Source organism: Etheostoma spectabile, chromosome 11 (genome assembly GCF_008692095.1).
Source record: "Etheostoma spectabile isolate EspeVRDwgs_2016 chromosome 11, UIUC_Espe_1.0, whole genome shotgun sequence".
NCBI lineage: Eukaryota > Metazoa > Chordata > Actinopteri > Perciformes > Percidae > Etheostoma > Etheostoma spectabile.
Window position 1 is genome coordinate 12,964,993 of NC_045743.1, and position 144,179 is coordinate 13,109,171.

The 144,179-nt window shown below is 39.7% G+C and overlaps 5 protein-coding genes across 7 annotated transcripts in view; 3 read left to right on the forward strand and 2 right to left on the reverse strand.

Annotated features, from left to right (window-relative positions):
- The window catches only part of pou1f1 (POU class 1 homeobox 1), an 11,220-nt gene extending 10,544 nt beyond the window's left edge, over nt 1–676 (reverse strand). The window contains exon 1 of the mRNA XM_032529765.1: nt 1–676. This exon is cut by the window's left edge and continues 147 nt beyond it. The gene's annotated coding sequence lies outside the window, so the exon portion shown is untranslated.
- A 36,725-nt stretch (nt 677–37,401) lies between these two features.
- htr1fa (5-hydroxytryptamine (serotonin) receptor 1Fa) lies at nt 37,402–57,441 on the forward strand. 3 transcript variants are annotated; one of them, XM_032530075.1, is made up of 4 exons: nt 37,402–37,527; nt 53,190–53,312; nt 54,421–54,522; nt 54,918–57,441. In XM_032530075.1, exon 4 carries the CDS (start codon nt 54,919–54,921, stop codon nt 56,137–56,139), a length of 1,221 nt encoding a protein of 406 aa, XP_032385966.1. In that variant the 5' UTR covers nt 37,402–37,527; nt 53,190–53,312; nt 54,421–54,522; nt 54,918; the 3' UTR covers nt 56,140–57,441. The 3 variants fall into 3 exon arrangements, with proteins under 3 accessions (XP_032385966.1, XP_032385968.1, XP_032385967.1); XM_032530077.1 differs by lacking the exon at nt 53,190–53,312; XM_032530076.1 differs by lacking the exon at nt 37,402–37,527 and having other exon boundaries at nt 53,076–53,312.
- A 2,582-nt stretch (nt 57,442–60,023) lies between these two features.
- On the forward strand, nt 60,024–73,316 carry LOC116698152 (uncharacterized). Its single transcript, XM_032529937.1, has 12 exons — nt 60,024–60,219; nt 60,933–61,078; nt 62,188–62,269; nt 62,590–62,725; nt 64,934–65,136; nt 65,591–65,727; nt 65,942–66,083; nt 66,400–66,684; nt 66,788–67,972; nt 68,302–69,092; nt 70,490–71,553; nt 71,659–73,316. Exons 1-12 carry the CDS (start codon nt 60,040–60,042, stop codon nt 71,661–71,663), a joined length of 4,356 nt encoding a protein of 1,451 aa, XP_032385828.1. The 5' UTR covers nt 60,024–60,039; the 3' UTR covers nt 71,664–73,316.
- A 678-nt stretch (nt 73,317–73,994) lies between these two features.
- Nucleotides 73,995–85,865, reverse strand: zgc:152951 (uncharacterized). The gene is made up of 11 exons (XM_032530337.1): nt 85,629–85,865; nt 85,483–85,547; nt 83,932–84,174; nt 83,677–83,794; nt 82,379–82,531; nt 82,057–82,242; nt 80,845–80,918; nt 80,537–80,734; nt 79,470–79,648; nt 79,134–79,419; nt 73,995–76,670 (listed from the first exon to the last, which is right to left on the reverse strand). The coding sequence occupies exons 3-11, from the start codon at nt 84,169–84,171 to the stop codon at nt 76,542–76,544; spliced, it is 1,563 nt and encodes a 520-aa protein (XP_032386228.1). The 5' UTR covers nt 84,172–84,174; nt 85,483–85,547; nt 85,629–85,865; the 3' UTR covers nt 73,995–76,541.
- A 418-nt stretch (nt 85,866–86,283) lies between these two features.
- Nucleotides 86,284–88,486, forward strand: c11h3orf38 (chromosome 11 C3orf38 homolog). The gene is made up of 4 exons (XM_032530110.1): nt 86,284–86,508; nt 87,168–87,343; nt 87,550–87,743; nt 88,014–88,486. Exons 1-4 carry the CDS (start codon nt 86,373–86,375, stop codon nt 88,375–88,377), a joined length of 870 nt encoding a protein of 289 aa, XP_032386001.1. The 5' UTR covers nt 86,284–86,372; the 3' UTR covers nt 88,378–88,486.
- The last annotated feature ends 55,693 nt before the right edge of the window (nt 88,487–144,179 follow it).

The window sequence follows — 144,179 nt, forward strand, 5'->3', positions numbered from 1 at the left end:
CTCTCTCGGATGTTCTCAATGGTACACAGAAGTTTGACGTGACCCCTTAACTGGTTTCCTTTCTTTGCTTCGCCCTCTCTTGCTTTAATTGGTCTGGCCTCCCATCGTTGCTTTCCTTGTCCTGTGTCTTTTTTTCTCGTCTTCTTGAAATCTCTTCCCTTCCCTTCCTTTCTTGTGTCTTGTTATGTCTTGTCTCAGCTTGTCTTGCCTTTTGTCTTTGTCTCGTCTTCTTTGGCCTTCTCTTGTTCTGCCTTGTCTCTTTTTCTAGCCGTGTCTTGTCTTGGTTCACTTCTTGCACCGTCTTCCTCGCTTTTTCTTTTCTTCCCAATTCAGCCAAGCGCAGTTCTTCCTTCAGTCACTTGGGAATTTGCAGGTAGAAAACTGTGAACGGTTGCCTTTTTCTCTCTGAGAGACATAGATGTCAGCACTTCAGCCACAACTCAAAGATGAATAGCGATGAGCTTCCGGTTTCTGTCAGTAATATGTCTGCTCAAAGGTGTTTCTCAACTATCGAGCTTTCTCTCACGAAGGCCTCTGCAATGCATTTCCCTGTCTCTTTTTCTCTACTACAGATACAGGTAAGCCAATGTCTGTCATGCCCTCAGCATTTTGCTGCACCTGTCTACTGCAGGTATTTATATCCCACCCACCTACAACTAACCACCCCTCTCTTGAGGCCCCCTGTTTCCTATCAAGCTAATCACCCCCCCACCCACCAATCCCATGTCAGTGCTGTTATTACTTGTGTTTGTCGTTCTCATCCCGTTTCCAAATCCAGGATTAGGATACAGAGCGGCTGAGAAACCAGATCCCCTCCTCTCATCTCCCCCTCTTGCTATCTCTATGTCCCTCTCCCTGATTGCAGGGTTGTGTTGTAGTTGCAATGGGAAAGTAAAATTAACCTTTAGAGTGCTCAGTAAAATAACAAAGACTTAGTTTAGTTTTATTTGACAATACAGTAGTGATTATGGTGCGGCATGGAGCATTGTTCGGATGGTCTGAAATCAATTGCTTTGTCTCGTGTGTGTGTACCCTCAAGTACGCTAAACGCAACTTAAAAAAAAAAAAACTTGTTATACCACAGACATTTAATTGCCTCACAGGGGCCTTTAGGCGTAAACCTGGAGCATTATCTCAGCGGGAGCGGAAGAAAAGGTTAGCATTGTTTCCATATGATCTCCATAATGTGTTGGATACAGAACGCTCCAAGTAAAGACAACAAGTCTCATCTGGGGGGATAAAGGTTAATCTGAAGAGTGTGGCCACCATGTGCACTCTGTTGTGTCTGTTTGTGTTTGTGTTGGTCCTGGGCTCTGCTCCACTATTGTTGATGTAGGTAGGCAGCAGGTGGAAAATAGCTTGTGGGTGGCCAGCACGATTCAACTTGCTTAAGCAGGCAGTGTAAATTTGGACTGGATGGCCTCAGTCCTTTTGACAACATCTCTCCTCAAAACAGATTTTAAACAGAACATTTTCCAGTTTGGTTGCTGAGTTGATTCATTCACTCAATTGTAAACACAAAAAACAAGCTTTTGACACATTTCCATATTGAAATAATCATAAAAGACAAGTCTGTTAATTGTGGCTCACATGTGTTGTAGGCATCAAAATCCAAATCTAAATCCAAATGCTGATGACATGGCGTCAATTCTTCTCATCTTCCTTCAATCTGCAACCTAGAGAAATGTGAGTCTTCAAATCAGTTGTTTGATTAAAGACATCACAACGAGACCGAGCACTGATAAAGAAAGTCTTTGTGACAAATTGCAAAGCAAATCATAATGGACAATGGACAAATCTCATTTCACCTGACCTGGTTTGAAATGAACAGACACCGAAGCCCTAACATTAACAACACAACTGAATGTAATGGTGTGTGACAATGAAAACAAAATCTCACCACCAGCACCAGTATCATCCTTAAAATACTTCTTTCTATTCTTTTATTTCAGCCAACAACTCCCACTCAGGGTAAAGACCATCTTCCCAGCTGGCGAATGCAGGCTTATTTTTTGCACAAAGAGAATGAACCACCGCTGTTATCAATCTGTAATATCAATCTGTATGCTGGTGTAACTCTCCCAAAATTTAGCAGCAGACAAGTAGACCCTTCTTCAGCAATTTACATCATTAAAAGTACAGACTAATATTTACTCAGAATTGTTAAGTTGTGCAGATCAGCCTTTGTTTACACAACAGGAAATGTAGCAACAACATGGATACAGGACAGTAGACTAGATCTTACTTTAAAATATCCCCTCTGGTTTAAAATTTTGACTAATTAGTGTGTTTTTTGATACACACGTTGGATAATGTGTATTATCTCACCATGAATTGTTTCCACCAATACTTTATTTTGCTGCAGACAAGCACAACATGTTTTATTGTTATTACTAGAAATATTGTCTCCAGTTGTATTGGAGATTTCTGTTGTCCCATGATGTTCCAAACTAATTTAGAGGTGAGTCCGCTAAAATTCAGGAAGAAACACACAAACCCTTTCACATATTGGAACTACAGTAATGAAATTAGTTTCAAAGATCTTGGATCAGACTCGTTTAGACTGAATGTGCTTTCAGACAACTAAAAACTAGATAATCAAAGGTTGGGGGAGTGGAAAAGGCAAACCTTTCCCATGGATAGATAAGTAAACACAAACACACCACACACACACACACACACACACACACACACACACACCACACACACACACACACACACACACACACAGCCTACATTATGCACATACATAGCCTAAACTTAATTAGTGAAGAGACCATGAGTCAAAGGGGTTCTCTTAAAGCACCTGTCCTAGATCCCCCTCCTCATCCTCCCTCCCTTTTGGACAACACTTGATGAATTACAAAGACACACACACACACACACACACACACACACACACATTTAGATACAAGGTTCTAATGTTGACAAATGGACTACTACTCTGATGTCTTATACAGACGAAAAAACATACTGTAACACGCAAAAAAACAGAAGTACCCAAGCGCAGATATATTCCCTTCCCTACCACACACACACACACACACACACACACACACACACACACACACACACACACACACACACACACACACACACACACACACCACACACACACACACACACACACACACTAACACAATCCAAAGATCACTGATCCATCCACCGATGCAGTGGGAACAGACTGCAGTGACACATTCTCACAGGTATCACATCCGTACATACAGTGTACCAGGTGGACAGTGTGTGTTTGTGTGTATGTGTGAAACGAGATGGCACGTCTTAAGGGTTTAATCTGATGTGTAATGTAATTTGCCAACATGTGTGTGTGTGTGTGTGTGTGCGCGTGCGTGCGTGTGTGTGTTTGTGTGTGTGTGTGTGTGTGTGTGTGCGTGTGTGTGTTTGTGTGTGTGTGTGTGTGTGTGTGTATGTGTGTCTGTGTGTGTGTTTCTAGGCATCATTGTATCCAATTTAACAAGTGTTGGGAATAATGTGGCAAAAGTAGAAAATGATCAAATGCAGGTCATCTCAAACCAAGTAGGTAATCATTAGTAGCCTAATTTCTGTTATGACTGACACACCTATAGTGAATATTAAAATGTTAAGCAGCTGTGTAAAGCACAACGTGTTTAGTAGACCTCAAAGATCTCTCGCAGTCAACAAACTGACTGCAACAACAATACACACTGAATTTTGTTGATTGACCCTGCACCATTTCAGCAAACACTTCAAATAACCAACCTTTACTAAAACAAATGACCAGCACACGAGTTTGTTCCACAAACCTTGACAAACACTGAAACTGATCTTTGCTAGATGCTCCGTTTTTACCGCACAAAAAAGAAAACACGAGAGAGGGGAAGTGGGCGCGAAACTGAGAGCTGAAAATGGTGTTTGTGTGTCTTGTTTTTGAATTCCTGCCCCCATTCATTATGCAGAGATGAACTCTGAGTGAGGTCTGTTGGATGCTTGAATATATCGTGGCAGAGGTCAGCACTCCTGATGAATATATGCACCACTCCGACCACCATCTGCCTGGAGCTGCGCCTGATTCACCAACCACAGGACAAACACCGCCCGGCCGCATCAGGCAGGGCTAATTTCATCAACATATTCAACAAACTTTGTTCGAACAGCAAAGGTTAACCCTCCAGTGGAGGAAACAAGAGCGGATTCTGAATCTGCTCTCCTTGTCTCTCACAGATGACTATCCCTCTTCATTAAGTAAATGTCACATCAATGTTTTGCTGATTGAAAGACATCATCCCACATTAATTTACAGCTCTCACTTTAGTATAAACAGACCACTTCACCTTGTTGGGAAGTGTTTGTGGTAATCTTCTGAGCTCCTGTTTCTCAGGAAATGCTTATGATTTCTTTTCTGTATTTTCTCATGAAAGAGCAAATACACTGATACAAAGTCAACTAACATCCAGTAACACAAAAAAATTGTATTATGCTCTCAATAGCTCCTTTCAACAAGTTCTCATTTCCTTCTGCAGTAAAAAAAAAAAAAAAGATGTAAAGGGCTTTTAGTCACACAATGTCATCTTTAACTTTAACACTTAGTTTTTTTTCTAACAAGGCTAATGACTAAATTAGCTGGCTAATGGCTAAATTGATAAATAACCTTTAATCCCCAATGTGTGCACCAAGTCGTATCTCTTCACCACTCACAAGGTCCCATACAGGATTATACAGGTTAATAAACTATCCAATTTACCATCACAGGTTTTCAAATGTCCGTGCAAACACCAACATACAAGGGTGAAATCAAACACATGTAACAACAAATAACATCTCCAATTATATTATAGTCAAGGTTGAGGAATGGCTGCAGTGAAAAAAAGAAAAAGAAATAAAATGACAGCAGAAACCTACTGTGAAATTCCAGCTGGGAACTCAGTTTTCTCCATTTCTCTTGAACCCAACAGCCAAATGTCAGCCACTGAGCCTCAGCCGTCAGCATACACTGTCCCTTTGTTCCTTCTGGAAAACACACAGACATTGTTGGACTTGCTTAATACATTTATTGCACAGCATGTTGCATGTTTAAAGAGACTTTTATTTTAAAATCCATATACAATTGTGGCACCCGACAAGTTTCGGCTTCTGTCTTTACATAGTCAACAGTGCTGCTGCTGGCACACTGTGCTTTGTGTCTCTGTTCTTGTCGCTTTTCTCCTCTGCGCCTCGCAGTGCTCACAATCTGAAAGACAAATCAACTGCATAACAAGATGCTGAAACGCACTGACAAGAAAAAGAGACAATTGACCAGATAGAATAAAAAAGGAAAAGGGTAAAAGAAATGACACTGAAATTGGTGGCTGTATGGGTCTACTGTAACACCGCTTTATTTAGGACATATTTGAAGGTAGCACTTGTTGGTGTCTCAACTCTGAAGTGGCAGTTGAATCCTTACAAAATCTGTCTTCCCAGACTTGTGTTGAACAATTGCATTGCTTTTCACTGTAAGAAATAACTGTCTGAATACGTTAAGTTCATCATCATTTGAAGAACTAGCTTGTCCCTGATGCACAGTGTCGTCGCGTTAAAAAGGTTGTCATGTAAAACGTTTTAATAAAGTATAGAGTGGAACAAAGAACTTGCTTGGGAAAACCTTTAAAACCAGTGACAAAGTAAAAGAATGAGACGTGTACAGTACATGATGTGCATGATTATATATGTGATGTAATCAGCTTCATTGAAGCGTTCTCTCCGGACTGGCAAAGAAAAAGAGAAAAAAAATAGAATAAAGTCATACAGGATGGATGTAGATGGTAGCTAGGCAACAGGCTTCAAGGCAGGGCAGTTTATTCATGTGCCCTGTAAGTGTACAAGCTATATTTCCATCTATCCCCTCATTTGCTGAATTAGGTCTGTGCCTAATGCCCCCCCATCTGAATTTTTGCAAAAAAAGAATTGTTTTTTTGTGACTGTGATAACTACTCTAAAACTGCAAAAATGCCCTATCAAATCTTGCTGAAAATATTATAGCTACAAGCTTTATTTTGCCTCTAACTGCATGAAGTGATTTTCAATAGAAAGTCAGTCCATCTTTAAACAAGAGTATATTATTTTAAAACAAGATTAGTGCTATTCTTGTTTCCAGATGACATAACGTTCTACAGGCTGGATCTACCTGTATGGAGCCTTGCCCAATCAGGTGTGTGAAGTAATCCCGATACACTATTGGTGCTGTGGCTTAATGGCCATGGGTGGGTTCACCTCTTTGGTCCAGAATGAAATATCTTGTAGCCTATTAGATACATTGACATGCCATTTTGTACAATGGTTTAATCAATAATCCCCAGAAGATAAAATCTTAATAACTAGGGGGACCCAAGTTTTCACTCAATCATTGAAATATCTACAGTATGGATTTAAACAAAATCATGGTCCCCAGATGATGAATCCCAATACATTTAGTGAGCTTTTAACTTTTTATCTAGCGCAATCATTCATATTTCAATTCAACCAATTTGGGGTGCCCGGATAGCTCAGTTGGTAGAGCGGGTGCCCACATGCAGAGATTTAATCCTTGATGCAGCAGGCCCAGGTTCAACTCTGACCTGCAGCCATTTGCTGCATGTCCTTCCCCCTCTCCCTTTCATCTCTTTAGCTGTTCTGTCAGAAATAAAGGCAACAAATACAAATTGTTCTTTAAAACAAAACAATTACCCAATTTGGTTGGTTACCCAAATACCTGAAAAAATGTCCCATCAAGTGTTTGTTGTGCTTTTAATACAAATTAACAGCAGGTTAAGCATGATAAACCCAGTTTAGTTGTACTTAAACTGTTGAGTGATCACTGGTTATTCTTTCATGTTTTGTTGAAAACCACATTCATTCACATTAGTTTTGTGTTTGTAATAATCAGCTTCAGGATGCAGTGCACAGATCATATTTAGGCAGAGATAACTAAGGGATGGGAGGGGCGGGGACATTAGAACTGTTCAGCGCTGAAGCGATGCAAAGGCTCATGGAAAATGTAACGTGTGTTTTGAGTGGTTTGTGACTTACTTGAAGTGCGTTTTTATAATGTTCTGTTAATACGTTGGGTGTGCATTTTATGTTATCTGGGATTTGGTTTTGTATGATTGATTTAACGTTCATGTTTGGCTACATTTATTGTTGCACCTTGACCAAGACCTGGATGGGGACTGATAGGGTCTAGGCAGTGAAATAACATTAAACACAGCTTAATAAAATGTTCCGCACAGTACTATACATTGGAATAATTCAGTGTGTAATTGTTTTCTCTGCTATTTATACTATTTTATACTATTTAACTCTTCAACACGTCATCCCTGGGTGCTAGATGAGACTCTGAGACATCACAATATTGCAATAAGGGCAACCGGCACGATTGGTTCATTTACATTTTAGCATTTTAGCATACTTAAACAGTTGCACATTTTGTTTTTCCCATCTTGTATATATTTAAATATTTGTTCTTATATTCTTATATTTTATTCTTATATTTTGTTATTATTATTATTATTATTATTTCATGTATATTGTATGTATGTATATTTTGTGTGCTGCTGTAACACTGTAATTTCCCATTTTTTGGGATCAATAAATATCTATCTGTCTATTGGAAAAATGTGTTGAATTCAGTGTTCTTTAAGTCATGCTGCAAAAAGAGAAACAGAGTTTATATGCACATGTTTCTTTGATAGAGATAGGTAGCTTAATGTTATTTGTAATGTTTCTTCACATATAACTTAACATCTTATTTTAGACATCATGTCCCCAGAAAAAAATAATATATGTTTATTGATGATTTTTAGTAATGACTACTGAAGTAAACTTGATTTGTCTGTTGCATCAACCTACCGCTCTGTGTTAATACAACTTGAGCTGTTAAGTTTCACCTTGTGTAAAAACTTAAGACAACAAGTTTCCACGCAAATTTCTAGTAAAGTCACCAAATTCGGGATAACAGCACATGATATAGGCTTTTAGTTTTGTTTATCATCTTTGATGACACATTTGATCAATACAATTGGATGTTTATCATCAAAGGAGGGATTTAGGTCTAATGATTATTTTGAGGTTATGTTTTTTGTAAATGGCGAGAAAACCATTGAAAGCACTATTCCAATCAATGGAAGGTTGTAAAAGAAAGTCATGCTAACACAGTCAACACTTTGAAATGAGATATTTTTCCCATACCGCCATACAAGCCAAAAGAATTACACTTGAGATATGTTTTTCTCTTGAACTCTAGAGCTTAAAATAAATGTCAAAGCATAATGAAGGCCCCTTGTATCCCGCTAAACACAACCCTAAATAGATGCAATTGATAACCAAGACAAGGCAAGTGACATTTAAATTTATTAAGTCACACAGCTTTGCATGGGCATCCCAATATAATCCAGTCCATACGCAAAACAAGTCAGACTATATTAAAAATCTAACTATAAGACTATTTCACTGAGCTTTGCACTGCATTCCGTTAAATGCAATTTGATCATTAGCCTTAAATTCACAAAATCCCGAGTAATGCAATACATATCTCTGCTGACATTTGTTTTGCCACTTGAACTTCTTAACGTGCTTAAATTAAGACAACATTGAAAGTATCCTTGCCCTTCCAGGGTACTGCACATGTTTGTTTCTTTATGTATTGACTGCTGTCTGTGGGCCATTTCTTTCTGAGTACTACGCTACTCATTAGAGTAGATTAGCTTTCTGTGGAAAATGATTTTTTTCAGCTCTGGTAATTTACATTGTGAACTTCATAATGCTCAAGACTGAAAGGTTCAATCTGGTCTCATGTTGGTTAAATCAACACGGTAAATTTCATGCCTCATCTGACCACAAGGAGGCTATGGAACAACAAGCAAAGAGAGAATCATACACCAGAAAAAAAAGACAGAAAAAAGAATGGTGAGATGGAGAGCAGTCTTTTATAAAGTACAAGTATTTTACCAAAAAAAGACTTTGGCAGAAGTTAAAATCACCTTTTAGAACAGGTATTACTTAAGTAAAAGTATCTGATGTTAACTGTACTTAAGTATCAACAGTATCTTTCTGATGTTAAATGTACTTCATTATTAGAAGTAAAAGTAAAAGTAAAATAAAACCTTGATTATGAACTTTATTATGGCTTCCTCATAGTAAAGCGTAATATTTACGGTTTCCACACCTTTTAGAACATCAAATTCAAAGCCTGACATCAGCAAAGACAAAAACAGAAACATTGCAACATTGAAAATTGCAAGGAAGAATCTTTCACTCCAACGTTCAAACACATTTCTTACAAGTAACAAGTAATAAAGATGCTTAGGACGAAACATAGTGAAGTAAAAGTAAACATTTTATTTAAATAATGTAGGGAAGTAAAAGCAAGATATCCACAAATATAAATAATGAAGTAAAGTAAACACGCGTGAAAATTCTACTACAGCAAAGTATTTGTCCTACATTACATGTCATTTAGCTGACGCTTTTATCCAAAGCGACTTACAATTGCAATATATCTCAGCAATCGCACGCCTCTGGGGCAACTAGGGGTTAAGTGCCTTGCTCAGGGACACATTGGTTGATGTGTCTGATATGTCCCAGTGGGAAGCGAACCAAGGTCACCCACACCAAAGGTATGCGTCATGTCCACTGTGCCATCACCACCCATATACCAACAATACTGACCTTTTGACCCTTCCCAAACCCAGATCTCATGCCTGTGTCCTTTAACCTTAGCTTCATGTTTTGTGTTAGCCACAGCTGCAAATTCAGCACCATTCTCACTGCTATCGCTCCTGTCGACAGGCTCGTCTGCTTACAGTAAATTACCCCCAGAAGTTATACTTGTCATTAGAGGGGAAAATCATTACACGGGATCAGGGTATTTGTTGTAGGCAGCCTCAAGCTAAATGTATCTGACATGATGACAGGCTCCTGAGAGTCTGACTGATAAGCTGGTTAACTTCATGTTGGGTTATTTATTTATCTGGATCCACTCAGGCTTGTAACCTACTGACAGCTGTTCACATACAATAAAAAACAATGTAAACAAGAATCTCACTCGAATGGACGGAGTCTCTCTTCTGTCTGTCTGTCTGTCTGTATGTCTGTGTTTAGATTTTTTTTCCTTCTGCACTCGGCAGATGTGCAGTGTCGAGTGCGAGCTCTTGAGATCAATGGGAGATCTTTATCATCAGTGCGTTTTGTACGTATTGTGTAGTGTATTGAGAGAGGGCATGCTTGCAGCTCTTTATCTGTGGCCTTCTGCAGTACATGTAAAAACAGATGAAAAAAGACAGACCGGAGATGTTACATTGCAAATGTAAATTATTTCAAGCATCAGCAATTTAACTTTTGGAACAAACTCTTTTTTTCCTAGAAATAGCCTGGTCCCAAATTGCTAGCTGTTAGCAAATGACGCAAGATCTCTGGCACTGGGGACGGCACCGCACTAGTTATAGATCAAGTGTAGACGAAGGCTCAACAAGCTCTCAGGCAGGTTTATCCCTCACTGGCAGACAGCATTTTATACTAAAGTATGTGATGTATTGTAAACAAATGGTTATCTCTTCCATTTCATCTGTTGGTGAAGATGAAGATATTGTCAGCCAGATATTTCTCTCAGGAGTAGGTGTACTGCAGAGCAAAAAAATGGAACTTCCATATCAACCCATATCCAAAACAGATCCATATCAATTTTACAAGGTTATAATGTATCAATGTGTTTTTTTTACCTTGTTCTGCTGCAACCAAGTGACCATGTGCTAGTTATTATTACAACATTTCAGCTTTTGTGCCTTTTTATGTTTAACTGTTTATGGTTTAATTTGCATTAATAATTTGAGAAAGTTTTTTTGGGAACTTTAGACCTACAGAATCCTAGTGATTCTCTAATTCAACAGTCAATCCCAGCCAAGCAATGAACCAAGCAAATTTCTTTGTTCTTCAAAAGTGTCAATAAAAGAACAAGCTCATGATTTAGAAGAAACATTTTCTCAGCCAGGCTCACTCTGGCCACATGGCATCCTTTTAGAACCAGCGGGCCAATAGGCCATGTGTGCCCCTGGCTGTCTTTGATGGTGCAATGGGTGCCGATTAAACATGAAAGGATGACACTGACAGGCACTGAGTCTGCCACTGGGATATTGATAAGCACCAGACAAGGCAGTGTGGTTGGACCTCTCTGGGTTTAATATGCAGACTAGGGCTTGTCTGTAGTGACAGGAAGACAGAAAGCATCACATTTCAGTGGGCCTGTGGCCTTTCTCTGTTAAACGGAAAGAGCTGGTATGATAAAAGCAACATGGCATGTAGATTAAAAGCAGCGATCATTACACAAATATCAGTAGAAAATGGGCAGCACAATACAATTTGAAAACAATGAATCATCTCTCCCTTTTGTCAGTCTCTTTCTGTGTAATAAGGACCAGAGCTCAAGCGCTCAGAGATCAAACAGCTGTGGTGATGAAAAGAGCAGGTCTCAGAGGGCTGATAGAGAAAGGAAGGGACAAGACACACGGATCAGAGAGAAGGACCAAATGAAGCCTAATTTGTCCTGATGATCTACATGTAATGTAACTAAAAGCTTCGAAGGGTAGCAGCACAAAGTTAAGATGATTGGTCAGATTATGTAATCGTACATGGATCATCTTAACGCACCACAAAAGAGCCTGTTCAATTGAGTGCATCTTATTCCTGATCATTTTATCTTTGAAGACGTTTTCATATCAATCACAACCTCCCAGTTCTGCTGCTTTTTATGGCTGTTGCCATTTTGAAGGCCACCTCTGCAAAACTATTCATAAGGAACTGAACTAACTCGTTGGCATGCACTCAAGCCAACAGTTTAATGTTTATGAGCGCCCTTCAGAACTAATATAATGAACATGTGGCTGTGTGGATGGAAATTTCATTGAACCCATGATTAATATGCTTCCGTTACCTTTTTATCTTTATGCCAGCCTTTACCTTCAAGTAACAAACCTACCTACTTCTTTCCAGGTCTTATGAGGCTTTACACCAAAACTATTGAAGTGGATGGTTGGATGGAAATTATTTAGAATACGTTTAGGTTGAAAATGGTCATAAGCCATATCTGCAACTGACAATCTCAGGTTTTACACTAAGAATATAAATCTTAATTTATTGGGTAACATTGAGGCAACAACTGCAATGTTAACGCAGCAGCAGTTATAGATTGGTTCAGGCATGCTCTGTGGTTGTGATGTTTCCAGCACTATTTGATTCTGTATCGAATGTTTGTGCTGAAGAACCAACACATACAGGGAATCTAAAGTAAATCTAATAAAACTATTTATCAATGGTGCAATCACATACTCCAAAGGATAATACCACATTGGCTGTCATGAACGCAGTTTGTCCTTACTGCATCTCTACAGGACATTTACCCATCTACTTAGAGTTTTCTTAGAAAAACTGCAGCATGGGGATAAACAATACACTGTTTGGCTCAGTGGAAAAATACAAATGGTTGTTGAAAGTTTATGTCACAACAACCAACAGCAAACACAAGGGAGCTCTTTCTACATACACATTTGGGAAAACACACAAAATACACAATTGCCAAGGAAATACGTGGACAGACACAGAAAAAGAAACAATTTAAAAGGCTGCCTATGTTATTGTTGTACAAATTCACATTCACACTGTAGGCATTTTTCATTTATAGTCATTATTTTTCAGACCAAAAACAAATAGAGGTTTGTATTTTAGCCTATTTTCAAGATTGTCATTTTGCTGCTGTAGCTGTCATGTAATGTAATTCAGCAGTCACTGCACTTTTCAATCAAGCACTTTTCAATCATTTCCCTTCCTGGAATCAATGTTTTCTATATTACAGGACTGAATATTTTTACATCAACAACGGATTAAATGACTGTGTAATATGAAATATGTTGCTGACAGTGGACCCAATGTAAAACGTTGCCAACTCTGCAGTTCTACTCAAATCTCCTGAGGTTTTTGGCATTTTTTTATTATTTTTACGGCCTGCAAGTTAGGTTGGGGTTTTGAGTCACTCCCACTGCTCTCATCTGCGTTTCCAGATGCGGCAGACACTATCAACACCAAATAGCAGACAAAGTCAGCCGCTCTAGCTGATGAACATAATGGAGCTTTTAGCAGGATAAGAGCCAGGTATTTCCCTGGAGTAGAGCAAACACATTGCTAAATGTAAAGTAATTAATGGACCAAGTGGCCTGAAATGTGAACCCAAAAGAATGCTAATGTTAATGTCTGCTGGATGGAATAGACACGTGCTTACAGCTGGTTGTGTTGCCCAAAGTAGCCAGAAAACAACAACTAATGCAAGTTTCAATTGACTAAGGTTAGGTTGTGGTCATTTATAGTAAACATGTGACATGCTTTATGTCCTGTGCTGTAGTCAAACTACCAATACTAATACCAATAGCCATCTACTTCAAAAGGTCACTTTTTAGGAAAACATTATCATAGGTCACTTCCTTTTAGGTCTTTGAACAAAGACCTGCAGTAGGTTGTCTTGCAATTATTAAGGCTTGTCTTTAAGTAGCAGTCACCTACATGTATTTCAGGGCGGTGGCTTACTGTATGAGCATGTGTGTGTATTTCAGGCATGTGTCATTAAGAGTGTAAATTGTAATTTCCCCATAGGGGATCAATAAAGAGTATAAATTAAATTAAATTAAATTAAATTATAGCATGTAGGTTATAAAAAATCGGATCAGCTGATTGGCTTTGATTTACAGCTTCTGTTTTGCTGTCACACCTCTGTGCAGGCACTTCCCCAATGTCTTATTTGATTTGGCAAATTGACTAATAAAATGCTTTACCGGGGTGAAAAAGCATTTGCCATATGCCAAAATGTAACTCAGTTACCATGGCAACAACAGATAGCACAGCAGCAGATCAATTGTCAATTAAAATATCTCATGGAGAGAGGCTTGTGGATCTAAAGGAAAGTTCTACACGTCTTTATATGCTAAACACCTGCTGGACACCTGGATGTACAACAAGGGGAAACTAGCACAGTGCAGTACAATGCAGCCAAGACCCAAACCAGAACCCTGAGGCTGGTTTAACATGTTTCACAATGGTCTGAGATGCACGTTCTGCTAGCTCACTTACATTATCATTTATTTTAAAAATACCTTTATTTTAAAAAGAGGCAAAGCGCAGCACAGGAATGTTGTGGAATTGTTTGTGTCCATTGTTGCACCTTGAAAGGTCAGCGTCAGTTAGGTCAAAGTTGAAAAAGTTCTTCATTATTCAGTATGACGTCATATTCATGTTGGGGCTAAAATGAACACACAAAAAACAAGCTGTATTCGCAATGAAAGGAAAGAACAGAAGGAGATGTCCATGTGCACATTCAAAAGTAATTTCTGTGAGTCAGCTCACAACAGTCACTTTCGTGACAATTTGTTTGTCATTTTTTGGGCTCCAGCTGGAAACACCTGTCATTGAGTACATTGCAAAATACATTTGAATTGAAGATGAGACCATAGACATGGTTATTCAGAGGTGTTCATTGGATTGTGGGATAGTTCCTAGCTTATCTGTGGCCCCAACAAAGAACTGAAACACTTGAGAGCACTTGATTTACCAAATGAGAATAAGCTCATGGCCAGGAGCGCTGGAGACTTTGAAGTGCAAACGAGGAGTGGGAGAGGAAGAGGGAGAGGAAGAAGGATTTTTAAAGTCAGACAAAATTGGAAGAGAAAATGAACAAGGAGAGCTGATGTCACATTGAGAGGAAGTTAGACATCAAAAGGTAGGAATAGGAGCAAATAATGAGAGTGATGAACCGCTGGAAGTGGCAGAAGGAATGCAATAAGCAGATGGTAGAAAATACATTCTATTATCTTCTACCATTTTCATGGCAAAAAGAGAAAATCACCAGAACTTTATTCATGTTTTCACAGAAAACAATTAAAAGAAGGCAATATCACATTTAATTATCCTCTCCAATAAGGTACAGATTAATGTTGCCTTTATTGGCTGAGTTACCCCTCTAGAGAAAAAAACGAAATAAATGTTGTCTTTTCTTTGTTTTTGTTGTTGTGGCAGTCTATCATTAGTCAAGTTGAGTTGGTGCCGGCACGACTTTCTAGTAGCCTGTAGTTCATGCGTCACGACAAAACTTTTATTTTTTAACTAATTATAGCTGCTCCGCAGTGATGGTCGGGGTTGAGCATTCTAAGATGGAAAAAAAAATGGAGAAGAGGAGAAAAATGGCAAATACATGAGCATTCTGTCAGCAGAAGTGCCAACCATTACTGCTTATCATGTTGACTATCCCCAAGGAACAGGCCTACTGTTTAGGTGAAGGTTGATGAGTGGTGTGTGGGGAATTGAAACTCTGAACCTCTCACTCTGAACACCAGTGTCAGCCTTGTTGAACTAGAGCTGCCACAAGAAACTTGTCTCTAATCCCCACAGCAAGAAGCCAGAGTACACAGTGGCATGTTAACCTAGGACACAAACTACTGAGCTGATCATTTTAGACAGGTGTGATGCTCAGAAACATCAAGAACTTGCAGGGAAGGTGTCCAAAGCACAATGGCTGACAAGGTGTGATATTAACTTGCAACTGTTTGGGTTTGAACTCCAAACCTTCTGGTTGTAAGATGAGTGCTTAGCTCAGCTAAGTTCACCATTTCAGATTCTATGGACAAGTCATTCAAAAATGTATTCAACGTGAGAAACATTCTGAGGATGTGTGTGTTTTGTCCAGTAAAGTCTGTAATTTATTTTAAGTCAGTCAAGGTCAGTAGAATTCCAATGCAAAGGCAGGTTTACTGTCAAATCTGAATGAATCACTAGTAAATTCTCAGAATTTGTTCTTTGTCTAGACAACATATAGATGTCTGCAATTGATTTGACTTTCCTAAAGTGGAACAGGACTGCTAATCCGAATAGATACACATATTGGATCATCTTGCAACACAGTACGTATTTGTGGAGCCGCAAAAACATGGCCAGAGGTATGTATATCCCTTTAGACCAGGTTCAAACTTCTCTTTGACATTTTAGCTGAGTTATTTTGAGTCACTTCCTGTTTGGCGAGTTGATAAAATCTTTTTACTGTTTGTCCAAAAAGAAGACAGACAATGTTGATGAGTTCCGGTGCAGAGTTTTCCCAACAAGAGAATTCTTTATGAAACAGAAAAACAAATGGTGGGATTTGAAATCACAACCTCAAAATTTCAATTATGATAACAGAGTCAGTTGACATCTGGGAAACTGGTTTCAGGTTATTTAATGGAATGATAAAAGTATTACCCTGTAGTAAAATGTTTTGGTTGGCTATCACTTATGTCTGGGAAAATAATGGGGTATTATGAAGGATTTTTGTCACACTTAAGATATTTTTTAAGGATTATCTGCAACAGAATAAAAAGGCATGCTGTGTTTCTGCGCAAGTTAATGAAGGTGATGTTTCTGGTTTCTCGGACCGAGAGATGGTGTAGTGGGGACTGGAACTGACTGACACCCTGGAGATGCAGGTTCAAACCCTGCCTGAGGTAAGACACATAGGAGTGTTTGTGATAGATGTAGTTTCATTTGTGGTTTGCAAAATTTCAACTTGAGCATTTCCAACATTGATTTCGACTTGCGCATTTCCAACATTGATTTCGACTTGCGCATTTCCAACATTGATTTTGAATTCATCATTTCCAATATCAATTTCGTCTTGCGCATTTCCAACATCGATTTCGACCTGAGCATTTCCAACATCGATTTTGACCTGTGCATTTCCAACATCGATTTCAACTTGCAAGCATTAAAGTAATTAAAATGCTAAACACCTTAACATATACAGAATAACATCACATGTAACTAGACTTTGAGTCATGTGACCTTTAACGCAGAAAGAGAGATGATTAATATTAAAGAGACTGTCCCTTTCCTGAGAAACTTTCCCAGAGGTTGTTTGTGCAATTATAACAGACATTTACTTTATAGACAAACTGGCAGCGCAAAATACAGTAAACTGTATAAGTTACGTCATTCTGATTCTAATCCTTCTATTTAAGATGAGGCCGTACCGCAAGGCTCCCGACCAGAGATTGAAGGAGATCATGCTGAGCATCCCGCAACAAATCAGACAGCTACATAATGAAAGCTACACCTCTAGAACATTAGAGAGTTACAACAAAAGAGCCATGTCAGTACAAGTGTGATAAGGAGAAAGATAGATGCTGTGCACAGTAGTATTCTTAATTCAAATGTAGATTATAGAACTTATTCAGAATTCATTTGAATACTGCTCCATCTTCTACACTATGATGGTGTGTGCTAAGTGTGATAAGGAGAAAGAGACATCAGCAATTACAAGGCTCCTATTATTTAAACACACAACAAAATGAGAAAGAAATTGTTTTAAGACCTTATTCTCTCAATTATATTTGCTAGAAGGTGAGCCAAATGACTGTGCCCAGAGCAGTGCAGTGCAGAGTAATAGCATGCTAAAGGACACAGACAGAATAAAGAATTGAGGAGAAAGAGACAACATCATTTTCATTGATATGGGGGGTTAGAGCAATAGCCCCTCCAAATGTCTGTGACCGTCCCTTAAACTTTGAATCTTTGTTGGGATGTTTTTCCTTTATCAAAGTTAATTTGAACATTTTGGTCACCTAAAATGTCTTGTTCCGTGGTTTATGAAGCTTGGCCAACTGAACTATCTGGCTAGTGCTAAAGTAAGCTGATAAGTGTCTGCTCGTTTTTTATTTGAGGGGCCACCAGACCTCTGCTTTCTCATCTTAAACATCATACTACACTATCATGGTGGCCATTTCAGTAGATTTACTCACTAACATTGTTGTGAAAACACACTAAGCATGGAAACTGAATGCACACTTCCTACATTACTGCATTACTTCAAATACTAAGTTACTCCTCTAGTGAACTAGTATTCACATGAACTAAAACAGTAAAACATTACGACCATTCAACAAAGCACACTGGGTAATAACAAATTCTATACATGAACTGGTTGCTATGGACTCGTCACCAGGCTTCCTCAGCCATTGTATATTTTAGCATATAGATAAAGCTGCTGAAGCTGAACATTATCCAAAACTCCATTTCACAGACGTGCGTCAATTTGGGAGCTTGCATGCTACAACTTTTTCCTTGTCAAATGTAGTGAAAAGGCTGTTGTTTGCACAATTTAAAATGACCGCAGATGTATCTTTTCCTCCGAGGGTGCTAAAGGGCGCATGCCCTTTAAAAAAAAAAAAGTAGGCTGGTCAAAGAATTTTTGCATTTCAGAACCTCAGGAAATGGACAGTGATCGACACAAACACACGCCTATTAACTCGATAGTAAAGCCATAAAGTAGGCAATCTATCAACTTAGGACAGTGCCACTTCTCACAAATACAGATGGGATTGGAGATGAGAAATGAAAAAAGAAAACACGTAACTGCGATCAGCGCTCACACGCTCACATGCTAACACGCTCCCCTTGGCACTAACCTCAATGGGTAATTTTAAATGAATGTTACCTACTGGCAGTTTGGCACACGTGGATGCTCAGTATTTTCCACGGGTGTTTGAGCTTGAGGCAACGTGAAACCTTTGAGCTAGTCATTTTCATTATATTCCATCTTCATGTCAGTGACAATACTTTGGCAACAGGTGGCAAATTAGCTATAGGTTTGCATTCTCAAAGAAAGCAACTCCAAACTTGTTGCGGTCATGTTGCATTTTTTGTTGGGTCGGTTACCCAGTGATGGGAGCCGAGACCTTGAGCTACATGGAAAAGTATGCACCAAACAAGCCACTTTGAAATTTTGCCGTTTTCACGAAGAGCAACACAAACTAGACAAAAAAAAACATTGGGTGACCCTCCCCTCAACAAAGAATTAAAAATTCATGTTCCTTCCCTGTTTTCCTCTGGTGGTCCATTCCATAAATACCGAACGGCCCCTAACTTAAGGGAACATTTGCTGATTTTCTGTTTACTGCCGTACATGCCGATGAATGGCACCAGCACCCAGAGGTCCACGTTAACCCACCAGTAAAACTCTGCCAGGTGACTCGCTTCAGCCAGTTAAAAATTGTTCCCAGCTACATCCTGTTGTCCAAAAATCGTCACGTCTGGCCGTCAATTGCCAAACTAAAGGCTTCAAAGTTGTAGTCCACAAACCAATGGAAGACATCACTGATGCTACTTCTATTATTTTTTACTTTCCACCACCAGATGTAACCCATGTGATATAATTCTATTGGGGCTATCACGTGCCCTGTAGCAACCGCTAGTATGGGGATGAAAACTACTGTATAGGTGTTGCAAGGTACAATCCTAAAATGTGTTAAGAAGAAAGGAAATGACAAAACCAGCTGTCAAGTTCAGCAACACTTGCACATTCTCCTTCGGATCTGATAGATGTGGTTTGTCTGCTGTCATGCTGTGACTGAGTGTCAATCATTCACCTTGTCATCATCTTTAAAGTAAAAAGAGGATGCAGACACGGATCAAGATGAATTAAGTCTTTCTTTATTTGGTACTTCTATAAAATGCCTTGAGCTATCTTGTGCAAAAAAAAATCTAATACTGCCTTTTAACAGTTTTTTTTTAGACTTTTTGTTCAGTTTGATTCACACTGACACTGAACATACACTGTCCTGCAATGTGTTCCTGCTGAGATCTGCTGAGCACTTGAGAGCAAATCACAAATTGTAATCTCTTTGGTGTATTACCTCTTTCTCTGAATTTAGTCACAGTTAATGGAAAAAAAAACTCAAGTCTCATTTTATATTTATTTCGAATCTCTGTTTATTTTATTTGGTCTAACATTATTGGTACCCCTCAGACAAAGGTTTGGCATGTCAATAAAAGTATTTAACTGAGTTTTTTATTAAATACTTTCAAATTAAATATAATATGTTCGACTACTGTGTACTTACCATGAAATAGTATTATAATTACAATCAGCATCTAGTAGATAGCGAATGGTAGAAACGTGAAATGGAAGTCAGTCATAAGAAGTAGAGTCATTCAGTATCTCCTGAGAATTAATCACACAAAACCCGTCCCCACTCCGAAGGCCATTTGGTCTATGGGCCTTTGTCGTTGTTATAAATAATATTTATGCATTTAAATATATATAACACACACTTGGTAGGGTCGTTTAAGGCGTGAGATGGGATTGAGAATGTGTTGTCACACAAGTAAATTTGCTTTCATTTATTTCATTTGTGTTTTCAGTCTTTCAATGGGTTATTCATTGCAGTAACTTTTGAAATTGTTTTCACTTCCTTTTTAGCCGTGCTGGCAGCATGACTCTCGGTATGGCATGTCAGTCAATCCACCGTTTTGGTCCAGAGTCCAACCCAAATATCTTGACAGCTCTTGGATGGATTGACCTGACTAACTTTTTTGACATTCACTGTCATAAAAGGATGAATCCTTATAACTTTGGTGATCCTCTGACTTTTCATCCAGTGCTATCAGCAGGTCAAAAAAATCACTTGGTCAAATACTTTACTTTATACTGGTTTAAAACAAATACCTGCCAAACTCACGACATTACCATCAGACAAAGCAGTTGTCTTTAGTGCCAATTAGCAAACACTAACATGCTTAACTAAGGTTGTGTTGTTGTTGCATGTTAGCATGCTATGTGTTAGCATATTTGCATTAATCTCAAAGCAATGCTGTGCCAAGTGCAGCCTCGTGGAGCCACTGGCATGACTGAAGACTGTCTTGTTGGTACATATATCTGCACTTTTCACAAGGCAACAGCCATTTGAATTAAATCAAAGGATTTTTGATACTGATTGATTTGAACTCAGCAGTTTTAAATGTTAAACTTGATGCTGCTTTTTGTACATTGTTTACTTTAGATTAAATGTACCTGATTCTGTTATTAATTGCTGCAACTTCTCACATTTTCCACGGTGGTTAAGACATTTTCATAGTCTCTTATTGCTGTATATGATCAACAAATTTATTTTTAGATTCTGGCTTAACAGATGTGTTAAATGCATTTATTTCCTCATAAAACATTCCCAGAGCAATTTTTATTTGAAGAGCCTATTTTGAAATGTGTATTTACATTACTATTACCACCGGCAACTGTCAATCAGCAGAACAGTGTGAAATGGCAGCAGGAATGTGCATGTGTGTCTTTGTGCATGCACATGATGCAAACTTTGTACCTTAAATCTCACAGTTACTCAAGCAAAACTGGTACAACAAAAGAACAACAAACTCTTGGCCTGGTGTTTTGATCTCTTGCTGGTGTCACAAAACTGAAAATGATCACAGTTGGTGTTACAAAAAGTCAGCTGGTGTTGAGCTCCAGCAGTGCAGAAACAGTATACAGGAACTTGCCTCTATTCCCGGCCCAGCTTGATGATGAACACAAACGTTCACACAACAACAACACACATCGACAAGGATGTCTGTTGCTATTACTGAAACAGAACATGAGAATGAAGAAAATAAACACCCTTTTCCACTATGGTGGACACATTTCAAGTGCATCAGCGCTTCCTCCTTTTGGCATCTGTCAACGCACGATCAATTGCTTCCACTATCTGTGTGAGTCCATCTGTAGGATTTCTGGATCACTAGAACATCTCATTCAACTTTGGGACAGAAAAGCCACAGACAATCCTGATCATCCCACAGAGAAACCCACATCTTTTCCATAATGTCTGACCTTGTCTTACCACTTCATTCAGGCTGTTTCTTCATTACTTAGCCACATTGTGATTTTTGACTTCATCTTAAAATGTTCATGTGCATATCTAAAGTATTTGGTTGTGTATCTTTAGAAACGTCATCTTTGAACAGAAGTGAAATGCCTCACTTGCTAAAACAGAAAGCTCAACACACAGGGAAAAGAGGAGCTGCAGCAATATGCAGTACAACAGAATGATGGTGTTTTTTGAGAAATAAACCATGTAAATCTATTCAGGTACAACCTGTATGTACAATTATGAACCAACAAATGACCATAATATGAGCAATGTAATTTAATCTTGTGTTACCATCTGTCTGATGATTACTTTATCAGGTGGGTGCCTTCCTTCACTGCTGTTGCAGGAAAATAGGCCAAGAGTAAGTTCTGTTGATAGCTTTTGTATACATTTTGATATTAAGATATTGCCAGTAGTGTGTTGTTGTGGTTGTAGAAAGCCAATAGCGATACAAAGAAATGTGAGTCACGTGGCCAGGTTAGCTCAGTTGGTTGAGCAGGCGCACACATATAGAGGTTCACGCCTCAACGCAGTGGCTGCCGGTTTGACTCCGACCTGTCGCTCTTTGCTTCATGTCTTTCCCCCACTCTCTCTCCCCTTTCATGTCTTCATCTGTCCTGTGGAACTAAAGGCCTAAAATGCACAAAAATAATCTTATTAATATAGATTTTTAGGTCATATTGGTGTCATTATGTAGCTTTAACACAATCAGTATTTGTTTTATGTCTGGAATTTGAATTACTTAAACAAAAATATTGTCTGGTATATTTATTAAAACATGATATTATAACATACGGTCTGGAGGGTCTGGAGTCTTGCAGCAGGTCCAAGGTTTTCTCTCTCTCATATGCCAACCCTATATTCACATTTCTAAAAACAAGTCAATTTATACTCGCTTACAACCAATTCTACAGCTGATATTATGGTGACTGGCGTATGCTCATTACAAAATGAATTAACCAGGTTTGAAATGTATCTGCACAATCCACCATACTTTCAAATCACATGACAACTCTTTGATTGCTGTGGGAATGATCATTTTTAGGCCTAAACATAAGTTCATGAGGCGGAAAATACTGAGAAACTATTCAATTGTTAATACATAGTCTTGAAGCCAGTGTCTTCTGGGAGATTCTGATGTGTATGTGACACTGAAGTGGGACTATCCCATTTTTCTACACATAATTAATATGAAATAGTGTGTAATATAACTTCTGTTTCATAATGCATAACTTACATTTGATTGGCATGAAGTATATTTGCATATTCTGGATTTCCCGTGTCTTTTTTTTTTTTAAAGCCAGAGCTAGCAACTGTTTTCGCTGGCTGCTTCACAAGTGTTTAATCTCGACCCTGAATCCAAACTCCCTGAGTAAACTGGTGGTGCATGAGGTTACAAATCCATGACAACAAGCTTTCAAAGGGTTTACACAAGCAGAACAGCCTCAGTCCCAACTGTTCATTCTTTGCATCTTTAGTCCTGTTAGTCCACATGTCTCATCTGCTCCATTTTACAGTATCACAGTTCATTACAAATAGTAATCATTCATAGATACTTGGATCAAAGTACCACATCAGGTCAGAGTGGTGCTGACTTTCTCTGACAGCAAGCTGCTACTCTGTGCCTGATTACATTTCTGTACAGTAGATTCACCAACTCATCCAATGTGAGAAAACAAAATAAAGGGTTTTCTCAAAGGACTGTGATGTTGAATATCAGTGCAACATAGACTGTACAAGACCCTCTAAGACCTCCACCAAACACACTCTGCTATTGCACTAAAACAGATGTCTTATGGCACAGCTCATTTACTGTAGTTCATTAAATAGGTAATATGAAATTCTTCACGTTTTGCGTCAAGGGCTTTTCTGCCTAAGAGCTTTAGAACCTTGTTTCTTACCAAATTGCTTTGGCGATAAGTGTTAACAGCTACAATTTCATACTTCTTTTTTGCTTATGTGAATTGAGTTCTTGACTTCAGCTTCTCAAGTGCAAAATGGATAAAAGGGTGGATGTGCTGTAGCCATTTAAAGCTTCTCAGGTCTCTAGAACATTTATTTGAAAGGTTAAAAGCAAATGTCTCAAAAACTTGTATATGTTGCATTTAAATGCAACGCCATGTGGCGATTTTTCCATGGTTTCCATGGTTACTTTTGGAAAGTTACTTTTGCAGAGAGACACACACAAAAGAATAGACAAAGCTAATTCCCCTAACTCCCTGGGGATTTATTCCTCAAGGAATGTATTGCCTTGTTTATCTCATCCCTTGCAATGTCTGCTGTAAGTATATCATGTTGCAAGGTGACAATATGACATGACCACTCTATTTTACTACTGCAAGCCTGTGACCACATACATGAACACTCTAGCTATCGGAAACTAGTTATCTGACCACCATTATACTGTCTGTGTGCGCGAGGGTCCACCAGGGTCCGTGTGACGTAAATGTCGCCGTCAGAGACATACTGTAGTTTTGATTGCTGACTGTGTCTGTCTGCATTTTGGTGCTCAGCAAGTAGTGGAGAGTGGGGTTTTGAAGCTTTTTCACTGCAGCTGGAAAAGACAACATCACAATATGAGAACAGTAAAGTTCCATGCTGGAGGGCCAAACAACAAGCAAAAACTCATGAAGCTCCACAAAGCAAAGGCGGGCTGCAGATTGGGATAATAATTCTCCATAGGTTCATCACTGTAACTGCTCCAAATTACACAAAATTAAGAAAATCATCCTTTGAGCCCAAAATGCTAAATCTATCAAAACACCCATAAACATTTTGAGTTTTAAGTGACTGAGCCTGACACTTGAAAATGTTAAACTGTGAGGCAACTGCTGGGATTTGATTTAGTTTGCCTGGAATGTTCTGCACTGTGGCTTTCTAATGAGCTCAGCATAGTGTTGGAGCTGACAACCACAGCTATTATCCATGCTCACTGCTGCAACACACATGTTTGGCCAATTACAGAAAGTGTTTTCTGTGTAGAAATGAACACCATTCTGTATTTGTTTTTTTGTCTCCAACTGACTCTCTTGAAAAACAGACAAATAACACACACACGTACACCTTTACCTGCCCTATTATGGTGCGATGATGATGTGTAAAGACACGTATTCTAATTTTAAAATGCCACAGTATGTTTAGTGTTTTCATGTGCAAGGGTCGGATGCCATTTGTAAAAAGCTCAATTACTCTTCCAGTGATGGAAATTTGTATGTAAACCTTTTTTCCCTCTCAGCATCACCCTGACACCATGAAATACCACCCTGCATCTGAACCTCTAACTTGACATTTAGCGCAACCACAGACTCAAGAGTGTATATGTGTATTTGTTAATGATAAGATCTGATAAAATAAAAGAGCTTGGATCTGACAACTCCCCCTCAGCACGCACACACAAACTACTTACAACTACTACTACTGCAACTGGGAAACATTTCACCTGGGGAGGTGCCCAACATGACCATGGATGCATTTTTTGATGAAAAGGAGCAATGATGCTCAGTTGAATTTCCCTGGATAAATTAAAGAAAAGAAAGTTACTCCTTTGGGATTTGAAGCTTTCTTCCCTGTAATTGCTAGTTGTTTCATTCCCTTTCTGGGTAATAGGCACTGTGGAAATGAATACAGGTCCTATTTGGATGAGACTGGAGCACGAAGTCACTCAGGCAGAGATAATCCTGCATCGGCGTAAATGAAGAAATTGACACTTACTCTCAGTATTGGACACACAACGATAATAAGAGCTCAATACATCCCCAGACATCTTACAGTGTTGCAATGATCACCATTTTCATTTCCTGTCCCTTCTGGGTTCCCTCCAACAATGAACAGGTATTAAAGGCAGGTAGCAAGTATGAAACAGCATTCACATGTGTGTGCATGCTGTTTTTTTTCACATTGTGTTCACTTCCTCAGAAGCCTTTGTTTGGTCTCTCATGAAAAGGCTGTCATGTCTGTTTCTTGTGAGGAGGTAACTGGTAACATGTGGTTCTCCCGTACAGGGCACACAGTGAGGGATTGAAGAGTCTTCTCCCAATAAAGCAGGATAGATAACATTCTACATAAGAACACATTAAAACTAGACTGGATCAATGGAAGTACATTTCTAGTATAACTGCCTGAAATATTCTCTTTTTAACATCTTGCATGTACAGAAACTTAAATGACTAATTTATCATCAATGGATGGTTGGACAAAGTAGGACATTTTATTCACATCTTCAGGTATTCTTTAACATCCTCTGCTGTTTTAACATTAAGGTTCTGACTCACTTGGCAAGACAGGTACTTCATTTCCACGTGCTTCCTCAAAACTCTGGTGGATAACAGTGGGTAACAGCAGCTATCTGCTACAATATATAATGCTGACACTAACCTAGACCTTAGACCCTCACTGAAGACAAGGTAAAACTCCCCAAAAGCCTCCATTTGAAGGCAAAAGGAGAGAAACCTAGGTAGGACATACTCAAAGTGAAATCCCCCTCAAGGGCGATCTGTTGATGGGTTCCGAGAGTGGGCTGGTGGCTGATTTTCTCTGTTGTTAGATAGTGGAGGTCAACACTGGATGAGAGATTCAGTTGGCTGCCTGCAGAGTAGGAAGTGACTTGGTGTACAGGGAAGGTCTGGTAGGTCAGAGTGGCTGTCAACACCTATGAGGTATTAGATGGCTAGAAGGTATGTTGACTTTATTTATTATATTTATATATTTATATTATTATACTTTATTAATCCCACAAGGAGAAACTACACTTTACACTCACAGGCCTGAATTACACACACATGCTCAGGACCTATACATGCACTACTGGAGAGATGTCAGAGTGAGGGGGCTGCCCATGGAAAGGCACCCCGAGCAGTTGGGGGTTCAGTGCCTTGCTTAAGAGCACCTTGGCAGTGCCCAGGAGGTGAACTGGCACCTTTCCAGCTACCAGTCCACCACCATACTTTGGTCCGTACGGGGACTTGAAGCAGCGACCCTCCGGTTCCCCGTCTAACTCCCTACGGACTGAGTTACTGCCACCACCAAAACAACACTAAACATCATTGTAATCAGTTTCACCATCACCTGGTAGGAGATCATTCCATTTTCAATTGAACCTTTTTCTGTCTTCCTTAACTTTGTTGTCTTTGCGTGCCCTCTTCCTGGATCCTCCAGGCAGAGGGTTAACCATGACATCTGCATCGGACTGGTTGACCCCATGTCAACCTCAGCAACAACTTCCGACTGGTTCTGTGTGATGTATATTAACACACAAAGTCCTGTCTCAAGCATCTGGAGCTTCTTTCTTCCTCATCATCATCCTCAAAGAAACAATTGACAGCAGCAAGAGGATTGGCTCACAGAGGTTATGTCATGTCGATAAATAAATAGAAGATAGTCTTTCTGATTGAACTTGCGCTATGCTTCATTTCATTACATCTGTGTAAATTCCTTAGCTTAGTGTAAAGGGAACGCCTGCATGCTTCTACAATCTAATAACATTGATTTTTTTTTTATTGTAGAGCATTGCTTGGAAACAGTGAGTGGCTGATCATAACAAAATACAATTCATTATTAAAGCATTGGCTACTTGCCAGCTGGTTGCAACAAGGTTTTCAAATTTGTGCATTCAGAACTTGATTTATTTTCTTCCTTGGCCTTACGCTATACTTGCAAGTAACACATTTGTTCTTCAAAAACCCAATTACTTCACAAACCTAGCTGCAATCCCTCAATAATTATGCATGTGATAAAAGCCTAGTGCAGCTGCTACTCCTGATTGGCCGATCAGGGGAACTGGAGCAGTGCTTCTGGATGTCTACTTAACAGCTGAATGGCTGGCTCACCATAAGGAAGGGTTGCTCCAGGGTCTTGGCTAGCGTGAGGCATCCAAATTTAACTTAAAATAATAGTGAGCTATTACTAAAAAACTGTAAATAAAGATGACACTGACATTGTACTTGAGCAAGCAAAGAGTCCTGTGAAGAAATCCTATGTGTGGTCAATGATGTGTCATTACCATGCTTAATGGAATTGTGAAGGGTTCTGCCAGAAGTGCAAAGAACCATTTTAGTAAAGAGTGTACATCAGAGAGGAAAGCAACTTCAAACAAAGCAAACACATCATGTGCCAGCCCCAGTCGGCTCCTCAACAGGCCTTATCTGTGCCTCCATTATTTGATATTATATGATCTAATTGAAAGTGGACAGCGGAAATGATTTTGGTGCAATTTTGCCATGATCCAGCCTCTGTTTACAGATCAGTGCAGACAGGTGAATGTACAAGATGCGCCGAGGCCTCTTTAGAGTATCAAAACCAGGCTGGGTTAATGCCATTTGATCCCATCTGTAAACAGAGCACTGAGTGTTACAAGACAGCTGTGATGAAGAGGAAACCATTTAGATTTTCTTCAAGCATTCATTTGTTTAATCAAACCTGAAGTGAAATTGTTTGGAAACACACAATTTACCTTGCCGTATAAATCCAGAGGTCGTAGGGTTATCCAATTGCGTGCAGTGAGATTTTCAATTGCACGCTTGGTGCCGCCCCTTAAGTTAGGCCATTTTCAGTACTCAGTGCCAGACCCTTAGTCTTTTAGATTTGGGTCTGGATTTCCAGGCCATAGCAACCTTAGGACAATGACAAAATTTCCCCCATTACCAGGGCTAGCTTAGCCGTCTAACGGCTATTAGATCATACATAGACGGAGTTGAGAGTGGTATCAATTTTCTCATCTAACTCTCAGCAAGAGAGCAAATAAGTATATTTCCCAAGATGTCTATCTATCCTCCTACTAGCACCTCCTGACAGAGCATTCAGTTCAACAGACGCTTTATCATCATTTCTGTTATGCATTAAAGCTGAGTATCCCCACTGTACTGCCCTTTCCAATCACACACCTTTGTGAGCAGGTTCCTTCTTTATGTTATCCACAAAGAAACATGATTTAGGGAAAAATGTATGTTGAAAATGTTTTCCCATAGTGAGTTTTTCTCACATTGACAAATCAGTAACAACGTAAGGCCAAATTTGGTAGTAAAACGTAAGTTTATTTTTTATTTTCTCCTCTTTTTAACACTGTATGACATACTTAAGGATGGCAGTAGCTCAGTCGGTGGGTTGGGTCCTCATACGGTCCAAAGCACGGAGTGTGGATTGGGAGCTGGAGAGATGCCATTTCACCTTCTGGACACTGCCAGGTGCTCTTGAGCAAGGTACCGTACCCCCCCTACCACTCAGGGCGCTGGTCCAGCACTGGCAGCCCACTCATTCTGACATCGTGAGCACGTGTGTGTGTGCACTTCAGGCCTGTGTGTAGTGATTACTACCAAAACAGAGTGTAAATTATAATTTCACCACTGGGGAGAAATAAACAGTATAACTTAAATTAATAAATTAAATTAGGTCAAACGCAACTTACATTATAGCTTAATAAAGCATGTGTCTCTCTCTCTCTGTCTCTCTCTCTCTCTGTCTCCTCCATCACATATACGTAAATCAACCCCAAATGAAATAGACCTACCTTTGATGTTTGTTTAATTACTTTCTATCATATGTTATACCTAGTCATTTTCTGAATTGCATGAATGAACAGACGTTGGGGCAGAAAGAGACGTTTCTGGCAGGAAATAAAAGAAACTGATGTCATGTTTGAAAATCTGTCAGTTTGAGCTGTCACACAGAGCTGCTGCCAGTTAGGGAAAGCTATTGACTGTTTTTGGTCAGAAGATACAGACTGAAATTGCTGCAGCAATCTGCAAATTCACTTCATACATTTGTATGACATATCTGCTACAGAGAGAGACTTTGCCCAAAAGCCAATTGAAGTTTGGCTAAGACCTCAAGGAAATGGAGCGGTGGTAATAAAAACCACTCAAGCCAGATTTAGAAACACAGAATGCCAGGTGGTATTATATGGTTTTAAGTCATAAAAAGATTATTATTTCTCCTGCAGATAAATCCAGCCACCTCTCTCAGGGACTATCGTCTCCAATCAATGCTGTGTGTTTCCATGCCCATAACAAAATTGTCATTGATGGAAGATGCTCTTGTTCCTTCATTCAGTGAGTATGTGAGTGTGTGTTGGCATTGACGGCAGTTTCTTAGATTAGACTTGTATGATCTGTATCTGTCTCTGTTTTTTAGCACCCTCGTTAGAGTGACAGCTATTCAAAGAGTGACTCATCTCCTCACAAATGAACTGGACACGTATTTGTGGTTGTGTACAAGTGGGCTTTTGTATGCATGTATTTGCATGTGAGCGGTCTTTTTAATGTGTGGCAGCAACCTCTATTATCCTTTTCGTGAACTGAAATTTGGCACTTTCACTGCCTTTCTGTTGTTTGACTGGACTGGGGGAGCACTGAGCGAAAGCCAGAGCCACTGCAATCTGCGGTAATGTGTCGACTGGCATGGACTTTTATAGGGTCTGACTGAAGTGCTTTTAGACACCTGACACCCATGTCAATTTTTAAATCCTGCCAGGATTTTTGTGCTGACACAATATATTTTGACTATTTGCATGTTAAAAACTCTCAAACACAAGGATGTATGAGCAATGTTACAAAAAGGCCTCGTACACAGCTTTTGGACCATCAAAGAACACTTGAATATGCCAGGGAAAGGAAGAGTTTTTTTGTGATTGTTGCGGGCAAAAATCCTTAATTATGCGGCACGTTTTCTTAAAACATGCGATTGAATATTTATGCAATTTTATGCAATGAAATTGAGGGAACTTGCAAAAATTGCGTGAACTTGCAAAAACTGCAGTTTGATGAAAAACAGACTGTTTGTCTTGTCGTGTAATTACTTCATGACGTTCCCACAGCAACAGGGGAAAACGGCTGCTCTTTTGTGAAGTAAACGCAACCTTTTTCAACTTTCTGCTATGATATATGTGACTTTTTTGCAACGAAAATGTGGGGATTATGAAATCATGCAAGCCCCGCATTATTTTGCGTGGAAATTGGCAATTTCTGTGGTGAAAGGCGTATTTGAAAAACTGCGGCTCCCGCATGAATATGCAGACTTTGCCTGATTATGCATTGAATTGTGCGATCGCATAATCATGTTTTTCTGGAGGGACTGCTACTAGATGATTTGCCATGAAATTTGGAACAGACATATATGTTCCCGTCATGGATGAATTGAACTTTAGCGATCCCTTCACCTATCATCTAGCCTCATCATCAGGTTCAAGTTTCATTTTCCCAATACGGTTGACAAAATACCTGCTACAACTAATTGCGTTATCATCAGCCTCAACTGTACTTGTGCATGCCAACAGCATAAAATGGTAAACATGGAAAACATTAATCTGCTTAAAATTAGCGTGTTAGCATGCTCAAAGCACCACTGTGCCCAAGTACAGTCTCACAGTGACTGTAGACTACTAGTCTTGTTGCAATGTTTAAACGAAGGCAGAAGCACATCCATGCCCCCCCACGTCTATGACAATACTTACACTCAGCAATCTGTAAGTACAAGTCTGAGCAAAAGAGAGAAACATTTGGGGATGCTTTCACCCAAACTCTCTTTATCGAGCTACAAGACTGTGGAAATGTGGCATGTGTCAATGCCTGCACAATATAATGCGCTCAAAATGCAATTGCCCTGCACTAAAGCTAATAATATTCGATTTTTGTTGAGGCTGAGGCAGAGTGGTGTGATTCAGCTTGTTGGTAATTGTTGAAGCTGAGGTTTGTGGTGTTGTGTAAGGAGATCTTGAGAATGAAAGCTGTTCAAACAAATAGTTCATATCAGAGCAGCAAAGCAAACAGCAAGAGTTGCAATACAACATCACCTCTGAATTAAATTTAAAGATGTTCACCAGTGATCAGTGATTAAAAACAAGTGCTTTTTATGTTTGCAAAATCATGATTAATTTGTGTGTGAATCTGCCTCTACATCTTCCTCACCGCCTGAGCCAGAAATGTGGGGATCATTTCAGAATACATGTTTTGTGTTTTTCTGTGTGTCTCTGTGTACACCCTTGTGTGTGTGTGTGTGTGTGTGTGTGTGTGTGTGTGTGTGTGTGGTGTGTGTGTGTGTGTGTGTGTGTCTGTGTGTGTCTATGTGTGTATGTGTGTGTGTGTGTGTGTGTGTGTGTGTGTGTGTGTGTGTGTGTGCCTATTCCAATATCCCCAAAAAGTATCTTAATCCTATCCATCCATCCATCCATCCATCCATCTTGATCCACTTATCCGGTATCGGGTCGCGGGGGCAGCAGCTCCAGCAGGGAACCCCAAACTTCCTTTTCCCGAGCCACATCAACCAGCTCCGACTGGGGGATCCCGAGGCGTTCCCAGGCTACGTTGGAGATATGATCTCTCCACCTAGTCCTGGGTCTTCCCCAAGGACTCCTGCCAAATCCTATCCAAAGTTATTTAATTACCACGTTGTACAGGGCTTTTTCTCTTTTATGTATGTCAAGGACATGCTGCTCTCTGCCACACCAATATTTAAGTCATTTCAGCTACTTACATAACTTATCAATACTGTTAGAATTGTGTGGATTTTAGCTAAAATGAATGCAGCTTTATCGTTAGATGGCCAATTTGTTAAAACAACAGCAGCAATAACTTTACGTGCCTGTAGAGGCCACACATCTGTTTTTCTACACCTCTAAACAGCTGTTGCTGCTGCTTTCATTTTTGCCCAATATATTTTGGGTAAATCTCAAATAAACTGTCGACAAAATGTCTGTTGACCTGCAGTTAAAAGGTTCACAATGAGTGGACTATTTCCAAAGGACTTTCGACCAAGACAGTTATGTGTCCTGTTCAAATAGAAGTGAACAGCAAGTCATTTTAACTTTATCTAGGACACTCTGTCATGTCTTCTCTGTCATGTGCGTAATTACATCATGCACAAACTCTCAGAAGTAAAGTATGTAACAAATGTACAGATTTTAATCCAACCACAATCTTTTATTGAACATAATAATTTGTTTTGTTGCCTAAATCTCACCAAACCGCAACCGTTTCATTACTTTAACAACGTCTTCAAAACTGGGACTGTTGTGTTTAGGTATGAACTTGGAATTTGCTGTCACGATAAAGGCATGCTAACTTATTAAATGCATCTATGGGTTGTATTAAAGGGTAGGAACAAATTACCCATGTGGTTGTATGGTTTGGAATACTTGTGGCTAAATTATGTTAACTTTAATATATGTAGTACATCAATGATTGCCAGGGAACAACATGATGCTGGTGCAAGTTGTTCTGTTTTGAAAGCCCCAACAAGAAAAGATCATTGTGTCGCAGCCTTCAGAATGCATCATGTGATGTCGTTGCCTTGGCCAACTCTACCAATACCTGCTTTACCACAAACCACAAGGCTGGAAATCAATGGGTAGTGATTATGTCATGATGGCATTGAAGAAGCCGTGCCACCCTTCCGTCTCTTACTGACTAATAGCTGATGATGGAGAGCACAGTTCTCTCTTGTTGTGCAAGTGTGGCCCAAGGTTGCCTTGCACATGCAGTCTACCTTCACTACTGTTCCCACACTCTGGATAGAACGTTTGGTTAAAATTATTTGCGTTGCTCTTGATTTGCTATTCTGTAGGGGGTGAATTAGCAGATTTGTTTGGGAAAAAATGGATTGAAGTTCAGGAAAAATTATATTTGAATGCTGTTTTACCAAGTGATCCTTCATCTCTAAAAACACCAATTTATTGCTCTTGTGGAGTGAAGTCACTGGGGGCTCACAGAAGTAATTCAAGAGTGTGTCTACAAAAGAAAGAATTGAAACAATGCTACATTTAGATCATCATTTTCTTTTAAATTTACGTGTGGTTCAGATCTGAGACACGAGGCACACGCTCGCAGAAACACTCAAAAAATTCAAATGAGCCTTAGAGCTGTGTTGGGACACAGAGGCTGGCATCACTGCAGGGGTGTCATCACAACTTAGGCATATTTTCCTGATCTGATACTATGCATTCACCCGTCTCCAACTTTGCATCAAAAACCTACAAAGCTAGAGGAATGAAAAAGATATCAACACCGACATAAATCATGAAAGTGATGCCAAACACCTACAGAGCGTCCTCCCTTAATTCTCTTAAGCTTTTGTTAGAAGTTGCTTAAAATCTACACATGTGAGGAGTCTGACATTGTGACTAAGTGATTACAATTCACAGTTGAAGAAGTTTAAATGTTCACCCTGATGCCTTGTGTGTGCAGTTGTATGTTCTCTGTGCAAGTTTGTTCTCCTGTTGTCCAAAGATATGCAAGTCGTAGTTGTGAAACATGGGCATAAATCGTGTTTGCATTCATTTCAGGAATATTTCTCAAGATGTAGAAAAGAGAATTTGTGTACTATATAAAAATCATTAGATGCTTGTGTTTTAAGATTGTGGGTTTCCAACCTCCACTGTGTGATGAAGGCAAAGTGCTGATCTCTCCATTGGAAAGGTGAGTAGATACTCTCTTACTTACATGTTGTACAGAAAGGCTTTTTGCTATTTCTTGTAAAAGTGGGTAATTTCTGATTCCACCTTAGTTACCTAAAATGTTCTCAATGATTTCTATTGTGCTACAGCTTGAAACAACAATTCTTCTGTTTTTTTGTCTTCTTGTTTCAAATCTTCGCAACAAGACAAACACATTGTATGGCAACAAAAACAGCACTGAATAAAACATGAGATTCTCAGTGAGAAGGCCAAACTGATGTAACCCCTTGTTATTCTGAGCTGTCTATTCTATCCTAGCTAAATGAACAGCAGGCAACACACCAGTTCCATAGTCTTTCAGAATACAGAGTTTGTGTGGTAAATCTGCCGACCTTGTTGCATAACTTGCATGACAGCATAGAGGAGTGAGTAAAAAATATACTGTATTAGGAGACATGCTAATCCTGTATTTTTTTTTTTTTTGCTGTTGCAAGCTTGAAATAATTGGAAGCCTTGGCTTTTATCCGCTGCTTTCTACCTTATTACAATGTATATTTTGATTAAGGAAACACATGGAATGGTCTTTTGTTTTAGATGTAATGTTGTTCATAAGCAAGACAGAATTAAACTGGCTGTTTTTGAGGAGTTCAAGACGGTGACGAGCACGCGTGCATGACTAAACTGTGACCATAGTTCAGTAATTCGGCTGTTTCATCTTCAGAAGTGAGAAGATAAGAAAAAAATGGTGCATAATGGATTAGCAACAAACAAGGGTGACTGTCAATCCTCTATTAACGGATCCTAATTATGTCTCTTTGTATTACAGAATGAACATTGGTGTGAGTGGGAAGGGTCAGTATTTCAAAACAATGAAGCAATAAAGATGGGTAGATAATTAGAAGCAGTTTGAAGTTATTAGGCAAATACTTTTGGTTCTCTGCCGTGAAGGATGGAACTATAGTTTTTTGAGGTGACTGGAAAATTTGAAAGAATTTGGGTGCCTGGGTAGCTCACCTGCTAGAACGCTCGCCAATTTACAGAGGCTTAGTCCTCGACGTAGTGACCACGGGTTCAGTTCCAACCTGCACTGCTTCCACCTCTCTCTCTCCCCTTCCTTGTCTAAGCTGTCCTGTCAAGCATAAAGGCTTAAAATGCAGCACACAAAAAAATAATATAAATAACCTCAAGCAGCTAAAATCATTCTCCAGCACTGCCTGTACAAAATATCTTTACAATTTATCAGCTCCTGAAACATTTAATTATTGTTTACTTTTGACACCTGCACATCCAAGACCTCAGAGGAGAGGCTGCAGACACACACTGTGTACATTTTACATCACATTTTATTACATTTGTTCATTTTAGTAGTTATTAAGTCATTTTACAAAACAGCTTGACAACCCCCAGCAATCACCCAGTAGGGATAGACGTGCAGGTATACATTCTTGCGGGAAAGTTATTGCGAGAAAAAACAGCACATGAATATTTTATACTGTGGGCTACAGTCTTTCTCTGCTCCTTTTTGAATATCTGCGTTTGTTAGATAATTTTCCTGGAAAGAGAAAAAAAAGTTCAATGTAAATTCATGCAATTATTATACTGAAAATTTCTGTTGTGGACCAACCATGTTCCAATACTGTGTAAAGGTTTGTACCATTTTAGATACAGTTGTTGTTTCATCATTTGGCAGTAGACATTTTGTTTCCAGTGACTAATATAAGCTTGAGCTTTACTGAAGTGCTGTTGTAGGCAGCAACCATCACACTGTTTCATCACCGTGGCCAAGACAAAGGACTGCAATGCTAAAAGTGCCGGGCTTAGCAACCTATTTCTTTATTTTTCAGCCTTAAGTTGTTCCTTTTCTTAGATTCAACAGAGCAAATATCTCTTAGGGTGAGAAAATCCAACATTTTCCGTCATGGTTCACATATTTGAAAGATTCAGATTTCACCAAGGATAAACACCGGTTCACCATCCCTTTATATGAATTGGTTATTGTCTGCTGGGTTCTTTTGGCCTCTCTCTTGTCAATCCGCAGTGCACATCAGCCCACACAGCACACCCAACTGTCCACATTTTTATCTCCACAGCACGCAAAAAAACAATCTACATCCTAACAGTCAATCAAGGGAATTTGAACATCACTCAGGGATTTCTTACGGGAAACATAGTGTCTACACATTTGCATAACACCCAGCTCAATAAACAGCAGAGAGCTGCAGCGTTCAGAGGGAGATGAGTTGAGAGATGGATGGAAAATGTAACACAACACCTCCAACTCAAAGACAGGAACCAGTTCATTTTATAAGTCCCTAATTATGACCATCATCCGTACCCCTAATACGACCAAAATTACATCAACTGGCTCCTTTTGCAATAAAGGATTTTCTTGTGCCTTCATTGTTCCACCACTTTAATTAACCTTTCTGTTGCCTCTAGATAAAACCTGCAATGATTTCACACTTTCTCTGTGAAATAAGAGAATGTGTTACTGTGATACTGTGAACTAACTTGCTAATGTGAGCAAGGTGGACATTTCACACATTGTGTAATGCTATTAAATTCACACATCCTCCTCTGTAGGGCATTTTTATGTACGCCTTTCATGTTTGACACAAAAATAGGTCCAAAATTAACTTGAATCACGCCTGACCTGCTAAACATGTAAATCAAAGGAGGACATTCAGGGGATTGATCACGTCAGACTGAGTGGAACACTTGGTAAAGTGGTGCCCCTCTTCTTGGTTACATGAAAAAGTGGCTTAATGTATCCTCAGGAATTCTTCTGAATCCTCTAATGCTTAAATATAACTGATGTTGACTTATCCTTTTCATATTAAATAATCGAAAGATTGATTACATTAGGGATCAATAACTTATAAGATCTCTTAGAAAAACTAGGAAATCGCTTGTTGGGGATAGTAACAGGAGGGGTATAATACGATTAGTTTTAAATAGTTTTCAAAGTCAAAAACTACATTCATATTTGTGTGTGGGATTTTAAAACTGCACTAAATATCCTCTTTTTGACGTATCTTTTTAGACAAATTCCACGTATGGAATCCCAAATTACTTTCATGAATAACATATTGTGAGATTAAAATACGGTCACAATGAACCACAGACACACATGCGACCTTTATGAAGTAGCCTATCACAGAAAATAACATTGACTTGCTAGAGAAAGCGCTTGTCTCCAATTTGCCTTGGTTGCTGGAGGTCTGTTATTACTCTTATCTAGTCTTTACACCTCCTCCTCACTGACGCACCTCTCTCTGAGCTCTAGCTATCGCCAATAAGCGCGCTCCCGTCTGCGCGCCCGCGCACCTTTCCTTCGACACAGTAATCGAGTGTCTGCGTGAACGTCGCTGAGCTGTGAATGGACATTAGGGAATGTAATGTTCCTCTGCCACTCTCTGGTTTCTTCTATCGTTTATTCTCTGCAAGGGAAGCCGGGTAAGTTATTATTTTGCAGGTTGCACATTTATTGACAGTAAGGCTGTCATGCAGTTTCTGAATTCATGAACCGAAATTGGAAAGTACTTTATAGACGGGCGCTGTATGTGTACGTGCACATTAGGTTTAATTGATATGACATAGCCTACATTTCCAGTTGGCATCTTAATTGGCTTTTAAACATTGTACTTATCAACGTTAAACCTAAGCAGAGCACCAACACTGCCTCCACCTTTGTGCTGACTATAACTATTTTACTGCTTGTAATGAGATAAAGTCTATGATTGATGATCCATAGACATATAGTAACCCATAATGCATCTATGCATCTGTATCTTTCTAGATTTTTTTTCCCAATGTGGCCAATCCCCTTACTGTTTTTTCTCGATTACTGTATGATAATCAGATGGTGATTTAATTATGTACGAGAGAAAACAATAGCCTATAGCTGCTGGTAGTACAGAGTGATTTGTATTGACTGACTGTTACCAGGATATTAATAACATTAATAATAATAATAATAATAATAATAACTTGAATTTATATAGCGCTTTTTATGAACTCAAAGCCGCTTGCCAAAACCAAATCATCAAGAGGGAGTCATGATGAGGAGATTCCTCTTCATCTGGATGGTTAATCTCAAAGCAAAGGCTCTACAGTGGCTGCATGTGTTTGTGAATGTTCAGTAGTCTATGTCCACATACTGTATCTATTAAAAATTAACTTTACATCTGGTGTACACTTTATTAAAAGTGAGCAACGTGCCCTCATAAGACCCATTGGAATTTACCTGGGAATCTGTTCTGCTGCAATGAAATAGTTATTTAAACCAACAACCGGTCAACTTCCGGGAATTTTCTGGACCAAACCTACAACATGATATGTAGTGTGTTTAAGAAGGATAGTGTGTGCAGTAGAAATAGAATGCAAAGGGAGAGTATTGAATTTAATGGGAGTGTGTGTGTGTGTGTGGTGTGTGTGTGTGTGTGTGTGTGTGTGTGTGTGTGTGTGTGTGTGTGTGTGCGTGTGTGCGTTGCAGCATATGTGTAGGATACAGTCAGACTGAGTTGGTGTGATGAAGAAACAGTGAGGGAATCACAGGGGTGAGTGACTCGCAGGCTTTTTCCTGTTCATTCCCAGGAAAGTTAACGGAAAGGAGGCAAAGTCTGGTCTTTTGCATGGCAGTTGGACACTTTACAAGCCCATCCGCCATCCTAGCTCTTTGTACCTAACTAAATAAAGGAAACACCGCTTCTTGCGTTATCACTGCACACTGACAGTGAATGTAAATATGGACATATTCTGGGTAGGCCCATGCATGCTCACAGCAAAAAATCTATGCACATGTCAATACAGTAAAGCTAGGAATTGCACTGCAGTGGAAGACATGTTATTGAGGACTCTTTCATTTAATGACTTGAAATATTGAAGAAGGTCTCCACAGTGAGTTCTTTTTGGCCGAGGAATCGCATTTACTCATGGTCCTTAATTCAATGGGGGAGTTATCTCTGAAAGTAAAATAATGGACACCAGTGATGGGTAGCAGTGTGAAACCAAGGACACAGTGTGACTTCTGATGATATGAGGGCATGAGCAAGTATTTACTGTAATACATCCTGTAGCACCCTGTTTTTTTGTAGGGAGCTAACAATCCTTATTTTTCTCTACTGATACTGATGATGAGACTTGTCTAGTGATCGATACCAAAGAAAAGAAATGGCAGCAATCATGAAACACTAGGAGGGTAAGAGACAGTTTAGCAAAAGCAAATTGCGGTTGGAAAAATGAAACATGTCAAACATTTACAAATGCTCTCCACTCCACTAATTCTCTACTTATTTGACTAACAGCCATCCAGGTGAAAAAGATGAAATCATCCTTGCAATTTTATGTAAACCTGCATATAACATCAACATTTCCATGACCCCAAAAGTGAGAGGTAGCTGAAAAATGTGACTTTGAGAAATCCTGAGAGGTGATTATAGTACAACATGCTATTTACCAATGTTAAAGTAACAAGAAAAAAGAGAGAGAAAAAACAATGCTGCTGCTGAATCTCCTGCTAACTGGGTGTTGTGGCATTGTGCTATGAATATTTCACAAACTTTGACTAGTGAATTATAACCTGTGACAGCCGACTGGCAAACAAAATACTGTAGCGGGGCCAATTTGAAGGTCGAGAGGACATGGTTGCTTATTTTTACAATGATGTTGAGCAAGTGTTTCCCCTCTATTTATTTTGTTTATAGCCTGCTGGATCTAAGTGCTGAACTAAAAGTTCATTGATCTGAAATAACATTAAGAGGTTTATAATATATGGCTGAAAAACCTACACAGCTCCATATTTTTAATTAGGCCCACTGTTTCTGTTTTATAATGCTGGTTTTGCTCATATGTGCACTATTGATTACATCACAGAATGCAACCAAGTTTAAATAACAGAGCCTTATCTTCTCTGACTGGATAGGAATGTTTAATACATTTCTGTTTGACCTTTCTTTTGACCTAGCTGTCTTTAGCGTTAATTATAATTTCATTAGGACAAAGGAAGTTTGTGCGACTGACATGCTTTTATGGTCCAACCACGTAAATTGATGAGATGGATACATTTTTTGTTAAAGCCTTGGCTGGTGTAAGCTCTTAGTGCCTTTCTATTTCCCAGTGGCTCTAACAAAGCTCTGACAGATAGGCTATCTGATGTAAAGCTTTTCACTGGCAGTGGCGAGGGCCTCAATCAAAATCTGGCTGGATACATCGCATCATCATCATGTCAGACAATGAAAATAGGCCTTTTTGAACTCTGTCTTTCCATTATGTGTCTCTGTGAACAGCTAATTATGAACGTTACCAGATGCTTCTCAGCTACCTTTAAAGGCCCATAACATTCAAGAATCAATGTTTAATTAATGTTCACCAATCCATGACGGATGAGAAATCAAATTCTTCTGCCAACATTAGCTTCCAGAATTATGCAAATGCTTGACAGCGCTCGTTGTTTTTTTCAGGGATCTTTGAAGAGGGGTGTTTAAAACAAAGACAGCATAGACCAAACATACTGGTACTACCTTAGGGATTTTTGTTTGTGTGTCTGACAATATGAGAGACAGATGGAGAGAGCGCCTATTTGCCTGCTGTTCTCTTTTTAGCAGAAAGGAATTGGCATTATGCAGTAGGCCTAACTGACTTTGTTACTTTGACAAACCTGTAGGGGCTGAAGTTGACCTTAAGAGACCATCCATCAACTAGCTACATCTAAAAGAGTGGCCCCAGTCGTGTCTTTTCCTGTGGCTTCTTATGGGAATTTGATTCCTAATGGAACAAGAGTAAAAGCCCAAAGCCCCACTAGCAGTGCCTAGAGGCTACAATGTCCATTACATTTCACAAAACGAGAGTGTTGGATGAAGCAACATTTTCTACTTAAATTGTTCCTTGTCTTACAGCCTTACCAGTTTTGGGGCTAAGATGCAAAGCTTGAGAGTGCAATGGCGGAAGTACAATTTAGTTTTTTACATCCATCCAACCGTCTTACTATCTGTCGTCCATTAATTACCTGCTCATCCTGTTGAGGGCAACTGAATCTTGATACCCTCACTAGCATCACAGCAAGCCTGTTAGTTTTTTTAATCGCTCCTTGTCAACTCATAAGGTCAAACCTTTCCAGTCAACAAATGAAACATGTGGTACCACTGAACACCACAAAGATGTGCATAGTGGACAGAGGAGCTGCCGTGGAGATGGAGGAACACTACCACTCCTCTACAGCTTGTTCAAGTCACAGTGAGTCAGGGCTATGCTGATAAAGCAGTCACAAGTGTTGTTAAACTTTTTAAAACTACACACAGATGTTTGTTACAATACTATATAAGATGGCATGCCAAAAGCGGTTGCGGTGTGCTTTCACCTCCTCTGAGTCACTGGTGACCGACTGACAAGCTGGAGGTTGTAGGGATAATTTTGGGAGGAAAAAGGGAGGTTGGAAAAGATTTTGTTGTGTATTGTGTGTGGTGTGATATTTTTTGCAGATATTGTTTATTAAAATAACACCGACTTTATGTTTACAGAAGTGTAAACCTAAAGAGGTGACAATCTGGAAACCTTTGAGGTAATTTTCCTCTTTTTTTGGTTTGGTGTTGATCACAGAAACTAAACTACACATGGTGTAGTATATAGTATATCTGCCAGGGCTGCAGTATTTGAGCCCGCTCTTGGACTCAAGACACTTTTCTACTGTATTGGACTCGTTAGTATGTGGACCCGGACTTGTCTTAAACTCAGCTATTGGACTGGCCAAATATTGTGGTTGGTCTTCACCAAGTCCAGCATATAACTTCTTCCTTCAAAGCAAAACCATTGATGTAGCATACTAGTTCAGAAAACAGGTATTAGTTTAATTCAAATCCATCTGGAACAGGTATTGACATTGGTCGCCTGGTGTACACCTGCACCGCCTGCGTCACACACACAATCATCAGGCAGATTTTTATTTTGGCCACAGACACAATGTCAGCGAGCACTTTGCACTCTGGAGGCTTTAAGGCAAGTATTAGGTCTAGGTCTAGGTCTGTTTGCAATACATATGTGTAAACACATGTATCATGTATACATACATATACGCCCTGTACACATGGTGTGTTGAATATCTGTTTTAGTTATCACCGTTTTGAATGTCATCGATGTTCAGAAAAACATTTTGTTAACAAAAATCTGTCTTTATTGGTGATAAATTAAACATAACAGGCAAAAACATTACATAAAATTATGTTACAAAAACCATTGTCAACTATTAGAACCATAACTAACATGTCACACACATAAAAAAATTAACTCCAGCTGTTCTGATATTCCAGACCAGTCTGAAGCCTGTTGGCCAGTAACCCCCCCCCCCCCTCACATATCATCAGTGTCCCGTATCAAAACCAACAACAACATACAAGTGCATGAACAATGAACAGGAATTAATTACAAATGATTTCAATAATACAGTACCAATGCAATAATGAATGGGTACAACATGAACACAGGATTTAAAAAACTTCTGCTCGTTTTCAGCCCCAAAGTGGACCAGCTGATGTGTCCTCCTGTGTCCTATCTAAATAAATAACAAAATGTTCCCAGTAAATAGGATGAATAGGTTTGGACTTATTTTTACAACTGTAATTAAATTTGTGTTGTTCTGAGAGAGGAGAAATAGAGAAACAAAACGCCAGTCACCTGGTATGAGGCATAGCTGAGGCACAAACTATAGAACTAGAAACCATAAAACTAATGGGGGAAAAAAGCATCCACATACTCAAGTCTGTGCAAAAATCGTATTTACAGTAATTAAGCAAACATTCGGTCAAAAAAGGTCTCCGACTTGAGTGTGCAGATGCTTTTTTTCCCCCATTTATCATTACAGAGAGAAAGCACTGAAAAAAGGTACTATGCGGTACTGGTACCAAATTCCATGTATGGTTACTGGTACCAGTATCAGTTCTAATGTGAACAATACTTAACCCTCCTTGCCTTCTAATGATTTGGTCAGGTTCAGGCACAAAACAACTTGGTTAGGTTTAGGGAAACATGGTTTGGGTTATAATTACTACTTTGTTAAGGTTAGGGGAACTCATGCTGCCATCCATGGAGGACACATTTGCTTATAAAGAGATGAAGAGATACATTTAACCTTTTCTTTAAAGATAAACAAACTGGAATAAGAACTTCCAAGAAGAAAGACAGCATCAGTCATTTCAGCAGGTGCCCCAAAACCACATACTGTATGTTTACCTGTGACAAAGTGACAAAAGTGTCAAAGCCCTCTAGCGGCCATAGTAATTCTGACTGGAGCAAAGGAGGTGAATAAGTTCAAGTTCTTTATTCTTATCATGTGTGCCATGTTGAGGTAAGCAATTAATTGGCAATGGAAATCTTAGGCAGCAGACACCTTCCAACAATGCTAATTAAATACAATATATAAAAAAAAGACAGACCAGACCAACATCACCATCCTTAAAGCTGTTGCTTGGATGGCAAAAAGGAAGACATCTATATATCAGAACGGAATTAGCAGTAGGGCAATGTACATCATTCACCCTATATTATGCTTTTATTTAATATAGCTATGAAACGGGATTCACACAAAGGACTCATCTCAGAGAATCTGCCATTATCAGAAACTTGACATCTGTGAAACATGGTGGTTGAAACTCCACCTCTTTTTTTTCATTATTGAACAAAAAACTGTCTGTACTCATTCCCCCCTCACAGAGCATGATGTTTCAAAGACACAGAAAGGTAGATTTGTCCTTTCTGTGACTTTGATTACTTTTCTGTTGGTGCCGAGTTGTGAGCAAGCAGTGCCATTCTCACAACCACAAAACATTGAACTTGTATTTGCTGAATTTGTGGGATAAGTCAAAGATCAAAGCTAATATGTTAGATTACTGCTTGGTGAATTTGGCATCCGGCAGCACTCAAGGGCACATTGTAGCAAGTCAAGCTTTAAAAGATAGATACTCTAAGCAAAGCACACAAAGGCGGGCTATGAGAAATTTCCAATTTTTCCTCCCATTTCACAGTAGTCTTAGATGGGGACAGGCACATAATTTATGTGTCAATTCTCCAGGTCTTCATTGACCATTGAGAGTAAAACCTTTGAATAAATTCTGAATGCTTAATAAATGAGCTTGATCTCATGTTGCCAAAGCGATGCACCCAGTTTTAGTGCCTCAACGGATTCCCGCTAGGGCTGCACAATATAGTGTTTTTATATCATCATCGCAATATTAAGTGCCGCAATACACATATCACAAAAGGCTGAGACCGATCACAAAAGACATTCCAAGATTTTTTATCAGTAAAAATCTGCATTTTAATAAGTAACTGTCATTCTTTTTAAGTAGTGACTTTTATATTTAATCCAATGCATAAAAGAATGTTGGAAGTAATCTCCTATCTCCTATCATCTATCTATAAATTGCAGGAACGTCTGTGTATGTCTGTCTGTCTGCGTTTTTATGCGCATATCTCTCAAACCTTTAGTCTAATTGATTTCAAATAGGTGTTTTACTAGGGGCACAAGTAAGTGCATTGCCAAATTTTACGTTGTTTGGATTAGAAATGCAATATCGTTAAATACATATCGGTAAAAGAAGCACACGTTGGCTTTTGCCGCTCTATCCGCTGGCCACTCTCCCTCTCACCCTTTGGACCAAGGCCAGGCAAGGCAGCTTTATTTGTATAGCACATTTCAGCAACAGGGCAATTCAAAGGGTTTTACATACAAATAGTTTAAAAAAAGTAAAAACAGATAAAACACAAGAACAAAAGTTAATGCAGTATAAGAAATTAAATATTAAAGAAATGGCCATTTAAAGAAAGGCAACATCAAAAAGAAAGGTCTTAAGCCTTGATGTAAACGAACTAAGAGCTGCAGCGGATCTGCAGTTTTCTGGGAGCCGTTCCTGTTTAGTTCCGACTCTAGAGACAGAAAGCAGACCTGGCACAGATGACCTTAGAGGTCAGGGTGGTTTGTAGTGTGTAGAAGATCAGAAATTAATTTTGGCCCTAAACCGTTTAGTGATTTATAAACTAGCAAAATTAGTTTGAAATCAATTCTTTGAGGCACAGGAAGCCAGTGTAGGTCTCAGTGAGAACTCGAGCAGCAGCATTCTGAATCAGCTGCAGCTGTCTGATTGATTTTTTAGTGAGACCTGTATAGACAGCATTATAGTAGTTAAGTCTACTGAAGATAAAAGCATGTACAAGTTTTTCCAAATTCTGTTGACACATGAGTCCTTTAACCCTTGATATATTCTCAAGGTGATAATAGGCTGACTTTGTAATTGTCTTAATGTGGCTGTTAAAATTCAGAGTCCATGACAACACCAAGATTTCTGGCTTTGTCTGTTGTTTTTAACATTGTTGTTTCAAGCTGAGCACAGACTTTTAATCTTTCCTCTTTTGCCCCAAAAACAACCACCTCAGTTTTTCAGTTCTGGCACATCCAGTTGTCAATTTGTTCAAGGCACTTAGTCAGTTTTTGTGACTGTAGTCCCCTGGTGATAAAGTTATGTAAATGTGTGTGTAATCTGCGTAACTATGGTAATTTATTTGGTTGTTTTCCATAATCTGAACCAGTGGAAGCTTGTAGATGTTAAACAGAAGAGGCCCCAGAACAGAGCCTTGGAGAACTCCAAACTTCATATTTTTATGCTCAGATGCATAATTACCAATTGACAAGAAATCCCTATTCTGTGAGTAGGATTCAAACCAATGTAGTACTGAGCCAGAAAGGCCAACCCAGTTTTCCAATCGGTCTAGTAATATGTCATGGTCGACCGTGTCAAATGCAGCACTGAGATCAAGTAATACTAAGACTAAGATTTTGCCACTATCTGTGTTAAGGTGGATGTCATTAAAGACTTTGACAAGAGCTGTCTTAGTGCTGTGGTGTGGTCTAAAGTGACTGTAAGGTATCAAAACTGTTGTTTTGAGACAAGAAATGGTTGAGTTGTTGAAAAAACGCTTTTTCAATGATTTTACTTAAAAACGGAAGGTTTGATATCGGGCTATAGTTGCTCATTAGTGACGTGTTTAGATTGTTCTTTTTTAAAAGTGGCTGGATCACTGCCAAGTTTTAATTAGATAATTTAATTTCTGAGGGTTTGGCTGGTTAAGGTTGGGTTTACAAGAATAATCATTGCCACAATGGAGTCTGTAATTGATTTAACTTATGACATAGTGTTGTAGTAGTATAGTGTAGTATTGTAATCTAGCGTAATGAATGAGCCACCATGATGACCACATCTTATCAACTTTGTTAGGAACGTTTTTAATGTATATTATCTGCTGGTGAGCAGAGTAAAGGCTGATGGGCCGTCTGAAAAATTAGTTTTGAAAGCCCTTAATCCCAACACTTGATAACGTAATTCAATTGGAAGTTTGTAATATATTCAAGCCCAGCAGCTGTGTTAGTCATTCTCACACATATTTAAATTATAAAGCTTCATGCTGCTGCACTCAAAGCCTTTTCTGTCACCTTGCAGGTTTTAATCACTGATCTGTTTCCAACAGTGGAGAGCCTGCAGTTCGATTCAGCAACATATCAGAAGTAAATTCAGTGTTGTAAATTAATTTTTTTAGGTTTTCTAATTTCTTTCTATAAACATGTCACTAATACAAATAAAGCCATCATCCCTTCCCATCATATTCTCTCACACACAAAGATCCACCTTGAACAATCATATGCAGAGAGTGAGCCAAGACAACTACTTATTTTATCACCCAGTTTCTATCCTGCATTTCCAACATCACTCTATTTGAAATGTTGTCCAAAATGAGAGTGTACCCATATAACATTGATCTGCACCAATCAACTGCAAGGAGACTTACTGAATAGATTGGTCCATTTCTGTGATGCAGGATAGTGAACAATGCTGTTGATGCATTCAGGGACAACCTGACTTCTGAGACATCAGAGTTTGCTGTTGCAACAGCAAACTTTTTGATTCAAGAAACATCAATTCACATTAATCTTCTCATAGTGTTGATGTTAGTCGTATGAGGACTTTCCACATGAATTACCGGTATGCATTTTTACATTGACTTCCCATTAGTTTAGCCATTTGCTTCATTGCCTCAGCCCAGTTCATAATAAGTTATTAGCTCCTGCTGGTTTAGGGAACTATACGTGTGTGTGTGTGTGTGTGTGTGTGTGTGTGTGTGTGTGTACGTGTGTCAATGCCCGAATGGTTGGTATTATTTTTACATCAGGCATACATATGTGGCAATTCTGAATTTGAGTAAACATGTAGCCACAGTCTATTTATCTGACTGAGAGAACGGCTGCTGTACAAACTCATGTTTGATGTTTGCAAAGAGTCATTGTTTATGTTTGAGAAATAATATCAGGTTAATACTAACACATTGACTTATGCACTACCTTAAAGCTACATTAATGAATAGTATTGTGATATTAACTTGAGCGTAATGAGAAGGCATGCAGTCACTCACTTTTGCAGCTGTGTGGAGCTTTTTAATCCCACTAATAGAGTCTCAGCCTCTGTTATCAAACCCCAGAGCAAATCTCTCTCTATATATTATAAATTAACAAATGAAGACACTAAACATACAAATACATTATTTGGACATGCACAGATTATGCGCAGATGCAAGAAACATCTAATCTTTCTAGTAATATTTAATTTATCTCCAAATTATATCCAATTTGGCAATTTAACACTATTCTATGAAAGTATTAACTCATGCCCACCTGATTAAATATATCTGATTTATAACGTGTTCATCCTAATTTGCATTGTGTGTTAAGAGCAAACCTATTCATATTACTGACAGTTGTTTTGGAGATTATTTTAATTTTGTTATAGACATTTTTTTATTTTTAAAGTGTATTTTTTAGACAATAGTGACAGCTTTCCCGTTGACAGTTAATGTATTACAAAAACTACCAGCTAGGGCAGGTGCACAAGGACTATGGGGACATATCTAGCTTCTTTCTGTGTAATGATCACTAAGCAAGCAGTCTGAAATGAAATATTTAATGAAATCAAAGCATTTTTTACAGACAATAATGTCTTTGCAAGTCCATGTAAGATTGAGTTGAAAAATGCTGCTTTATAATAGCCCCAACAGGTTTTCATTCACCTCCATTATACCTGGATGCCAGCAGACTTATCTACAAGAAGGTAATGAGACACATAGCTGTTCCCTGCAGTTACCTGGAGACTTGGATGCGGTCACAGAGAAATGATTGGTTGGACTGGGCAGTTGAGTTGTTAGGATGTTTTAGTGATGAAGAGAGGACTCTCTTTTTTCATGCAACTGAGTGTGTCCAGTGCCTCCCCAAAATGTAATTTTCATTCATCTTTCAACGATTTGCCATGTGGAAGAGCGGATAATTAACTGACTAGTATTAAGTATGTGTGAATGTTTTGTTGTACCTTGATTTGAAGACCCTTATGTATTGCTGTTTGTGACAAATCAATCAACGTAAACTGTAAGTCAGCCTGATAATGACGTAGGGTTTTGAGCCAACGCTTTCCATTTTAAGAGTGCAGATCAAACATACCACCAGTCATGATGGCTTCAAAGGGACTCAATCAGCTTAAAGGTAATGTCTGCTTCATGGAGTCTAAAAGAAACTGTTAACAGAAACCAGTGGCAATTACCCACTGATTTTAAACTAAAAGTACTCTGCTTTTGGCTTGTATTGCTATAGTCACACTAAAGGTGTATTGTTAATGTGAATCCAAAACCACTGCCAACCAGATAAAGCCCACTAGATAAACTTTGAGCGGAAGCTTTTTATAATTATGGGGAATGTCTAATCAGAGTGATTTTTCACATTATCTAATTGCAGTACCACATGCTGTATGTGTGCTTGCCAGTGAAATCACCATAATGTATGAGCTGATAGCTGCTTATTGAGGCACTCTCATCATCTGTTGAAGACAGTTAACGATAAATTCTACCATGTTTTGCATCTAAATGCAAGAGCTTTTAACCCTAACCCCAAACCATCTGTCAAGCTTGCTTCTGATTCTGACCTGATTCTGACCTGTCTTTCAGTCAAGTCAAGTTTATATATATAGTACTTTTAAAAACAACCGAAGTCAAATAAAGTGTTAGTCAAAGTGAAAGGCACAACAATAGCGAGTGAAATAACATTGACAAAAAAATGTATATAAAAAAGTGACATAAGCTCAAATAAGAAGTGTATCTACTTATGGAAGAATTCATCCTCCAATGTAAATCTGCTTTTTACGTTCTCCTTCCATACTCACGCATGATGTGACAGCAGTAGAGCACTGAGGCAAGATTTTTTCACACAAGTTAGATCATCATACATCACCAACCCTCCAGAAGTATTACCAGTCTTTCACGGTGTAGATATTTGTAATGGTTGTCCTGTATGTTGCTTCATTGAAATGAGTCAGTTTAAGCTAATGCATGGATGTACTGTATATAAATCAGCCTTAGCCAAAAGTAAAAAATAAGGAAATTCAAATATATATCGCATTCACATCCCAGGTTGAGTGTAGTGGCACACATTAAGCAACTTCACGACAAATAGTTGTACAGACCAACAGATGCTAACAAGAACCAATAGATCATTTTCAGCACTGTAGAATACTGAAAGATGATTAAACATCTCAGTCAGGGGCGACCACTAGCTTACCTAGTGGAGTGTGTACCCCATGTAGGCCTTGGCAGCGGCCCGGGTTTGGCTCCAACCCATGGGCCTTTGCTGCGTGTCATCCCCCCTCTCTCTCCCCTTTCCTGTCTTCAGCTCTATCCTGTCAATTGAAGACCACGAAGGCCTGAAAAAAAAAAAAAAAAAATGGTTCAGTCAACAGGAACATTTCTAAATGTCCTCCACTGAAAAATGGGTTTTAATAATGGTTAGGTTTGGATCTTTCACTGTACAGAATGATTTATGTGCAGACTTTCACAATAGAAGGTTGTTTTCACTTTTACCTGCTGATGGGGGAAAGTTTGGGTAACTTTTACTAGAATGACATGACACAGTCCTGACACATTAAACCTAACCCTAACCCTATCCATAACTTGTCATGACAAAACTGAAGGACACTTACTATAGAAGCGTCATGACATGTACACTACGTTTATTCAATTAAATTTTATTTATAGTACCAATTCGCAACAACAGTTATCTACACTTTACAGATAGAGTAGGTTTAGACCACGCTATAATTTACAAGGACCCAACAGTTCTAGCTTATGACTTGTTTATAATGTTTATGACACGTTCATGAGAGTGTCATGTCACTCTTATGTAGATACCTTCAAGTTAAGTGTAACCAAAGTTTCCCCTTATTATGAGTCTAACACGTGTACGCACAGCACAAACATAGGCAAGATTTTATGATGTCACAACTGGTTTGGCCAATCAGTCATGGTCAAATATCTAATATAACTACAAGCATCCAGTGCATATACACTGAATCTTTACATTTAAATACCAAATATTTACACACAGCACACCACAAAGTGGGAGAAATTAGGTAAAAATGACAATGTGATGTGATGCACTGAGGTGTCTTAAAACCATCCACTCATCAAAATCATTCAACACTAGAAAAAAGAATGTTAGCTATCAAAACATCCAAATGTGTGCAGTGTGTATCATGAAGTGATCCAGTCAAGCTTTAAACGAGGATACAGGTCAATGAGTAAGAACAGTGCATGCTGCAAAGTGGACATGACAGCAGTTTAGCCCACTAAAGCCCGCTTGTAACGCAGGACAGTAAGTACACACATTAGCAATTAGCCCACATAGTCTTTTAGTCACTTGTCATCATAATCCCAAATACTAGTCACTAATACTTTTTTGTTTTAGTTTTTTATTATTACTTGATGTGGAGCTGGATTTTCTTGCCAGTGGTCTCATCTGTAAACATGTGAAAAAAAATGAATAGCAGTTGAATAGGAAAAAAAGACTATTAACATATTAGGGGATGGTTTAAGTACTCAGTCCTCTACCGAGCCTTTTACTTATTCAAATCCTCCCATGCCATTAACATTCCAAAAACATGGCTACATGTTTTTATGTAGGGTGTTTTTCTGTACTAGAATGGTATAATTCATATTTCACTTATGTAACACATTTCTTTCCACTTTAGTTTCAGGAGAAAACAAAAACAGTATTTCATGTTCTTAGAGGAAGCCCTTTGCGTTATTACTTCCTGCCAACTTTGTCATTTACCACCACAACTAGATTAAATACACAGTAGATGAATAAAGATAAAGAGACTGGCAAATGAATGAGAGTTGCTGTGTCGTCAGGGGCTGCAGTAAGTCATCTATTTTGCTCTTTCCAGAGGCAGTCAGTCAGCTTTTTCACAACGCCCCTCCTTAATAACTACACTGTCTTGGCAGCTTGATGTCCTGCTTAGGCCAAACTGTTTGGTTTTCAGAAATTGTCCTCCATGTCATGGCTGCAGCTTCCCTTTTCTTGTAAGAGAGAGAGAGAGAAATTGAATGTCAGGGGGTTGACATTCTTTTCGGTGTTGCTTATGTGTTTGAACCATAAGCAAAAGTTGAGAATGGAATAAACTAATCTTTATATCTTCATGTCTGGATGTGGAGGAAATAATTGACACGTTTCTGCTTTGTCAGCCTCCTCATTGTCTGCACTTCCGGAATCTGTTACTCTTAGATTGCAGAAGCATCATCATACAGTATTTCTGTAGCTTGAAATTACTGTCTCATAATAACCAACTCAAATTGTTGTTATTTGAGTGCTGAATAAATCTGCTAATATGATATATAATCTACTGAACACTATCAGGGTTCACTGGTTCTCATCTCTTATAACCCTCATTGGTAGATAATTATTGATGAAAAAATAATGATCTGTAGCAACACCATACAAAACCAACTTGAAAGTTACAATATAATTTAATAACAATGTGACCATCAGTCAGTGAATGAAGCTGTTTTCCCTGTTTTGCTGAAATTCATGCAAGGGCACTGGTTTTTGTTCTGAATAAAGCAGAGAGCCGACTCACTCTGGCTCACTGGAGTGTATCTTAAGATGGCCTTGAACAGAAAGCCTGTGTTTTAGAACTTTTAAGACAAAAGCAGATGATTTTCTTTCGTTGCATCTTATGACAGGATGACACTGCAATACATACTGTCAATCTCCTCAAATAGCCTACATACAGGCATGCTCATACACACGCCCTACTGAGCCCATACTGTCTATTTAAATATATGTTTGTGCACAAACACCTAAAAAAGAACAATTTTCTGAATATGTCAGTGCAGTGACATGGAGCACAACAGAAGTGCAGCCATAATTATCGTCTATTTATCTGAGTAATGTTTTTTTCCAAATTCATTCGAGGGTACTGGAAAGGGGAATGCTTGTATAATTGCATCACACTCAGAGGAAGATCATTCTGTGGACTTAAATTACAGGTATGAAGAAGCAGATATTGGTCCATAGCAATTTGTTCTAGAATAGCTATGAAACCATTTACATTTTGATAGTATTTCACCGTGTAGCATAATGAACAGTGCCCAACTATACTAAGCAAAGAGCTTAAATTAAAGTTTTTGGTGAGACTTCACTTTAGGAAGCCATTTTCTTGCACCAACCCTGAAAATCAATTTGAAAACCTTTGCCAACTCCATGCTCTGGCACCGTTAACAATGAGCTAGAAGAGCATGCCTGGAAAAAATATAAAGTAAACATAATTTGTAAAGAAATATAATGTAAAAAACAATGCTGTGGTTCTTCAATTATCTAAAAGGTTGTGTCAGTATGCTTTATAAACACTTTGTTTCATACAAAAAAACCATCTCACTAAGCAAACAGCACCTAGGTGACTCAGTCTGGCTAAGGAACAGCCAGTGCCCACACCTTGAATATAGAAGGGAAATGATACTCATATGCCTTCTGCACTGCTATTACACAATTGTACTGTTTAATGTGCTCAATATTGTGATGATGATGAGAATGATATACCATACACGGGGTTTGCTATGGTCCAACAGTAAATACACATTTTTGCCTTTATATAGAAGCCTTTTTGTCAAAGTTTTGAAAGTTTTCCTGGTGCATTATATTAGCTGACACTGCCACCTGTTAAGGTTAAGTGAACTGAAATCTCTGATCTCATTCTGTTGTCATGTAGCCTTGGCACCCCGCTCACCCACCCATCTCCCCCCTGGACCTACTCTGGGAATCAAACACTCTCAGGAGAGACCCGACAGTCAGAGTTTGGCTGCTTCTGCTCCATCGCCACATTAAATAAAAAGTACTGTACTTCTTGTTGTTTCTATAGCAACTGTTCCCACTCATGTCTTCAGGATACTGTGCAAAGCGGAGAGTAAGAGAGAGCTGCACCGACAATAATACTAACAATCGTAGTGGCTGGTGTTAAAGGTCCCATGGCATGAAAATTTCACTTTATGAGTTTTTTTTAACATTAATATGAGTTCCCAAGCCTGCATATGGTTCCCCAGTGGCTAGAAATGTCGACAGGTGTAAACCGAGCCCTGGGTATCCTGCTCTGCCTTGAAGAAAATGAAAGTTCAGATGGGCCGATCTGGACCTCCCCTTTGAGAGAATTTGGCCACCCCTGAGATACATCATGGCTTTCAAACGAGCAAAGTGGCAGTTGGTCAAGGCCACACCCCCAGCCTCCACCTTGCACCTTCCTCCTCAAAAGCTACAGACTCAGAAATGGCACATACTAAGGAAAGCTCATTGTGGGACTGGCTCTAGTGGCTGTAATTCTGCACCAAGGCTGCATTTTGGGAAAAAGACTTCAGATACAGTATTAGGTGACCACTAAGGTCTATGTGAAAGAATCCAAAGAGCACCATGTCATGGGACCTTTAAAGAGTAATATTTTTGGGTTAAAACAGCTGACAGAATATTTCTGTCTAATGTTGTATGGCTTCAAATGTAGGCCCAAGTATGTTAATGAAAATAATTCCCAAAAAGTTATCCTCCAAAGTTTTGTATTCTTATTAAGTTTGAAAAGCCTTTGAAACAGCATTACGATTGTGATATTATGATCTCAGAAAACTCATATTAATATGCAAGCCAATGAGCTATGCAAGTCACATTGGTGAATACCCAATTGATCATCTTAAAATTTAAATTCAAAAAGACATGCAAACATTAGGTTTTGATAAACCATTCACAATTCGTTCATCTGCTGTGTAGGTGTACTCGTCCTTGGCTTGTTTTTTTTTACTGTATTGCTTCTAAGTCTTTTTTCTCTCTTCAATCTTACCTCCCTATTATCCTCTATCTTTCTCTCTGTCTCTATCTCTTTCTAACGCTTTCTCTCTCTCTTTCTCTCTTTCTCTCTTTCTCTCTCTCTCTCTCTCTTCCCCCCCCCCCCCCCCCCCCAGGTGTTATGAGTGACAGAGGTTATGTGATGGCCCAACTAGCAGCCAGGACAGATCCTGCTGCACACTGAACAAACTGGATGCAACACATTAGAGCCTAGACAGGTAGGACTGGATTGCTAGATTTTGACTTTTTAAGAGTTTTTGGAAAACTTTTGTGGGCAAGTTCAAATAAAGATTTTCAACCATTTAATGTTGTAAGGCCTTGGGCACAGTCTTTAAAGTGCAGAATTTTTAAAAGCACATTCTGAGTGAAAACTTTATTTTTATCAACTTTGGCATGTTTTATGTATGAAGTGCAGAAAGAAGAAGAGGAGGAAGAATAGTACAATTCTTGCAATCATTTTATAGCGCTAAAATGCTGAGTGACTGATTGAATTGCATGCCATATTATAACCAGATTAAATAAAAACAATATACAAGGCAGCCCAAAAATTGCAGCCCTTAGCTCCCTGCTCCCTTATGTCTAATGTACAACTCCCTTTCCATTGTGTTTGCAGAATGGATTTTCCCAGTTACGCTGAAGGGGTGTTTTCCACAAACAGCAGTGGTAATGAATCACTGGAGACTACCAAACTACCTCCTAGTAAGATCCTGCTTTCGCTGACCCTGTCTGTACTGGCTATCCTGACTACATTCTTCAACTGCCTGGTGATCACAGCTATTGCAGTCACACGCAAGTTGCACCACCCAGCCAACTACCTCATCTGCTCATTAGCAGTAACCGACCTGCTGGTGGCTGTGCTGGTCATGCCCTTCAGTATTATGTACATCCAGAAAGAGACCTGGCACATGGGCCAGGTGGTGTGTACCATCTGGTTGAGTGTGGATATTACCTGTTGCACATGCTCCATCTTGCACCTTGCTGCAATCGCCATCGACCGTTACAGAGCCATTACTGATGCAGTGGAGTACTCCCGCAAACGCACGGGAGCCAGGGCTGGGGCGATGGTGGCAGTGGTGTGGCTGTTGTCCATCCTCATCTCACTACCTCCTCTAATCTGGCGGCACTACAGCGGGGATACAGAGCAGGAAGACCAGTGCATCATGATGCACCATCACATTACCTTTACCTTGTACTCCACCCTTGGAGCGTTCTACATTCCCCTGCTGCTCATCCTCATCCTCTACTACAAAATCTATCGGGCCGCTCAGACCTTGTATATGCGCAGAGAGGCCAGCCGGGCTAGCCGTCACTCAGGCATGACTAATGGGAGCATGATCCCATCATCCTACCCTGCTGGAGATGGTGACGGCAATGGAGGACCTCGAAGTCCAGAGCCCATAAGTCCACCAGAAAAGTCTTTCTCTGAACCCTCAACTGAGGAGCCTCCCCGTGAACGGGTGCGTGTATCAGTAAAAGCTTTCCATTGCAAGTCGCGCCGGCATGAGTCACAAAGTGAGTCTCGTAGTGATTCACGTAGTGAGTCACGTCGGAGCCAGTTTTACCAAGGACCACGGATCTCAGGCTCTCGGGAGCGCAAAGCGGCATCAACATTGGGGTTGATAATAGGGGCCTTTGTCATCTGTTGGTTGCCATTTTTTGTCAAGGAGGTGATCGTTAACACCTGCAGTTCTTGTAGTACTTCGATGGAGATGGCTGACTTTTTGACATGGTTGGGCTACCTTAACTCGCTAATCAACCCCCTCATCTACACCATCTTTAATGAAGACTTTAAAAAAGCTTTCCAAAGACTTGTTAGGTGCAGTCATTACCTCTGATGGGTACAATTGTGCATGATCATACCCATAAACCACCACACATGCACATGTAACTGGCAGGGACAGACTAAAGGCTGGAGGTAAAAGAGTACTGACTGCATACTGACTAAATGTGCCTGAGAGACAGTAAGGATTGACTTCCATCTCCACCCAACATCCCAACAGCCTAAATGGCACCAGCTCAGAAATGAGCTTTGAAGCAAAGTTCCATGTTGAAATCCAAGTCCTGCTATTAATAGAACGGCCTGAGATTTCCTTGATGTTAATTGGTGTGTTTGAAAAGACATGAACATGTTGGTTTTTAGAAAATAGGCCATCGCTGACCTTTGAGGTTTGGGTTCTGAGCATTAGAGATCAGCCCCATTAAAGAAGCTTGAAATAGCTGACCATTACATCCATTCCATCTAATGACCTCCCTTGTATCCACTCCAAGCTGCTGGCTAATGTGTAAAATACCACACCATACCAAGTGATGATTTCCTGTGGCCATCATATTATAGAGGGGAATATTTATCTGACTGACTGCTAAAGTGATTGTTAACAAAATTGTTGAATGTGACATGTCTTCGGCAAAACACTCCAACAGATATGAATTATAATAGTAGATTGTTAAAGCTTTTTGTCTGGTAATGGCAACATACTGACTAAATTCATTTGAGAATCCAAAAACAGGAAGTTATTGCCTGCCATTCATAAATTTCACAACACTGAACTCAACATACCATGATATAAATGTTTAGGATAAACAGCTAAGAATGCCTTCAATGTAAATTAAATGTTTTATGTTCTAGGACCAAATCATACTATTAATAAAACATTCACAATTTTAAAATAAGATTTACTTGGGGACCAATACACAAATTGTGCTTGTTTCAACTTTACAACAGACTCTGCCACTTTGAATGATGTTTTGCACAACATTTTATGTTTCACTAACATATTTAGTATTGCCAAGAGTATTTATTTATACATCTATCCTGGAGCCATTAAACACCCTATCCCATCTCGCTCCCATGTAATAGCCAGCATTAGGTCAATGAATGTGAGAACCATCAGTGCAGAAATCCTCATTACATTAATCCCACTCAAGTACTTGGAATAGAACTACTATTTCTTTACTGCCTCCAAGAGGGACCACGATATGTTGATGGAAATATTGTGGATGAGTCATGTGTGAGGGTGTACTGTATGCCAGAGAGATAATACACAGTTTGTTATACACACACATACAGTGACAGTATGACCAGTTATTGTAAACGGTTTCTTTCTTTGTCTCTCTCTGTCTTAATAATAAATAATAAACAGCCCACATGTGAATGATCTTCCCCGTTCTTCTGAGTAAATGATCATTTCCTGAGTGAAGATTTGGTACAGTATTTATACGGAGAGAATGATGGCAGCAATGAACATTGATAGTATTGCAACCCCATATTTCAATCTGCTGAATGTGAAAAGACCAGTTATTTTCCATATTCTGATGTGATAGCGCCTCCTTGTGGATAGCAGAAAGACTGCAGACTTTCCAGTTGGCTGAAATGAACCGCTGCGCTCTCTCTCGCTCTCTCTCTCTCTCTCTCTCTCTCTCTCTCTCTCTCTCTCTCTCTCTCTCTCTCTCTTTTGCTCTCCCTTTGTCTCTCTCTCTCTGGGTCTGGAAGTATGGTATTGCTCATATGGCCTCATACACCAAACAAATATAGTAATTAAATAAATTGTACAGGTCCTCCCTGTCACACAGACTGTTTCATGGAAAATAAATGTAGGCTTTTTATTATACAAGAAATATTCAAAAAGAGTACATTGAAACGGAATGCCTTAATTCACTGTTACCTATGTGTGATAGTGAATCTTTAACATTAACCCTCCTATCATAGCCACTAACCTTCAATAACACAGACATACTTTATTTCCCCTCTGTCTTGTCAAACGTATTGTTACGGGGATCCTGGTCAAACGTAATTTTCTGTTTTAAAAATGAGGAAAGAAAAATATCTCTTTTATTTATTTATATTACTTTTTATATTTACTTTTTCTCACCAGTTTGAAGTTTCCAGTTCCACACACCATTTTTGTGGAGCTGATGCAGGCAGGAAAGTGGTTCCTTACACATATGGTGGGGCCAGTCGCTTCTGTTTTACCTGATTTGCTAAGGTAGGCTGTAAAAGTGGAAGTCCACACTATGTCTCCTATGTCTCTATGTCTCTAGGAACTAGCAGGAAAACATGGACTTGCCACTCTTCTCTTCTCCAGAAAACACCACTGGCAGAGTCCTATGTCCCAACAGTGTTTTTTGACCCGGCACCACCTATCCAAACTGAAGTCTGTAATTTGTTTCAAAAGTTTGATGGTCCCATGACATGGCACTCTTTTGATGCTTTTATAACGGCCTTAGTGGTCCACTAATGCTGTATCTGAAGTTTCTTTCCCAAAATAAAGTCTTGGTGCAGAATTACAGCCACTAGAGCCAGTCCAACAATGAGCTTTCCTTAGTATGTGCCATTTTTGAGTCTGTAGCTATTGAGGAGGAGAAGGGGGGGGGGGCAAGATGAAGGTTGGGGTTGTGGCTTTGACCAACTGCCACTTTGTTTGAAAGCCATGATGTCTCTCTCTTTCTCTCATGGTAGGGCCAAATTCTCTGGGCGGGCATAGCAGAGAAAAGGGAGGTATACTCGCTCCTTATGACCTCATAATACTGCAATACTGCAGATTGTCCTATCTGAGCTTTCATTTTCTCAAAGACAGAGCAGGATACCCAGGGCTCGGTTTACACCTATCACCATTTCTAGCCACTGGGGGATCATAGGCAGGCTGGGGAACTCATATTAATGTTAAAAAAAACTCATAAAGTGAAATTGTCATGCCATGGGACCTTTAAAAAATAAAACGTATAGGTAGAGGGTATATGTGCATGCACACACAAGCTTGTGGAGTGCTTTCACCAACAACTGAGCCCACATCTTTTGTGAAACGGACTGCCTATTCTCCATAGCACACATACAACAGCAGCAGCAGCATAGCTGTATGTAATGCAGGCATCAGGCATATATGAGGCAAAGTCTTTTCTCTTTTCCCAACACGGCGAGGAGAACAGGATACCTTTCCCTGAATCATCAGCAGGCCCTAAAAAAGTGGTTGACGTTCAGGTAAGAATGTTTTGTCCCAAGAATGTTTTGTCCCAATTCCCTTCTTACTGACGGTAAACAACAGGAATGCTTATGCTCTTTGCTGAAGTTGATGTTACCAGTATAATTTTAATTGACAGCAATTTAAGAGACATTATTTGGCTATAAAATGACTCCTTGAGGAAGGCTTTGAAAAGTTAAGGAAAGATGCCTCTTTCACAGAAGAATATGTAAAAGTGAGCTTTCATTTCTTCTTTATTGCCAGGTTTGTTGCTATGCACACCTTCTATTGAATATGTAATATGTAATAGTTGTACCAATTAGAGCCTGTAAAACTAAAAACCGATTGTAAATTCTTCTGAAAACACTTTTCTTAATACTAGTCTGATCATTGTGAAATTACTTTCACAGACAGAAATTATGAACATGAAGATGTTTAAAGTTTTTTCTCAAGATTATTTATCCGGCTCAAATCAATGTCATAATGTGATAATTTGACTTTAACTCCTGTTTACAGGGGCCATTAAGCTACATACATTTTCTCAGTGTGATGCTGTCAATAGGGCCATTTCATGAGTTAAATAATATTATGTAAATCAGTATTTAATAAGAGTCATTTAAAATGGTTGGAGATGATGGTTTGTTGTGTATTGTCAATAACAATACACTTTATTAGTACGTTCCACTGAGCTATGGAGATAGGTCTGGCAATGCGAGATGAGTTTATAGACTAATTACAGGGTTGCCAGGTTGGAAGTGTTTTGTTGTGGGGGATAGGAGGATGTTATCTTACAAACCTGGCAACTTCGACTATGCGCTGGATACAGCAGACAGTATGGCGGACAGCGAAAGTGATTTGGAAACAGACGGGCTTGAATTAGCTCTGGACACACTGTGTAGTAGACATTGCAGCGATGAGGCGTCTCTGAAGAGCAAAGGATATTGCTCTGAGTTCTGTGAGGTATGTTAGACTCCATTTTGTGAGATGGTCTCTCTATTGTCGGCGTCTGTTTATTGCTAATGCTACTAGCTTCGCTAGCTAACGTTAGCCTCCAGACTAGCTCTATGTGTAGCTAAGCTAGCTACTGTTGCATAGCCCGTCAGAAAAACAACAGAAATAGTTGACAAAATGTAGATATCGACTGTGTTGCTTGCTATGATATGTAGTACCCGTTTGTCTCGAGATATCTGCTTGACATTTGATAATGCTCAACGTTAGCTTTATACGTTAGCTAGCTAGTCAGTTAACATTACGCTAAGCTTATTAAACTCAACTAAACGGTAACGTAATGTTGTATGAGCTCAACATACATTTGGGTGTTCTAGCAAGAAATAGCAATCATGTTAGTAACAGTAAAGTTAATAACGTAATTACTAACGTTAGCTAATGCTTTCTTTAAGAAACACGACTGTGAAATCATTGTATGTGCACTGTATGTACACCTACTTCACTGAACTTACAAGTAGCTTCAATAGTAGGCATGCTCAGGCAACCAGCCATGTCCTAATGTGTATAGTTTATTTATTTTAAATAAAATGTTTTAACTATTCATTTAAAAAAGGGTGGTGATCAATTGTAACCCATTAAGTTAAATTGTACGACTTTGAAAGAAACTTTAATATTGAAATTACTAAATATTTTATAATTCTACATTTTGTGTTCTTCCTGCACAGTTGGTTGAGGAGTACACGGGGCAATGGCAAGTTCCTCTTCCTCAGCTAAAGGTGCTGCGTACTGCACTCTGCAGTTTCACTAAAGCCACTGCTGCCTTCCCTGATGGCTGTCAGCACATCCACTATGTTCTCAGCAGTATGGCCTTGTAAGTAATTTGTTACAATGCAAATTGAATATTCAGTTTCATTACCAGGCAAACTTTACGTTTGCAATTTTTATTTTAGTAACTATTACCAGAAAGCAGGATGTGTCAACTTCAGAGCAACTATATGAATTTAATAAAAATGATTATTCATTGTACGGTGTGGGGGCCACTGGGTCAGACGGAGCGTCTCAATCTCACTTAAAATCGGCCGCCCCTGGAGCGTGTAAGGTATTTAGCTTTTTCATTGAACAATGTTTGTTGATTTTTCAAGGGGCTAATTAGACTCAAAGGGGTTCTACTCAAAATACTGAAGAAAAAAAAACCCACATACATAGCAAATATGTGTTTTCTGCTATGGTAATGTTCTAAAAGCCAAGTACAGCCCCTTTAGAGTATGAGTTTTACAGAGGAATTTTTAGCCTACACTTTGTAAATCCATACCAATAATCTAAAACTAAACCACATACCATAGTGGACGTGGCAGCCTTGCTTGCTTGTTGTCAAAGCTGTAGTGCATAGTTTCTGTCGGCCCTATGAGGAATTCTAAGTAATGACAACAACGTTGTCGGCACTTCTACATGATACAAGTCTTACATGATCGTGCACGCGCTACCGTCCCTCCTCGATGCAGCTAAGGAGGACAGGAGGATTAAAAAAACACGATGGACTCGTCAGAAGAAGTAATTATCTTCTCTCGAGTTTTGCGCGGGACGGTCAACGGACGCCACAATCTTCTGAACAAAGTCATACTGAGAAACACAGACAGAGTTGTTTGTTGCTGATAGTGTTAATTAGCTTTGTAGCAACACATTTGGCAATGGGTTAAACCTAACGGACATTTATTAATATCAAAAAGTTACACACTAAAGCCTTAAGGAAAATTCTGGAGCATACTAATAGTAGACCAATAGGGCTACAGCTTAAAGCTTTTTGCTAGGATCAGCTGCTAATAGTGACACAGCAATGTGCTCATTATTTACTCTTTGACAGTAGCACTTGCATGGAAAATAACTGCTAAGGGTTTGATAAGATGAATTATGGATTAAGAAGTTGTCTCACTTACTGTGAGATGTTTTTCGCAAACTAATGTTCCTTTCATTGTCTTGCAGGAGCTTCTTTGAACTGATGCTGTTTTTCAGCAAAGAAGAATTTGTGGAAGAGCCTTTAAAAGACATCCTTGATTCCTTTCAGGTGACATCAACTTACAAACGCATTCTTTAGTTTACTTATTCACACAACACACTTTCATAAGACCCACTGTCATACCTGCCATTAAGTAGTTGTGAGTGTTTAGTAGAAGTTACCTGTACACAACCGACAGGTCTTTCCAGAATTTCTTTTGTTTAAAATAACGAGTGTTTGGTACTCCCACTCCGGCTGTCCTTTTCTTTTCTTATGCAGTAACCAACCAAGAAATCCTAAAAGTCATTGTTGTGATTGGCGATTTCACAAAAATAAGATGTGTTCTTTAAGAAAATTTGAATAAACCATGTTTTGGCCACTCTTTGAAGGAGTGCCACTCTCAGCTCCTGAGGCACAGGAACATCTACCTTCAGCATGTGAAGCTGATCATCAAAGCGGGAGGCCCATGGGAGAATCCAGTGCTGCAAGGAATCTTGAAGGAGGCAGACTTGACGCCAAAAGAGGGTAGGCTCATTGCCATATTTAACAGCTGATATGGCATACACACAGAAAACACTGCGCTATTAACCTGTGACCAGACTTGCTACTGATAAGACCCACTGGGGTTGTGTCTTCAATAAACATAATGGAGAGATGCAGTAGAAGAGAAGAGGTGAACACTCAGCTTTGTGGAGCAGCAATGCTGATTGATCAGGTGTGTGACAGGTTGTGTCATAGACTCACCTTTCTGTCTATCCTTAATTAACTGAGTGTTTTTTAAACGAGAGAGAGAGAGACGCATCAATCAACTGTTTTTCCAGAAAGGGTTTGTCATCAAGACACAATGCGATTTGGCTGGAAGATTGGGAATTGGCTCATTAAGATCAAATTGTAGCCACCACTATGCATTTTCTTGTCTTTGTTTTGGTAGCTGTGGTGTTTGGTGTAGCTTCATTGTCTGCTTTTCATTCACCTGGCTAATTTCTCCATGCTTTTCTAGCAGTGCAACAGAATTATGCATTATTTAAATAAAATGAAAAACCCTGTTACAACTCTGGGCCCCCCAGTTTGGAAACCACTGCCCTTATCTATATCACACTGTCAATCCACACACAAATGGAATTGCTGTTGTTTTCTATTGATTTGTTTGGCAGAACTTTGCTTGCAGGCTGTCATGGCTGATGGGAGGTCATTTACAGTACACTCACCGGCCACTTTATTAGGTACCCCATGCTAGTAACGGGTTGGACCCCCTTTTGCCTTCAGAACTGCCTCAATTCTTCGTGGCATAGATTCAACAAGGTGCTGGAAGCATTCCTCAGGGAGTTTGGTCCATATTGACATGATGGCATCACACAGTTGCCGCAGATTTGTCGGCTGCACATCCATGATGCGAATCTCCCGTTCCACCACATCCCAAAGATGCTCTATTGGATTGAGATCTGGTGACTGTGGAGGCCATTTGAGTACAGCGAACTCATTGTCATGTTCAAGAAACCAGTCTGTGATGATTCCAGCTTTATGACATGGCGCATTATCCTGCTGAAGTAGCCATCAGAAGTTGGGTACATTATGGTCATAAAGGGATGGACATGGTCAGCAACAATACTCAGGTAGGCTGTGGCGTTGCAACGATGCTCAATTGGTACCAAGGGGCCCAAAGAGTGCCAAGAAAATATTCCCCACACCATGACACCACCACCACCAGCCTGAACCGTTGATACAAGGCAGGATGGATCCATGCTTTCATGTTGTAGACGCCAAATTCTGACCCTACCATCCGACTGTCGCAGCAGAAATCGAGACTCATCAGACCAGGCAACGTTTTTCCAATCTTCTGTTGTCCAATTTCGATGAGCTTGTGCAAATTGTAGTCTCAGTTTCCTGTTCTTAGCTGAAAGGAGTGGCACCCGATGTGGTCTTCTGCTGCTGTAGCCCATCTGCCTCAAAGTTCGACGTACTGTGCGTTCAGAGATGCTCTTCTGCCCACCTTGGTTGTAACGGGTGGTTATTTGAGTCACTGTTGCCCTTCTATCAGCTCGAACCAGTCTGGCCATTCTCCTCTGACCTCTGGCATAAACAAGGCATTTCCGCCCACAGAACTGGATGTTTTTTCTTTTTCGGACCATTCTCTGTAAACCCTAGAGATGGTTGTGCGTGAAAATCCCAGTAGATTAGCAGTTTCTGAAATACTCAGACCAGCCCTTCTGGCACCAACAATCATGCCACGTTCAAAGTCACTCAAATCACCTTTCTTCCCCATACTGATGCTCGGTTTGAACTGCAGGAGATTCTCTTGACCATGTCTACATGCCTAAATGCACTGAGTTGCTGCCATGTGATTGGCTGCTTAGAAATTAAGTGTTAACGAGCAGTTGGACAGGTGTACCTAATAAAGTGGCCGGTGAGTGTATATGATAAATAGTAATTTTATCAAAGGTCCAGTTTCTCCTAAAAATGTATTGAGCTCATCAGCAGTTGGCAAAATGTTTTTAGCAAAACTATTAGCTGATTGTAAACTGTATATTAAGCTGTTTTAAATAATGCTTAAAAAATAATGTGACTAAGTTTTTACAGTACATCAAACCCTTTGCCATCAATAACACTCAAGGGCCAGTGTAGGATTCTAATGACACCAAAATCAGACACTGTTCCTCTATTTGACATTACCCAAGCCAACATGTAAATACCCCATATCATATACATTAACTCACGTAATTCTCTCCCATGCAGTTGAGGACTACTTAAGCTCAGAGTTGCCAGTATTCTTTGAGCTGCGGATTCGCTATCTGCGTGCCTGTGAACGAATGCAAGAGGCCATGGCCCTGGCTAAAAGCTGCCTGGAAATTCGCGAGACTGCAAAGCATCTGTACTTCCATCAGGCCTACCTGACCTGCCTCTACAAGGCCTCACTGCATGAACACCTCCACAAGGAGGTAAGAGACGAAGAGTGGCAAAGGATTTGAATTTGAGGCATTGTGGGGCTGTATAAGGGAAAATGTTTGCCCCTCTCAGATGGCAGAGATGTGGTTGGTGGAAAAGATTATTCTTAAAAACAAGAAACAAAAATAGTTACACCAGTCAAATGGGGAAGAGAAGAAATTGCATTGCATGTTCTCTCTAAATAATTGGACTATGATATCAATTGTCTAATATGTAAATTAGCCAGTGATAATCTAATAAATGATTCAAACTGAAATCATGGTTATGATGGTACACAAAAATACAGAAATTTGTCAATACTGTGTGATTGAGGTCAATGGACACTAAAGTTAAGCAGCAGCCAGTTGAACATGTTTCTTGTATTCCTTTTATCCCTGATTGTAATGCATTTTGATTTATTTTGTATTTTGGTGTATTTTTTATGCATGTATATGCTTCCTTCCGCAGATGGCAGAGATAGATGGCCGTGATGCAGTGGAGATCATCTGCAACACAGAGAGCGTTGAAAAAGATGAACTTCCATTGTCGCTCTGTAAAGCTTTCCTTACCCAGCAGCTGCACAATGGAGACATGTACTACATCTGGTAAGATTGACCTTCAGACATGTACATTTAGGTTCTTTAAATTGTGTCTGCTCAATATGTGTACAATAAATCTTGGGGAGCTGTTGTCAGGATGCACAAATTTATGTTTTTTGGTTCAGTCCTACCTCTGATTACTGACTTAGGAATTAGAACAGTTGATGCTTAATTAACACATAACTGATGTCTTTGGCTTGGCATCCACTGCCTCCTACAGGGATTTGGTGTTCATCTGGAGCAGGTTGCATCTTAGGGCCCATCCCTCCAGACATGGCTTCCTGGACGAGTGCTTGCAGCTGGCTTCTTCGGCTACTAACGTCAAAGCCATCTTCCCCTTCATCAAGCTGGTCACCACAGAGGTGCGAATGACATCTCAGCATCATATTTTTTTCTCAGGACAAACGATGAGAACATATTTTGCACTTAGTTTGAAGCTTTCATCTGGAACATGTATGAACAAACTGTCAAACCCCTAGATCTGACAAGGATCTTACACACTCCTCATACCTGAGGAAGATTGAAAAGTTGAAAACACTCTTTACACTGTTGGAAGCACACAGCTTCAGTTTTGTCTTGAATCAAATTGAACATGTGTATTTTTTCTTATCTTGGTCCTAAGCATTTTATTCTCCTATCTACCGTTTGACCTTGTTGTAATTATTTGTATTTGGACAGCTGGGGGTTGATGGAGTCCAGGTCTGTGTGGAGCTTTGTGCCAGGGCCTTGCAGATGAGTGACATGCAGGTAGACAGTGTAACCCGGTCCCTTATTTACAAGACCATCGCCTTCCTGCAACCTCATGACCTGGAGATCTGTCGGGCGTGTGCCCTGCTGGTCTTCTGCCAGGAACGCAGCCTGGAAGCTTACCGAACTGTTTGCCTGCTTTACATGCATCCTGACCAGGAACCGCATCCCCACAACACCCCTGTCCGGACCAGTGTTCGCTTTCATATTCTGCAGGTGGGAGGGGATGAAGAGTCTCATATATGATCTCATATGATGACATATTGGATATATTAGCATTATGATTTGTCGCTAAGACTTTTACATCTTTGTTTTCCAGATGCTCAAGGAGCGCCTGTGTTTTGACCCTGAATTTTGGAACCTCCTAACCCTCAGGACCCATTGCTTGGAGTTGATTAGTGACAAGGCCATGAAGGCTGCTGTTCTCAGTGAGATGGAGGAAGAGGAGAAGGAATACAGTGAAGAGCTGTTAATAAATAGGTGTATAAATGACTCATGCACTCAAGGTTTCAATTCCTGCCAGTGCACTGAAGCTGCTTTTGTGAACCAAGACCTCCTAGATGAGCAGACTGTGGATGGAAAGACAGAAAAGTGTGTTATCCCATCAAAAAATGCTCTTCCTAAGAGGAGAAAATGGGGGAAAAGCCTGCGAAGGAGAAACCAATCTATGTCTGACGATGAGGCCGACTTTGGTGATGATCCAGAGATCAAATACAATCTCAATTCCACCTCTTTAGGCAATAAGCCTGTGTATTCGCTAAGACACAATCACACTAACATGGAGAATTCATCTTCTGTAAAAGCCCCCTTAACCCGCAAGAGAGAATACTTGTCTAGATATGTGAAGAGCCAAATTTTGAAAAGGAAGGGTCAGAAGAAAAGATGGTTGCAGGGTGTTCCTAGGCTGGAGCAGGTGCAGACTGTTACAGAGAAGAAGGTGAAAGTTAAAGAGAAGAAGGTGAAAGTTAAAGGGAAAAAACGAGGACGGAAGCCTTTACAGAAACTGGAACTCTCCTACCCTGATAATGAAATGTCCCTTACAGAGGAGGAGTCCGGTTCTGAGGAGATAATTGACACAGAAGACAAGGAGCTAGATATGCCTCACCTGGAGAATGAACTTGAACAAATGAGCAAACCAAAAGAGAATCATTGTGAGCAAATGGATGATCTTGAGAAGGAAAATGGACTTGAGAAACATCCTGACTTGGTCTGTGGTAGCAGACCCAATGAACAAACCCAAATGGAATCTCAAACACAGGTCTGTGAAGGTCTTCCCTGTGAGCCTCAAGGTGCTGTTCCTGCTGTTGAAGCTGATCCTGAACTTGATGGTCCGCCCTTGGACTTAATGGATTGCCCAATAATGTTACACAGCTACTCTCTTAAGTCCAAAAAGCCTGATGGTGAGAGAGTGTATCCTTCAGAATCCTCAGCACCAAATGAGGTTAATGGTGACACAGGACAGGAGCCCAAACCCACAGTACAAACAGAAGCGTCAAACACTGAGGTCAGTTGTTTGTCTGTAATTTCATATTTGTATACTATAATTTCCAGACTGTATTAGAAATGAATGTGTCTGTATCTTGTCTTAATTGTTAGATGATGCATTTGCAGGATTTTGCCTTGAATAAAGTACTACAGTGAAACGTGTGTGTTAACACACATTCTTGTGAAAACGCTTATTCAGGGAGAATATTTTGCATTGACTGCATATAAGTAAGAGAAATATGATATGAGCGCGTTGAAGTATCTTTTTTGAATTTGATTTGATATTCTACTGACTTTTTCTGTTGAACTTGTAGCACTTCTTTACTAGTTTGTTTTCTTTTCCTCCAGGTAAAAGCCAAAAGAACGTGGAAGGATAGAGTACTTCGTACTCAAAAGTATGCCCACTTGACGTACCACTGCAACTTCTGCCGCAAAGACTATAAAGGCCTTAATGTTATGAGGCATGCTCTCTCACACCTTAAAAGTAGAAAACTAAAATGTATACTCTGTGAAAAACGCTTTAAACACCTCCCTTTTGCCAAAAAGCACGTCCTGGACCACATTGATGAAATGTGCCGGCAGAAACCCCCCGGTATGGAGCCTTGCACTGAGGGCACTCCAGCTGCTAATGGAATTGTAGATAATGTGAAAAAACTGAGTCAGCCTCAGGATGAAATTCAGATTCCCGTTTCGGATGAGAAAACTCCTGAACAGAAACCCGGAGGCAAAACCAAAGTGTCAAGTCTCAAGAGGGAAGATCGAATCATCAGGAACCTCCGCACCCTCATCAAGAAGACATCTGTGCTTCACAAAAAGTGCAAGAACCCTGATGCTAATATATTCAAGCGGGTAGACTTCAAGGATGAGCAGGTAGTCATTAAAGATGGCTTGGTGATTGTAAAAGATACATCTGTGATGGTGAAGGACGGAGAGGGAGAAGGGGAGGGGAAGCCAGCAGGAGGAAATGGGTACGCTGTGGACATCACGTATCACCTGTGCCCCTCAGAATCCTGTGATAGAGTATTCTTGAGGAACAGCACCACACTAAGAAAGCATGCCATCAAATGCCACATTAACGAAGAGAAGGTGCTGGAGAAGACTTTTGTGTGGGCCAAACACAAGTGCAGCATATGCTTAAGGTAAGACGTACAATATGTTGGGCGTCACAGGCTTCCTTATGTGGAGAGTTTAACATGATCATCTTTACACGTTTATCTGCTCTATATTGCATTTTGTTTTGGTCTATGCACGGGTATAATTAAATGTGGGAAGTTGGATGGCTTGTACATCACAACATCCATTTAATCAGTGTCTGGCATAGCTGGCAATAAATAGTTTCTCAGTTCTGCACATATTACTCCAGTTTTAGCTTCACTTCATTGGTTACCAGTGATATTTAGAATGCACTTCAAGATTTTGGTCTTAACTTTTAGAGCCCTACAAGGACAGGCACCCCCATACATCTCTGACCTGATACAGCTGCGTACATCCTCACGAAGTCTGAGATCAACAGGCCAGAGACTATTAGTTGCCCCCCTTACACATTTTAAAACTAGGGGGGACCGTTCATTTCAGGTTGTTGCACCTAGGTTATGGAACGCTTTGCCTCCTTCCATGCGCTGCTTAGATTGTGTGGAAAATTTTAAAACTCAGTTGAAAACTCTGCTTTTTAAAGAGGCTTTTAACTAGATTGTAGGGTGGTTAGGCTGGTCTTATGTGTACGTGTTGTTATTCTATTGTTTTTGTGATGTATTGTATTTATTAGAGTTGTTAAATGTTTTCTGTTGTTGTGAAGCACTTTGTGATCTTCATCTGAGAAAAGTGCTATACAAATAAATTTTACTTACTTACTTACTTACTTACTAGTGCCCATCTAAATTAGAAATGGTGGAAACCGACTTAAGTTATGAATCAATTTGACTCGCATTGCCAGACCTTCCTCCACAGCGCTGCGGCGGAAGGTCTGGCTTCTCTACACAGCATTCCAGGATAGGAGAAAAACATGCTCCGGTTTATTGCCATTTCTTTTAACCAATCACAATAGTCATGGGAGGCGCTAAGAGTCGGACAGAGCAACGGGGCCTCTGCAAAATAGCCTCGGGAAGCAACTTGTTTTGGTGGAACGTGCTTGTTTAAAAGTTGTTTTGGTCGTGCAACAGAAAACTCAGATTGGACCGATGAGGCACATCTGGCGGAACCTCCGGCGGCTCCAGACAATCCCGTAAATGAAACCTTGTTGACTCAATCAACACACTTTTCTGATGGGGCAGATAATGTAAATTGTGGAGGATGATGACAAGTTTTGAAGTTTTGCTGCTTGTTTGGATTCCTGAGTTTTAAAGACAAACCAGTGGTTGATGTTTGTAAACTGGCCAAGTTCACATGATGCAAATTTGGGATCACAGCCATTATTTTCTTCTCCTTAGCCAAATGTACAATAATTATTTTCAAATTTCACAATTTTTGCACATTCAGTAGACGTTACTGCTAATTTTTGAGATGAGCTTATTGTGCTGACTGTGCTTTCCTCTAACAGGCAGATACAGGTCCTCCAGCATTATAAGGATCACATGAAGCGCCACAGTACTGCTCTCCAGCACTTCTGCTACCACCTGGAGTGTACCCAGCGCTTTTTGACACTGCAGGAATTAAAGGACCATGTCAGAACTCATCAGCCCTTCAGACCTCAATGTTCAGTCACAGACTGTGAGAAGCTATTCTCGACCCTTCAAGGTCTCTATGACCATGAATGGAGACACTACATCCCAGCGCCTCAAAGAGAGGAGGTAGAGATGGGCCTCAGCAGACAGAAGAAGCAAAATCCCGAAGCTCCATGGAAGCAGAGAGTGAAGGTTGAGGATATATGGCTGCAGAATAAAACTGACCAGAGGGAGAGTCCGGCCTGTAGTAATGAGGATTACGTAATTGAAAAAACTGAAGATCCGCTCTGTGAAATCTCAGGCAGTAATCCGAACCTGTCTATACCTGCAAACTGTGTGAAAACTGAGAACATCGTCACTCATGAGCCCATGGATGAGAGCATAGCCACCATTAATGGACATGAGGCTGAGACAAGAAACCAAGTGTCAGAGGAGAAGAGCTCCACTTCCCGAACAGGAAATGCTGCAGCAACTCCCAGTAAGAGCTGTCGAAAAAGAAAGCCCATTGAGTGGGATCCCTTGAATGTCCGAGACCCTGAGGATTTGTCCACTATATCTGAGGGAGTACAGCAGAAACTCGGAGAGCCACACATCACTGAGCACAAAACTTTCAAACCCGAAGACCCATCCTATGCGACTTTCATCAAAGCCCCCTTTATCCGGCCGCCACCCTCCACCTACCTGGACGAATCTCGGCTCTCAATGCGCAAAAGGAGGCCCACCGATGAGCCTTCTCCAAGGAAAAACACTTACTGGAGCAATAAGAAAAATGTGGAGCCTGTCCCAGTAAAGCAGCAGGTGGGAGATGTGGCCTCTGCACAGAAGATCAGGCAGCGCTGTGACAAATGTCTTTCCTCCTTCAGCAGCTCAGAAGAGTTCCAGAAACACCAAGCCCTTAACACCTGCTCGGCACTCTTTGGCTTTGATTCCGATGACGAAAGTAAGTATGCTTGGTGCACTGATTACAAAGTGTAACAAGCGATTAGTTATTTCTAACCAACTTGAACCTCTGGATAATCAATTTTTTGTTTTTTTTGTTTTTTAGGTTAGTAGTGGTGGAAGAGGAGCTGTAACTGGGGTGACAACTGTACTCATGGAAACAAGCCAGCTGGCTCAGGGCAAGCATTCAAGATAAAGGAAAACTGGAACCCTTTCCTAATACTCCGATACAGTACTTATTTAATTCCTGAATACCAGTTTGTAAACAAAAATGTGCCAAAACGGTTAATTGGAGGTTTATTTCATTGACAGAACCTTTTTTAAGCAATACCTTTTAATAGCCAAAACTAGTTTTGTCACATTGTCTCCAAACATAACTTTGTGTTATTTTGTCTAGTAGGTAAAACAAGTCTGTAATAAATACACTCACTGGCCACTTCATTAGGTACACTTTGCCTACATCAGGTACTTCAGAACTGCCTTCATTCTTCATGGCATATACAGTATTCAACAAGATGCTGGAAACATTCCGTCAGAGATTTTGACACGAGAGCATCACACATGATGTTAATCTCCTTTTCTACCACATTGCAAAGATGCTGTATTGGATTGAAATCTGGTGACTGTGTTAAAACGATGCTGAATTGGACTAAGGAGCCCAACGTGTGCCAAGAAAATATCTCCACACCGCCACCAGCTGGAACCGTGGATATGAAGCAGGATGGATCCATGCTTTCATGTTGTTTTGACCATGTCTACATGCCTAAATATCCTTGAGTTGCTGCCACGTGATTGGCTGATTAGATATGTGCATTAACCAACAGTTAAACAGGTGTACCTAACAAATGGCCAGTGAGTGTATATTCTCTTAATCTATGGTAAGTCTTCAGACATTGGTCATTAAAACAAATCTAAATGTAATGCTGAAAAATGTCTGACAAACCAAATATGGCCCGAGACGACCTCCCTAGAATAAAAAAACACAATACTCTGTTATGTACCGCCTTAAAATAACTTGTAATCCCAGTATTTCTATTTTAGTGTTAATGACAAAGTATTGCTGGACTCATCGTACCGTGGTAAAGTTACAGTAACACGTATATATAACTGGAAGATGTATTTATTTGCTTTTGGTTGTCTTTCAGTTTGGCCTGTTGATACTATCATGTTTATGTGGGCCACAAACTGAAGCCTGCAACAGTCGGCTAAATGAACTGATTTTTAATCACTTGTTAAAAATGTACATTTAATTTGGACTTAATCAGGCTTTCTTTTGTTTGCCAAAAGCCAAAGCCTTTTTTGATCAAGTGGTTCTATTTGAGCCTCTGATTAAGGTTATAGACGCGGTACCCCAACTAACTTCATTCATGGACAACAATCATTTATTTTACCTTCTAATAATCTGTTTTGGAAAGAAATGGGTTGGTATTAAGAATCGTTCCTTGAATAGTGTTTTTTCTCATCTTGCTGTACACTTGGTGTCCCATCATGCTCAGCGGGACTTCTGAAACATCTGGCGTTACCACCTGTGGTGTTCAAAATTGCGGCATTAATGACTGCCACATGATTTGAAAATCCTGTCCTTTAAGTGTAGATTTACACGCAGTATATCATGGGCAGTGTTTGCAACCGTATGAAATCATGTTAACTGGTGGAAAGATGAGTTCAATGATGTTTAGCATGTTAGTTTAATTATTGTAGTCTTCCAAATGAATCATGCACAACTCTGCGCTCTGGTCTTTGTAGAGAGAATGTATCAAAGATTATAAAAAGTCTCACAAGAAATGACTAATAGTGGATATGTGGTGGTTGCGGCTACTTTATCTTATCTACACTGTTAAGTTTTCCAACCGAAGTGGAGGTGTTTTTGTTTTTTGTGAAGCACGATTGGCTTTGCCTGAATAACAGGAATCACTCATTAAAGTTGTGACCAAAATCTGCCTTCTTACTGTCACACTGTTATTCTGTACAGTATAGAAATGGTTCACAATTGTATTAGTGCCAAGACTAAACCAGTGGTAAACATGAAAGACAGTAATACAGTACCTTTTCTATTTTTACTCCGTTTAACTCCATGACCTTGTTTGTCAAGTAGAAAATTTCACATGGGTCGTTTGTTATGTATATACTTATGAAATGGTTTGATCTGAACTTTTTAATGTCATGTTTTTATGGGCCTGTGCACTTAAACTTGCTTATTTATTTGTAAAAATGTTTATAGATTCAATTTGTAAAGGTATTGATAGTTCCCCATCTATTTTCTTAAAGAAAGTGATTAGATTTGTTTGAATAAACAAATTGAAACTATGCTGTTGTCATGGATGATACTTGTTTTATAATAGTTGTTGCACATTATTCACGTAAATCTAGAACCAAATCTAGTGATATCTGCTTTAAATCACATGTTGCATGCAATGCTATTAAAAAGTAAAAGAGACTGTAGACAAACTCATACATTTTATTTTTTAGTTCAACATTGCATATTTACCATTCATAAACATATTGCTTTCTTGTTAACCCCAGGAAAGAGGAAAATAAAGAGAATTGCTTGTTTAAAAAACTTTTTGCATCACGTTTTCCTGATACATGAGGTAATTCTGAAAAAGTACCGGGCTCAATAGTATATGTAAATATAACCTTTTTCTCTGTTTATTTTAGCCCACAAAATGTCTTCCCCTTTTCTTTCTCAGTCACTCAATAATGGAGTTGCGTAGGGAAGCCAAGGGGGCACTGGTCACTGAATAAATGTATTGAGCGATAAAATACAGTCTAATGAGACGGGGTGCTGTTTTAAACCTATTGCACATACTGTATTCCAACATTAGGGCTCCTATGGCTGAGTTTACAGGTTTACAAAGCAGTGAGAGAGGAAGTCTTGCTAGAGGCCAGCATTCCAGATCGGACAGTTTTCCAGTATCGCATGCAGCAAATGCATTCCAGTTTTAACATGCTAATTCAACCATATGCTTTGGTGCTGCTTATCGCTTAAGGACAAAGAATCCTGACAGTTCTAGTAACGTGCATGACACAATGTCTTGGCAAAAGGAATATGGACTGTGCAGACCGAGTTGAAGTTGTTATACACAACATGCATCGATGACATCAAACAACTCAATATTGTTTTCACTCGCATACATTTTTCCTTTGACCTGAGATAAGAAAATCCTTGAATTATGGAAACAGAGAAAGGCCCTTAAATAGTTTTACTAAGCCACACATAATCCTTATAAACATAAAGAGTAATTATATGCACTTAATGTGTGTCCATCACACTGGAAGATTTATTTTTAAATAAAGGCTTACAAACGTTTAAGGCCAGGTAAAGTGAAAACTACTAAAATGATATTTCAATGTTGAAATAACACACCAAACACCTGCAAACTCTAATCGAGACCTAAACTGCTACATTTAATTGTTTTCATGACTGCTGAGTTGGGTAATGAAGTTTCTGGAGACTCCCTGGAAATCCATAGCTGGATGAATAAGCCCAGCCTAGTGCTCTCCTACTGACCAACAGTCGACATTTTCTTTGTGGAAAAAAGTACAAATTTGTCTCAACAGCATTCAAAGTTGGTGATAAACATGCAAAGTGTCAGAGTGCATCCCAAAGGGTGGAAGTTTTGATATATATTTCTATAATTCAAAATATTACTCTTTTACCAAATGACATGTGCCAAAAATACAGCAGTAGCACTTTTCTGATTTAAAATGGAAGACCTGGATCATGAAGATGGCTGAACAACCATGTAGCTCGACATGAAGGAAAGAAGAAACAAAACACCACTGGGGGTTAGAAATGAAACCGGATCAAGACATGCAAAAGTCTGACCGCTGCATCTGTCTGTGCGCTCTCAACAAGAGACACTTTTTCTTATTCAGGGACTGGATCCTACAAATATGGGGAATCCAGAGGATACAGCCCCCTCAGTCACCTAACTAGGTTATATTTGTCCAATGAAAAAGAGCTTGACACCCGGGTCATAGATGTTTAGGAAAGGAAATAAATTACACATTTCTTTAAAAAAAAAAATACTTTAAAGGCTAACAGCTCGTGTTTTACAGCCACGAGCAAAGTAGTGTTTATACTTTAGTATTTAATGTCCAAAGCATAGGATGATATACTTATGTTCCATTACCGCCAATAACTCTCGTTCTCTGTAGAAAACAAGGTCTGCTTGTCTACATCTGCAGCTTACATGATGGACCAGCTTAATGAGTCGGTTTGGTAAGGGTTTGGCTATGGCTTGTCAAGGCAGTGTGTCTGTATCATCTCCATGTGCTCTGAGTAAATGCTCCACGTAAATAGCCCGACAACGAGTGTCGTATTGAGCCGAGAAGATAAGTGATAATCTAAGACTCCTGAGTTGTTGACAAGTGTAAATACAAGGACTGGAGAGTATGGAAGCCATATTGACAAGTATTACTATTATCATACAGTATGCTTTTGGTTAGTTTTCTCCGCGTTCATTTACTAAAGATAATTTGGGGGATGTCTGTCCATTTTTAGGCTTTGACATTTTTACAAAGGACATTAATAACGAAAGTAAATCACACGCTTAATGAGCATCTCATCCTATTAATTATGCTGCTGCAGCACAGTTTCCATGTGCAGCTTGATTTCTGTAATAAGCTCTCTGTTGTTACTTCAAACCAATATAATGTGAATGTACAACTCAAATACAGTTACGACTTCCAAACTGAAGTTATCTGAGCGGAGCTTACAGTAAGAACTTCAAGCTGGGATTGGTCTACAAGAAAAGGATGACTTGATGGAACAGTCAGTGCAAATGCACCACTATCTCCACTTGGATTTACGATTTGTTTTTGCATTCAAAAACATTTGCATGATTGAGGACCAGTGGTATTGCATTTGGCAAGCACGTAATCACCAACCTCCTGGTCTTTAAGTGGATGCAGCTTAGTAGAAAGCTGACAGCTGCAAAGAGACATAGCATATAGCTGGACGTGAATGTGTCGGTGTGTGCATGCTCAGTGGGTGCTGTTGGTGCTCCAGTCGTAAGGGAGGAAGCTGACTTTGGTCTTCCCAGCAGAAAGGACACCCTGCAGGCTGGTCTTCTTTGGGGAGTCTCCCATGTGCTCCACCACCCACTTCAGCAGCTACAGAGACAAGGAGGCAGAAACATAAAACAATCGGTGAGGTTCACGGTCGGGGTAGTCTATATCCTCGACGTTCCGGGACTTCCGGGATTGCTCTGGTGCCACAGGAAATTCCGCCGGATGCGTGTAACAATGTCTGTGTTCTTCCGCTTTCTTTGTGTTGGAATTTTAAACTCTGTGGATTCACGAGGGCTATGGTTAACTGCTCCTCAGATCTCCACATTAAAACAGCTGGACTGTCTGTCCAATCGGAGTTTTCTGTTGCACGACTAAAACAACCTTTGAACGTACACGTTCCACCAAAATAAGTTCCTTCCCAAGGCTATTCTGCAGCGACACCGTGCGGAGCTTAGTCAGGGTTGCTACTGGTATAAACAAGTTAAATTTAAGACTTTAAGACTTTTTAATACCAATTCTAAATGAAATTTTAGACATACCTTACGATGGAAATATAAAGTGGAAATATAAAGTGGAAATATACAGTAATCTTTCCAAGTAAACACAAAATTAACAGTTTGGTAAAATGACAATAATCGGTTGAGTTTAAGAACATTGACTTAATGTGTGTAATGCGAAAGCATAACACAAAAATGTAATTGCTGTCCTAAATTATATTATTACAATATTTTCAGAATATTTGGGTCCCCTGAACAAATGGTTATAACATCAAGTGAAATAACATCAGAATTTTAAAAAAAAACTGTTCCTTTTGAACAAAAAATAAATAAATGCCAATTCCAGCTGCTTTTCAAATGCAAAGACTTTTAAATGATTTTGTGTGTGTGTGTGTGTGTGTGTGTGTGTGTGTGTGTGTGTGTGTGTGTGTGTGGTGTGTGTGGTGTGGTGTGTGTGTGTGTAACAGACACAGAGAGAGAGAGAGACTGAGATGAATGGGTTGCAGTTTGTGGAGGACTCATCATGGACAGAGAGTAGACAGCAGTGTGTAAGAGTGTTTTGCGGTGTGGGTATGTGTGGTGTGTGTGGTGTGTGTGTGTGTGTGTGTGTGGTGTGGTGGTTTTCATGTCTCCATGTGACCAATTTTTGTTCAAGTTCTGATGTCTACTCCTGAGCTTTTGTGAATATACTTGGAAAACAATGCATATTCTATAATAAACAAAACAGTGACTTGGCACTTGAGAAAGCCTTCCCAAAAGAGTGTATCACCAATTTATAACGATACACGCACATGCAAGTCTAGTTGTTTGCTTTGGTTTTCTGGTTCAGTGTCTCAAACATAATTACAAACGCACCGTATTTTTGGACTTTTGTGATGAGCTATTTTTTGATATATGGCGCCAACCAAAATTTTGCCATGTATCTTGTCTTGTCCAGAGGTAAATGACTGTACAAGTTTGAAAATCTTCCGACACATAACGCAGTTTTCTTCATGGGCATTTTCAGGCACCGACCATAACCAAGAATACTCGTTGTTTTCAAGCCATTTGTCACTGAACTTGCATTCCCCAGGTTTCTAGACGGCTATTAACAATTGCTGCATTACTTGTATGCTGCGAAATAACAAATCTCACTGACTACGGCCACGCCAACACCCGCCCACGAAGCAGCTTGATTAGTTGGAGTTAGGCATTTGACCTGGAGTGGTTAAGGTTAGGATAGCCAATTGGTCAGGGGATAGGATGTGTACAAATGGGGTTTTGTTACCGCGACAACGCAGCGCAAAGCCTACTGGAAAAAAAGAATTCGACAACAGACTGCCTACATTTTCGCCGTGACATGACACAAACATATTTAAGACCTATCCAATCTGAATTTAAGACAATTTAATACATTTTAAGGCCTTATTTTTAGGAAACGTGATTTAAGACTTTTTAAGGACCCGCGGCCACCCTGTTAGTGCCGCCCATGATGATTGTGATTGGTTGCCAATAAACCAGAGCACGTTTTTCTTCCAACCCGGAATTCTGTGTGGACTGACCATTATTGGGCTTTTAATATCGCCATCTCTTTCCGCCAGTGTATAGCTAATTTAACCATGGATTCTTATATTAAGTTAATTGACGACAAGTAAAGCACCTCAAAATTGTACTATGATTTCTACTCCACTACATTTTGGAGGAAAATATTGTACACTTTTGTTATTTGGCTGATTTTGATTAGGAAAAAAAAAAAAAATTATATATTATTATAGGTTAAGTAATACAATTAACCCCACCTTTAGCAGCTGCAACATTAAAGTCATGTAGACATTAATGCATCACTAATCATAATATAGTATTGTAATATATATGATTCTGAAATGGGCCATTCTGCATAGTAGGTACTTGTACTTTTGGTACCAGTATATTTATAAGTATAAATGGGTTTAAATGCAAGATACTTACTTGTAACAGAGAATTTTTACACTGTTGTATTGCTATTTTTACTTAAGTAAAAGATCTGAATACGTCTTCTACCACTGCTGTTGTCTGTGAATGATACCACAGGGTTGGCAGTTATAAATACCTTTTCATCGGTTCCTCCAAAGTCAGCTTTGTCCCCCGATATCGACTGAGGCATTCTCTTTTCCCGAAACCCCCAAAAGGGCGTGCTTTCCCGGGGGCTAGCGCGTCGGAGGGGCTGTAATGTCGTAGGTTGTGTAGACGAATTAAGCCCTAAAATTTTTCCAGATAGTAGATGACCCGTATTTTTTAAAAGTGTTTCCTGGGAGGTATTTTTTAAATTGGGGCAGCCCTTTGCGCCACAGTTCAAGGCAAAATGAATGAGGGGCTCAGCATCGGGAAGGGCCCCCCTAAAGATAAATAGGAAAGGGAAATTTCCGTTTACATTAATTTTTTTCACACAATGTCTTGGTGAATTTGTGAAAAAGTTTGGATGATTTTAAGAAGGCTGAATTTGTAGCGGGGTCGTTTTGGGAAGGGCCTTAGAAGCTGTGCGAACCTTTCTGTTCCCCCCGAACACCATTTCATCCCGTAATTAAACTTCTCCTTCCAATTTGGGGAGCTCACATAGTTGAAGAACTAAAAAAAAAAAGACAGGAAAAAATTTTAAAAATACTGTATCCATTCGCATAAATAAAATGAAAACGAATCAAATGAAAGGGACAGTCAATGCCACTGTAGCATGTTTTTTCTTTTTTCGTGCATTTCAGTTGGAGTAGTTAGTGTAAATCAGACCCCAAATGGTATCCTAAAACTTAAATGAGAAAATACCCAAAGCATTTTATTATTAAAAAAAAAAAAATTTTTACATAGGGGAAGTGTTGATAGGTTGACTCGAAGAGCCAACAGTAAACCCCCACCTTTTAAACGGCGGGGGTTTGGGAATGTTTTTTACTATTCAAAAATCCAGAATTTAAAAGTTTGTAAAAGGTTTAAGGGGAGCCAAGCCAACCAGCTATGAAAAAAAATTTTAACATTAAAACTTTTGTTTTGGCCCCAAAAGAAATTTAAAATGCAAAAAAAAGGAAACAGTAAAGCTGTGTAGAAAAACGGTCATGACTTCTTTGGTAGCGCCCGCCGCTCTGCTAGTGTTTGAAGTTTGGAAATTTTAAGTCAGTAAAGTCGAATTTATTTGTCCCCAGGGGGCAAGATTCCATGGAAACAGCGAGCTCCCCAATCAGAGACCCCAAATTTTTTGGTTGGGATTAGGGGTAGTGTAAAATTTCTCCTGCATCCTCAAAAAGCTGATGAGATAAAAAATTTTTTTAAAAAAAGGGTTATTATCTACGACAACGGTTTACGGAGTTTTGGAGTCTACCTTGGGTGGTTTAAACATAAATCGCTAATCCTCAAAATCCTTATGAAGAAAATGAATGGGATTTTGACTTCCGGAACCACACTGTTGAGCTCCATAGGGACTCTGTGGACTGGGGATATTTATCTTTGAATGCAGCTGTGTGATCATACTCTGTATCTTTGCCACATGTTGGTGGGGGCCCCCAGGCGTAGGTACCCATGGATGACCAAGGCGTTGTAGATGTTGATGAAGAAGGCCAGCTTCTCCTCCCGACTGAGCGAAAGCAGCTCCACTCTCTGCAGCTGAATGGCTAGCTCACAGTAACGCTCAAAGGCAGGGTTGACTGACATGCCCTTGTAGTCCACAGACTGTGGGAGCAAGGAAAACACATAAAGTACATAACCTTACAGTTAAAAACAACCAAACATACAGATGAATACACTCGGCGTCAGAAGCCCAGAGGTAATGAGGACATTACCTTGCCATCAGCAGAGAGATGTTCGGAGAACAATTTCAAAACCAACTCCCGTACAAGCAAAGAGAGCTCAGCAGCTGAGACAGAGAGAGACAGAGAGAGAGAGTTAATGTTTTCTAAGTTTATCAGCGTTTTGAGGCGAAAAAAAGATCAATAAGTGAATTGTAAAAGCAACTGTCTTAGCATAAACCCCTACATCTTACAATAACTGGATCTTTTTATAAGATATACTCAAAGTTTAGCTGTAATGTAAAATCAACACAGTTCATAGCCCAATTTCAAAACATTAACCCCTGAGCTGGGACAACATTGTGGGGGTGTTACTGTCCCGATTATGCTCTTACATAATTGCTAAGTGTATATTTAAAAGTAGCTGTGAAATAACCCAAGGAAAACAAAGGAATAACATAAATATTAGGCTAACTTTGATGTTGAACAAATGAGATTACTATTAGGAAACATTACCCGTGAGAAAAGCACATCGCAGACAAGTCCAAGAGAAGAAACGGCCAAGCATAATAACACTAACACTTACAAAAGCAGTGCGATTGTAATCACCTCGGTGTTGTACTGCACAGATTAGCTTGTTAGTTAGCCTCTAGAGGTGTGCAACATTCAGGTATGAATATAATACAGAGCCAGGCAACCACTACCAAAGAACAAGAAAAAGGATTAATCTGTCAAAAAGAATGCGGCAAACCTGCAGAAACACAAACATGGTTTTGAAATAGGGCTTCAATGATGTATATTTTCAGGCCAACTTTTCATTTTTTTTTTTCAGGTGCTGTATGTATCAATTTAGGAGTACTTGATGCAACTGATAACAGAAGTTATAGGTTATACATGTTTCTTATACAATATATTATCAAACACACTGCATTTTTTGCCTTCAAAATATGACAGGTATTGTCACTGACAGGCATATACTTTCATGCTCATACTGAATCACAGCCATCATACAGGAGGTGTACAGAAGTTACTGAGGGAATGAAGGCCATACAGTATATCAGATATATCATTAAGCTCTACTTCAGTTCCTCCCGCCACGAAGCTCACTAACATAATACACAAACCCAAGCAAACCCAAAACGTCATACACCAAGCCAGCAGCAAAGAAAGGACAGGAGTTTTAGAGAGCATTTAAAGGACACCAATCAGCATGAACCTGAAATGCAATGTGTGTATGCCCCAAAGCCTGATCCAGTCCTGACCTACCCTGGATGGGACTGCAGGCTGCCGTCTGTCCTGCGTTGAGGGCTGAATGAGGGTCATCCTCCAACAGCCTGTACAGAGCGTCTTTCCCTTTTCCAAAACTGCCATCCTGCTGCCCACAGCCACGAACACTGACCATGTACTTCTTCTGCAACAATGCTTGGCCAGTATTACAGGCCTCAGCACTGGCTAACATACACATGGCCACAGTCAAGAGTTGGCAGATAGTTCAATGAGTTTCCAGATAGTTCTAATAACGTCTACAAAAATCAAACTGACACAACACTAAAAGCCTGTTTTACTGCAGGTCTGTGACCTTACTTACCCATGCCCTTCTCTTTCTGCAGCCAGTCAACCAGTTGATCACCTGAGAAGCTCTTTTTGTACAAAGTCAGGCCCCTCCAATGACTGCCAATCACAGTGCCATGTTTCAGGTCCTTTATCACGTCCGCCAACTCATCCCTCTCACACATAAACTCTGAGGGCAGGAATATGCCAAGCCACACATGTACAAACACACAAAAATACACATGTTCATTCATACCCACATACATGAAAGACGAGTATGTGCAGTCCAGCATGTGCACAGAAAAAATATCTAGTTGGTGGAAAAGGAACCACCTAAATCATTTATTCAGGTCATAGCTCCTCTATATCCAGCATGGCGGATTTTCATTTTAAAACATTGTGAAACAAAAAAACATTGTGCTATGCAGATATAACGGAGAAAACAAAGAAAAATACTAAATATTGCACACAAATAACTTATGCTTCTTCTCAAATTAGTTTGTATCCAAAATCCAGACAAAACAGCATAGAATCCAAGTGAGTCATTAAGATTGACAACTTTTATTAATTTAGATTTATTAATTAGATTTATTTTTTTTATATATCACCACATTCGCTGGGGAATACAGTGGCCTGTATGTACCTCAAAACAGCCAGAGCTGGCCAGTATTGCTGAAACAACGTCCAATGTACTGTCAGATAACTTATAAGACTGTTGAGAGTGCAAGGACTAATGGAATGAAAGCTTTGACATAATGATACAAATATGAAGGAATACATTCTATTTTTTTAGGTCACACCAAATTCAAATATTTCTCCACAAAAGGAAGTTTAAGCTCCCCTTTGGAAAGACTTTGTTAACACATTACTCCCAATTTCCACGGATTGTGAACGGCTGCGGATCCGCTCCGAAACGGCATCAGAGTAATTTGGTTTCCATTAAAGTCAATGTGTCTAATTCCACAAGATGCGGAACAACTGCGGAATGGCTGTGTCCCAGCTCCGGCGATCTGCTGATCCAAAGTATCAAGTTTCCTATATCAACTGTCTGTGTCAGCAGTAGTGACAGGAGATGAGAACATACATCTGCTGTTACCCAAACATACATGCCAGCACTTAACGTAAACTACAGTTCCAAGTATAGTTCATCTGAGCCAGCGCATCAAATTAAGGACGTTTTCCCCAGAGTGTGGTTCATTTCAAAACCCTTTTCTGAGCAGATTAAACCGATCTGAAACTGATCTTGTTTTTAAACTAATCCTTAAACATTAAGCAAGTATGTGAAGAAAACTAATATCTGGAAAAAGCTAACTGTCAGACCAATAAACCCCTCACCTCCATCAGTCTCCCCAGTTGTGTCCTCTGGTGGATTTTCGTCTGGTAGTGGTGGAGCATCTGCTGGAAGAGGCTCTTTCTTGACCACATTCACCAACCTCTGAAGCTCCTCAGGAGCCTGAGATAGTTAAACACATACAGTACAAACAAGTTGAAACATTACAGTAGATGAAATTCATATTTTTTTGACCCTGCTAAAATATACACATTACATCAAGTTCAATAGTCAAATGGGAAAGTGTTGCCACTCCTCACCAACTTCTGTAGGTCATCGTTGCCCCCAACATGAATGTTGTTAAAGAAGATCTGAGGGACCGAGCTGCGTCCTGTCAACTCCTTCACTCTGGCTCTTAACTCTGGATGCCTTCCCACATCCACATCACATACCGGTACTCCCAAACGTCCCAGGATGGCTTTGGCTTGGACACAGTGTGGGCAGCCCTGGATGGAGTACACCGTTACCCTGCCCAGTGCACTGCTGTCAAACTCCTCCATTTGCTGCAATTATGGAAAGACAAGAGGGCAAAGAGTTTTAAGCTGTAGCTGTCCAGAGAAAATTGGCTGAGCTCCATGTTACAAAAACCATTTAGTGGTCCTCTTTCTGCTCTTGGCCACTGAACAAGTGTGGATTACACAGTAAATGTTTTATCCAACACATTCTAACTGTGTAAAGTTCCTATTTAAATGTTAATAATATACACATTTTGGCCTGAATGAAACCTAAAACTATTGCTTTCTTTGGGTTAGTTGGTGGTTTCACATGTTGATCTCTTTGAGAGAGTAGTAATACTTTTTGGTCTTTATGTGTATTTGTGTAAGTGCATACGGAAATGTATTGTATATTCATGCACGCATACATGTAAGTTTATGTGCGCACACACACACACACACACACATATTTCTGTGTGATACAAGTGCTTGTCCTCAGGTTTCTGCACGTTGAATGATATCTAATAGTAGTTTAGAGTGATGTTCTCCTGCTAAGGGATTTAAACCAGCAATCTCACAATCCTTTATTACTTGAGTAATAACTTAAGTTGAGGAACTTTTTTGCCCGACTTGCCTCATTTCTACTGACTTTGTATTAAGTTAGCCAATGACACAGTTCCTCATTCCTTGTTACACAGCTTTGGGCCAGCAGTCAGTCAACTTACTCTAAGCTTATCAAGTGTTAGATCACACCTCTTGTTGATGAAAACAGGGCAAAGTACAAGTTGTCCTAGTTTCTCAAGAATTTTGATTTCCTTAAGTAGTTCGTGCAGTTAGTATATAACGAATATGGAAGTGAAATCAAACAAAAAACATATATACTGTCCCTGAGTGACTCACAACACACGTTCTAATTTTGGAAGTGGTTTTGTTAATTAGTAGTTTTTTCATGCAATTATCATGTGATGTTAAATATAACTGCAGATAAACAAAGCAGTCAATGGAGATTTTTTAAGTTAAGAAAGGAAACTGCGGTTGTATGAGATCCCCAATTTGTAGATTTGCAATTTGTTTTAGAAAAAAAGTTAAATTTTAAGGGCTGTAATAGAGTTACCAACAAACAAGACTAAAGTTATATTACATTTCTAAAATTTGCTTTGGACTTCATCAAGGGGATACATTTGTCTGTTTCAATAACTGAAAAGCAATATAACTGGCAAGACTACAACAATTATTAAATCATTACTCATTTAGTGGCATATGAATAACACTTTTTAACGCTGAATATTCGTTAACGGTAACCGTTGCTACAACTAAACCAGGGAATGGCGTTAACAAGCTAAGTCGATATATTAGCAAATGATAACGGTACGTTACCTTTTATCGATTGATTCCCTTGGTAAATTCGGCAGTACAATTTTAAAACTCTGTCCCACTTAGTCCTGTTAATAAAAATATATTAGTTAATACGTATGTTATGCATATCGCCAGCTGAGAGGTCGCTTATCTTGCAGGTAAATTACCCAGCTGCACTGGCAGTGCATCATCATTGCGCAGGCTAGCCCATATTAGCTGCTGTGGTTAAGCTAGCTAGCTAGTATCTTGTGTTATGATGCCTTCAGGTGCTCCTCGTAAACTTAACATTCTAGCGTGCTTGTCTGTAAATATTACTACCTAACAGCCTATTGATAACACCAATTGTTTTGATATGGCAATCTATGGCAGTAGATTATTTCTTCTGTTAACTCCATTCTGTTTTTTTTTCCTGGATAAAATTAGCTTTTTATGAGCCTTCTTGACAAGTGAAGTTATGTTCGCAGTCCAGTAAGGTCCTGGGAGATGTCTCATTTTATGTAAAGAGGAGCAGGTTCCTCTCTCCTCCTCCTTAAGTCAATAATCAGCTCTTTTGTTTTGGTGGAGTTAAGTGTCAGGTTATTTGGTTATTGTCACCAAACAGCCAGTTTTTAAACGTCATCTCTGTAGGCGGGCTTCAATGAACAGCCAGTAACACGTTATAACACAGATTGTATAAATAGGTTAGAAATGAGTAGTTAGGGTTGTTTAAATTGCTTAAACTCCAACAATACCTATCGGTATAAATGCAGCTTATTGTCATTCTCATTTTTTTGTCATTTTTATATACAAAGGCAACCGTGGCTTTGCACGGAACGTTTTCCCACTAATACATGTTCCTGTACGGACACATTTATAGTAGGACATGACTGGACGAGGAGAAGATAAACAGAAAAATTAAGGAGAACAGAAAGATGTCGAATATGTCAACACTGTCAGAAACAGAGCGCGCAGGATTTACAAAGATACTAAAGTCTATGTCAAAAGGCGACTTACTGGCACTTTGTGACACAGTCACGAATAAGTTGATAGTTGTGGAAAACGTTACAGGTAACGTTAACTTTATGTTTTCATTCTGTTAATTTAGCTACAATACCAGACAGCAAGGAGCAAGTTAGCTCGCATACTATTAGTTAATTACACTTAATGTTCTGATATGTTAACAGACAGGTCAATGTCAAACATATATTTCTTAAGGTAAAAGTTTATACGAGCGGTTGTTAACACGTCCACCGCTGTAAATACGTAACGTTTAGCTAGCTTTCGTCTCCCAACGTAACAGAAGGGTTGGCACAGACTCATTCTAAAACGCGGAAGTAGAAGGTCGTACATTTCAGATCAGCGAGTCACAACAAGTTTACCAATTAAGAAAGAATGCATTTTCTGTGTGTGTGTGTGTGTGTGTGTGTGTTGTTTTGTCTCCCTCCCTCCCTCCTTTTCTGTGGTTTTGTGTCCCTGGAACGCTTTCATATGTCCCAGTGTGTTTGTAACTGTTCGTGAATGCTATGTTTTCTGACTAAATAAATAAATATATGTATATATAATAAAATGTGATCACAAAAAAAGTAAAGAATGCCTTTTCGGAAATTGACTTAGGCATAAGCTGACACCAGGGACACCAAAACCGGAACTGTTGATGCTGTTTAAAGTCTGCCGAAAGGATATTATGTTCAGATAATTAAACTTGACCCTTTCCTTTGTTCATATAGAGGCTATTGAAACAATTCTCTTATACACTCAAAATGCTGAGGAGCTCCTGAAGAGGAAGAAGGTTTATCGCGAACTCATATTTAAGTACCTGGCCCAAGAAGGTGTGGCGATGCCCCCAAACAGTGAGAAACACCAGCTTGTGAAAAGGACACTGGAGCTTTGGTCGTCTGGGAAGGTAGGGACAGGAGGACATCCCAGTTATGTTGACATGGTTGAGTATACTGAAGTAACATTTAAGTAAGATGGTGATGTTGTGTTATGGTGTCAATATTTAGCTGTTGGCAGCATGTGTTATTTAAACATGACTACTTAAAAGTCACCCAGGCACAACTTGGAAATATATTTGAGTAAGCTATATCAATAACGTCTCATTTCTTTAAGACCGTGGTTGACAAAAGCCTTCCAGGAGAGAGACATATGGCTGAGGTGGGCTTTGACCCTGTGGTCCTCGGCCAGCAGTTCTGCCAGTGGTTTTTCCAACTCTTAAACAGTCACAACCCCTTGCTGGGCCAGCCCCCTCAGGACTGGGGACCACAACACTTCTGGCCAGATGTGAAACTACGCCTCTTCTCTGTGTAAGAAATCCATTATAATGCCACGTAAGGCAATTGAAATTAAGCTACTGGTGATGTGTTTGTTTTTAGCTTTCTGTGTTAACAGCCGTTTTATATTTTAGGCAGGCCAATTTTCTGCAAATAAAAATACCATAATAATAATGTAAAAGATGTGATAAGCACATAGAAGTTTGAACTTGACCTGTGTTTTACAATAGTTACAATTAACTTAAGGATATCTCCAAAGTAAATGTGATCTCTGTGATGACAGAGCTGTGTCCCCCTTTTCAGAGCCGGCCACGAACAGATGGATGAGTTCCTGGGTGCTGAACTGGTTAGCAGTCGTCTCCTGGCCTTGACTGGGGATGAGCACCTCCTCCTCAGTCCCAACATGCAGCCTAATGGCCTCAGGACACTGACCTCCCCCCATGGCCTGGTACTAGTGGCTGTAGCTGGGACAATCCACAGGGGCGAAACCTGTCTGGGCATCTTTGAGCAAATATTTGGCCTCATCCGCTCTCCGCTGGAGAAAAATAGCTGGAAGATCAAGTTTGTCAACCTGAAGATCAAAGCGCAGGATGCTCTGGGTGGGACAGACATGGTAGCGCCTGCCTTGAGTTACAACTCCACCGAATTGCAGCTTCTCTGCAGTTGATGACTCCTCAAACTTGCCCAAATGTGTTTAGAACATGGCATGTGTACTGGCAGAAACCACTTTCCTAAATTATGTTTAGCATGTCAGGATGTAGAGGTAGGTGGACATTGTTGCATCTAAACGTACTTGGTACATCATTGATGTAACATCAACACATGACAAAGCTTGAGAAAAGTTTACCCTTGTTTTTTGCTTTGCACAAAATGCAAATCTGCTGCTTGTGGATTTGGGACATTTGCCTCAATAAACTGTTCTTAGATGCAAATTGTGTTTCTTTTGCATCCCGTGCCTTAGATAAAAGATGCCTAAGATGTAAATACAGACATGGATGTTCTTTTTGTAAATATGTATGATATCAAATATAAAAAATATGTATTAACATTTGTGCTCTATCCAGTAATGACAAGTAGGGAACTACTTGCAAACAGAATAAATATTATTTGTTTGTTTGACAATATAGTCTAATAAAATTGATCTAAGGTCGCTGTGCTTTCATGTGATGAATAAAGGTCAGCCCATAATGTTTAGAGGTGTACTTGTTAGAAATGTGTAAAACAAGCTCACAAACAGAGCGTAATCATGCAAAGGTCTGCTCTGAGTACATCAAGCCTCCCGTCTCATGCCTGGGCGTGTCCAAGGGTAACTTCAGAGGGTCAAAAACATGAATACGTGGAAATGCAGGGGGGTAAACATGTATCTGCTGCATTAAAAGGATTCAAACCTATGCTGGGCTGGTTGGTTAGTGTATAGTTTGATTCAGATGGACTCCCAAGACAAGACGGTGCTCACCCAACTGGCCAATAGGAATGTTGCCCCGCCCATGACACTATTTTCACATTGAGAGAAAAAAAAAAAAGGAATCAAGAACAGGACACTTAGGTTTTGAAAGCGAGAAGAAAAACGTTTTGAGAGAAACACTTTTTTGAGGTTCTCCCACACTTATAGCAAAAATATATATACAGCATGTATTTGAGAGTTTAAAAAGTATTTTGAGTGAGATTTTTCTTCCATTGGTTTGAAAACTTTTTCTCTCAATTATTTTTTTCTCTCATAAAATGTTTTTTTTGCAATCAGTGTGATAACTTTTTTCTCTCAGATCATTTCAGATCATTCATTGCTGGTTCTCAGAACACACTGTAAAAAACACGGTCTCTGCAGACAGCCCAGGGTCTACAAACGGAAACAAAAACAAACTGTGCCCACCTGCATCACGAAGCATACACAGCCAGTGTTCCAGCCAATAACCCACAAGAAGGATTTGGGGGTAGGGGTGGGGAAAGGGGGTAAAACTCCGTCTAATCTGCTGTGTAAGCATATTGATTGTCATATTCATTAGCCAATCAAATTTCGAGTTTGTCCTGTTGGAGAACCCAGCCGGACCGATCGGTTTACGTTGGCCGAGAGGCAAAACTAGCTAGCATCACATATGCGTAGCAGGAACGTTAGTTCAAGTTCGTTCCGAGTTTTAGATGTCAAGTTAATGAAAGAAAGGATGCACTTTCCCCCTCAATTGATGAGCAGCTTTTGGTAAGTTTAATGGATTTGTCTGTATTTTAGTGAAACGATTTTGATGACTTTAGATTGTTGCTGCTGGTGTTAAAGCTTGAGCAGCGTCAGGGGCCGTGTGTGTTGTTGGTCCCAGCAGTTTGGCTGGAAGGCTGTTGTGTCTCCGATTGTGTAATTTGTGTTAGGGTAACTTTGTGTTCGTCGTATAAGTAAGTGTAACCGGTTGCTGTGGGTTTTTTTTTGGTTCCTTTGGAAAAGACATTTATTTGGACTATATGTGATGCAGCATCCTGCCATACATCACCGTGTATTGGAACTCTCTGTGTTGAGCCTTGTGTTAAATTTATTAATTCGACAGGATTATGGCCTATAGTGTCATGATGAAGTTATTCCAATGTTCTTTAATTGCAGTTGGATAGTACTGGAGGTGTAAAATTCACATGCCGCCACTTCTTATAACATTTTACACTCTAATAGCATAATGCACAGCTGTGGCGAGAATGACAGCCTAGTTGTTAAGTGCTTGTTTGTTTTGTGTGTTCTATTTATCCTGGGGCACAGTATAATTTGGCACACACATGCCTGATGAATGTAAGTCTCATCGGGCTTTAACCAAAGCAGAATAATGATTACTTTGAATTACTTCACTTGTTTTTAGGGAGGCCATGATGCTGTGCACTCCCATGGCTCATGGGAGTGCACATGCTTTATTGAAGGCCCTAGACAATCGGCGTAATCACATCATTAGCCAAAGTATTGCCGAGATGAACAGATCTCTTTTTCTTTCTGAGCTTTTCTCACAGATAAGATGTTCATCTCGGCATTGCACTGCAAAGAAGATGTGTTTTTCATCATTTTCATAGTCTGAATGTATGAGTAAAATGCATTTTATGTTTAATTTTTGTCACTTACATTCCTCATACTCCAGCAGAAGACAAACGTGTGTATATTGTGTACCATAACCTGGCAGCTCTGTCAGTGTCTCCTTATTCATTACAGCGAGGTGGTCTTTCTGCTGGGCCTTAGGCGTCCTCTTCCCTGATGCAGGCCTAAACCTGACAAAGGTTTGCTGCAGGGTCTTCAGTTGCCCCTTAACCCAGAACATCTCCTGGTGGCGGGGCAGTGAACAGGGACGTCTCCCTGACACCCCCTGCAACAAAACCTAATTGGATGTTACTCCACAAGCCTTGTCTCACTGTTTCAGCCAGAGCCAGTGGCTTGCTTTCTCAGCTTCCTCAGAGAGCTCTTTGGTGGATCTCAGTGTGACTCCACATAGTCCCAGGTCTTTGAGCAGGCGTGATGTTGATCTACCCACAAAGCGTCTGGCTCCCAACTCCACCGGGTACAGCCTCACGCTCCATCCACTTTTTCTGCACTCCGCAACCAGGACTGCATACTTTGCCTAGGCAGCTTCCAGTTCTCCTCCCGTGGCGCTGTCAGCTCGATCAGTGTTGCTGACTTCACAGCAGCAGGTCACAGCACCTTGTCTGGTCTTAAGGCTAATAATGGGCTTAATACTCTCTAGACGGGTTTGATTACAGGTGTTACAACAGTCTTAAAGCCTCTCACGTCACACTGAAATGGTTTCTCTCAGGGGTCAGACATCTGTATATAAAAATAAAATAATAATGAAAATACAAAAAACTGGCCAATATGGCATCTGACATTCAGATGTATTGGTCAAGCCCTTCTGGAAACAGCAGCAACTCTGCATTTTGCTATTAGAAGTGAGAACAACCCTCCAGTCCCCACTGCATGCGTGAAAGCACGAGCAGTACAGGAGGGTCAGGTTAACTGCCCCACAGGACATGTATCAGAAAGATCAGAGTGATGAGGGCAAGAGTCAGGAGTGGATCCATCCTCTTCATCAGTAACACAGGTCCTCAGTGTACTGTAAAACAGCAGAGCAACAACCGATGGGAGGCCTTAACAGACTCCATCAGCTTTGAAAGTACTTGATTTATCCCCATAGCAGCTTTTCCTTTCTCACTAACTGGTATTTTAGCCCCATTTTTATCTGCACAGCACACATTTTTACTGATACTGTGTATGCTTTACTAATTGGACAAAACTAATAAAAACTAAGCTCTTTACGCAAATTGACTGGATTGTGATGTGGATCTGATTTTCCCATTGATTCTACTGTGTCATCGTAGTCAGGGCCCAAACGGTCTAGTGGGGCACAGAATATGCCAGTATGACTCTGTGGCTTTGGTGGGAAATGTTACATGTGGGAAATTATTCTTGGCAGCTGTTTTCAAAGGCCCTTGGAATAGTTAATATCTGTGACTGTATGGGTCGGAGCCACATGGCCTTTTGTGCTTTGCTAAGCCATAGTTGTGGTGAGGAGAAACCACTGCAGACATTGATCTCAGCCTGTTCACCTCTCCGAAAGAATAATAACAAGCTGCTCGCCTTCTGTCTTTATGGCACTTGGCTTCTCTACGTTTTAATAAGCGGTTTGGCCACAGGCGCAGCTCTGACGCACAAGTTCAAAAATACCGCTGCAGTGGCGTCTGGTGATGGTTTTGACTGTGCAAGCTTTTTTCCCTTCTTTTTTTTTGTTCCCTTCCTCCTAATAGGGAAGTGTGTTTCTCATAATGAAACATGCTAAAACTTAGTTCCATGGTTCTTTGAAATAGCTTATGGGTGGTGAACCATGGAGACTGCTTCTTTGATTGTCAATCCATTTCTTTTCACCATTTACTTTGATTGTAACTGATTGGCAGCTAGGTTTGCTCTTAGAAACAGCCTTATTAGTCATCAAAGATTACATTATTAAATGCCTCACGCCACAGACATTTTTCACTCTCTGACAAGCTGATGGCTTTATAGATCCCTTCATGCTAAAGTGTGTTTAAATTTATTTTTTTTACATATATCTACTGCTGTTATTCTTAAATTAGAGCCCAGAGACATCCAGGGGGGTATTCTCGGGTAGTTGAAGTGGTTTTATGCAAAATTAGTAATAAGTCTCATCTTTATGTTTATTAATTTAATAGAAACGATCCCAAAAAGACGACCAGAGCAAAACATGTAGGTTTCTGTTCCAGAAAAAAAGCTTTATTAACGCTTTTAAAATAGACACTAAATCAATTGCCCATATGGGTTAGTTTGAGGTATGTGACGTCTTATGTTACTATTTAACAATGTGATTTAGAAAGACACATATTAACAAAAAAAACAAACATGTCAATATTTATTTTCTTTTGCTCAGTGATGCATCAATATGACTTGACCAAATGACAGCCTGAGGCCAGAAGAGGGCAGAGAAGCTTCACCAAAGAGAAGAAAGTCTTTGATCCAAGGCCAAGAGAAGAGTGAGGTGGGGGGGGGGGGGGGGGGGGGGAACGGGACGGGACGACTCATCAATTCTCAGAGCAGTCTGAGGAGCTGATGTTACCAGGCAATTTTTATCTGGCCAATGCCATGAGAAAAACCTGTAAATTTATCAAGTTTGAATTGTCTTCCATTAAAGTAATGGGGTTCTAAAAGAGCGACACGTTAAACTGTTGCCTTTCATAGGCACAAGAGCATTTATTTCACAAGTTATTGAAGTGTCAGTAATTTATCAGTACCCATGAAGGTGTCAGAGACAATTTTAACACAATACTCTGCAGTCTGCACTCTATGGACAATAAAGAATAGGATTTATGAATAGGAAAGGATGCAATCCATAGGCAATGGTATTTCTCCTGCTGACAAAATATGTTGGAGGAGAATTCAATCAAAGTTTGAAGGAGTTGTTTTGTCATTTTGTTGGACTTGCCCTCCAACCCAGCAGTGTTTCATAAACCAGTACACACTAAAAGTGCACAGAAACAACCACATAACTCAAGGAGGAGGGATTGAGGTCAAAAGTGTTTGGCATTGGCGTTAAATCCACAGTCCACAATTTTCCAACCTAACACTTTATCATTTGCTGAGGAGGGTTTACATCTTTGCTTGTTGTTTGGATTGTGGAATTGACAATCTGCTGTGGCTTATTGCAAGCTTTTTATTAAGATGTGTATCGCTCTGCTGCTGTTGGCTACTTCTACACAAGTTTATTATCCGTACATTATAAGTTGATCTTAACAACAATATAGATTTTTGCTATTTTCCCATACCCAAAGATAAAGACATGACATCACAACGTCTTGATCGGTTACTTCTTGCCAAAGTAGTGGTAATTTCCTAGAAAGGTCCACTTAGACTCAAGATGCAAGCAAAGCAATAACATTTACATTTTAAGAACATTACACAAAGAGGCAATGAGTTCAACAACATCATGGCATCAGTAGAATCAGGTTTGGCCACATGTTTGTTTGACCTTACGGGACCTTTAAGCCTTTGTTGGGAGTGTGCTGGACCTTTTACTCTCTGCGTGCATCCCAGATCTACCCCTATAGCATCGCTCTTCATTACATTCCCTGATGTCTGAGCTGACATCACTGTTCCGTTTCAACACAAATTGGTTTGGACCGACGAGGCAGCCGTCACAGTTCATATCAGCCCCTCTCTTTGCCTGGCGGTGTATCCTTACACATGCATCATTATCTCACGTAAACAGTGGAAATGCGAGACTGCCGGGGGAACGAACGCCATTCAAGGCAACAAAGCGAGGGCTGAGTGAAAAGATCCTGGGCGGTGGCACTCTCGTTTAGCGTCAATTAAAGAAAACAACAAGCAGAGCCGTTTCTGAAGGCAGCTGGGTCAAATATGTTTATTTATACTGAAGCTAATATGCATGTTTGAGGGCATGCATGCAGCCAAGGATGTTTCAATCAGAAAAACATGGAGGGAACACAGTTAACAAAAAAATGCTCCTCACATTGAGATGTACTTGAGTTGAGCTTGCACACAATGCCCTCCCCTCATCTCTCTCTTTATCTCTTTATGTTCCTCTGGTTCTCTCCCCCTCTCACACATAGTGGCTCCACTGTGAACGTCCCTTTCGTATGCAGTGCAGGGGCCCCCGGCGAGGGCCTTCTCTTGGCTCTCGAGCTGAACAGAGAAGATGGTGTTATCAGAATGCTGCCAGGAGGTTGTCGGCTCGTATTGGGCCGTGCTGACCGAGTGGCCGGTTGGCGGATGCGTGTCGATGCCAGACTCCCAGCGCCTTCCCTCTGTGGACATCTGCTGTGTGTGGAAAAGCTGTGGAGTTTGTCTGCGGTTGCATCTTAATCCTCCATCTCTTCGGTTGCAGCCATGCCTGGCCAAGCCAACCAGCAGCTCTGCTCGCCTTGCTTGTATTAATTGCCCTTGCCTGGCTCGCTGTTTGCTTCTGATTACACTCATTAATTTCAATTCCCCAGTAAGCCACCACCACCGTAGCTGCCTTTAGGCACACACGCACGCACGCACGCACGCACGCACGCACTCACTCCCACATATGGAAAGTATGGGCACAACCTAATATTTCATGTACAGTGTGAAATATTCAACATTCTTCAAATTGATTTGTTTGTCTCAGCATGTTCTCCTCATTTGGCCTGCCCACATAACACTGCAATTATGGTTCAAATTAAAGGGGGAGGCAGCTATAGAATAATTAGATTTGGGTAGGTGGAAAAGTGTGTTTGCTCAAATATTAAATATTACACTTCCTATCTGTCATTTTTTATCTTTTTTAATGTAGTAGTTTTCAATGACTAAAACTGGATAATAAGTTATGATGCATATCATTAGCGTACAATGGCGTTTTTAGGTGAAGTGTGCACTATGTCTGTGCAGGGAGTCACGGTGTACGTATGTTGTCTATCATTACACAGTTTCCTGTGATCATATGCACAGATGCAAACACCGTCTATATCATATGTTTGTATGTCATTAGCAGCTGTGTCCGCTGGTCTCTCTGTAATACAGGGGACAAAAAGAATGTAAGCTCCGACCTGCTGGTCATCAGTCATTGTCCTCATCCCAGCAGGTGGACCACATCTGGTTAAGCTCCCAACATCTGGGCCGGCAGGGTGGCCTCATAATTATAGCAGTGCTACAGACTTTACTGAAAATTGCGAGGAAAAATCAATGTCAAACCATAATATTAACTTTGACTTATTACATTTTCCAAGTTCATAAACAACACTTCCCTCAGAGCAAATCTATCATTATCAGCAAAAGTGCAGCAGCTTAGTGGCAATAGTGATAAGAGAATATCTGTTCTTAATGAACAAACATGAAACGGTGTGTGTGTTTATCTAAAATGCACGAAATATCGAGCAATTTCCATATTTAAAACAGGACCACAAGCACTTGGTCCAGGATAGCACATTACAGTCACATTTTAAAATGTGTGGCTGCATGCAGTTGTGTGTTTCTAACACACTGATGTTCACAGAGTACATCATCCACAGTACTATCATCAGCTTTGTGTTTATTTTGTCCTGTAAAGTCAAGAGTGATGTACTGAGTGTGGCGGCTCCTCCACCTCAGCAGCAGCCGCTAAGCCGACCTAAGGGGCAGTAAAACCCTCCCATAATACCAAGCTGTGTGGCCTCTTGCCTTCTGTCACCCTATCACCTCAGAACCTGGGATTTTCTGGGAAAGCGGGGCTTCTGGACTGACTCATCAGACAGCTGTACCTTAAAGGGCCTCATGGGGGCGTCACCCCGAGGGTCAGTGCCCTGGGCTGTGATTTGACGGCCAGGCACAAATAAAAATCCCTGAAGCTTGACAACTTCCTCGCTGAGCCCACGTAACCCAATTAGTCAACCAGTCCTCAGTCGGAGAAAATGAAAACATGCCGTACTCAAATTCCCAAGATGGCTGTAGTCGTTTATTAAATCCATTTCTTGTTTCACCTTCTTCCTGAGATTTTAATGGTCCACCAAGGAGTGACTCAACAGATTTAATGTCATGCCAGTGGGCTGCAAATGTACTCCTGGCTGCGCTGAATCCTGCACACAAGCTAGAATACCTCACATCATTACCGTAATTCCTCAAATAAAAGCCGTAGCCGTTATTTACCTGAACTGCTCAAGGTACCCAGTTTTTATTTGAAGCAGGCTTCTATTAGAAGCAGGCCTTTATTTCTAATTCCCTGTTTGATAAGTGTAATTGTTTTAAATGAACCATTTTAAATAAAAAGCCATAGCTTTCCAGTGTACAGAGATCATTCATTTTTTAAGAAACATTTGCAAAAATATCCCCATATACAGCCAGAAGGGCAACAAAGCAATTTGGGTTAGAAATAATCAAACACCACCATTGTGTCAGTTTGAACCATGTAAATGTACCGGGTATTTATTTCAAATACCCAATAAAATACAAGATAAGAGCACATAGTAGTTAAGTTGCTGTTTTGCAGCACACCAGTATCTGATTAGCTACAGATGGTAGCTAGCTAGCTTCGTTTCTAGCTCCAAGCTAACTTGTTTCCTCCCACCTCCAGCTAGCTAGCCGTGCTCTGCTCCTATCGGCTCATCCTTCTGTTTCTTCCAGTCTCGGATTCTCCTGGGGGTAATGTAGAACTGTCTAACTGTCTTTTATTTGAGTTTTCCTCTGCTTACTTAAAACTCTTTCAGTTTTGTTGTTGAAAAGTCTGTCAATAGCACCAGAGCCCGTCATTCTCTGCTGTCACTAAATGAGACCCGTGTTACAGCCAATGTAGCTACTGCCATCTGTTGGCATCTGTACGTTACTACACGCTACACTTGGCTGAGTAACACATATAGCCGCACTGACTAAAATACCGGTAGGACAATAATACTCTACTTTACCGTAACCCAGAAAAATATATATAAATTAATATATTGTCTGTGTTAACCACGCCCCTGGCCGCTATCAAAGGCCCGGCTTTTCTGGTCTTTATTTGAGCAATTATGGTACATTAACCCATTGCTGTATTTTTAAAGGATAACCTGATAATGAGATTGCCTCAACTCTGTGGGTGATGAAAGCATGCGTTACCCAGTAGGTAGTCTGGATAAACGGAAGTACATTCCCAGGATATCTGCCTGAAAGCCACATGCCGGATGTTCCTCACCGTCCGCTCTCGGTGTGTTGCAGTTCTCAAACTCTGTTCGCTTCGGGAAATAACAATAAACTTCGATCTAGCAAGCCACATGTTTTTTAAAGAAAATGTAGGTCATGCAACAAGAGGGGCTTGCTTGGTTCTTTCGTGAGTTACTCTAAAGATTTTCCAAAAATATCTTTACAATATTTATTTTCTAACTGGAATGTTTTGGTGGGAATTCTTATGGGCAAAGTACACACAGCGATACACTGGTAAGAGCAAATGACATCAAATCATTTATCCAGCTAATTCAAGGTTACTGTATTGTGTTGGCAGTTAACATCATTTGATATTGTATGTGGCCAGAGTCCATTTTGCAGAGCCACCATCGCTGGGTCCAGAGCTTAGCACTGCCCAAGACGATTGTGATTGGTTTAAAGAAATGCAAACAACCCAGAGCATTCTTTTCTCCTATACCAGAAGGTATGTGTGGTGTAGCCAGACTTTACTCCACACCGCTGTGGAGATAGGTCTGGCAATGTGAGACTACCCAGTGGGCAGTGTAGGGTGTGGGGCTACAGATGCTGGAGGGTGAAGGCAAAGAATCAGTGCTCTAGCAGAAGGTCATATTGATTGATAAAGCACCCTGTGGATTGAGCTGTGGATTGTTCAACCCATAGTGTGTTTGTTGTGGGATACCAGCCTGCTGCCCTGAAGGCCCTGAACAAAGAGACAGGCCGTGAAAGACAGTGTAATCAATGACCGTCCCACACAGGACTCTTATACGTTCTTCCAAATCATCCAAAGTGGCTCCCTTGACAACTCTACTTTCACCTTCCTACACGGGAAAAATAGCATGATTGACACTACAGTTCAGGGAGGAACAGCACTAAAGCAATCAATGACTGAAGAAAGATTCAATTCTTAAAAAATAAATAAAAATAAAGGCATCCTGGCATTATAAAGCAACTCAGACACAAAAATACCACAAATTCCACCTTGTGAAAGATGAGGATGATGAGGAATTCATGTGAGTAAGGCTACATTTGCCTACTGAGACCAGGCCCCTTGTGTCTTTTCTCTCCATTGTGGGCTCCTTACAGAGCCAGATAGGCCTCTTCACTGCTGACAGCCAAATGTCCTCATCCATCCTCATCCAAGAGGCCCGCAGGCGTCATCAACCCCGTCTAGATTTCCCCAGATGAAGCCCCAAAGCAGAAATCTCTTGCCCTAAGCTCAGCACAGCGATGGAGTTGGGAGTGTCCCCGTGGAGCCTCTGTCAATATGTCATCATCGTCATAGCTGCCAGTTGGCAGTAACCTGCTGCAGATGTGTCAGCAAAACAGCCTCCACTTTATTAGTATTTCTTTCCACTGAATATCCATTGCAGGACACACACTTCCTCTCTGTACACAGATAGGGTCATAACTCAAGCAGTTCATGATGTGCTTCCCATTCCTGTGATGGAGAGGTATTTGTGATGATGAACCGACACATGGGGGAGCGTTTGTTTTGTGCAAGAGTGGGACTCTAAGCTGGAGTAGCCGTACACATTAAGCAGACGTAAGCACTCATGGTCCAATTTGGCTGTGCTGACAACACAATTTTAACCCGTTTGGAGTACAAACCCACCGTTTCATAGGATGATACACCTTCAGTACAAATGTAGCATGTGAATTATTAGTTTAATCTTTGTGAGTGAAGCTACAAGGGAAATTGTGGTGCTTTGGCTCTGCAAAAATACTTAATAAGTCTCCTCTTTGCTACAGAAAGGACAATGTTTATAAAAAAGCTTTAAGAAAAGCCTGTATGGAGGAATAGTAGCATCTACTACGTAAATCTAGTGTGTCCTTCATAATGTTCTGACTACGCTATACAATAGCTGTTCTGTTTTCATTGTCCATTCTCCACAGAAAGCTACTGCAATTTGCAATCGTAGTCCACAACAGTATTACCAGACAAAATTTCACAATATTTATTGATTCAGACCAGAAAGTTTACTGTAAATATGAGGCACGTTGCTAAAAGCCAGGAAATTACTGCAATATCGTGGCCATTTAGAGAACAGAATCATACTCAGGCTCGAGACGGTAATTGTCTATACTTTATTTAGCGAGGGTCACAGAGGAAGGGACACATTAAGAAAAAGTAGAGGGCAGTAGGAGAACAAGTGAAGGCTAACTTCTCACTACAGTCCCAAATCAGAATGTCCCTTCCTTGCAAAGGATATTACAACTTTGTAGCTATTGCTGTAAATTAATTATACGGAGAGCAGAACTAGTGTACACATGTAATGCCCAGCTAATAGGGGACGAGATGACGCTGAGATTTCATTTCAGGAGCAGCAGCGGTAATGGCAGAGATGATGATCATGACTGCATTATATGCAATTGGATTTAAAACATCTGAGATATTTTGTCCCTGCAATGTCAATAAATAAAGCTTCCCTCTGGCTTTGGGGCAGACAATACGATTTCAATTTGCATTGATATTTTTGAACATTCTTTTAAAGCTGTTTTCTAACATTGACTTGTATGGGATGGTGTTTGTATTGAGTCTAGCCCACTGGATTATGGGTGGGTAGAGTCAGAGACTGCATGTGAGGTGATGTGTGATCTTTGACCGAGGAATGTTTTTCATAGCCAGGCCATCCATCTTAATTTTCTCCTGGCGGTTACTGTTCTGTACAGCATTATTAATTCAAACTGTTTGAGGTGTTTGGATAGCTCGTTCCATTGGACTATACACACCCAAACTGTCTGAAATGACATCCATCAGTCAACATTTTTTCAAATAAAGGATCAAGTTAACTTAATGTTATCACTTACTGTAATTGAAGGAACATTTCTTTCAGCTAGAGGTGGGTAGAGTAGCCAACAATTGTACGCAAGTAAAAGCACTGTTACTTCAGAATAATATTAGATTAGATTAGATTAGATTATACTTTATTTATCCCACGACGGGGAAATTCTGTCGTTACAAGTAGCAGCATAGCAGCAACAGCAAAAAACAGAAAAACAAAACAATAACACACAAACAAGTAAGCACGAAAGAAATACAAGGCAAGAAATACAAGGCAAGAAATACAGGCAAGAAATAGACAATGAAAATATGGTAGACTGAGTAAGTAAAATGCCGTCAAACAAAAGGAATTTTAAAGTGCGGTTGCCATGATAAGAGAAACAATATTGCGGTGTAAGTGACGTTAAAAATTAAGTTATGACTCAAGTAAAAGTAAAAAGTAGTCAAATAATTACTTGAAAAAGTATGCTTGATGAGAAAACTGCTGTTTAAAGTACTGAGTAACTGTTGAGTAGCATCTTATTTTTTCACACAAGCATTCAATCAGACACAATGTAGCCGCTGTTTTGCATTTTAATCAAGGTAAACAACATGCTTTCAATATGAGGCCAGGGGTGTTCCTCCTCGTCTGTATCTGATTCTGACATTTTTGTTTTGCTACGACTGTAAACCTAACCCGTCCCACCGCTGAGATTGAGTATGGTCAATCAAACGTTTGATTGGTGGAACACAGTCACGTGGTAGAGCCTTTAGCGGAAGTCACTCTCTCTCTCTCTCTCTGTCAAAATAAAACATTAAAATTAGGCGTACGCAGGGGGGGGATAAAAACATGACGTGTAGAATACCAAAGAGGTTAAAAAGAAAAGTAACAAGCTCATTGTACTATAATGTAGCGTAGTAAGAGCACGGTTTCTTTTTCACAAATCTACTCAAGTAAAAGTAAAAAGTATAGTGATTTAAAACTACTCCTAGAAGTATATTTCTTTTCAAAAACGTACCCAAGAAAATGTAACGGAGTAAATGTAACTCGTTACTACTCACCTCTGCTTTCAGCTCCATAAAATATGGAAGCAGGCTTTTTATGAATGACTCCAGAGATGCATTAAAGCCATAGCAAAGGGCAGGCAAATACACTTGAGCAAAAAGGGAATTTAGTTCCTATGCTGTTTTGTATAACGTTATCTTACACTGTGACCTCAGCGGGAAGCATGCAAGAGTTTCCTTGAGGTTGGGGGCAAACTAACCAACAGGCTGGATACAACAATTCTTTAATAATGTGTACAGTACCCTAATATACTTATAGGAATGCAAATACATGAAATCCTTTTTACATTTTATTTATCATATTATGAGTGATTTTGCAGTCTGCGTTAGCAAGGCCAACTACAAATAAAGGTGTGTTTTGCTGCCAGTTATTGAGCCAAACGATCTCCAGCCAGCACTGGATGTTCTGAAAAATGACACTGAGAGATTGCCATTATTTGCAGTGTTTTCTTTTTTCAATTTGTCTGATATAAAGTCAACCGTCCTTCCTGCCTCCATAGATCCTCAGACACTAACAAAGTGAAGGAGCATTCAAATCAGCTCATTCCAGCAGCAGCCGATGGCTGGCCCCTGAAGGACGCTGATTGACATTTTATACAGCTCCTGCAGTTTAGTGGTATTGATGGCATTCAATTTAACTGTAAATTCTTTTAATAAGAGTGCTGCCAGATGCCTGGTGCTTTCAAAGTGCTCTTTAAGAGACAGTGAGTTGCGGAGAAATAGAGAGAGACACAAAGAAGGTCAGAATAAAGTGATGTGCTTGCTCAAAGCAATTATTTTAAGACGGTGGCTTTTTTCACTTGGCTGGGTAAACGCTGCGATCAGACAGTGACACATTTTAATCGTTTGGCTCTGTACTCCAGGACATTAGATTTGTAATTAAACAATGGTTATAAGGTTGAAGTGCTTACTGTCAGCTTTGATTTGAGGGTGCTACAGTATATCCAAATCAGATGAAATTGATATAATTGACATTACTGGAGGATAACATCATTCTGTTGGACATCCTTTGCAATAATGAAGTCCTTGCTAAAGTCTACAACCAATACACAAGATATCATCAGTGGTGGGATGTAACTAAGTCCATTTACTCAGGTACTGTTCTCAAGTACAAATTTGAGAACAGTAGCTTTTTCTTTACTGTTGTCTTTTATTTTCATGTCACTTTCGACTTCTAAGAGAAATACTTTTGATTTCCGTTATCTGATACAAAGGAACTTCTGGCCGGGACGGAAAGGAGATTTTGAGCAAGGCTAAAAGGAATTTATATGTCACTTGTGTTATATGTCCGGAAGATATTTTCAGGTGGGAAAACTATTTAGATTCCCAATATGTGGTCCTTTTTCCCGAATCACACCTGTTGGGAAATGTTCTGCTAAGTTGTTGGAGATCAGAGCCTCCAGTAGACCTGCCCCTGGCGTATTGGGTGCAGGTCCCCAGGAAGCTTTCGAAGCCAATTTAACATAGGGGCCAAGCAGCGGAATTACAACTTCCGTGTTTGTCACGAGATGCAATGGGGCCCAAAAAGAGATGTCTAGAAGAGCAGCACCAATACATAATTTAATCCCCATTCAGGTTAGTGGAGCGCTAAAAAGGATGTAGCCAGCTCGGCCGCCGGAGGTCTCTAGTGCGCCTGCTCTATAGGCCCCATAGTGCGGAAGCAGCGCCGATCATCTGGTAATTTTATTTGAGGTAGTTTTAGGCTTCATGTGCTACTGAGAAACTCTCATAGGAATGAACGGGGCTCCGTTCCCAACGTTGAATTTGTTTTTTCATCCATGCCCTTGTGATATTGCTGCCAAGATTCTACAACAAATTTGTTACGTCTGTTTATGTAAAGCGCCATCCATGACCACTGATTACGTGTCTGTGTCTTAAAGGTTTGTCCCGTTTTATAGGGGACAATTTCAACCACTAACCCTTCCAAGGGATGGGCAAAAAGCGAGCGGGGCACTCAAAAACAAGGGGTAGGGGTAAAAATAGGAAATGGGATTTGGCAATGGTTTCATGTGAATTCTCATGTGCAAGGGTGGAGACAAAAATAATGAATATAGGTATATTTGAAGAAGTGATTTAAATGATGATCTTTACTGTGCTTCTTGAGCTACGGTGCTCTCAAACTTCAATATGTGTTCACACTGGGCGGTGTGAGGGTCTACGGTACCCATAATCCAAAACGTTATAAGTGTTGAAAGGCGATTTTGTCCACCTCCTGTCTCACCAATCATGTCTAGGGTACAACATCTATTCCCAACTATGTTTTATTAATCCATCGGCATTCTCAAAAACTAGGCCAGTCACACAGAGCCCAGACTATCCACTTGTCCTTTTGTATTATTGTATTATTGTATTATAGTTTTTTTTCTGTTTTTACACTCGGGTCAAATGCACAGAGCAGTACATTTTTTCATTGTTGTAATGAGAGCTGGACAAAGAGCAGCAGAGAATGGGCTACAGACGCACAATATGTTGTTGAATGTCTCTGCTGTTCAAATACTCATTCTATCAATATGATAATATACACTTTCAGTTTTGGACAGTAATGAGCAAAATACTTCGTAGTGAGTTGAAGAGGCTCTTGTGTCCAAACAGTGAAATGCTGCTTTGATTCATAACTCTCCAGTGCCCTTTCCTCAGCCATCCTCTTTATAAATGCCATCGGGCATCCTCTTAGTCTAGACGCTCGACCACACAAGGCGACACTGGTTGCCCCCCAGTCGAAGACACTGGCGTGTGTGTGCGTGCTGCAGAGTCTGTGTATACCAAGCCACTTACACGAAAGGAAAAACAGATTCATGTGGCTCACATGTGCACCACGTGGCTCTGACAGAAAGAGATTGAGTGTGTATGTGCCCCCCCCCTTCCCATGGGTACAAGGAATCTGTGGCAGACAGTGTCACCCACCCTGGCTACTGCTTTAATTAAAGCCCTGATGATAGGCTTTCAACTGAGAAGCAACTTATCATCACACATAATCGCTCGGTGCTAGTTAGCGCTGGCAGAATTGCAACCATCTGCTCTGCTAAGAACACATTCTGATCATTCTTTATATAGCACTAGATAGTAGTTCACTTACAGTATTTATATTAGGAGACCCCCATTATGTGAAAGTCAGTTTAAACGTTGTAGATAATGGGGCACATCTGTGTTAGAGGCGCGAGGATCAGCAACGCCAACAATCCTCTTAAGTATGTCATCAAGATAATATGTTATAGGTGACCGCTGACTGTGTGATACTGGGGACTGCTTTTGGTTTTCTTTTTTTTATGTTAAGCTTTTATCACTTTTTTATTTGCATTGTATCTTCATCCCCAGTGCTGCCGTTCACCAGTTGTCATCAAGAAAAGGATTTTAGAAGTCCTGCAGTGAGCACTGATAGATGAGCACAATCAAACTTTTCCCTTTTCATGCACAAAAATGTAATTCGGAAAAGATATTTTTAAGATCTTTAACTATTCCTGCGCATTGCCACCCTCTACACCGCACTTTCTTTTATGTTTTATTTGAATTATCCATCTTAAATTGTCCCTCATATAGCCCATGTACAACAGTGAACTGTTATCTTTGTACGGATTAAAGAAATGGGATATAATGTGTTGGGGTGAGTTGAAGAGGATCTGGTAGCTACCTGTTGGACAGAGCCTGTTTCCAGTCTTGATTCAAAGCTAAGTTAGCCTGCTGCTGACGGTAGCTTTATTTTACAAACGTGACTGTATTATTGACCTGCTCGTCTAACTCTCAGCAAGGAAGCAAATAAGTATGTTTTCCAAAATGCCTTTAACTTTACCAACATAACCGTATGTTGTGTTCACATTCATTTAGTGTCGGTGTCTGCACACTATGACCCCTAAACAAGATGAGTGGTTATCCGAATGAATGGATGAATAGATGGATGGAATTTCAGTGGATATTCATTTTCAATTATAAAGATAATAGACTTACAAAATCTGAAAAGAAACATATACAGCTAAAAAAGAGAGAAGCATTTTCCAATAAGAAGAGAAGGCGGCTTGTCTATAAGAAACATAACAAGCTTGGCTTGTAAAAAATGTCTGTAAACTGAATAATTAAACTGAATATTTTCAAAGATTCTATACGGTGACGTAATCAAATAGGCTCTAAATTAAAGCCACATAACATCCATGCATCAACAGTTTGATCTACAGCATGAGAGAAATGCTACTGTTGTTTTCCATATCCCAGGGGGATTGTAGTCATGTATATAAGCACCATTTACAAAGCAGGTTTTTGTGATTTATTGTTTTCTTAATGTTGGATTTGTTGACGTAAACTAAATTGCTAAGTTACAACAGACTGTTTTCACACTTTCATTAGAGCGCTTTCATTGTCGTGCACACGGCATCGAGATTTACTTCCAACAAATCAATCTGAGGTCAAATAGGGAGCACTTAGGGATTATTTACTAGCTCTGAGATACAGTCATAGCCCCGCTGACAGAAAAGCTGCACCCTAAGAGCTGATGTAATTCTCCTCCATGTTGGGTGCCTCAATGCTCCGCTGATAGAAAAAGCTTTGGGACTGCAAAGTGATGAGAGCAGCCTGCCTCCACTGATGTAAATCCTGCCTCTGTTTAGGGTTTCTGATCAAAGGACGGAAGGGAGAGATGGAGGGTTGCAGGGAGAGACATGAAGGAAAGTTGCAGAGTTGCAAAGCTGAGTCACTGTAGGTGTGTGTCTGAGGTTAATAGTGTGCATGTGTGTTGGGGTTTAATGTGTCGGGCTATTGGGCCACATTAAACTGAGAAGATTATGTTTGGAGTTTTCATGCCGTTCTGTTTTCATATTAGAGCAGGTCACTTGTCAGTTTTTTTTTTTTCAATATGCCTGTACAATTATAATTCTGCTCCAAACCTCCTACTTAAGAGCTCTTTCGTGGTGAGATAAACCTTTTTTTTACCCTCCTGTTGTCCTAAGGTCAAATTTGACCCCTTTAAAAAAATGTCCATATCTGAAATATGGGTTTCTTTTTAATCAAATTACCACAAAAAATGGATTGGATTCCTTACAATTCTCTTTGCAAAAGCAATTGATCTCTTTCATTCCTGACAAAACTCATCTGTACGTTCCTATGATCATAACTATTAGTCAAAATAATTCATGCATTTTTAAGTCAAATATCGGGTATTATTGTATATAAATGAGGTTTATTGACCATGAATTCCAAAAAGCACTGTAAAACTAGTGGCAGTAAGGTGGTGTTAGTGAAAACTAAAACTAAATCTGAAAAAGGGACAAAAATGTCAAATATTTTATCCGGTTTTGACCTGGGAGGACAACACAAGAGTTTATCTCTTTTGTTCTGAGTTTATCTTACTTATTTTTGCAAATGTGTCCGGTCTTCTCAAGTTCTCCCTGTGGCACAACATCTCCCTCACGTTCTCTCTTCTCTTTGTGTAGCTCCTGCCCCTAGCTGAAAGTGAACGGAGGATGACACAAATAAAAAAGGTTTACCATCTGCAGTGTTTGACAAGCTCTCCCTGCGGGGCTCTTTAATCATGCATGCTTCATTAACTGGCTATCCGTTATCATTTAGAATCTCTCTTTTGAAGATGATAAGAAAGGTGGAGGGCTATGTGGCAATAATCAATTTTCCTCTAACACAACACGGGCATTTATTTACCAGGCTGAACAGAATAACATTCATAAAGCAAACTTTTTGACCTCAAAGCAGGTCAGAGGGCCCCGGTATTTTGAAAGGGTTCCTGTCTAGATTTACACTGATTTTGTACAGATTTACACTCTTTATTACGGTATTATGAGCGAAGATTGTTCACAATTCTTGATGCTGCTGTAAAGAACTGTTTTAGATGTTTTCTGCAGTTCTATAATTCTCAAATTTTTATTGGAATGTAAGGAAACAAATAAAATGCTAACCACCACCAATTCTCATGTTGATCTATGTCCACTAAATGCTTGAGTGCTGTGCCAGGGCAGGTTGTATTTGGTATTTTCAACTCACGTAAAATAAGAAAAGACTTTTTTCAGAACTAACAACCAGAATCAACAGCGATATCAAAATAACGATCTTTCCAAATATCATATGGTGAATAGTGGCATCTGTATGGGTCAACCATTGCAAAAGAAAAAGTTTTTCTAGAGACAGTGCAGAGATAGTGTGTGTAAAAATGATATAGTAGGCTATTGCAGCCGTATAGTTTCACAGTATAAGACATTGTTTGAAAGAAACATAGATTTAGATAACAGTGGAAGGAACCAGAAGGTTTCGGCTCAAATCGTACCAAAGAACGTTCTCTGTGTGTTTTCCTCCCACTTTTTTTCCGGCTAAGAAAAGTATTTTCTGTATTTTATTTATCCTTTCAGTTAAGCTTGATCATTAAAAAAAAATACAGTGTAATATTCCAGTTTTTTTTTTTTCTGATTCATAGATCCCAATACAAACCAAAAGGTATATTAAAGGACTATACCAGTGGTGATGGTGGCCTTATTTAATAACATTTTCTTCATTTTTTCTCATGCTAATTCTCATCCTGGACAAAGAATATTTTATTCTTTATGAACAAGCCACACAGAGGTGACATACAGGATATGCCTTATTACTTGAAGTTTTCAAACAGTTTGTGTCCGTTTTATAAGAGAAGAGGCTTTAGGGTGAGGACTTAGTTATTGTTTTGGCAAATGTAAATCTTATTAACGTCCAGTGTTTCCAACACATAGACTCATTTATTTGTCTTGTTATTCACATTTTTTTTCTCTTTTTTTACGCTATTTGAAACACGCAGCATATTTGTTCAGCTGTATTTCCTTTCCCTGCTCTCCTCCGTCTCTCTGTCACCACACTTTTCTCTACACACACACACACAACACACACACACACACACACACACACCACACACACACACACACAGCCCCTTCCCTTGGTGGACATAGAGCCTGCCTGTCTCCATGAAAATGAGGGACATTCACAAGTTCGTGAAAGGTTGGTATCTTGTGAACACCTTTACACAATCCATCTGAGCAACTAGTCTGCTTTAGAAAGTTAACCAGTCACAACTTTGCGGTAAAAGGCAGTCAGGTTGTCAAGGTCAAAACACTATGTAGCAGCTGTGAATCAAATACATATTTTTATGTAATTGTTCTACTCTTACACTGGATGTTTGCAACTTCAATCCGATGAGTATTGAAAAGTATTTTCCGTGACTGAAAAAGCCACGCGTTGAGGATCAGGACTAGCCTGAACCACAGGTATCAGTCTGAAACAGACCTGAACAGACCGACCAGTGTAATGAGTTATGTTATTAATTTGTTTACAATATTTCCAGGCTTCAACCAGTGCTGCTCAAGCAGAAAGACAGGGTCAGGGAGAGGAAGAGATAGATTAGTTAGGCATTGAAGAAAGAGTAAGAGAGGAGGACAGCATCCAACAGCATGTCCTCCTCAGTTTTTGATACTTGATTGTTCTGCCCTGTGTCTGACCCCCCCCCCCCGGTCAGACACAGGGCATAAGCAGGACACAGGACACATGAGAGAGCAGGACACAGCAGCTCTCTAAATTTGTCTAATTCCAGACAGAACAAGAGGTGAGTGTCTGAATGGGATATAGTAGGAGCAGATTGCAGAGCGGGACCTTAATGCAAAGCAAATATCACAGGTAGATATTGGCTGCCTTTCATATGTTTTTCATAAAGCCCACTGAGCGTTACTCACCTTCTGATGTCATGACTGAGCTCTTTGGGTCGCTTCCAAAGCTGTGCTCCAGCCCTTACTTCAAAGCACGACTTCTGACTCATACATCATGTAACTGGTTTCACTTCATCAATTTTATATCTTAAGTTGAAAAACTGCTCTTACCTGTTTATCGTTATCTCATAATATTAGGCCTTCAACCTATTTACTCTTTACATTTTTCACTTTATTCTTGAAATCTCTGATTTCTTTCCCGTTGCCTTGAATACTTCTGTAGTTTTCATGCATTATCCGTTTGTTTTTTATTTATTCAAGTACAAATCTGACGTGACCAATCTTAAATGACTTGAACGAATGTTTATGCCTTTCTTGCTCACCACATTAGATCTTCTCTGACCATTTACCATTGTGGTGCTCCGATTCAAGTGGGTTCTGCTTATGAGCCATGACATACATTACAACCGTCGGTCTTCAAGGCTGGCTCCTAACCAATGTATCATGACAGGCAATTGACTCTGTGTGATCTCCCCGGTTCCTCCTGTTGAACTGCAGAGATATGATCAGAGCTGGGGTGCAGATGCGAGGCTGGGAAATGGTGACAGTTCACTGCAGTTGAATTGTGGCCCAGAGAGGAGGAAGTGTCGTTTTTCTATCAGATGGAAAGATCAGAGGAGACGGATAATTCCGTAATCACATCTGCAGTGATTAGGGGGACAGGACGCAGTTTGCCGATAAGCATCTGCGGGCTTCTGGGAGGCTCTGTTCGGTTAATAAGAAACCCGAAAAGACTCTGTCTCAACACGGTGTCCTCTTTCTGTTATCTGTCTCTTTTTTTCTCTCACCTTGGTTAATATTGTTTATTATTATTATTATTATTATTATTATTATTATTATTATTATTATTATTTTGTCTCATTGATTATTAAGTGATGGGTGAACTTGCAGGAGTCTGCATATCAACAGATGCCCTTTTGCTGTTTCATCTGCTCACGAGTTGTCACCTCTCATCTCGTCTCATGTTGACTTGAATTTGTTTTTTGACCCCTTGAGCCCTTCTAATCTTGTTTCATTTATACGGTGTCAGAGGACAACAAAGACGAGTGCTGCATCCTAATAGACCATTCATCTTTTTGCTGTTTCATCATGTCTAGTTTTTCAAACAAATGTCACGCAAAAGAAGGTCCCATTGTCATTTGAATCTTGTCTCATACCATCATTCATCTTAGTCTGCCCTCATTAATGTGGTCTCACCTTGTGTTATCTCATGTAATTCTGACAGCTCATCTCATTTTGTCTTGATCTGCTCACTCTCAATTCATATGTTGTATATGGTCTTGTGTGATCATTTCTCATTGTCATTTTGCCTCTAGTTGCGTGTTGTCTGCCTCACCACTATATATCTCGACTTTATGATTTTTACCTCATCTCATGCCATCTCATGACTTCTAATCTCTAATATCATCTTGCATATTTAGCATCCTCTCTTACTACATCTCTTTTTTTTCCTTTCATCTCGATTCCTATTGCCTTATGTCATGTTTTCCATCCCATCTTGTTTCACACATTTGGCCTTTTCTTAAACTCCAATTCTTCTTGTCCCATCTTGACTTCTGTTGCCTCATCTCACCTCATCTCATATTGTCTCGCACATTTCTTGTTGCCTCGTTTCATCTCATCTCACGTAACGTCTTCTAAATTCATCTTGTCTTATTTTTGTCAGAGTATTTGCCCTTGTCTTATTTAAATTCCTCTCCTGTATTAAATCATTACTTCCGATCTTGTTTTGTCTGATGTTGTCAGCTAATTTTAAATGTCTCATCTTGCCTCATTCTACCTCGTCTTGTCTTCTCTTGCCTAATTACTTTCTTGTCTGATTTGTCCTGCGTTTCTTCTTACATCGGGTGTTTCTCTTTTCTCTATCCGTCTCCTATCTTGGGTAACAAGTCACCAAAGGAATATTTTTCAGTGGGTTTATCCCAATTTTTTTTCTCACATTGAGACTGAAAGTCAGACCCTAAAAAACTTCCACTAAATAACAATCACCTCATTAAAATACTTTGAAACTTAGAACGGCTCCTTACGTATATTTTAATTTTGCAATTTTGCTTCATGGTTTTGCTTGATAACATTTCAAATTAAAATGCCAGCTGTCTCAGTCCGTGTTTTTCATAATGAAATGTTACATTCAAGACAGGTCAACAACATAGACAATAACAGCATGTGCCCAGACGCTCCCTCCCTCTTTCTCTCTGTAACGCACATGCACTCACACACACGCACACACACGCACACACTACTTTGCAAGCCATAATCATCTTTTTCTACCTGATGAGCTTGCCACATCCTTCCATCATATCAGTCATGTAAATCATCTTCTATTGTCGATGCCACCCGGGGCTACCGTGACAAGCCTTCTCTCTCTCTTTATCACAGTAATTAACAGCCTCCACTGTCCACCTGCACACACACACACACACACACACACACACACACACACACACCACACACACACACACACACACACACACACACACACACACACACACACACACACACATACACCCTGAAAAGATCCAGCATCCTCCTCTTTGTTTTTTTTACCCATTTCTGTTTCTTGTATTGCTCATACTTGTCAGCCTAGTCATTATCCCGTCATGTTGGCCTGCCAGATCTCATCACAGACGGATAAATTACTGTTGAGAGCAGATGACACAATGTGAGTGTGTGTTCATGCGTCCCTGCGTGTCTGTTTGTATGCATGGGCCTTACATTATCATGTTAGTGCATAGTGTGCTGTCAGCGGAATCAACTGAGTTGGAATTTGAAACTTTTGGTCTCAAGGCTTGTTTAGTCTAATCGCTGTAGGCTATTATGTAAATTTTGATGAATTGGACCACATGAATATTAATTGGTTCAGATTTTCACAAAATGTCTGTGTCTGCGAAATACCGTGTGTATGTGTGTGTGTGTGTGTGTGTGTGTATCCATTTTAGTTTAATTTGCAAATAAACAAAATCCCTGTATTACAATACCAAGAACTATTTTGCATAACGTGAACTAGTGTTATAGTTTATCAAATGTTTGTTCCTAGTTTATATTTGAAATAAAAACCGTTTACGTGTTAAACAGTGTTAAACCAGATTTGCGTGCTATAAAATAACCAGCAGCCAGAAAACAGGTGCTTTTAGTGACTCACGTTTGAGTCTTTAAGACAGTCTGTGTATACTGGGGGTTTGACTGAATGACTACAACCTGGTTTTTAGGCCATGCTTGTTTGCAGAAGGTGATTTACACTAAATCCCCACTAGTTGCTGGGATACCGACATGGAGCAGATCTTGACCTTGCAAGGCATAAGAAAGAGAGGCCTCCCTAAAGGGATGAGAACATTTTAAATTCATTAGTATCATAAACATCGCAGACCTAATGATACCATACAGTGAGTCATTGCTCCTCTTATCCTCCCTGTGACAAACTTTTCAAAACACACCACAGCTGTGTTGATATCCCAGGCGAATCCCACAAGACTCTGGGCTTGGACGGGGGCAAATGATAAGAACTGGTTTCCATTATGCTTTTTAATGTAACCAAAAGGCTTTTGAGTTAAGAGCTTGAACACAGCAAAGTGGTGGTCATATTAATGAGAATAAAATGTGGTACTCATCGCTCAACAGCTATGCGGGAAATGCATTGGTTGCTACAGTAACAACTACTGTGGCTCGAAACAAAGTCAAATTATTGCTTTAATCAAACCTCCCTGAAAGCTCAGATTTGTGATTGCATCCATCCAAAAAAACGACCTTGCTTTTTGCTTTTGTATAAATTATCATGGAACGTGTTTAACCTTTGATGCTCCAAATTGTACTTTGGCTTGTTGAAATTAAACCTAAAAGTGTGTTCACACTGACCCCAAACCCATTTTTGCTTAGCTTTAATTTTGCACTTTTACTGCAACTTCTTAATAATACTTTCCTCCAGAGTCTTTATACTCCAGCGAATTACTCCGTAATGTGCTAATGCACAGAAATACACACTCTTTCATACTGAGAGGTTTCACTCAACTGGACTACATCAAAGTAGGAAAGCATTATCTGCTCTTTAATTCTGTGCTGTGTCAGTGTGAACAGGCTATTCAAAGAGTGTTTGGATCTCTGTGAAACTTTCCTGAATAAATAAAGGATATGTGCTTTTGGGCTTTTTACAGGCATCAGACATGTACACCAGTAAACAAGCAGTGGAGTCAGTGGACACAGATGAGGCAAAAAACATACAGAGCAATGACCAAACGGTTTATATGGTTTGGGGCTGACTAAGCACTACAGAGGGTGGGTGCAAGTACAGATGGCACTCCTACTGTCAGTTAGGAAAGGGTTGACTATCAAATACAGGGTGTTTGAATATTGTGGCAGCAGCTTGGGGTCACAGAGGGGAAAACTAATTTGTGCACACAATTTATTAATTCAATTTCACAAATGCCTTTTTTTTTGGGGTTTACTATTTTGGGCACGCAAAAGAACATGGCAAACGCCAAATATCAAAAATGACATTTTACACGTTAAAGATTATTTAACTGGCAAAATCTGATGTTGACGTATCTTTTCCCAAGATCAAAACTTAAATGTATGAATGAAGTTACAGGTTGTTGTGTATATTCTGAGCAGTGAGGGAGGATTGTTAGCCCTCAGCAAGCAGCTGTGTATTGCTGTTCAGAGGTTTAATACTGGATTTATTCCTTGATACTATTACCCTTGGCCTATCAGATTCACACATTAATTACATTTTGTCCTTGTCCCCTCAGCACTTGTTTTCACACAGTTGTGATGCCAGCTATATCAGGTTTAATTTCAAAAATACTTGCCAGCTTTGGCTGCTATCAGTGAGCTACGTACACCACGTTGTAGCCTAATGCTGTGCAAAGTAATCTTTGACATCTTGTATGTTGGTTTTTTTCGATTGCTAAACAAGCCTGGGCACAGCTGAAGCCACATGTGCAAAAACTCTGACTACAGTCTGCACTACCATCAGTCACCTGAGCTAAACAGTTCACATCTCCTGCAAGCAACACAACTCTTAACACACGTCTGAAAACAGGCTCAGTGCTACAAACACCATGCACAACGCTCACTCGCTATCACTCAGAACACACTGAGAGTAAAAACACTAGCATCAAACACCAATACAAAAAAATACAGACTTTCTCTTTACAGTTTGAACAATTGAAGAGACGTCACAATACTCAATAGTTTCTTTAAAGAAAAGATATAGATTTTATAATATACCAATTTTTACTTAAGGTAAACAAGAAGGAATGAAAATCAGCAGTTTGCTTCAATATAGTATTTTGTCTCTAGTAATTTATAGAATTACTGGGGAAAAAACTAAAGGTACATTACAGTAACAAATAAGGGTGTGACGAGATCTCGCGAGATTAAAACGTGACGAGATTTCTCGTTGAGGTGAAAAGTTGTCTCGTGAGGAGATGTGATGTCAGCGTGATGGAGCGTGAAATTACTATTGAAGATCCCCCTGCCACTTTTAAATCATTTGTGTGGCAACATTTTGGTTTTCCTGCGGAAATGATAAACGGCGAAAGAGTGACAGACAAGACGAACACAATATGTAAACATTGTAAGAAAAAAATGACGTATACCGCGGCTAACACGAGCACTATGCAAAAACACTTACAGCACCACCACAGCTCTCTACTAACTACTGCACCCGCGACGAAAACATTAAAAGGGCAAACAACTCTAAAAGCCTTTGCATCTCTGCCACCGGTAAGTGCAAGAGCCACGGCAATAACGAGGGACATAGGCGTAACATACATTTTTTTTTTTAAATCTCGTCTCGTCTTGTTCTCGTGAACCCAATCTTGTGATGTGTCTCGTGGAGTAAGCGTCTCGTCACACCCCTAGTAACAAATAATAGTTTGACTAATCCGGCCTCTCTCCAACATCATGCAGCAAGTTTTCTTCATCAGACTGAATGTCTGCATCATCTCTAAACACTAATGAATGTGGTGTTGTCATTGCTTTCAACCCAATTACTTCCTGAAAAACAGTAAGAATTCAGTTTTAATATAGTAAAAGTAATGTTTTTCACAGGTTTTTTCAGTAGCTGTGTATGTAACCTCAGATATCTTACCTGGACATAATGATATATTTGCACTTTTACCTGTTTCTCTCAAACAGTACAATGTAAATTAGTTTCATTCTCATTTCGTGTTTGTATACAAAAAAAAGACTTTCTGAGCTTTCTCTATATAAATACCGTATATGTTCACTAATTAGTCTAAAACCAGACACCTGCTTAGGCTTTCAGGTAAAATTGCATTCAGCAGTGTTTGATAGGCACCGGGCTGAAATCTATTCTGTTTTGAATGCATGGTTAACAGTTTTGTCAGCAGTGTGTTAGCATTTGAACAAAGTGCTGTAAATCCAGAGTGTTGTGCACATTGTGGTTAAAGCTGTGGGTGGTGGTGGTCACAATGTTCTCAATTGTCCACCATGTGCAAAGACCTTCAACAAACGAAGGAAATGGAGGCCTCTTGACTGGCAGCCTTGGGTACAGTTGCCTTCTGGCTGATTGCTATGTTAGCTACCATGTGCTCCTAGCTGTACAGTGGCAATATGTATATGCAATATGCATGTTTAATGACCTATAATAAGTGTGCAATAAAAAGTACAGGTGTGGGATGACTATACAAATTGTCTGTAATCAACACTGGCCACCCAGTTTGAGTCCCTTTTCACACTAGTAGTTGGCACTGACTTCTTTTATAACTTCAGCTTAACTTTAAAACGTATCATAATATACCTGCTTGAGTTGGCACAAACTATTTTGCTTGTCTACAAACTTTGGCAGTGAAAAACAATTGGCAGATCCTGGATATCAATATTAACATTCTGCCTGATATGCTGAAGAAAAACTTAATCCAGGCAGCATTATATTTCCCCCCCAAAAAAGTATTTTGCTAATGCAAATCAGCTGCACATGAGCATAACTTGTAAGAGATAAAGGTTGGCCTGCAGCTCATTCAGAGATGCCAGCCTCTCCTTGGCTATCCCTCCTCTCTTTCCTTTCTCTCCTAAGCCTCCTCTTTGTTTGGGTGTTTTGGTGTTTCTGGGATTGCTACCGGTTCCCAGCAGCCAAAACATGAATTTGTCATTGCGCTCACCACTCTCATGAAAACTAATGGAAAGAAATGAACTGTGACCACTCAAGGGGGGGTGATTGTGACAATTGCTGAGTTGGCAGGGCATGTGAGTAGTGGGTTGTGGGAGTGAGTATAGGGTGGGTGAGAATAGGCTGCTCACCTGCATGTTGGCTGCACTAGGGTTTAATATTTTTCACGAAAATTAGATGAATCAGATCCCGGGAAAAGACAACCCATTTCCCAAGAATCGCGGGAAATAGCTGTTTTTATTTTTTTTATTTTTTTTAGCCCAAGTAATGCATTGATATCATTCAAATGTGCGTTCCCACATCCCAAACTGACATTTTTTATATTATTTGTATTATTATTTGGGCAAAAGAATACAGTTCATGTCCATCATCATTTGTTAGCAATGATCAATTCTGCTGCGTGATCAAGTGAGCTGCGTCCGTGACATCTGCTGCAGCGCTGATTATGAAATGCAAGGTGGAATGTCTGTTACTTGTCTTCTGAAAATCTAGGCAATCCGTATAAAACCAATATTTTACAGAACTCCATTATAAAAACTAATGAAATGTGCCAAAGTAAACCATTGAATGATTCCTAAACCATTCTATTAAACGAAATCCATTTTGTGGCTGATGAGAGTTGTATGCAGCTGCAAACGGGCATGATCACTCAAAGTTAACCAACATATTTCTTTATTAGGGCAGGGCAGGCACATTTCTCTCTTAAACACATACAAGTTCAACTAAATGAAAGAAAACGACCCACAGAAATGTACAACTGTGCACTGAAAAAGACAGGGCCATAGGCCGATGGAAAACTGAATTGAAAAATAAATAAATGCCTAAACACTCTGCTGCAATATCAGCATTGCATTGAACTCATGACAACTTAGACTACATATTTCTTTTAGTTTACAATGCATTCTCACCCTGCCCTTTCTTTTTCTTCTGGAAGTGTGCTAACAAAAACAAAAAGAACAAAAAGTATCAATGTTACCGTATGACAACAATAGACACGCACTCCTTGCGGTTTTTATTTCATTTTATTTCCTTTTTCCCGTCACAACCTTTCCCGAGAATTGGGAAATAGTCTTGATCAGATTTCCCGGGAATCCCGTTTCCCGGGATTAAACTAGGCTGCACAGTTTGGGCTGCGCTGGCTCGCTAAGTAAGTATTTGCACGCAAACTGGTGTTATTTGATCCACCTCAGTGTCAAGCGCTTCCATAACTTTAAAAATTGAAGAGGAGGAGGTTCTCTCGTGGCTCTCAGCTGGCAGTTTGATTCAGATTTTATTATCCATGCTTGGTTCTATAATAAGCAGGAACTGTCCTGTCCGATTAGGCACGCTCGGCGGCGCCCCCCCCCCCCCCCTCCCCAAACTCTCCACCCCTACCGCCTCTATCCGACTCCCTACTATTGAGAGGAGGAGGTCGAAGCTCCCAACAATCCCAGCCACTCTCTCTCTCTGTCTGCAAGGGTGGGGAGCTAGAGGGGAGGTGCTCCATAGATTTAACCCATTAACTGCCATAGTCCCCCCCCCCCCCATATTCTATCCCTGGCCTCTACCTGGGGTGTTCCGGTCTTTTTTATTTGTTTTTCACTGTGGCATGTTACATTATTAGGATAGGACTGATCATTTGTTTTAGCATATAGCCTCGTTAATGAGTTTGTCTTGACCACAAGTTTTTAAATGTCTTATTATTATTACTATTTTTACATAAAATATCTGACCAGGCAAATCATCTACGTGTTTTGAGATTTTATGTAACAATCTGAAAAACCTGCAATTGACCCTGCCTGATTTAATTTGTTAGGGACTACATTCATCCATGGATTCAAGTTTTTTTCGCTTGCAGGATGGTGCAGTTGGGATGGACTCCAAATTAGCTACAGTACCTATGTTAATCAGAATGAAGGAACATGACGCCCAATGCAACAGTGTGGCTCATTGATGTCTTTATGAGTTAATGAACAACAATGGTGCTCTATGGCAGAGGAATACTAGTCAAAATATTTTGATAGTTCAAATGTTCTGCATGAAAATGGCCACAATGGAAGATAAGAATGTCTTATCTATCTTTGTCTATAAGATAAATGTCTGACAGTTATTGGCTCCTTTGATGGACAAATGATAGCAAAAGCATATAGACTGCTCACAGACTTGCTTTAATGGGGTGTGTATATGTGTCTTGTTATTTTCAAATATTTTAGTTTAGTTTTGAAATAATCATTTTTAATATATGAGGTTTAAAATTTCCTTTTTTTTCCGGAACTTCAAATGAACTGTGTGAAGTCATGAAGCACAAATGTAGCAGCTTTTCAAATTTCCTGCTGTTATGCACTGAATTGTAAAAGATTAATTCGAGCATTGTTTCTGATTCATCATTCTGTCACTGGTAAAGCAACAAGAAACCTATCCTATGAATGTTTTATATTTAATTCAGACTAGATTATCCATGCTCTGTACAGATGTTAACTTATGGAGAGGCAGGGATGAGGTCCTAGAATAGTCAATGTCGTCATATACTGTAGGCCTGTTTTGTTGTTTTCAAGTACAGCTGGATTTCCAATGCGTCTCTGCTGTTGCCACTCAGTCCTTGTCAGCAGTTGAGCTATTGGCTGCTGGGCTACGACCAAACCCCTGGGGACAGACTGTCTCCACACCGCCACTGTGTCTGTTTGTACTAAGCCAGAAGAATGCTATACTTACTAAGTTAAACTTTCCTTTTGTGAACAAGAGATGGATAATTAAAAAGCTTAAACAAAGAAAAAACCTTTACAAATGCATAGACAAAATTGTAAGCAGTATTCAAAAAATAAAAAGTCAAGGGCTTGTTTCATCTAATTACATTCAAAAAAGCTCTTTGATATTCATCAGTAATGTACAGTCTGTCTTATTTAAGTACATTAAGTGACTTTTTTAATACATAACTTTGCTCAAATTCATAGTTACAAAAACCTTATTTGTGCACAAAAAAATTAAAGGCATTTATCATGCAAAATACTCTTAATATTTATTTTCAGTATTTAAAAATCAAATTTCCACAGAGTGTCACCTAATTAAAATGCTGGTGGTGTCTTGAGTTGTGTCTGTCAGTGTTTGGCATTAGGCTGCTTAAGAAAATGTGGTGGAAATAAAGTACCCTGGTGAAATAACTGAGCTTCTCCCTTCTGCAGTATGTGGCTTTACAGCCCGAGGCAGGCACGCTGCTGCAGATGTGGAGTACATACACCAGGATGCATATACGCTCAGTATCTGTAGGCTACACACCAACCCTTGGATGATTTCTCACATTGGCCACACTTAATGTAACAGCAGGCAAAAATCTGTGTAAAAAAAAAAAAAAAGACAACAAGAAAGAGGAAGTTACCTTCTGCACAAACGTTTGTTTACGCCATTTTATTTTTTTCACGGCAGCAGAACATTGACCTAGGACTCATTTCCAGTAAATAGGACAAGCGTTGCATACGCTGTCTGCACATTTTGTCGTTTTCTGAGAGGGTGGGTTATGCAAGCTCCCTTTCACTGCTAATTCCATCAAAGCTTTGGGAGCAGTTCTAATTGCGCGTCTCTATTTTTGGTTGTCTTCCAGCCCTGTTTTGCTGCCTTTGAGTAAAGGCAGCGCAGCGAATGTAAAGCTGTGAGATAACAGGGCCATTCGCCACAGCACTGAGTTTGACCCTGCAACCAGCCTCCTTGACGGATGTGAGATGATTCCTAGCCCTCGAGCTCAGCACGACACACTCAGCACAACTCAAATACACTCTCCCAAACTCTCTCCCATTTTCCTGACTTCCCTGTCTTATTCTCTCTTTTTTCTCTCTCTCTCTCTCTCTCTCTCTCTCTCTCTCTCTCTCTCTCTCTCTCTCGCGCTCTCTCTCAGTGTCAGTTACTCTACGGATTGACTCTGTGCTGTATACTGTCTATTTAAAGCTGGTGCCGTAACCACCCACTGCTTCTTTAAGAAGTGGTGACTCACCTAAACAGATTGTGTGTGTGTGTGTGTGTGTGTGTGTGTGTGTGTGTGTGTGTGTGTTATATCATCTTGGCTTTAGTTCTCCTTTGCTGGGGCCATCTCTTTTTGGTGACAAGTGCAGCTGTTTTCTAACGATAGTCCTTGTCTGTTCGTCAAACGGATTCCCAGATTAATGCAAACAAACACACTCACATACACACACGCAAACACAATCTGTGCACTTAGTGTCACTGACTTATGTGCTATTCTGGGTGCATCTAGGGGACTTCCAGCTTATGGGAAATGCAAATGAGCACATTACTTTGCTCAGTAATGACATGTAAGTGACTGTACAAGCACAAAATGAAAGTTGTGCATCTGAGAAGACTAGGTATGGCTGCCAATTAGAATCTAAACAGGGCAATGCATATGGGGTGTTCTGTATCTGTGGCAGGAGTTTCCAGGCAGCCAGGCTGAGCAATATTCACTGCCATGGTTTTGAGTCTCCCCCTCACGTCGCTGCATTATTAAGTAATCCCTGAATAATTTACCGGCTTTCGTATCAAACAAATATTTTTGCAACTTGCACCTATAGGTGAGGGGAGGGCTGCTGTACCATAATGTATGGAGTTCGAAGGAAGGCGACATGGGGATGAAGAGTTTGTTTATGATCTTAATACTGTCCATTACATGAACCGAGTCAACTTTCATTCTCTCCTTAATACACACTGTAACATACAGTATGATATCAGTGTGCCTCAGCTGGTGATTTAATGCAACACTTCTCTAAGGTTGACTCCACAGAGCTCCATCAAGTTACCGTACATGGCAGCCTATGTCCATGCATGTAGATTAATGCATTGTTTCTCAATGTAATATTTCATATTGCATAGCAATATATGTGTAATTCTTTTCAAATTTCTGCACAGCATTTAAACATGTTCTTCTGTTTAAATTGCTCGTATGGGTTGATTGCATTATGCATGGTTTTTGTTTCCTAGTTTTTTTTTTAGTTGGAAGTGAGACACACAAACAGCATTGACCATCCCCATCAGGAATAATGACATGTCTTGTCCACCTGAAGTGCATTGCGACAGGACAGTGTGTAACTATGCAAACTCTGTGTAGTGAAGATTTTTAGACCCTGCCTGAACGATGATAGGCGACCTCTAAATCCCAGCGATGACGCCGCGTTGTCATGGCGGGCAAGGACTGACTCGTGTGCTGACTTGTTAGTCATGCCTTGATGCACAGTTTAAAAAGGACTTCAGTCGAATGTGCATGCTCGCCACACACACACACACACACACACACACACACACACTCCACACACACTTGCACAAAAGAACACAGCCTCTGAGTGCTTAAAAGGAAAGTGGCTGCATCATTTGGTAGGCTGACATGAAACCTTGGTCATGTGTTTGTATTAGGTGACATCAGAACAGTTTCCTTGTACAGTTAGGGAATTCATAAACACTGTTAAATTACAGCATTAAAATAGCCCCTCAGAATCAGGACACCCTTTGTGAAAAAAATTACAAAAAATAAATAACAAGCTCCAAAATAACGGAAAAGACTGTTTCACTCATATCATATTATAGTCTGCTGTTTTATTATAACTTTGCTTTTAAAATCTGTGTCCCCCTGTAAGCTTAAACACAATGGTTGACACAATTACCGGTATGCCCCTAAAAGCTTATGGAAATTCTTTACTTTTGAATTTAAAACCTATTCACATTTGGACACATTTGCATTTGGATTGTTCTCTCTGTACTGTCGCTTCAATTTAGACACATTTTATTTAGTATAAACATTTTTATAAAAGAACTAGGTACATTTGGTTATAGTCATTCTGTCTTTTATTCTCTTCTTAATATACACTGCAACATACGGTATAATTTCAATGTGCCAGTTAGAGTTATTAAAGTCCTGAGCAGTTAAACAGTACGAGTCATGATTTCAAGATATAATCTTTTATGGAAAAAAAAGCTGTTTTACTTGTTTAATATATTTTATATAGTTTAGTTTTATAACTTAAATTAAACAAAAGATGATAACGGACTTGTTAGCGTATATAATGAAATGGTCAATAAACTGTGTAAATATAGCTGAGTCTGATGTATTAGAAAAAAGCACATAGTAATTATCTTCTACATTGCTGCTTACTGTCCCTGGTGGAAAATGAATGACTGGTACACATTAAAATAATTTAGGCTATTTTAAATCTTTATCTGTCTTAAAATAATTCAAATCTCTCATGGCCACTTTTCTTACTCTTTTCTAACTTAGTTTTGTGATTTTAATATTTCTTGGTAAAAAGAGAAAATTAAAAGTAAAACAATAAATTACCAATAAAATAATCGGACAGTCTCACTTATTTCAATATGAGTATAAAAATAAAACTCATAACAAAAACAAAACACATTTTTGCTTATGTATTACATCATTGCCTATGTGGATATGCATATTTTTCATATTGTATTTTGCTTTGCTATTTTAATGTTTATTGTATTTATTGTAAATAATTCCCTGTGTATAAAATGATTTATTATTTGACTTTAAAACAGCCAAGTGGCGTGTTAATCTTCAGTTTGATATTAGGATGGTAAACACACAAAATAATGCATTAGAAATAATTCCACCAAACGTTGAAATCTGCTTGAAGTATTTCTCAATAAAGTGAAAATACCTTTTTATCATTGCAGCTTTTTTGGTTTTCTTGCCGGCCAACTCGCATGCGAAACATTCTGGCTTAATGCCAAATATTTGGCAGCGGGGCTCTACACGGTCCATTTATTAGCAAGGTGCTGGCTCATTTTTTCAGGAGGACGGAGTGAAGGAACTCCAGCAAACACTCAGCAACTGCAGCCACTCACTCTTCACATGCAATAAAGTTTGCTGCCTCATGTGGGGGATCTCTCCCTCTTTTTGAAGCAGACTTTTTGGTCCATAATTTATACATTTACCTTACTTGCTTCTGCGTGCGCTGGCCTCCTGCATTTTTTAAAGGCCGGGTATTGAGGGATTTTCTGTCATGCTCTCTTGCTTTGTTCTGATCACGCAAGCTGCAGCCATCCCACATACGGGAACACTGGCAAACACAGAGGCCTAACTCATGCCACCTAGCTGGAACAGAAACACACACATGCACAGATACACAGGCACAGTGTAAGACCAACAAAGAGTGTGTACACACACACACACACACACACACACACACACACACACACACACACACACACAGAGTGAAAGGCCCATTCCCTTCAGTTAAGGAACAAACTATCTTGTGCCATTGCGTGAGTGTTTTTTCACACAAACACACCAAACTGAGCCCTCAATGTGTGTCTCAGCAAGTGAAGGGGTGTTCAATCTTTCTCTCACACCCATGCATGCGGAAGCAGTCTACCTCGTCTGCTCCCTGCAGAGGACACATGGCAGACAAAAATAGAGGAAGAGGGAGAGCCCAAAATGAACAGATTAAAAAAGCAGAACGATAGTTCTTGGATAAGTTCTACTACTGAATAATTTTCAGTTCCTCACACATGCTCAACAGTACCTCACACTATAAAAAAAATAAAAGTGTGTGTATGTGTGTATATAGATAGATAGATAGATAGATAGATAGATAATATGTAGCGTATGTATATTGGTATGCTTTTGGTATGATTTTTATGATTTTATTTATTGGTTGAAAGGGGTTGAATTCAGGCGGATTCCTTTCTGACGCCACAGAAGGTTCTGTTGTTCGAGCCAAGTCATGTTAGAAATGTGGAAATATGATGATGACCTAGTTGTGTCTGCAACAGGGTGAGCGCACAAATATTAAAAAAAACTAAATTACTCTGTTTAAATATAGTTTTTTTTTCCTCTCACAAGCTTATCACTTTCTAACATAAGATACATTTGTAAACACCCATTGTCTATTTTTCCATTTAGATTGAGACACACAATGCATCGTATAATCCAAAAATTGTACAAAGCTCTACCGAATTACAATAATGTAAAGTTATATTAAAATGTTAAAATCATAATTGCACTACTCTCATTATTATTTATTGTCCAAAAATGACTTGCAAATTTGCAATAGTTTTTAAACGTTCCGGTTCATAAAGTAATAGTGGATGTAACACTCAGCATACGGTAGATCTTCTAGAGTGTCATTAACAGCCAGAAAGCATTGGGAGGCCACACAAAACTCTTGCATAAAAAGAGACAATCATAATTCAAATTAAATCTTCATTTTACTGATGTTTATTGATACATACATGTATAGCTTTTTAGTTGAAAGCAATATTGTTTAATTAAAAAAAAAAAGCCATGAAAAAGGGATGATAAAAACCTAAAGCAACATCTCAGCTGTGCTGATACAGAAATGGATTGTGTCAGAGTTGCCCCGTTGTAAAACTCTCACTTTTAAGTATCCTCCTCTTTGTATTGTGCAATATGTTTTAAAATAATATTCAGCTTTTCCAACTCTATGCTGCGCTATAAATGTGTTAAAGAGACAAATTGTTTAAAGAAAATAAAAATATATAAATGAAATGGAAGATTAAGAAAACTAATGTGTATACCTATATTTAAAAAAAAAATAGACTTAAAAGCTAAAAACATTATTTTGTGTATTCTTTTTGTCTACTTTAAAAATATAATTCTCTCACCATATTCTGTACAATAACTCATTGTGATGCTTGTCTTTCTCAAACTTATTTTAAATTTGTGTGCATCTTTTATTTTCATAATGTGTATATGTAGTGACATTATGATTTATCAACAAATTGTGTCATGATGAATTCATTTATTTAGATGCCAACCAATCTAAAAAAAAGGTTTTCTAATTCTAAAATAAATAATACATATATATATTTTTTTTAATTATGTGTATTAGCTTAAAACCCAAATGTATTAAGGCAGCAGATCAGAGTTATTATCTCAAAGGAAATCTAATTCAATAACAGACATAACTGGGAATCGTAATTTTAACTTTGAAGTTACTCATTGGAATAAAAACATAGATGAATATTTTTCTTACTGTCCAGAGGAAGTCCCTGATGTCCCCTCCTCATCTCTAGGTCTTTCTTACTCTCCCTCCTCCATGTGCTGTCATCTAGATTCCCTCACTAACATGTAAATTTAGGTCAGACCACAGTCTCTTCTTTGGGCTTCACAGGAAAACGTGGAAATGGATTGTTTCACACTACTTAATCTTAGAGGGGGAGAGGGAGGGAAAAGTGAAAACAACAGGGACTAATGTGGAGGACCAGGGAGTGAAGAGAAAAAAAAGGACTGTGGTGTGAGTAGGTGTAATAACAAAAAAGAGAAGTAGAGTGGGAAGCACAAGAATATGGCAGAAGAAGAGTTGTAAAAAAGAGTAGGCAGATGGGCAGAAGAGTTAAAAAAAGTAAATAGGAAGAGACTAGAAGAAAGGGGAGGAGAGGACAGCGGGATGGACAGAAAACAACAGGGCGAAGGAGGAGGAGGAGCAGATAGAAAAAGGAAAAAAAACTGAGAAGAGGAAGAAAGGAGAGAAGAGAAGAAGAAAAGGGTATGCCACTCACGTCTCATCTCAGCGCTCTTTGCCAGCGTCACAGCTCCCAGTGCTGGCAACTCCAGACTAAAAGACAGGCCATATGGCTTCATTATGAGACACACATGCACACACACGAATAACAAACCCACACACACCAGCCTCCACAAGCTCATAACCATACAGACACTTGAACTTGCATGCGCACACACAATCACAGGTGCAAACACTTGCAGGGAGAAGAGGAGGTGTGTGACAAATTGAATGAAGGGAGCGAGGATGAGGACGTAATGGCACTGTGAGTTTTTCTACCTCCGGGGGCTCCGAGGGAGAGCAGAGCTGGCCCAATTACTGAGGCTAACATGGACACACACACACACACACACACACTTATTTTCAGCAATCTGGGAAAATTGGGAGAACATAATCTTCATTATCAGATACAGGGAGAGCAAATATTTGGAGTACAGAGGAAAAAAATCACAGTCGTTACACAGATATAGTAACTCCTCCAGCCGGCTCACAACACATACACACACCAGCCTTAACTACAGCCATGGAGGTGTTTGGGAAGAATGGACTGGCTATGGAAACCACTTGACACACATTACAGTCATTAGTGTCGTGATGCAGGGGATGGATGATGCTGGTCCCAGGGAGAGGCAGGGCCTGGTGCTTGGTTAAGCCCCTCTCTAGGGGTCTCTAGGTGTCCTGGAAAAGCTCTCTGTGGACTGTGTGAGTAACCTGCTACGAATCAGGGACAACTGTAGTTTATGGGATATTTTAACATGTACACTTGACATGCTGCCAGGTACAAAGTGATGTTATCAAGTGAAGGTATTGTTGCATTGCTGGCATGTCATTTAAAGAAGAAAATAAATACAACTGAGGAAAGTATCAATTGACTAAAAAGCTAAAATTGAGCGCCTCACTTCCGTGTTAGCTACCTTTGCTGTGCACGCATTGATGATTGTTGCTATGGAGACCACTAACACCTATCACCACAGCAGCATATGCCAGTAAATCACACATTTACATTACCTCAACTCAACATGTGAACCATTGGGTGTTGAGTGAGATATCTAGAATGTTAATGTGTTGTTTCTTATCAGAAAGCTACTAAATCCCTCATTCAACAAACACACGTCTGGGATTGATCACTTTTTCTTCTCTATGTGATTCTGAGATTGAATTTTGAATTTTGAGGTAACACATTTTTTAATTCGAAATACATTTATGTTTTAGTCTTTTCATCTGTTATCATCATCTGCTGACTTTTACTTGAGACAGTAAACAATGGCTTAGCTGTGGCCATACTGAGGAATGATCACACTGACTGTCCATAACTGGCATGGCATTTTTTTTATTTTTTTTTAAAGTCAATACATTTTGTCATAGGTTTTTATTTTGGCCGATTGTGTCGGTTTTCATGATGATAAGGTTATTTATTAAAAAAGTTTTGTTATTTTTGTTAAGACTGAAGAATGTAGCTAAATGGATAGCTTGCTAGCTTGCTATAATGGATCAACTGAAGCATTTACCAAAATATTGCTGATTGTTGACTGAAATGTAGCACAAAGTGGAAAAGGTTTTTAAAATGAAACACTTAAACTTAAAAAAATCACATTGAATCAATGTAGCAACGTGTATGTACGGTATTAGCTTATAAAAATGATACTCATTTACTGTAAAAAGTGACATTTTTTAAACATCAATCGACCCAAAAGACCAATGGTTCCCACCAATTTGCCCCCCATGTTTTATCTTATATTATGAGGCCTTAAAATGTTAAATTATCAAGTAATTCAAGAAAATAACAACGATTAAATGAATGTATTTAAAATAAACAAGTGTCCTTTTAATAGGTCTTTTTGTGACTTTTTGTGAGGTCTATTTGTGACCCCTCTAATATTTCTTGTGACACCTTTGGGTGTCTCGACCCCCAGGCTGGCAATCACTGACTGTAAAACATGCTGACTTCATGTAAATATCCTGCCTATAAAGCAAAAAGTACTTTTCAGAGTTGTGTTACCAAAAAATAACTCCTTGCTGCTGAAGAGTTCATCAGATAATGCCTGAAAAGATAATCACTAATGTTCAAAAATAAAACCTTTGATACATTTTTACCCATCAGGCAAATTATATCAAAAATTGACAAAATATATATGTAATTTAAAAAAAAAAAAAGAAAGAAAAAAACATAGCAGAAGAAAGCATACCATTCAGAAAATTGTGGCATAAATTGGTGTATTATTACTATCAGCTTGAAAGCTAAAGGCTAAAGGTAAGGGAACACCGCATTGCAGCTTATTGTTGCTTGAGTTTCCACAGCTCTCTATCGAGCCAGACATAACAATATTTCTTTTTTCAAATGTGTGTGATATTGTAAATGTGAAGTGCCCTATATGTCTATCTCTCTGACTTTAACAACCTCCTGTATGGAAAGATCATTGAAACAAATGCCTTTTCTCCTCAGTCTTCTTCTCATATTTTTGGTCTGTAGACACACAATGCTAATGATCCGTAGTTTGTGGTGTTTTTAATAACCATTTGATTGGTGCAAGATGATTTACCACCGTTGTCTGTTATTGCTCTTTTGTAATCAGCATATCATTTTTGAAATTAGCGGGAGGACAACGTATTTTAATAGATTTAACAAAGTCCTGCAGAGCAGCTAGCATACATTTTTATCAGATGATGTGGTAAGTACTGATTCTTCTGTGGTTTCCTATTACACTATACACCGCCTTATTGAATTCAACTAAGCGTGTAATCCTGGAATCGCTGACTCCTCTTCATTGAAAATCACTTTGTAATTTACTTGACATTATTAGATACCAAAGCATATGTTATTCTAATATAATGATTTATTTGAATAGCTGGAAAACATATCAGTGGGACATTTTGATGGGGTCGTATTGGATTCTTCTCTGTACTGGCCTGTGATGCAATAATGTTGCATTAAGTTCAATGGCATTTGAGTCATAAACCAACACAACGCATCTAACGTTGGACCTGGTTTATAGGTTATGCTAATATTTCCTTGTGAAGAAAATATGAGGGTATATAAATATACATTTGTTTGTGGAGTATAAAAACAGACAGTATATTGTATGTACACACAGTTTTACATTCTTATGGAAATAGTTATTCAGGTAAAAACAAAGGGACAAACTTTGTATATCCGCACAGCATGTTCACAGACAATTTGCCATGAACATTGTTTTCACCAAATAGCAGTGCGATCTGAACATTCTGTTTAATTGCTCTCCATTTTGACAATTGTGAATGCTTTACTGACCCCTTGTTTCTATTGTTCAGGGTAATTCATCTAGGCCAAGTGTAGGAACGCATGAATTGAAGCTGATGAAAAGAGAATGGATCCCTGCAGTCTCAATCACCACCGGATGGGTGCTCTCAGGGTTCGGGGTGGGGGTGCGGTGCTTGTTGCCAGGATACTGGCTGGATCCAGTCTGGAGGTCCCGCTGTTTTATTGGACAACACGCTTGACCCTATGGCGACCTCAAATTGGCCCCTGACCTGAGTAGTCACACCTAATCAATGCAGCCATGCACACGCTTACTCGGGCAAAGGTTGGTGCTGCCTACCTGCTGGCCGAGACGCAGAGCCCTGAGCGGCACCACGGATCAATATCATACAAAGTGACATCTGCAACCATTTAAAATCACATTTAGTTTAATTACGCTTTGATATGTTGTCATCAACTGGACATGTGGAATCTCAAAAATGTGTTTTAAGTGGTTCCCTACTCCGCTAAGGATATTTAGAACGAGCAAAACACACCAATTGGATGATGTATCATATGTGTGCAGTGTATGTAGATATTCCAGTACATACTGTATGTGCACACATGTTTAGCCCTACCTATTGTAAACGTATAGATCATATAGACATTTATACAATGATAAAAATACAAAGCAAATAAAAACTGGAAAGTTCCAAGCAGGGCCTTAAGGCGGATCAATCTCCCTGCGAACATACAGTTTGAGAGTCTTGTTTTGTTGTTTTCTTTTTAGGGGCATCCTGCTGTCCTCGTGGTCAACATACCATATGACCATAATGTCCTCCATAAATTGATTTCAGCAGAGGACTTTTGTTGCGTGTCATACACCATTCTCCTGTCTGCATCTTCACCATCACACTATCCAAAGAGCCTGAATGCCAAATCAAAATCCAACTTGAATAATTCAGCGACAGTTTTGTGATGTAGGATTGGCTACTCATAACTGCATTAACTTCGTCCCCAGCTCGAACAATGCTTTCTTAGCTCTTTAGCCATCTGCTCATGAAAAACTCATAATTACTAAGAATTATGGGGTTTCCAATCATTTTGGGCAAGAAAAACCAGTTCGTTTTGACGTATATTCCTTGAGTATGCAGTTGTTAATGTTTTAAAAGTCCAGATATAGAGCACGTCTGCTGGGCGTGGTACACTGAATGTGAAACTGCCTCTTGATCTGGCCTGTCACCAGTCTGTCAGCGAATACAAACCATGCCCTAATCCCATGGATTTCTTCATTCTGCGGCCTGACGTGAAGAGAAATAGGACAACACGCCCAGTGATCTCTCAGATTGCTTCAGAGTGGCCAGCTGTCTCAGACAGTTCAGACTGGTGGGACCAACCAGACATGCACATATAGAGAAATAACAGGGAAACAAACTTACACCTGCAAAGTTTAGAGAGGAATTAAAAAGTAGGCAAACAACCACCAAGACGACCTAAAATCAGTTATATTTAAAACGAAACTAAAAGATGTAAGTATGTTCCAGCCAATAAATTGTGAAGAAAATAAACTGTTCACCGTGCTATATTACATCCCTAATTATGAGGTTGTCTTGTTTTAGGGATAATTAGCCTTTAAAAAGGCTTAAAAACAGTTCTTTCAATGGCCGATTTCTAACTCAATTAATGCCAAACTCTTGCATACACGCATTCTCCTTCATCTTGTACTAATCGGTCATCAGGGCTAAACAGATTAGGGCAACCTAGCCATCCATTTTAAAAATCTATGGCTACTAATTGAAAGACGATGTGGTCATCTTCTAACTATGTGATGTTATTGTCCGTAGTGCCGATATTTCTTTCTATTCAGTCAGCTGTTGGGTTCTTCCCTGCCCGTCCACTGTGGTTCTACTCAGCACATGCTGCAGGCAGTGGGACATATCGCTCAAAAGGTTTTGTTTTTGCAAAATCATTGTTCAGGAATGTTTTTTTTTTGTGTAGAGAAATTATCACGTTTTACATGTTTATTTTTTTCCTCTTTTGAATAAGCCTTTCATGCATTCTTTCCTCTCCTGCACTGTAATTGCTTGTTTTAAAAAGTCTAGGTAAATGCATTTGTTTGTGCAAATAAACTAAATTCTTCTTCTTTTTAAAACCAATTTAACCAAGGTATTTTCGCACTAACCACCAGATGTGGGAGATTTAATTTGATTTAATGTATCCACCACAATACTTCTATACAAATGTTCTGTGCAATAGAGAACCATGTATGGGTTCACAATGATGATTCACAGATCTTAAGAAAAAAAAAAAATCTAAAAAAGAGGAGCTGGCACAGAGCCTCTGGCAGAAATCTAACGTGTTTGGATAAACTTAACATGCACCCAGTATGGAGAACGCCAAGTGCTCCTCCATATTGACTCCATACAAAAACACACATATTTGCGAGGGCCTGGTCAAAATCCAACTTGTTTGTGTTTCACCGTTAACATTCAGTAACAGCTGATTACATGTTTAGAGTCGCAGTCCATTTCACCACATCAAGTGAGTTACAACCAAAGACATAGCAAGGAAATGGCAGAAATACAGAGAAAAAACCCAGTTCTAGGTTAAGGCCAGTTTCAATATCAGTTCTTTCTGTGTTTTTTTTATTTTTCGAAAAGCATCTGAAAACTATTGTCCTTTTAATAATTACTTTTTAGATGTTCAACAACTCATCACTTTATTACAATTCATTATCTACTCCTGTTTTCTCTATATGAAATTGCACATATGTCTGTATACTGTTAACCGTAATTTTCTCTAATTTAATATTTGTTCACAAATACCCTGATATAAAGTGACAGATGAATGAGGTAACAGCTGAGGCAGCCTTGCTTCTCACTCAAATGAAAATCCCACCAATTTGAGGGAGCCTGTGATTTGTCTTTGACAGAAAAATTACTTTTTTGCGGCCCACATTCCTGTAAGAAGATTACAGTGAATATCTTCTGGTTGGGCAGAACTGTTAATGCGGGTGGATTTTTCTTTCCAGATATAATTTATCAGCATAAATCAGCCAGCCTATTGGAATGATTAGAAGGTCTGTCTTGGCCACTGAGGCTACAGAACCCACCCACCTTGCCAGCTAACTAATCTATTCACCTGACCACAGCACCTCTGCGCACATAAATCTGTTGGACTGCACTGCTGGCTCTTTTTTACTATGTGTGCATTACTCTGTGTGGTTTTCTGTTCATGTATATTTGCATGTGCATGTGTGTGTTATTTGTGTGGAGATTTAGTGTAGGACCCAGCCCACGGTGTCCGTTTTGAAACATTTCTGCTTAAGAGACGGATCGGAGGTTTCCTGATCCGGGGTGTGCCGTGCACATCCATCACAGCGATGGTCGGGTTTGCTGGTGATTTAGGACTTACCGAAGCAGCCCTGCTAGCCACTGTACTTTGACCACAGCCATTCCATCACCCTCCCACCTCCTAGTCTTAATTTCACTGCACAGACAGCTCAGACCATTTCTCCGTATCTCTATCTATGTGTGTGTGCAGTCAGCGATACAGATTACTCTGAATCTCTGAAGAAAAAATGAATACAGTAGGACCAATATTGGCCAGAACTGAATCTGGTCTGATTTGGTGACTATAATGCAGTTTGTTTGAAACTGTATTGACAGTAGGATTTTACAATGTTAAATTTGTTTTCATTGCATTTAATGTGAAATGTTTTTTTTATTTGCATTACTACATATCACTATATGAACTATCCTGCTTTTTCTTACAGTGTTCTAAGACAGGCAAGAAAATGATGAATATTTCAGCAACAATCAAACACCGTAAGTATAAGTTTGACATTTAAAGATTATACCTATGAATGATCCCACAAGATCAGTATTGACATTAATAAACTATCGGCAAAAAACCTGTGTGTGAGTGTCGCCATATAATTTAATAATTTGATACAATTTCCTGAATTTGTATATTTGAAGTTGGAGTACATACACTCATTCTCTTTAGAAGTGTTCAAGTTGAGTCTGTTGTAAGTAATTTGAATGTATTGAGAGTACAGTGGAGTTGTCCTCGACTCTGGGCTTGAATCTTTTTTGGAGTGCTGGCTGTCCATTTACACAAAGAGGATTTTGCATCAGCCAGCTTAGAAGTGAGCATTGCTTTGAAGTGCTATAATCCTTCCCCTACCTTCAGACAACCTTTCCTGATCCACAGCAGTCACAGTGGCAGCTAACTCCACAGGCAGGATAGTCCGTTCTCAACCTCACATACACGTACATAGAGCACGCACGCACGTACACTATTACACCTAAACATACTAACAACACATAACCACGCAGACATGCAGTGCAGTCTTAACTAAAAACAGTTTAAAAACTCATAGAGTAAATAGTTCTGTGGGATTGTATGGGAAGAAACCTTGTTGATGCAGTAAATAATCTTTTTAAGTCACCTAGCAACTTACAAGATAGATCATATCTATAACAGATCTATAAATCAAAAGTTTTTTTGTTTTTTTTAGCTCTGAAGTATAGTTAATCTGTTATTTCATAAATTATAAGTATATGGAAAATACATTATTTAGATTTTTTTCTTTTTATTTCTATTTGGTACTATTTATCTTGGGACCATTTGTGGGATCCTAATTCCCTGGTTTGGGATCACTGTGCTAAAAGGGATCTACATAGGGATTTATGAGCTATGGAAAACATTTAATAATGTATGTAATATGGTAAACACACAGTACTAACTTTTTCAGCATAACACTGGTTATTTGTGTTGATTTTGCAGTTGTTCTTATTTCATCTCGTCCGACAATTATGTGAGTAATGCTTTTTCATAGAGCCACTATCCAAACCAAAGAACCATTGCAGAGGATCATTTTACACAAGCACACATTTGCATAGAAATATGAATGTAAACAACGATATACAGTACATGTAGGACTTCCTCACAAGCATCCATGTTTGCATGTGACAACGCACCAAGGCAGGAAGAAATCTTGCGTCAGATCCAGCCGAAGGCCTCGAACTTATTCTCAGTGGAACTCCTGTGCTCCATTGAAGAGGCAGAGCTGTCAGAGTGGGTGGTATAACCAAGCTGACAGCCTGCTGTGGGCTGCTGCTCTTTATTCGCCAGACAGAGATCAGCAATTTTCAATTTCCTCCTTGCCGCACGCTTAAGCCCACACACTGCCGAGACACTCACAAAGGCCAACTTCTTTGACTGAGAAAGATGACTAGCAATTGGACCGAGTGGTGGATTGTCCAATCAAAACTGCTGTTGTTGGTGGGTGGTCTGTCTCTTTTCATACTCCTCTCTCCTTGGCTTTGAGTTTTGACCAATCCCCTGCCAGATGGGGTCACTAAAGTGTCACCACCTGCACCCCTATTGGTCGGGTTGTTCACTGGGTAGTGGTGCTGAGAGGAGAACAATGAACGACATCAATAACACGACTTGCCAAGCCTATGCTGTGTGTGAGTGTTCTGGTCGATATACTTCTGTCCAGCTGTTCAGTAATATTGTAGTACCATGAATGATCCACATTTCTCTTTTGTTGTGCTTGCCTGACTATTTGCATGTGTGTGTTGTATGGGTGTGTGTGTGTTCATTGCTGGGGCCAGACGGTGTGTGCTGGCTGCCTCTGTCTCACGTCTCTGCCTGAAAGGAATCTCAGGCTTTCAAGGCTCTTTTTGTGAAGCGCTCATCAAAGCGTCTACAAACACTATACTGCTGTTTTTGAAGTCAATATCCCACTTTTACTTTGGATGAGATATTCTGGTCATAGTCCTGTGGCTCACTCTCGTCATTATTTAAATTATATGTATGTGCGCCAATGGACACGAGCCATTGTTTTCCTGAAGAAGGTAACCAATTTATTTAAATTGACCATTATGATTGATTTTCACAACTCTCTCCATTTGCTCTCTCGTTCCCTCCTTTCTTTGTTATCTTTGTGTTTTCTTTTGCACTGTACGGAAACCTTCAGGAACAAAGGGGAAACCAGATTGTCCTTCATGGAAACCCTTGAAGGATGGACCAAACATTTGTTAGATGTCTCTGAGGAAGTTCCTGCATCTCATTATTCACCATCAAAAACTTCAAACAAAAATACATAAAACCATACTTAAAAAGTAAAAAAAAATTCAGAGGACTGTTGACTGCTTTGAATGTTTTAATATGTCATTAAATTGATCAAAAATTAAATTGTGGGACATTTAGGATACATTATTCCTTGACATGGCAGTATATGTTTTACAATTTCATTTTAAAATTGCACCCCATTATGATGATTTAAAGAATGCTCAACCGTGTTATTATGATCCATGCCCACTCCCAGGCCTCGCTGCCTCTTCTCCTTTCTGGACCATAATCCCAGAGTTCCACTACAGCAGAAGGATCGTCAATATGGCTGAGTATTTCCTCTCCTGCAGGGCTCACTATTAATTTGGCCAAACAGCCAGTTCGGAAATCGGAAAGTTACATTTTTGGGAAGTAAAAAGAAAAAAACAGGAAGGACAACAGGGAACGATGAAACTAACTTATCCTCATTAACACAAATGCGGTAAGATGACACTTCCCCTCCTGTTGAAACGCTGAAGACTGCTTTGTCGTATCCCCTAATTGGATATGATTACATTATAACTGGGAGGGAATGATCCCAGTCACTGGCAGGGGTAAATTTGTGTGCTTGTTCTATCACAAATTACCTCTTATTGAATTAATTGTCTTTGAATAAAAGTTGGCAGAGACACAGAGTCTCATACAGCATTGTTTGGACACAACTGTGACAATGGGTGGGATAATTTGCTCCTCCAAAACAAAAGAACACAACAAAATCTGACCGACTGATGCTGGCCTTACATGAATTCAGTTCTGATCAGGCACCATCCCTAAAAACCCATTAATTAGGTGCCAGAGCCTTTAGGCAGGCCTGCTGTTTCTGTATGTTGGCAAATGCACAAAACGTGGTCCAGAATGATACATTATTTATTATATGAAATTTCCTCTGGATGGTGCCACTATAGCAATTGCCCAAAATGACTTGAAGCAACATTTGCTAAGAAGACCAGAGAGGCATCTTTTGTTCACTTCTCTGCTTTACACTCCATAAAAACAGATTTCAAATAAGTGGACTCTCATAATATTAATATAATATATTATCCTGTTTTTTTGTTAAAAGTCTAAAAGCTGCATCTTTTATAAGTTGAAGGCTTTTGAATGTTTTTTTGGTTATAGTAACACCTGTTTAAAGACATTTGCAAGACTTGAAGGTGGTGTGTAAACACCTCAAACGTCAGTTCACTACACCGTAGGTTTAATTTGCTTTGCGAGAGAATAATTTCTCAGATCTCGGAACGTGGTGACATTGCATAAAATATATCCTGAAAAACAAATACATGCAATCAGGCGTTACACAGATTGTAAACTTTTTTCCAGAGGTAAAACCAAAAGTGAATGCACAGATAATGTTGCTAATAATATCTGAGTACAGTGGCATGGATGGTAGGTTGAAGTTGAACCAGGAAGTCCGTTGACTGTGGTGTATGTTTACGGAGAGTTTTGGTTGCCATTTGACCTTTGTTTCCTTTTCCAAATTAATTTGGCTAGCCTGTTTACAACTTTTACAATCCTGAAACCACAGCCGTTACTTTGGTGAGCACAATGACATCATTCATAACTAATAGAACCGAGACTTAAAACCATAGTTTTCATTAAAATCTTTAAGCTAGGATCAAACAAACACATCAATGCTTGACATAGTTGGCATAAGGACAAGGTGTGACTGTATTTGAGCATGCAGTTTGTCCCAACTAATAATACAAATTTCTGTTTAAGAATGTATTTTAACACTCATTATCAGAACAGAGTAGCCCATCCCCCTGACATGTATTTTATTTTACCACCTCACTGTTTAGCTCCTATCCGCTCTAAAAACGAAGTGAAATATATTTATCAGTTGGAAATGTTCTCTCACAGCCCCCTATAGCACACAGTTGTCCCGCTAACAAGACAGACGCTAACCGCATATTTCGTAAGCATGTGAAGCTTTGAGAAAAAAAGAACGATAAACAGTACGATAGGCTCTACAATGACTTGGAAAAAAGTAATAATATTAACTGTAGTTGTGAAAATGTAATTTGAAACTCAAGTTAAAGGTGCTGACCATCAGTACAAAATATAATAACCATCTGCATCAATCAACTTGTACTGTTTGATCATCCGTACACAAAGCCCTTGGATTTCCAAATGGCGGAAGTAGGCGCAGTTAGTTGCTATCGCAGTTAAACTGTCATAATAAACCTTCCATCTCTTTCCTGGCAAATAAAAGAAAGCATTTCTGTCAGATGCAATTTTCTCATCTGCTTTAATAGATGAGGAGAGGATGATAAGGAGAAAAGCAAAGTATCAGGTAAGTAATTAAACCGAGGCGGCCTCTTGTCATCCTCTTTTCATCTCCTTCAGTTCCTCCTCCTCCTCCTCCTCCACCTCTTCTGTGCTGCTCAGCATTCATTAGGCCTGGCTTCCCCAAACATTGTTTTATCTACAGGAAACTTTACTGTGTTGAACTCCTGATCACCCTGATAAACCACCGGGCTAATTAAACAGAGGCTCAAACATTGTGTTCCTGCATGTGTATATGCATATTTATGTGTGTATGTGCGTGTGTAATCCATAGAGTGTGTCTTTTTTATCTCCTCTCCAATTCGACTTCCCCCCTCTCTCTCTCTCTCTGTCTCTCTCTCTTTCTCTCTCTCCTTGTCTGTCGGGCTCAGGGAAATGATGCTGAATGCTGAATGCTGAAAATATGGCACACGCTGAAAGCAGCATTTAAATCTTGACAGTGGCTGGGATTAGCTAGGTAACGATGAGGACAGCTCGGGAAAAACAAGCCAGAGAGGTGAACTCGAGGACAGGGAGGCGGAGAAAGAAGATTCTGAATCTTGGTTGTGTGGAAATATGGCACAAATTTCAACTCTAAGTTTCATAATTATCCCCGAAACTATCTCCAGTTTTTTACTTTCACTTTGAAGTTTCTCCCATTTTTAATGATTGTCAAGGTTTTTTTTTTTTTTCCCCCGTCCTCTCTCCCTCAACTTCAGCTCGAATGGCCTGAAGTTTTAAAGTCCTCTCATGGCCTTTTTGTGTGCCATCATTATCTGCTTTTTCAAAGAAGACACCAAAGTGACTTACAAAAACACTTGAAGGAAAATCTGGCTGCCTTTAATGTTCTACTTTTTTTCCTCCCCTTTTTTAATCAGCTCACAAAAGTTCTGCTAATAGCAAACATGATCCTGGTTGCGTCTTCGCCCCCCCCCCCCCCCCCCCCCCCTGCTATCGCCTTTGGACTGAAGCTTACTAAATCCTAATCCTTTCTCCTACGAGTCCTCTGCAAACCTCGACTTGATGAACATGTGCTGGAATGATTCTGTGGGCTTCATCTTTGGTCCGGAGAGAGGATGAGGTGGAGAGAAAACGTGTGAGGGAGCTGGACTGAGAAAAAAGTGAGGTGGGGGAAAGAGAAAAAACTTCCCAATTAAGCAGTTCTCCAAGAAGGGCACATTGTCTGACATGACCATGTGGACATGAGGGCAAGAATGCACGTACAGTATGCACACTCAGCTCCATGATGGACTTGTGGTTATTTGCCTGGGCAAAAGAAGGAAATAGTAGGTTACACCATATGCCCGCCTGCCTGGGTGTGCATTGCATATGCATAGCTTAATGTTTTATGCATGAGCTGTTATGCAATCTCTGTGTCAAAGTCTTACAGCGTGGCTGCATTTCTAGGCAGACAGCACAGGCGATTTTACATTTTTATATTCCAGGCTTTGCATTGACACACAATACTGATGTAGGCTATATTCCATCATGTCACTCAAAGCAGAGACGTAAGCTTAAGTGGCATAAAATAAGGGCAATCCAACCTCAAGTCAACTGACACACACTTACTGTATAACTTACAGAATTGTTATCATTCTTTCTGGCTGAAATAAATCGGGAAAATCCATAGCATCCACTGTATATAGCCAGTAGTAATGTTGTGGTGAAAGTTATTTGAAGGCATGATCTTTCAAAGGAATAATGATTCATCATTTTCATGAATCACTGTGTGGTTGTAAGGGCTTTATAATCACAGACTGGAAATCATAAAGTGGTTAACTCAATATTTATTTCACATCAGTGGTGGCATGTGATCCCAGACCTCGACTAATGTGGCCAAATTTCCATTTTTATAAGTTGGAAATTTTATACTGCTGGTTGTTATTTTTGTAGAGATTTGTATGGAGCTCTTACATTGCCCTATTTGACCCCATGTGAGTCACATTGCACTAGATTTCTCTGGAGCCTCCCTAAACTTTTCTGTTATAAAGCTGAGCTATTTCCATAGCAAATGTCTCTAATCAGGTCATTTAATTCACCAGTTAGTCTTTACATTTTGTTTAAGAGCAGGATTATCATATCACCTTGTTAGATTATTGTCTTGTTTCATGGAAAGACCTGAGATCTCAAATTTGCTTCCACTGTTTGATTATCTAAATTTCTTCTTTCCATCTCAAGACAAAGCACTGTTGTGCCATCTCAGGATCTTTTAGCCGGACACTGAACCCGTATCTGTTGAGAGCATGGATGACCTGACAAACATGTTGAATGCACTTGCTACAGTATATCTGAAAATGTGTGTCTTTTATTGTTACATTGGTATAAACATTTATCACAACCACCAATACCGCCCTCTGGAGTTGTGGTGGGCATTTGCTTCCTTGGTTTGCGTGCTACAAACAATATGAGCACCAGCTCCACAGGGGTACCTTTAAATTTGATTTAAAAAGTAAATTTTCACACACGCAGGCAGACAAAACGGAGTTGGTCTACACAAAGGACTAGAAAATAACTAATTTGTATGTGCTGTCCGACGACGTCAGAAGTTTTTTGAATTGAAGGAAGGTGGCCAGCTGCAACAGCTGGCCAGTCCGCTTCGGTCAATGTTGGAAAGGTGCAGAAAGAGGGGAATATGAAGCTATTCAACCATCCAACAAGCAGTTCTGCTTACTGCCCGCCTTTAGATGGAGTATTTGGTGGTGTTAGATGTGGTTTCTGCTGCAACTACAGATCTCTCGGCTTTAAAACTCCGTGAGCATAGAAGGTTTGATCGCTCTGTGACGCCCAGGGTTCACTTGGCTCACTGATGTTGCGGAGCCTGGGGTTTGATACCAAGATTTGGGAACTAAAGCTATATATATATATATATATATATATATATATATATATATATATATATATATATATAGTGTGTATGTGAGTACCTACTCACTATTTTCAGGCCAAAACGGTTTGTTCCATACAACTGACATAGTAAAAATTAATCAAAACTACATTACATTTATCATTTTAATGAAGGATGACACTGACAGGTATGTCCAGTTTTAAAGCAAAAGGAAACTTTTGGCCCCATTTATACGTCTAACCTTAGTTGTCAGGGATATGTCCGTGCTTTGGCGCTGTCACTTCACTGTCATGTCAGAGAGAAGCCCACAGAGAGAGTGCAGACAAGCCCTCTGAACTCTACCACTCACTGGTTGAAACCCTGCCACATCAAGCAGACGCACCACGCACGCACGCACGCACGCACGCACACACACACACACACACACACCACACACACACACACACACTCACACACACACACACACACACACACACCACACACACAGACACATACACACACTAAGGTTTGTAGCTCTATCTTTATGAGGACCGGTCATTGATATAATGCATTCCCTAGTCCCTTACCCTAACCTTAACCATCACAACTAAATGCCTAACCTTAACCTTTACCCTCACCCTAACCATAACCTAACTCTAACCCTAATCCTAAAACCAAGTCTTGACCCTCAAACAGCCCTTTAAAGTTGTGGGGTCCAGCATTTTTTGTCCCACAAAGCTGTTTGGACACCACAAGTATACTGAACTCTTGGTTTTTGGACCACACAAATATACTTAAACAAGACCACACACACACACAGACACGCAGACTTGACAGACTGACCAGTAGATGACCATGGATAACAATATACAAGGTCACTTCTTTTTTTTGCAGAAATTGACTGAACTACTTTATTTCTTCAACTGCTCATCAAGCGTAACTGGGTTACTCCTCACTGGCTCTGACGGCCGTTTTACTGTGCTGTAGCGCTAAAACCATGCATCCAACTATGGTAAGAGATAAGACAACATTTGGTCTGTCTTTAGTAACAACTCAACATTTAAACAAAAAAATAGTTTTAAAATCATCATAATTCCATGGTGATTACTTAGCTCTGCATGACTCTTTTATATTACTCTCCATTAAAATGAGAAAAACACAAATGCTTTTCTGGACTCACTGAGCACATGACATAGCAAAAGCCATGTGTCAATATTCCCAAATGACAACAACAATGGAGGACGAGGTATTCAGAAGATACGATAATGACAGAGCAGACGTGAGTACAGAGGGTGGTGTTAGCTTGGGAGAGGTACATTAGAAGACAGTGACGATGTAGGAAGGCGTTGCTATGGGGCAACAACAACATAATCGACTCAGGAACATTGAACGCTCCCTTGTTACCGTGTCCTCTTATCCTTGTGGCTCAGCAGCAGCCTTTGTTATTTCTACAATAGTAGCGTTGTGCTGGCATGTCATCCTTTCACGGCCATTGTTTCTCACCTTTAGCTCTGCGACTAGGGAGCGTGTCTCTGTGGAAAACACTCTAACCTCCCATTACATTTGTTTGTCATTAAATCACTTCTTTTTGGTCCAACATTTCTCTCACTCTCTCTGTCTCTCTGGATTTCTAATTTAGTATAGTGTCAGGAGTATTTATACCAAAGCATTTTTTTCCCAAGAAGATGCAAAATCTTATCTAACAAACAACCCTTTATACATCTAAACAATACTGCAACTAGCTGTAATATTGTTTGGAAAAAGCCATACAATGAAGCAGTTCCAATACTGAGAACATCTAGCAATGCAAATCATTCAAAAGCCACTCATCCACTGGATTGTAGATTAGTTTTGATCTTGCAACTCCCCAACTGGTTTCATGACTTATTTTTCAGTCTCTCTTTTTCTCTTGCTGTCCATTCTTAAATGTCTCTGTCTTTCTTGCTTCCTCTCACCCACATGACCCATGTGGTACTGGTGATATCTCTGAGTCAGGGGACCATGGCACATTCTTTCTCTCTCTCTCTCTCTCTCTCTCTCTCTCTCTCTCTCTCACACACACACACACACACACACACCACACACACACACACACACACACACACACACACTCATTACAGAGCAGCAGCTGGAGTCTGAGGCAGTATTAATTCTATTTCTGCTTGTTAATGGGATTATGTCTTTTAATTAAAGGCAAGTTGAGAGCAATTATTAGCAGTGAGAGGATGACGTACAGTTCACTGTCATGTCATCATGTCAGTACTCAAGTTGCTCTCGTGCAGGTAGACTAATATATGAAGCTGCTTGAACTTTTTAGACATTGCAAATAAAGATTCACTCCTTTTGAACCAATATGCATGTTTATTTATACAAATATTTACATAGTAAACAAACAGTTGAAATGTTGCACTCAATTCAAGGCTTGATAAGTCACTAGTGTAGTAGTTTTCATATGTTTACAGATATATGTTAAGATTTATTCATTTGATTAGGACAATGCGCATAAATCAGCATTTCTGTAAATGTGCCGGAGTTAGCCAGTCGGCTAATTTTCAGTTGTAGTTCTTGTTACCTAGCATGCATGTCTTTATGGTGGGAGGAAACCGGAGCACCCGGAGGAAACCCGAGCAAACACGGGGAGAACATGCAAACTCCACAAAGGCAGGCCCTGCCCGGACCAGTGATCAAACTCTGCAGTGCCAACTTGCTGTGAGGCAGAAGTGCTAACCACTGAGCCACCGTGCTGCAGCCAGTGTAGCCAGGTTATACGGGCAACAGTGAAATCTATTCTACTTACAGTAACTCACTTTAGAAATGAATTGAGTAGGTGTGTGAGGAAATAAAAGAAAACTCCCTGGAAAAGTTTCTCCTCTGCTGGTTTTGTGTTGGCAAACCCCGGTGAAGAATTGTTTAAAATGAGGTCAATTGTGGATTGAAGAGAAGCTGTAAAGACAGGTGAGTGGCTCAGGTGATGTGCGGAGGTGGGTGAGCTATGGAGACAACTGGTGGGCAGGTCTACAGTACAAGAGCAGGAGAAGAATAGAGGATGACAGGAATCAAACAGTGGAATTAGATACAGAGCAGGAATGCTGAGAGGATGGAGCAGCTGTCATCGTGACAACTTTGTCCATGGTCACGGATAGTTGTTTGTCCCTAGTTTAGTTATAACTGCTGTATTCTATCACAATTAAATGAAATCTAGTACTGTTTATTCTGTTTTCAGCATCTCATTTTCAAAACTTAATATGAGGCTCCACCACTCAAGACGTCTTGACAAACTTTTTCCACAGGTTTCCAATCTTTGTGCTAATCCAAGCTAATCAGCTGATAAACTTTCACTCAGGAGACCGGGGTTTGTGTCACGTGTAAAACCAAATGTCAACTGTCACTTTTCCGTTACAAAATGCGATCTGTGACGTTACATAACCCTAACTCTTTTATGTATTTTTTTTAACCCAAACCTAACTCTAGCCCCAAACCCTTTAGAAGTTTTAGGTGACTCATTTTTATTTCCACTTCACAACGTCAAATATGTGTTTAAAACTGTGCCCATTACCTTAAAAAGAACGGTTAAACGGTTAAAATTTCCATCAGTGTCATATGTTACAAACAATCACCATACATCAGTAAATAGTAAACGGTCATATATTTTACTTTATAAGTCATTAGCAATCAACTTATAAAGTCATTTAGGTAGGAGTGTAGGTCCTCACTGTTTGGCAAGGTGATCCCAACATCGACCATCAATCC

Coding starts and splice junctions, on each gene's coding strand:
- htr1fa (XM_032530075.1), top strand. CDS start 54,919: ATGGATTTTCCCAGTTACGCTGAAGGGGTGTTTTCCACAAACAGCAGT.
- LOC116698152 (XM_032529937.1), top strand. CDS start 60,040: ATGTTATCTTACAAACCTGGCAACTTCGACTATGCGCTGGATACAGCA. Junction 62,726..64,933: donor AGACTTGACGCCAAAAGAGG/GTAGGCTCATTG, acceptor TCTCCCATGCAG/TTGAGGACTACTTAAGCTCA. Junction 65,728..65,941: donor GGAGACATGTACTACATCTG/GTAAGATTGACC, acceptor TGCCTCCTACAG/GGATTTGGTGTTCATCTGGA.
- zgc:152951 (XM_032530337.1), bottom strand. CDS start 84,171: ATGGAGGAGTTTGACAGCAGTGCACTGGGCAGGGTAACGGTGTACTCC. Junction 82,243..82,378: donor GCAGAAAGAGAAGGGCATGG/GTAAGTAAGGTC, acceptor TGTGTATGTTAG/CCAGTGCTGAGGCCTGTAAT. Junction 80,735..80,844: donor ATCTCTCTGCTGATGGCAAG/GTAATGTCCTCA, acceptor TTGCTCCCACAG/TCTGTGGACTACAAGGGCAT.
- c11h3orf38 (XM_032530110.1), top strand. CDS start 86,373: ATGTCGAATATGTCAACACTGTCAGAAACAGAGCGCGCAGGATTTACA. Junction 86,509..87,167: donor AGTTGTGGAAAACGTTACAG/GTAACGTTAACT, acceptor TTGTTCATATAG/AGGCTATTGAAACAATTCTC. Junction 87,744..88,013: donor AAACTACGCCTCTTCTCTGT/GTAAGAAATCCA, acceptor CCCCCTTTTCAG/AGCCGGCCACGAACAGATGG.